The sequence below is a fragment of the Puccinia triticina genome, chromosome 8A, assembly GCF_026914185.1.
Source record: "Puccinia triticina chromosome 8A, complete sequence".
In the NCBI taxonomy this organism is placed as follows: Eukaryota; Fungi; Basidiomycota; class Pucciniomycetes; order Pucciniales; family Pucciniaceae; genus Puccinia; species Puccinia triticina.
The window spans coordinates 5286458-5426390 of record NC_070565.1 but is presented as its reverse complement, the minus strand read 5'-3'; the positions used below and the strand labels follow the sequence as shown (position 1 = coordinate 5426390).

Sequence of the window (139933 nt, the reverse complement as noted above, 5' to 3'; positions counted from 1 at the left end):
GGAAGAAACCTGGCGGGAGGGACTCGGTGCGTTGAGATTGCTTCATCGGTTTATTCTCGGCTGCGGTCTTTGGATCAGCGGTCTTGGTATTGTCCGGGTGGTTATTGGCTGGTTTAGCAGCTGGCACGGGAGCAGACACTAAACTCGCGGTGGAAGAGATATAAAACGTAAAAAATATGTTTTTTTACTGTTTAGTTTATGTATTTTTACATGTATTTTATTTTTTTATCTCTATTGCGCAATTTAAGTCAGAAACAAGGAAAAAACTCGTACTTGTTTAATGGATTTGATGGTTTTTTATGTAAAAACTGAAATACTGACGGCAAAAATATGGGGATAATTGCTAAAAAATAAGGAAAAACTCAGCAAAAAGTCAGTTTTATCCTTGACAGGTACTCTGGGTAAAAAACACAATCCCACTTTCTTAAATCCACAAAATCCTAGACCTCTGGATCTAAGTTTTGGGGTGTTTTATTTACAAAACCACACAAAAAGAATAGTGCACACAAGTTGAAAATCCCCAAAGACCCAAAGGCCCTATGGATAACCCTCCAGCTGTGCCGCAGCAACGAGCAAAAGTGGGCCGGTTGTTAGAGTAGTCCAGGAAGGCCCTAATCAAGTGATTAGTGGGCTCCCAGGGAGGGGGTAGGACAAAACCGGAACCCCTGGGAGGACAATGGACACCAACCCACCCCTCCTTAAATATTCAAGCTGCACCCCTTCGCCTGTGAGACTCTGACTTGGTAGCTGCCTCGGCGCCGCGCACACCTTATCCTTGCCAACGCCTCGCCCAGCGCCACACCACTTGTACCCTTGCCAGCGCATCACCCACTACCCTTGCGAACGCCACACCAACGCTCACGCCCGCCGCGGCAAACACAGATGTCTCCGACAACCGGCTGTTCAAGTGGATCCAACCCTACGGGTAGCAGAGCATTAGTAGTCTGGAAATGGCGTGAAGTGACGCGGATCGTCCAGCTTGGTGAGTCTCTCTCCCCCCCTTCTTTTATTTGTCTTCTGTAGTGTATTGTGTAGGTCAACAGACAAACCCGTCTGCGGCCATCTCGCTCTTTGGCGAGACGTTTAGTAGTTTCCAGGTGAACGGCGTCATCCGCTGCTTCAGCATTGTCAAGCGGAGGCTTGTCTCGCAGCACACGGTGCAGACAAGCTACAAGCGGGGCCTGGACAAGCCTTCCCCGGGCGGCGAGGTTTTCCAGTTACGCTACCCTCCCCCTTTCACCTTGTTTCCTTCTGGCTGAAGAAGCTGGTTTTTTGTCTAGATGGTTTGTGGCCGAAGCCCAGCGGGTGATCATCAAGACAAAAACAAAAATCTTCCCGCTGGAGTACAACCTAAATTTGACGGGGTGCGGGGCTGATGGGCTGTTGAATGTGGACTTGGCCCCGCCCCACGGCTCATCTTTCGCACGCCCATCACCCACGAGCTTAACTCTGGCACCCTCGACGTGCTCAAGCGCATGTTTGCGGCCGCACTGAGGTCCGCCACCCGGCTCGGGGACGACATGCGGATCTGTTTGTCCCCACTTTCTTTCGCATATCTATGACTCACTGATCTTTTCTTTGCAAACAGTCATTGGCCATCTGCCCAAACATCCTATCGACCAACAAGAGGACAATGTAGACGACCAGGAGACGGATGCCAATGGATTGTAGCCAATGGGCGGGAAATGGCTTGACGCCAACGCCATGGTCGGGTATCTTTGCGTGTGTGTAGACCACAATGATTGCGTCGTCCCGCTCCTCAGCTCCAAGTACGTCCAGCTTGGTCTTAAAATCAATCAGTCATTCAACCATCCCCGCGTCTTGTTTTGCCTCATCCTTGCCCCCGCTGGCTTTTTCATCCAGCTTTACCCCCGTCAGCTTGATCCACTGCGGAAACTTGTCCGGAGATGTTGCAATGGTCGCTCGCCAAGTCTGGTCAGCAGCTTGTAGAACCACCCAGCAAAGCAGCCGCGGCCTCATCGGGGAAGCTTTCCAGGAGCCTGACAGGCCCATGGGTGACTAAGCTGTCGAGATGAACAAGGATAAAGTTTGACTCGACCAGCTGAAGGTTCCCTTGAGGAGTTGGCCTTTCAGGGTTCGGTCGGGAGCAGACGCTGTTTAATAGCTCAACCTTTGACTCAAGTCGGTTCTTGATGTTTTTCAAGTATCCCATTGGTCCGCCAACGCTCAAGACGTTTGACTCGACGTCATGGGCGCTTGCCTTCCTGACTATAGAAGGACTCCTTTGTTTGTTCCAGAGACGAGCCAATCAGACTGGAAAATCCCGTAGCCCCGAAGGCCGTGAATGCCAGCTGAGTCAACGCCTAAAGAAGCACAAGCGGTATTGTCTGGCCTGATTGTTCAAGGGTGATCTGCACACAAATGACAACTGATAGCAAAAGGAAAATTGTATTTCATGGTCGTCCAATCATGGTCTTCCAGAAAAAATCCAAACCAAGTTCCCTATTAAAAAAATCAAAACAGCAAAACAAATAGAATTATAGTAAACACTTGAGTCAAAATCACAAGATCAGTTTTTTTTGTAAGTTGAAAAGAATACAAGGTTAATTATTATTTTTTTGTGCATGGAAACTGACCAAATGGGGAGGATGTCTTGAGATCAAGCAAGAATTAAGCAATTGAGATGAACAAGCATACTTTGGATGAGACATCATTGGTTGTACCAATATTCAGCCACACGGTATGAGCTTTTTAAAACCAAGAGTGACAACGGGGTTGATTGAAGAGTGCAATAGATGGCATGATATTGACAGAGTTGGAGGAGAGCAAGGAGTCAAAGACCGGGTTAGTGGGCTAATTTGTTATTTTGCTACTTTCTAAAAACTAAATACCATGTGAAGAGTGTTTTGATGTGACTCCTATTATGTGAGATGATCAAGATTAAGAAGGCTTGAATAGCAAGGGAGGTCAAACATGCCAAATTTGAGAAGTGAAGTGTTTTCTTTTTTCCTCTATTGCTTTAGGGCCAAGTTTGAAAATATCTAGAACCATGATTTACATGATTGCATTAAAGTCTCCTGGATTGTGACACACCCAGTCCCTGCTTGCCCTGCTGCAGGAAGACTTGCTGTTGAGATTTTTCTGGGGCAGGCAAGTGGGGGGGGAGGAATATCAGTGAGTGGTGACCCATCTATTGGAATGCTGATGAGGTGGCTTGGGTAGCTGTTTGGTAGAACAGGAGAATGGATCCGTACCCTGCAGCGGCGGAGCCGCCTTGGCCTCTAGTGAGGCCCCCAAATGACAGCTCTGTTTATGAAGCTTAGGGCAAAAAACCCGTCAAAATAAGGGTTTTGGGCCCTAGCACTATAACTGTGCTGATGTAAACACTAGTAATGTAAATTACTAAACTTGTTACGTGGTAATTTGGCCACTACAAGGGTTTTAAACACTCTTTAAAAAGAGGAAGATTTATTATGTAATTAATAATATATAATTATTAACGGACTTACTTCGCGCACTGCGAAAAACACTTCGCGCACTGCACAGTGCGCGGATTCCCAAACACTTCGCGCACTGCGGGTAAACTACGCAAATTTTTGGAGATTTTTCTTGAAAAATCAATAGACAGGCTTCTCATTGGACTCTCTGAATTTTTTGGAAGTTTTTCAAAGCATTCTTCTATGTTTAAAAGAATCATTAAAAACCAGAAGAAATGTAGGATTTGGGCGCCTAAAAAACAAGGTTCCCATAGACCAAAAATTCTGAATCATTTTTTGAGTAATGTAACATGTAAGAACAGCTACTTCAAAAAATTTCAGCCACTGTGTGCAAGCATACAGGTCTGAAAAATAAGAAACTTGACCACTTATTAGCACATTGCATCCAAATTATCCTCATTTTTCAGACCTGTATGCTTGCACGAAGTGGCTGAAAAGCTTTGAAGTAGCTGCTCTTACATGTTTCATTACTCAAAAAATTATTTGAATTTTTTGGGCTATGGGAACCTTGTTTCTTAGGCGCCCAAATCCTACATTTCTTCTGGTTTTTAATGATTTTTTTAAACATAGAAGAGTGCTTTGAAAAACTTCCAAAAAATTCAGAGAGGCCCATTAGAAGCCTTTCTATTGATTTTTCAAGAAAAACCTCCAAAAAGTTGCGTAGTTTACCCGCAGTGCGCGAAGTGTTTGGGAATCCGCGCACTGTGCAGTGTGCGAAGTGTTTTTCGCAGTGCGCAAAGTAAGTCCGATTATTAATTACAGGGAATAAATTTGGCGTAGAAAAGTAGGTGGTAAGCGCTTAAACTGATTGGCTGCTTGTCAGAGGCGGAGGTCTTACAGCAACTACTTTTAAGGATAAATCTTGTAAATATGCTAATAAGGGATTTTTGATAGTTTAAAGGTTTAATCCAGTGGATTTTACGTGCTGGGGATGGTTTAAAAGGGAAAAGAGGCTACAATAGTAGCAGGGGAGAATATTCACGGCAAACTTACAGTTTATGGGCGGTGAATGGTCTGGGGGATCTTTTCCTGAGGGCCAAATAGGCCTCTATTTATAGAGGGGACTTCAGTGGGCGTAAACACTGAGTCCTTTTCTCCCTATGGGAGTATCCAGGGCTGTAGCCGTGAAAAGGGCTTGGCTGTGGGTATTTTAATTGTACTAGAGGCTAAAGCGGCTGCGCCGCTGCGGGCTCAGTGCCTCACCCTTTCCACAGATCAAGTAAATATTTCCTATGCCATTTTTCATCACATTGTTGAACTATAATTAGGACCAATCAACAGTGGGTCAGCTACGCTACCATAGCTGTTAGCGTAGCGTAGCGCAGCGCAAATGCGCTATTTTTTAGCGTAGTGTTAGCGCAATCGCGCGCATCTGCGCTAACGCTACGCGCACAGGGTGCAAAGCTATTTTAGCTTTTAGCGTAGCGTTCGCGCAGGTTCGCGCAATGGCGCTAACGCTAAGCACGCAGGGCGCAAAAGAGCGTTTGCTACGCTGCGCTACAGCGCTTTTTGAGGCAAAAAAGGCCTTTTTTCCGCTAAAAGCGCCTTAGCGCAACGTAGCGCAGCGTAGCGGGTGTAGTGTAGCGCTAACACTAAACAAAAGTTGGCGTGCTGTTAGCGCCGCTGAAAATTAGCGCAGCGTAGCGGCGCTAACAGCGCGCTAACGCTATTCAAAAAAGGCCAGCGCTTTTTGCCGCTACGCTAAACGTTAGGGCTAAAATAGCGTAGTTTAGCGTAGCGGCCCACTGTTGGACCAATGCACCTCTTTGAAAAGCACTATTGATAAAACTTACAACAAAAGAATGAACTCTTTGATTAGGTGACATATTCAAAGGGGCAATTTAGATCATGATGATCTGCATGCAGACAACAGTGGGCCGCTACGCTAAACTACGCTATTTTAGCCCTAATGTTTAGCGTAGCGGCAAAAAGCGCCAACCTTTTTTGAATAGCGTTAGCGCGCTGTTAGCGCCGCTACGCTTCGCTAACTTTCAGCGGCGCTAACAGCATACCAATTTTTGTTTAGCGTTAGCGCTGCGCTACAGCCGCTACGCTACGCTACGTTGCGCTAAGGCACTTTTAGCGGAAAAAAGGCACTTTTTTGCCGCGAAAAACGCTTTAGCGCAGCATAGCGCGCGCTCTTTTGCGCCTTGCGTGCTTAGCGTTAGCGCAATTGCGCGCATCTGCGCTAACGCTACGCTAAAAGCTAAAATAGCTTTGCATCCTTTGCGCGTAGCGTTAGCGCAGATGCGCGCAATTGCGCTAACGCTACGCTAAAAAATAGCGCATTTGCGCTGCGCTACGCTACGCTAACAGCTATGTTAGCGTAGCTGACCCACTGTTGATGCAGATTACATATTTTTGGTGAGAAAAAAGATCAAATCAATGAACCAGCTGTGCATGACAAATTAAGTGCTAATTAAATCCTCAGAACTGATCTACATGGGGATAAAAGCAGCAATGTGGCCCATTATGGACCCTAACCGCAATTTGCCGGGAACTTATGAAATCAAGTGGACTCATAGCTCCCGTCAATCGGCCGCGTGCCCAGATACTTGTCCAGCTCAAAACAGCCCTGAATGATCTCCAAAACCATCTGGCGCGTCGTCAAGTCACCTGGCTTCTCCAAATACCGCAGCCACATCAGTTGGATGAACAGGTCCGGCAGCCGCAAGGCTAGCGCCTTCTCAGATTCCAGCTTCTCTTTCTCTTGCTCTTTTCAGCTGTGTGTGTGGGCATTACTCACCTCTGTTAGTAATGGGGGTGACAAGCATCGGAGAAACTTGTGCAAGACTTGGACAATGTATTGCTCCTCTCTACAAAAAAAATAAAGGAATAAGCAATCAGTAAGGGTATTCTCAGAGGGAAGAAAAAGGGACGACCTCGACTCACTCTTGAGGAGCTCCTTTGGCCGCTTGAGAAGGGCATTATAGCTGCAAAAGCCAAAGAGCCCGCGGGACCATTTGGGAGGTTTGGTGCACAGGGAAATACGGAGCTTGCCGAGGTCCGCAGCCTGGAGCCTGCGTAAGTTCTGCAATTAATTGAGGTAGACGGCCCACCAGGCCAAGCCCTTCTGCTTGGAAAAGGCCTCCTCCAACGCGACCATTGGCCCAGTTGTTGTTGTTGTTTTCGTCGGATTTTATTCAAGAAAGATATGATTTACTGGGTAACCTCACATTCAATTGGGGTGGATAGAGGGGGACTGCGGCCGCCGGGCTTGGTGGCCGCTCGTTTCTGCGGACTGGCGCTCGATGCTGAGCGGCTGAAGATGACTGCTTTCCGATTTGCATTCAGCTCCGACGAAGACTCCGTAGGCTTGTTGCCACCCACGCGAACACTTGTTTGCTGCAGCAAGTATCTTTCCAGCTTGCTGTGCGAGCCCGGCGATTGCAGTCAGGGATCATCTGCAAGTTCGCCGCCAGGACCCACTTTGGAAGCCAGCCCCGCTCGCCACTCAATTTGCGTAAAAAAGCGACCCAATGGAAGCGGATTTTGTGGTTGAACACCCGGATCTTCTCGCCCTGCACCACATTGGTGAGCTCCCCAGACCAGGTGATAGGCTGCGATTGGAACGCAAGAAGCAAGACTTTGACCGTCGTGAGATCCTCCAGATCAAGACATTCACTCGCTTCATCCAGCGGGCTCAAGATCAGGTTCTCCAGCAAGAATCCGTTGACGTTCACCGTGCGCATTGATTGTGTACTTTCCAGGATGCAGCTCTCAGATGCCCAGCCTACGTTTTCGCTGGATGAATCGTTGACAAAGCGGGTGAGAAGGCAAGGGAGTCATGCTTGTTCCCAAATGAGGTGAGCTGAGAACATTATTTTCCCGCTCTGAATAGTATTTGGCTGTTGACTGATGCCCAAGGCAATAAAAACTTATCAGTCATCACAGCTCAAAAAGGCTAATCAGAGGAAGATTAACTTACATGAGACCTGAGTTTAAAGGACTCAAGCTCAAGATGTTATTGTGGCTCTCTGCAAACAGTCTCAACGGGGAAGGGATCTCCTCGATCGAGAAAATCGCAAAGTCGACGTCCTCCCGGGATCGGAACAAGCTCTACTCAGCTTCAGCCACGCTTCCTCTGGAGATAGAGAAAAGGGCTTACATTGAGGTAACTTCAATGATGGTTGATCTGGATGTCCAAGAAGAGAGATTGTCAGCTAAGAGATAGACAGAAGAAGAGCAAGAGTGAGGGAGGGGACTGACCACCGTCGATGCAGCAGTCACACATCCAAAATGGGAAGATCTTGGGGGGCGGTAGGACTTGCAGGTAGTGCACAACTTGGACTGGATACAGCTGACTTCCTTGTCGGAGAGGAAGTCAAGTGGCACGGGCTGCTGGTTATAGATGTTGTGGGAGGCGTGGTTGGGGCGGGTGTTTTGAAGCTTGATCCAGCAGGGGAGGAGCTACCATTTGCCAACCTGGTTGTACTCGAGCGGCTTTGCATTATTTTCATGGGAGACAGGGGGAGGATGGGGATGGATGATGGGCTTGGCGGGGTCGATCGGCGCGGGTTTCCAGACCATCTCCGGGTTCAAATCCAGGCCGCGGGGCTGGATGCCGGGTCCAAGGAGACCGTCTTGTCCATGGAGCTGATGGCGAGAAGCCAGAGATAGGCAAAGGGGGCGACGAGGGCGGGTCCAAGGCCCGGGTAGTGGCAGAGGAGGGTGGGAACAATGGAGACCAGGAAGAAGATATGCAGGTCTAGCAGCAGGGCCAGCGAGGCAAGCGTCTGGAGCAGGGGGTAGAGCCGCCGGGCCCGCCGCTCTTCTCCTCCCTCCCGTGGCTCACCCCCTGCGCCGCTGTTCATCCGTCGCTTCGGGATTGGGTGGGCGGGACGCGAGATGACCAGTCTTCCCCTTGTGTGGAGGTGGGGGGCTGGGTGGGACTGGTTATTGGCTGGGAGCGCGGGCATGGGCCCAACGGCTGAAGGCTGTTGGCAAGGGGCCGTGTGTCACAAGGCAAGGGAGCTGCTTGGCTTGGGTGGGGAGGCTGGATCGTAAGTGAGGCGAGGCAAATCAAAGGGCCAGGGGGCAGGGTTCAAGGCTGGGCTGGAGGTATGCTGCGGGTCCCGTCGAGGCGTTCAATTTGCTGTATGAGACGGTTGCAAGGCATCAGGGAGATGTGAGTCTGCAGGCAACTGGTGGCACATCATGTATGGAGTGATGGGAGTTGATTTGTGGTGGGGGTGGTCTGAGCGCAGTGGTTGAGGCGGGCGGATATTGAGAGGCGTCACGAAGGGCCAGATCTAAGTTCCTTTGGGTTGCGCGGCATTTGTGGTTGAGAGGGACCTGGGTGGCGTGGTATGATGTATTGGTCGTTGTTGCCATGTTCGGGTGGGGGGAAGGCCATGGCAGGGCGGAGGCGTTGAGTCATGGAGGGTGCGGCTTGCAGGGCTGTGGTGGCTATAAAAGGCGGGTGTTTGTGGAGGGATGGATCCCCAGGCGACTCACGGCTGTAATTCCAGCCGGGGGGTTGCCTCACCCCCGTCCGCTGTTGCACTTGCGCAGTTTGGCGGGGGATATTCGTGGACCCCCCTGTGCTTGAGGGCTGGGGGTCTTCTTCCCAACACTTTTTGACCCTGCTAGACAGGGATGGGTGTTGGGCCACGGTGTGTCAGCTTGCTGCACTGGGTGGTAGGTTGCGGGCTCTTTTTTGTGAATGTTTTAGGCTTGTTCTTTGTGTTTTTCAATTGTTGTGTACTGAATCAGAGCCTGTATTCCCTTGTTTTAAAAAACGGGGAACCTTTGTTTTTTTTTTTTTTGTATTTTGCTCTTTTGTAGGGGAAACCCTTGAATTTTCTTTCTACAAATCTGAGGCTTTAATATACTTGGATTAAAATAGACTAATTTCCCTGACTCTGTCACATGACATGTTTATAACCAATTGTCATGTGAAAGAGCTTCAGTAGAAGTCTACATAATACTTTCACGGGGTATTTTTACACGAGTAATATTACTCATTATTGTACAACATTTTAATTTTATGTACTTTAATTGTTTTACTAAATTTTTGTATGTAATACTATTTTTGGGCGCTTTCTATGGCCAATTCTTATTTATACAATTAGTACATGAAGGAATAGGAATAAGGGGGTACTTTAAGTGGGTGACCCCCCTTAATTTATGATGAGGAATCTGATTCTGCAATAATAATTTAATAATTATTATTATTTACTGAGTTATTGCAGTCTTTTGGATACTTGATGTATCTCTAAGGCTGACAGTATCCCTCAGCACACGGTGCACCCTGCCGGTCCTTTCTACACTCCTCCGAACCACAAGTCAGCACTTCAAGCGCGGGAGAAAATAGAGGAATCTGTTATGAAGGAACTCAAGGCCAAACAAATCTTTGGGCCATTCAGCCGCGAAGAAGTGAACAAACATTTCTCATTTTTCCGCACCAACCCCCTCGGCGCCGTCATTAACGGCGACGGGTCCCTACGCCCTATTAACGATTTGTCATTCCCCCACGGGAAACAAGGGATACTGTCCGTGAATTCCTTCGTAAGCGCGGACAATTTCACCACAACCTGGGACAACTTCAACGCCGTGGCAAAGTTTATCAGAGAGCTAAAACATCCGGTCCTGTTGGCTATTTTCGACTGGGAGAAAGCCTACCGGCAAATCCCAACTGCGCCAAACCAGTGGCCATACCTGATGGTGAGGACGTTCAATGACAAAATCTTACTGGACACGCGCATAACCTTTGGAGGCGTGGCGGGATGCGGATCATTTGGTAGGCCGGCCGATGCGTGGAAACAGATCATGATGAAGGAATTTGACATCATCACCATCTTCCGCTGGGTCGATGACAACCTATTTGTCAAAGATGCCCGGTCAAGCGTTGAAATGAAAGATGTGGTGCTACGGTCCGACCAGCTAGGCGTGAAGACTAACAAGGAGAAATTCGCCCCGTTCCTGGCAGAGAAGAAATATCTAGGCTTCATATGGAACGGCGTCCTTAAGACCGTGCGTTTCCCGGAAACCAAACTTAAGAAACGGATCGGACAGATTGAGGTCTTCCTTGAGCTTGGTGCGCGTTTCAAATACGGAGAAGTCGAAGTCCTTGTTGGACAACTAAACCACATCTGTTACTTCCTGCCCCAGCTCCGCTGTTACCTATGCAGCCTCTACAGATGGCTGATGGAACGGGTCAATCGGAAGTCTATCCGCCCGGTCCCGCTAGATGTCAATGAGGACCTCCACAAATGTCTGTCAACCTTGCTCAGGTTTGAGTCAACTAGGTTGATTTCTAATCCAGACCCAACCAAAATTGGGTGGGTAGGCGACGCGTCCACCAGCTTTCACTACAAACATTTATTATTTTGCCCAAAAAAAAAATAAAAGTCAACATGAAAAAAATAAAAGCAAAATTTCACTCAGGGGAGCAAACTGAGCATGCTGAGCCAAAAAAATAAAATGTCACAAACTGAGCAAAAATCATTGGACAATGTTTTGGGATGGTTTTTTTCACGGGCCTGGAGCGGGCCTTGAGCGGGCCTTGAGCGGGCCTGTCCCAAAAGCACATTGGGTCAGTATTAAAGGAGTTTTGCCTTGCCCTGGGAGCTTCTGGGGCTTTTGATGGGCCCAAAATCTCAACATGGGCTTTTGGTGGTCTAGAAGTATCAACCCGGGCCACTGAATAGCCCATGGGCCTTTGAATTCCCAAAAATCCCACCATGATCCCCCACATAGCTATTGGGCTCTTGGTTGCCCATGAAGATCCCTATGGGCCAACAGATACTTCCATCATGGGATCGCATGGGCTTTTTGCCTCCTTTCTGGGCCACAAAAAGCCCATGGGGAGCGTTTTGGACCACCAAAAGCCCATGAGGATATTTGTTGGCCCATGGAGATCTTCATGGGCCACCAAAAGCCCATGAGGGTATCTGTTGGCCCATGAAGATCTTCATGGGCTACCAAGAGCCCATTAGCTATGTGGGGGCTCATGGTGGGCTTTCTGGGAATTCAAAGGCCCATGGGCTATTCAGTGGCCCAAGTTGATACTTCTAGACCACCAAAAGCCCATGTTGAGATTTTGGGCCCATCAAAAGCCCCAGAAGCTCCCAGGGCAAGGCAAAACTCCTTTAATACTGACCCAATGTGCTTTGGGGGTAGGCCCGTCTCAGGCCCGCTCAAGCCCGCTCCAGGCCCGCTCCAGGCCCGGCAGGCCCGTGAAAAAAACCCATCCCAAAACATTTTCCAATGATTTTTGCTCAGTTTGGGACATTTTATTTTTTTGGCTCAGCATGCTCAGTTTGTTCCCCTGAGTGAAATTCTGGTTTCATTTTTTTCATGTTGACTTTTGTTTCTTTTTTGGGCAAAATAATAAATGTTTGTAGTGTTTGGGATAGGAGTGCTGATAGGCCGCAAATGGGCCCAATTCCGCTTACGGTCAATTGAAAAACTCAAAGAAGGACTTCTAGAAAAGACGGAGAAAGAGAGGATGTCCCGCCTAGAAACTATTGCGGTACGGCTCGGCTTACTGATGCTAATCAAAATTGGGGCAAAGGGAAGCAAAACCTTCATCGTTTGGACGGATAACTCAACAACCGAATTGGTGATCCACAAGAGGAAATCGGGCAACAGATTTGTGAACGCTGAATGGAAATTAATACAGAAGATGTTGATTGAACACCAGATAAACCTTGTGGCCAAACGCATCACATCAGCGGAAAACAAAGCGGACTCACTGTCAAGAGGAATTTGAGACGGGCACAGGAGCTGAGACCAATTGGTGATCACGGTTCCACGAGATTTAGAGGAGTTGATAACCCAAGTAGAATCCTGATCTAGTGACGCAATGCAGGAATAGACCACGCTGAGGGATACTGTTAGGCGCAGAGCCAGGCTCAGGCTTCACCTGAGTTACGGGCGCGGGCTCCAGCTTTCGGGCCTTAACACTATCCAGGAGTGATGCTCTTGAAGGAGGGACAACCAAGCCCCTCCCACAAGTAGCTCCTACTCTCCTTCTGAGGGAAATCCTCAGGAATTCCAAACCCTGTTAAAGGGAGAGGGATAAGAAGAGAGATAGGGAACTAACTCCACTCAGCCCATACCGGGATGACTTGAGGGCTATGTGAAGCCCCTCGCCACCACACTGACTCAGAGTTCACGGAACAGTCCCGGATGCTTACTCAGCAACCACCACCGCGACCTTTTAAACTCGACGCCTCCGCACCTGCCTAGCTCAGTAGAGAAAAAGCTGATTCCTTCTACTGAGCTAGGTATGTCTCACACTTCCCCCTCTCAATCTTGTTCCTCTTCTTCCCTTCATTATTTATTGTACATAGAGAGAAAAAGCTGATTCCTTCTACTGAGCTAGATTGTGCAATTCATACTGCTGGGTTCTAGAAATTCTCTCCAAGACACAAGGTCTTGTCTAGTCCCAAAACCATCACTGGATCCTCGGGGATCATACTCCACTGAACTGTAGTGAAGGACCTAACAGAGGTCCTTACACTTTTTTTTTCTCGAACCCTTCCCGCTGCCTTCGACTCGCGCGATGGCAGAAACCTCCACTCAGGGCCGACCGGCCCGCATTATTCTTGAACTCCTATTGGGCGAACTTCCGGTCCGAGCAATGATAGACACCGGTTCCAAACTGGACCTCATCAAGGGCCAAACAGCACTGGCAGCCAACCTTGAGGAACAAAATCTGACAAGACCAATAGCGGTCCGAATGGCACTACGCGGCAACTCAGCGGATCGCGTAGTCATCCGACGATTTGTGAATGCCACCCTCTGCGACGCACACTCGGGCCTCTCCTTTGAAGAAGTCCCCTTGCGCGTAGGCCATATTGACGGCGACTATGACATGATCCTGGGGATGCCATTCCTCCATTGGTTTGACCTCGCAGTCCTCAGCCGGAAAAATGCCGTGGAATGCCTTCGTACGGGAATCCTTCTACACGACTTTTGGCTGGACAACTCAAACTCCATAGCCACATTGGCCCCGCATACGACATTATCGCCTGAGAAGAAGATCCTGGAAGAATTCGCAGACCTCTTCCCGGCTGACATCCCCGCAATCTCCGACGAAGCTGAGGAAGCCGGCCTATTTACCAATGGGACCTTTTCAAAGAAAATTCAGAACGCTAGCTCGCGGGTTCGACACCGCATAATTCTGACGGATCCAACAGCTGTTATCAACGAGCGCCAGTACCCATATCCGCATAAATATTTAACGGCGTGGCTAAGACTCATTGATCAGCACCTTGAAGCGGGCCGGATCAGAAGATCAAACAGCCAATATGCGTCGCCCAGTCTGATCATACCAAAAAAGGACCCAGACGCCCTGCCGCGCTGGGTGTGTGACTACCGCCAACTCAACAGCCTGACGGTGAAAGATAGGGCACCGTTGCCGAATGTGGACGAACTTATTCGGATCGTCGCGTCTGGAAAAATTTTCTTGATCATTGACCAGACCAATGCTTTTTTCCAGACGAGAATGAGAGAGGCCAACATTCCCCTGACAGCAGTTAAGACACCTTGGGGGCTTATGGAGCGGTGCGTGATGCCAATGGGGCTGACAAATGCTCCAGCCACTCATCAAGCCCGACTAGAAGAGGCTCTCGGCGACCTGATCAACAAAATTTGTGTGGTTTACCTGGACGACATAGTGGTCTACTCCCAGAACTCGGAGCAACACAAATCAGATGTACAAGCGGTCCTCAGTTGGATTAGAGCGGCCAACCTTTATTGTTCTCCAAAGAAAACTTTCCTCTTCCGTAATGAGGTGAAATTTCTTGGACACTACATCTCCCCCAACGGTATACAACCCGATGGCGAAAAGGTCGAGGCGGTACAAAGCTGGACCTCACCCAAACCACCAAAAGGGGTCAAAAAGTTTTTGGGCATGGTCCAATGGATGAAAAAGTTCATCTGGGGGCTCCAAAAGTACGTCGGGACACTCACCCCACTAACGAGCACAAAACTGAAGCCAAAAGACTTTCGGTGGGGCGAGAAAGAAGAACAAGCATTCGCCAACATCAAGAAACTGATGACCTCGCTACCATGCCTGAAGAATGTCGACTACGAGTCCGACGACCCCCTTTGGCTATTCACGGATGCGAGTGGATCGGGGCTAGGGGCAGCGCTTTTTCAAGGGGCCGACTGGAAAGAAGCCTCTCCCATAGCTTATGAGTCACATCTCATGACCGCCGCGGAGCAAAACTACCCTGTCCACAAACAAGAATTGCTCGCCGTGATACACGCCCTGCAAAAATGGAAGATGTTATTGTTGGGAATGAAGATAAATGTCATGACGGATCACCACTCATTGATCCATCTCCCAAAACAGCGTAATCTCAGTAAGCGGTGTGGAACTACTCTTGGGATGAATAGAGCTGGAGAGGGAATGGTGCTTTAATGGGCTGCCTCTCTGGGAACAAGAAAAAGATATAAGAGTATGGACTCTTAAGGAAAGGTGTGGCTATGGAGATTCTTGAGGTATGTCTTGAGGGTTACTTTTCTACTAATCTAATATTTTGTACACAGATAACAAGCTTGTCCAATCTGATTTATTGGCATAAGCAAGGCTAATGATAGGTGACCAGTGATCTGAATTACTTTGACAGGATCTGATGGGGAATAAATGAAGAGGAAAACAACCCAGTTTATATACACAAGAAAGAGGAGCCATGAGGAAACAAGGATAACCTGCAGGGAAGCATAGAACATTCTACTTCTATAGGATGAAACAGCCATGTGGTCAGAGTAGTGGTTCAAGGAGTCACATGATGGTGTAATAGTGGGTGGGGATGATGCCATCTTCTGGGGGCTATGGTGCAATCTTCCTAGTTGGAGGAGGGGATATGTGAGACATAAAAGGGGTAGAATATTCTATGATCTAAGATAGGAGGAGTTATGAGTTTCAGGAAGTGTTTCAGGAAGAAGTAATCTAAGGATCTAAGATAGGAGGAGTCAGGTGTTTCATGAAGTGTTTCAGGAAGTAATAATCTAGGTGGGGTTTGGGGCTATGTCTAGCATAATGTGTATCATGTTGGGTTTGGAGGGTGAAGGGTTTCAAGGTTGCTTATACATCTTTGAGCACATGGCTCTAAGGAAACACTAGAAGAAGGGGGTAACATGTGATCTGGGTAGATGTTTGAGACTAGGGAGAGGGTTTATCCAAGAGAGGGGGAGTGTGGGAAGAGGGAATACTATTATCCAGGGTATGACCATTGAGTGGGGATGTTGAGGACCTTGGGCTTTGCTGACAAGGGGGCCAGAGGTATGGGATTTAGCCTTGAGGTGTGACAGCCTTGTGATTGATGGTTGCTGGTTTTCTGGGTAGATCAGGATTGGCTTACCACAGCGGCAGGCGCGCTGGACAGAGTTGTTAGCAGACTTTGACCTACACTTCAATTACATCAAGGGTGAAGATAACACGGTAGCGGACGCACTTTCCTGGAAAGACACACCAGCCGATGACAAAGAAGTCACTCCCGCAGATGTCGCCTGTGTAGCATCACTCACCGAATTCTCAAGTGAACTGTCAGACAGCATCAAGGAAGCGGTTTTATTGGGTTACGAGAACGATGAATTCTGCAAATCTATGCAATCAGCGCTACCCTTACACAACAACTACGCAGAAATAGACGGATTTCTTTTCGTACGGGGGCGTCTGGTCATCCCTGCGGACAGAGCGCTTCGGCTTTCGCTCCTGAAGGAAGCACACCAGCGAATGGGCCACATGGGCCATCTGAAAACCTTGACGGAACTGCGCCGAGACTTTTTTTGGCCACGCATGACCTACGATGTACTAAAATTCGTCCAAGCATGCCCTACCTGCCAACACACCAAAGCCCAGACCACTGCTCCTGCCGGAAACATGGCGACCCCCAGCTTCCCACGAATGCCTCTTACAGATCTAGCCATCGACTTCGTTGGACCACTGAAATCTGCGACTCACTATGACATGATCCTTACGTGTACGTGTTGCCTATCGGGCTACACGCGGATCATACCGGTCCTGCAGAAAGACACAGCGGAGAAAACAGCATCAAGATTGTTCACTGGTTGGATGGCTACATTTGGAGCACCCAAATCTATCATCAGCAACAGGGACAAAGCCTGGAAATCCCAATTCTGGAAAGCACTCATGTCGCGACTCAACGTCGGGTTCCACATGACAACCTCGTTCCACCCACAAGCGGTGTAAGACTCAAAAGTGGTTGTGAAACCCTTTTGCTGAATGGAGAAGGGGATGATGGAGGTGCAAACTCTGCCCTTCTATACTATCAGATAACAAGACCCACCAAGCTAAGCTTGGCAAGTCTTAATCAAGTGATAGGTCTGGTCTAGTTCCAGGTGAAGTTGTTCGATGACAGGTATGTGAGAGTTGAGAGGATTTATGATGATGGAAAGGGTGAAAGTTGACTTGATGTTTCCGGTGGGGGTTGAACACAGGTCCTTGAGAGGGTGATATAAGAAGTTGAGAAGAGTGTCTGGACTGAGAAGGGTATATGTCTTAGTCGGGAGTTGAACCAGGAACCGGGTAACTCGTGACAGGTGCGTGATATGCAACCAGTGATATGAGAGTATGAGAATATGAGAGTGAGCTCAGTGGTTATTGCAGATAAGAGGGATGATATGGTATGTTATAAAAGTGTAAGGGTGATGATAATGGCTAATGGGTGATATCTGTATAACTGGTGGGTACTGAACTGAGGGAAAAACAACTGGGGGGAGAGAGCTCCTTATATAGACAAATGTGAGGGATTTTAGCTACAAGGGGGACCCTGGATGAGGGATTTTAGCTGGTGGTTTGTGTACAAGTGGTGTCAGAAGATACTAAATACAGGCAAAAAGTGGGGTGAGAAATGAAAGATGATGTCATACTAATGCAAGGAGTGCATAAACAAAGCGGGGACATGTCAAATACAGAGGTACTTCATGCAAGGGGTGCATGAGTGGTGTCAGATTAATGCAAGGAGTGCAGAAATGGGGCCAGAAGACTGCATGCAGCTGCAAGGGGTGCATAAATGAGGCGGGGACATGTCAAATACAGAAGAAATGGGGTTGGTCCCCTGCATATGCAGTGGAGATAAGAGGGATAGAAAAGAGTATGTGTTTGGCTGGGGCTGAGTATGTGTATACCTGGGAAAGTTGACTTGAGGGTTGTGACAGGTTGATGACTGGGGCTGGCCGTGTCCATGAGGGTCCAAGAGGGTGTAACTTCCAATCCAGTGGGGTTCCAGTGACACTTCCAGTGGTGACTAGGGGTAAAATTTGCCGTAGAATCCATTTATGAGGTCTATTTGGTGGTATCTTGAGGCCTAGGGTGAGTAAATATATGTATGAGAAAAAACTTTTGATTTTTCACTTTTCCGTCTACCACAGCGGACGGGCGCAGCGAAAGAACCAACAAAACCGTGGGCCAAATACTGCGTTTGTTCACGGCGAAAAAACAATCAAAGTGGCTGGATGCCCTTCCCTCCGTAGAACTGGCAATCAACTCAGCTGTTAATGTGTCAACCGGGTATAGCCCATTCGAGCTACTGTTTGGCAGACCTCCAGGCCTCTTCCCATCAACTGAAGGCACAACTGATTCCCCAGCCGCATTGTCTACTTGGTTAAAACTGCGAGAGGGCGCTTGGGCCGATGCCAGAGATGCCTTGTGGTCCAGTCGGGTGAAACAGGCCCGACAACACAACAAACATCGAAGTAAGCAACCACTATTACTCCCGGACGATTGGGCGCTACTCAACTCCGCCGACTGGAGAGGTAAACATCAAAGCGGCACGGATAAATTGAAGGAACGGTTTGAAGGCCCATACCGGGTCAAGAAGGTATTCAATCACGGCCTCAACGCGGAGCTCGAACTGCCGGACTCAGACAAACGGCACCCGGTATTTCATATATCCAAACTCAAACGATACATCTTCCCGGACAACAAAGATCCACCTGAACCTCGCCCTCCCGACGAATCGACTCCTCCTCTTTTATAGGGGGGGAGACTGTGAAGCCCCTCGCCACCACACTGACTCGGAGTTCACGGAACAGTCCCGGACGCTTACTCAGCAACCACCACCGCGACCTTTTAAACTCAACGCCTCCGCACCTGCCTAGCTCAGTAGAGAAAAAGCTGATTCCTTCTACTGAGCTAGGTATGTCTCACACTTCCCCCTCTCAATCTTGTTCCTCTTCTTCCCTTCATTATTTATTGTACATAGAGAGAAAAAGCTGATTCCTTCTACTGAGCTAGATTGTGCAATTCATACTGCTGGGTTTTAGAAATTCTCTCCAAGACACAAGGTCTTGTCTAGTCCCAAAACCATCACTGGATCCTCGGGGATCATACTCCACTGAACTGTAGTGAAGGACCTAACAGAGGTCCTTACAGGCTACAGGAGTAGCACCTGGGTCAGCCCGAGTGGGAAATAATCCCATGGAAGGAAAGGAGCCTGATGGCTACCCAGGCGACACGCAACTGCCTGCGGCACAAGGAAATGCCCAGCACAGCAGAATGGACAAGCCATATAAACAAACTGTTCTGGCCATCCCTGCATTGTATCACACTCCAGCTGGACAACTTGGATGATTGTCCAAGTGTACATGATGAGCGTCTTCCAAAAATATGCAGGCCTTTCGCCCCCTAAATGGGCAGGTTTCATTTGGGAGGCACCGAACAATCAAAGGGGATTTTACGTCAATGGCAAACTAGCTTCCCCAAAACACCTTTTCAGGCCATTGCCGTCCATGGTCACCCAACCAAAACAAATCAAGTCTTTCAACTCATCCTTCCCCGCTCATTTTAGTGTCTCATGATCACTCCAACGTTTCCTACCTACCAAGATGAAAACCAACCCTCCCAGGCTCCAGAATGGCTTGATGCCTACGACCACCACAACCTTCATTCACAACTCTGCGCAAGTGGCATTCCATCCGGCAATTCCGCATTTGCACGGTCTATCCACGACTTCACTAGGATCAACAGTGCAAGAGCTACACTACAAAAAGCGCCTGCGTAGCAAAAGCATAGCGGTTTTAGCCTCGCTTTGCTAAGCATTTTGTAGCGGACTTGGCGCTTCGCTATTTGCTACATTTTTTAAGGGGATTAAAGAAAATAGCGCGCTTTTTTTAGCGCAGAGTAGCGGCAATTCGCTACGCTTCTCGCTATAGTAGCGGAAAAAACGCTACTGTAGCAATTTTGCTGCGCTACCATAGCACCATTCAAACATCAATACTGCACATCATAAAATGATGGAGGATTGATGTTTGTTTACTATTTCTGGCATTTTTCACCAAAAGGCAGAGATGCCCGCTACTCTTTTGACACAAAAGCAACCCGGTTCGCTACGCTTTTGGCGCTCAAAAGCGCTATTAGCGCCAAAAAGCGCCAAAAAGCGTCAATTTGTCCGCTGCGCTATACTGTAGCGAAGCGGCAAAAAAAAGCGCTTTGCTACGCGCAGGCCAAAACTGCAGTAGCGGTTCTGGCGCTTTGCTACCGGTCAAAGTAGCGATTTTCCGCTAGTGCTAACGCTATTCTGGATCCAGAGTAGCGTGTTTCCGCTTCGCTACGCAAAAGCGCCGCTTTTTGTAGCGAAGCGTAACTCTTGCAGTGTTGCTAGGATCGTGCTCGGGATCGAAGCTGCCAAGAGTGACCTTCCTCCTGCGCCCCCCCAATCACAAGTTTACGCTTTCAAGCCTCCCTCGAAGGATGCATCTGCTGCAAGTCTTATCCTTGCCCGCTTCCGCACATACCTTTCAGAACACAATCTTTCCGACCTCAAAGTGGGAGGGAGAATCCAATGTATCCCGGTAATATGTTGCCAATTTTTTGTTGAAGATATGGCCCACTTCAATGTCCATCATATTAGCTTTGCATGGGATGACTCCCCAGACTTGCCTTATAACGCGTGGTTTGCCAGTATGCTATGGAAGCATTGGACTTTTGCAAAAAACAACTGCCTCTTGCACAAATATGCCATCTCACCGACCGACAATACCGCTGCCAACGGTCACAAGGTTATCTTCCGTTGGATTCACGGGTGCCAGGATGAAATTTGACAATCAGCTCATAACCTCTACTGGCGTCAACTCAAGTCCGCCCGTGAAAAACAAAGCAAAAGGAGGAAGCAGGTCCGTCTCCAAGCTAGCTTGCTCACAAAACACGCAATCTCTCTTACTCCTGCTCTTCCCCTTCCCTTGATGCACGCATATCTGCAGATAAGTGATCATCGTGTCAACACTTGTGTGGCCTTGTCTCTCCCAGCAAGTTTAACGCGGATCTTCATGGATCCGGCTTACACCTCTGACACGGAAGAAGACGACGAAGGCAACCTCTATCGGATGCACTTGCCGCGGCGCTCTCAAGAATTAACTCAATTCGCTCACAAACTGGATGTTGCCACTGTGGAACGTTTGCGCAAGGGAAAAGGAACTCAATATGTGAACAGGGTTAAATTACTTGAACTGCGTCAACGTGATCCTATCAACACATCCTCCGTTGTGCCAGTCCCCATCGGTCTTCCTTGCAACTGCTACGCTCCTACCTTCCTCCAATCCAGAGGCCACGTCGCACAGCAAGTCTTGAACGCTCAGGAGGAACCGTGTGAATTTCCGGCTATCTGATCTTCTTCCTGCCGTTATGGAGCTCCGTCCGGTGCTAGGCCGGCGGCAGCGCTGGGAGGGGAAAAAAGTGCCTGGTGGCTGCCCTCTCGGATGGTCCAGAAAGAAGCCGTAGGGATTTGAGTTCATAGCGTTTTGGGGAAGTGGTTTTGATTTGTTTCGCCGGGGTTTGGATCCTTGGCGGCGGTTTGTTTTGATGGGAGATGATTCTGGATGGGTGATTGGACTCTGGGATTTGGACTCTTGGGACTTGGAAAAAGATTCTTGAAATTTGATAACCCCCTGACTTGGATCAGAACAGGATGCTATGGCCTCCTATCCTCCAAGTTTGCCTGGAACTTGGATTCCTGGAGGCCTGTCACAGACATGTCATCATCTCCTTGCGCGCCCTGCGCGCGCACCCACCACAGACAACAGAAAGATAGGAGAAGAAACAACACAAAGAAAGGAAACAAAAAAATAACGGACCTACTTCGCGCAGCAGCAAAAACCTCTTCGCGCACAGAATTGACCGTCCCCCGACGTTGATCCCGCTGTGCGCGCAAGCGGAGAAATACTTCGCCCACAGCGACTTCCCCCAAAAGAAGGAGGGGATTTTTCCCAAATTCTTTTTGATGGATCAAAAGAGGGGGTCTTAACTGCCCTCTCCAAAAAATATTGGATTTTTTGGAGGCGTCCTTGTCATGTAAAAAAAATCATAATATTAATCCAAAAAAAGGAACCCGCTACCCCAATAGCCCACCCCGGGGACTTTTCACCGCTAAGACTTCAGCGGTCGGGTACCCAGCCCCTCGAAAAGAAAGTTCGAGGGGCAGCAGCTCCGGGCCCGGCTATTGCCCAGCCGCCGTGCCGATGGCCGGCACAGGCCATCAAGCGAAGTTACACACTCCCCCAATGACCGGCCAGCACCTGTGTGCATGTGGCACAAATTGTCGGTCATTGAGGGGGTGTTCACTCGGACCCGGTCTTTGAGGGAAGTATGTACTCCTCTCGATGACCGGCACGGACCCGGTCATCGACAGGAGTGAACACCCCCTCGATGACCACTAGAACGGACCCGGTCATCAAGAGGAGTACATACTTCCCTTGGTGACCGGGTCCGTTCCGGTTCACCTCGATTACCGGGTCCGTTCCGGTTCACCTCAATCGAGAGGAGTGAACACCCCCTCAATGACCGGGCCCGTTCCGGTCATTGAGGGGAGTGTTCACTCCTCTCGACAACCGGAGCAACCAGGTCACCAAGAGGAGTATGTACTCCTCCAAGAATGCCTGGGACGTTCCGGTTATTGAGAGGAGTACACACTTCCCTCGATGACTGGGTCCGCTCCGGTCGTTGAGAGGAGTGAACATTCCCCTCAATGACCGGTGTGGTAGATGGAAAAGTGGAAAAATAAAAAGTTTTTTCTATGCCACATAATTACTCATACTAGGCTTCAAGATACCATCAAATGGACCTCAGAAATGGATTCTACGGCCAATTTCACCCCTAGTCACCACTGGAAGCACCCCTGGACCCCCTCTAGCGTGAAAGTTACACCTCATGGACACATATCACATGGCCAGCCCCAGTAACCCAGCTGTCACCTGCCTCAACCCAAGTTTCACAGTAGTACACTTATACATATCACAGGATACAAACAAACATCTCCCTGTCAGGCTACACTCATTACATATTAACTACATACACTCCTTTATATACATAGGATGACATCATTTACACTGTTTCTGCAGCCTCAGAGTTGTGTATACACTAATTCCCCCTGTATGACAGCTCATGCAGTCTACTGTCACCTCATGCATGCGTTAGAATGTTCTGTTGTATATTCTGACACCATTCATGCGCCCCTGAGGGGTTATGACATCATTTGTATCTACTCCCACCAGCTAAAATCCCTCACCCTGTTGTCTAGATTAGCTGAAACCCTAACCCACAAGCCCCTTTGGGGCTCCACTTTTGTCTATAAAAGGAGCTCTCTCCACCCCCAGTGGCCTGCTCCCCAGTTCCTCACCCAGAACTCACAAGTCACCCAACACTCATCCACACTCAAATCCTAAACTGACTGGCCAATAATTCAGATTGCTGCAACCATTTGTTCCATGGTTTCGTCTGCTAGGAACCGCCGACACAATGGACTTCAGCTTTTTAATAGCATACGATTTGTTTCAGCTGGCTTGACTGAGCGGATGAATGAATATCTCCACCTAATTGGTCTTACATCCTGTCGACAAACCGCAATCAGTGCTCTCACGGTTTTATCTTCTTGTGCGGCATCTGAACTGAAGACGGCAATGAAGCTCAATGAAAGCTTTCCATTGGGCCCAAGTTTGTGCATCGATAATGTCAACATGGAGCAACGTGTGCATACACATTCAATTGGCCATCGATCAATGATGTTTCATGGCACCTGGGGCTATATCCATCATCCACCGCCATCCCTTTTAGCCTCTGTCGATCACACCAAATTTACATTAGACTCGTATTACACAGCCCTCAGCCATCTTCCTGATTTCGAAATTCAACCATCTCTGTTCCTGCCAACGTATGAAGAGAACATACATTTTGAGGAAGTTCTTAAAAGCCAAATTGCACAAGTCATGTATCATTACATAGCACAACCATTAGATCCAAAATTGGCAATCTCAAGGAAGCCTCCTCCGATTGATCCGATAGACTGCTCGCCACCAAAAATTCAGATGCTGAAGCTCATGAAAGCTTCTGATAATTCCGCGGAAGGCTTTGGACAAGTTATCGAAATGATCATCAATCAAATCGGCCTAAAGCCAGAGGAGTTTTGCTCGCGAGTTCAGCTCATTGATGGAGACCTCGGGACATCTCAGAACTTCAACTCACTTCGGACGCTGCGCACCCCAAGCAATTTTCCTGATCACCGACTTCACAATATCTCTTTTCAGCTGGGGGCTTCACACACCCTGTGGAACATTGCACAGAGTATCTTGACAGCACACTTCGGAGACCAAGAGCGATCAAATGATCTTGGCGCCTGGCAGTACTTGCATGCACTGGGAATCCCTCCGGAGAAGGCTATCCCTAAAAAGGACTTCACGTCTATGATTAACAATATCGAAAAAGTCCATGAGGCAACCATTTTTTATTGTCTTCGGTACGGCTGTTGTGTTTTTCACTCTGAATGAATACTCTACTCTCGTGCTAATTTTTGTATGTTTTAGTTTAATGATGGGCACCGAAAATGAACCTATTCCCAATGTGCAACCAAAGATTGCTACCACTCAATGGAACGAAACCATAGAAGCGTGCTATACCAAATTCTTTTCACCCGAGGCTCGCCGAGCCACCTCTAGAGACAGCTCACCAAAGTTACATGCACTTCTCCTCCGTTTGCATGACTTTTCCACCGTTGTGGAGGCTAATCGTGCCATGAAGGCAGGAGATATTGGTCGAGTCATGAAAATGTGGAAAATCTGGTCAATCATGACTCAGGCGCTACCGGGACTCGTGAACTATCGATCTTACCTACCTCGCATGGTCCTTCTCCTCCAGAATATACTTCCCCCCGACGTTAGCAAGTATATTCTCCACACTCTTCTCATGTCACCAAGTGGCCGGCAAAACCATTTTGTTGCCAAGGATTACTATCTGGAGCTGCAGAATTACTCGCTGAAATTCCTTTATAATCAAACTGGCTTTGGCACCCGGGTCGAAAGGTTGCAGGAGATTTTTTCGTTAAACATGAACTTGGTGAGCCATGACCGCATTTAAAAAGACAAGATTTCACATCTGACTCTCTATCCAGCTCCGTTCAATGTTCCTCAGCCTTAGGATGGAAAGGGGTGGGCGATTGGTCTATCAATCTCACAAGAACGATATCACCACTCAATCACTTGAAATGTTTGTTCGCATGGCTCGTAATGAAGACATCACGGATAAAGACCACAAAGACACGAAGCAATCTGTTCCAGACTGCAAAGACCTCTTGTTAGAAGGACTTAAAGTTCTTCAGAATGATATAACTTCGGGAAAAATATCTCGACTAAAATTGCATTTCTTCTGGGATGCTCCTGCCGGAGAACTAAACCAAAGTATTGTCCAAGAAGATCCAACTGATCTTGAAGAAGAAGATCACGAAGAAAATGAACAAACAGTCACCCCCGAGACTTGTTTTGAAATGTAACCCGCACATTATCGACCTCTCGGTCGAGTTGCTTTGAGAGGCTGCAAGTGCCTTCATTCGCTTGTTTGCTCGGTAGCGAGCAGCCGATTCCCTTCTCTTTGCCTTCTTGGCCTCCTCCGCTTCCTCCTTCAGTCGCTCTTGATTCATGATATGTTGTTGATAGCTCACATCGCCTTTGAATCTAGTAATTAAATCCATCAAAAACTGGAGTTGTCCATCTATGGCCTCGCCACCGATCAGTTTTTTTAGATTGGACATATCTTGTAATTCATCGAGATTAGAAATGATTGCGTTGGCGTGCTCTTCGCGGAATACATCACGGCCAGCAAACCGAGATGATCTGCCCATCCGAGTGTCATAATACTCGTGGAAAGACGAGAGCAAGAGATCTTTGAATTTGTGGACAATGGCCTGATCTTCCTCACAACCCAGCGAGGTTTTTCCAGCATGACGAGTGTGCTTTCTCTTGTTAGGATTGATGTTAGTCGAATCTGAGAATTCTAGCTGATCGATCATCGCGTCGTCAAAGTTGTCTTGGGTTAATTCCTTGAGGTTTCGGACAAGTTTGTCTCCGGATTCAAAGTTGCAATTGCTGCAACTGCATGGTAGAAACTTCAGAGCTTTCTCGCGTTCAATCTCGGCGATGTAGTGCGGATCATCCTTGGAAAGAGGGATATAGCCGTGTTTGTTGTCTATCGCGAATACCACTCGAAGGCATAGAGGGGTAATAGCAAGTGCGTCCATACGATCATCATCCGACTGTTGATGAATATTCGTAAAATCATTCATTGTATTTTTTCCCCCCTTCCGATTTCCTTCGACGAAGAGGATTGCAAGACCATTCTTCCCATCTCTCCCACACCTGGAGCAGGAAATAACTCATGTAAGTAACCAAAAATCATTATTTCGACAGATAAGAGTGTATTCAGCTGTACCTTCCAATCATTTGAAGTATATTTGCAGGATCGGCCCTGCCCATGTGGATGACACACCTAACGCGCTTCCAATTTTGCCCGAGGCCAAGGGCCATTGTCGAGGATATTATGGGAAATTTCCCGTTCGAAAACCCTTCAACGACCAAATCTTTATCTTTATCGCCGGTACAAGCATGAAATCGCCTTGCCAAAGTATTATTTGGATCCAAACAATTTTGAGGGGTCCCCCGGGCCATGTCAAGCACTTTCAAAACTGTAAGCGTTCGAGCACGAGTTCCGCTGTAGATCAAAGTGGGTACAAGATCTTCATTCGAATTCTTCTCTTTCAAAGGGAAAACATTTAGTAGGTCCAAGTTTGATTGCAGCGAAGAATTCATTTTGATGCGGATGATACGAATTTCCGTCCGAGTCAATTCACCTCGCATGATGTCAACTAGATCCTGCGTCAATTTCAAGCTTTTCAAGATGGCATCCATCGCAACTGGTCGGCAAGTCGCTGAAAGAAGCAGTATAGGTGCGCTGTTTTGAAATTGTAAGTGCACCGCAATTTTACCGTAAGACGGTCGAAAGATTCTGATGTCTTCCAGTCGAATAAAGACCGCATTCACTCTCCTTCCATTACTCTCCACTAGTCCCCAAAGGTACACCATGTGAGCCTCGTCTACCACTACCAAGGCAAGTCGTTGCTGGAATTCTGTGCTGAAGTATACCGAATCCCAAAGCTTGTTGTTCAAAAATATCTCCGGGCTGAGATACACAAAATTATAATCGCCCTACTTGATTTCCTCCGCTACGTTTTTGTTGAAAGTAAGCTTTGTTAAATTGATGGCAGTGAATTTGCCTTTTTTCTCGGCCACTTGATTGTCCCCCAAGGCATCCAGGGGGTTCAGAACAAGAACAACAGGCTTTGCGTTTTGAGGCAAGAGCTTAAAGTAGATTTCGGATATTCTCGACTTTCCGAATCCAGTCCCAGCCAACAGAAACGTGTTCCGACCCCGCGCAAGATTTGCAACCGCATCGATTTGAAGGGGTTTGGCTTCTTCGCCGCCGTAGAACCTCTTCGCTTGGGATGCAATTGCCGCCTTTAAATCCGAGTCGTTGCTTTGAAGAAGCTTCTTGAGGATGGTCACGCCGGTATTGAGTTTCTTTGGAGTACTTCCAGTTGATTGTGGACTCGTCTTTTGTGCCGGTTTACTTTGCTTCGCCTTTACGGATGGAGTGCTTAGATGGCGATTTGCCGTCGGGATGCGTTTCGATTTTCTAGTCATCGTTGGCAGAGTTCAACTGTAAAGGTACATTGTGGACCCAATTTAAAATTTCCATCAAAATTGTATAACTGTATGTTTGTAAGTTGATACTTGAAAAAAACCGTGAGACTTTGTCTGATCCGAAGAAATTATAATCCGGAGGGTCAACAAACTTTAATTCACCAAACCTGCGAATGCCCTTGCAAAAAAGTCTGCTGAGCAGGCTATTTATGGCCAAATTTTACCAAATAAAAGCCAGCAGATTCCCAAGATGGGAAGCTATAACCATGCCAAGAGGCGTTTAAAAAGGATTTGTGGTTTAGTTGGAATTCTGTCTTGAGTTTATTTTTTATCATTTCCCTGCCAAAATTTGGCTGTCCTCAGGCCGCGGGTCTGACTTTACAAGTAAGCCTCTCCTTCGGAGAGCGTCCCTTCGGGACGCGGGGTCGGGCCCCCCCGACCCTCCGATCGAGAGGCTTAGTTAAGCTCGGACCCTCAGGCGCATGCATATGCATGACGCTCCTCTCAGGCAGTAGGATCAAGCTAACGCTAAATCCTCTGCTCCCCTGTAGCCACGTCAGCAACAGACGAAGCGCCCAAGCGACCCAAGCAAACCCAAACCTTCTCAAGGTGAGTAGGTAAGCTGGGATCGTCAAAGCTAGGACAGCAATGCTGACGAGAGTCCTCTCTATGATACAGCACGCCAGCTTCTGACGCCAACCCGGACCGTTCCGGTTCAAGCCTCAGCGACAGGATCACCAGCCCCTCAAGAGGAGGTAAGTCCTGCGCTGCAGTGCCAAGTCAGGATTGACAGAAGCTGACCGCCGTCACTTGGACATAGAAATCGGCAGCTCCTGCAATCTCACAGCTTGGATTGGCTAGTGTTGAGCGCAACGCCTACCGAGTCCCTGTAAGAGAAAAATCTCCTAAGCTTACTCTCAGGAAGCCCAGTCACTGACGACTCTCGCAGTGACCGATCCACCCTACAAACACATCTGTCTTCAGCCGCCTACGCGTGGTCCAAGCTGCTTTGCAGCCCTTTTCAATTCAACTTTCCTCAAATCTCATTACCAGAGTCGGCCTCCAATCCGCTCTTAGGTAATAGTTGTTTCCTTTTCTTCTCTAAGTCTCTGTGCCTGACAGATAGACCTCTTTCTCACAATGAAATTAAATCTCTTAGTTCTGTGAAAACTAACAACAACTTGTGGATCAGAGAGGATTTGCAGTCTGCCTTCCAAGTTCGCAGGCGACAAGATTGGATTCCGTAGAGAGGCCTCAGGGAAGCTTGGCTTGACAGGTGATCGATCTGAAGGCTCCGTTGAGGATATCGATTCCGACTGAGTGTGGCTTCAGGATGACTTAACTCTTCAGTTGATCGCTCGAAAGGCTCGGGATTGGCGGACGTATAAAGAAGATCGGAAAACTTGTAGCAGGCTGTCGGCGTAAAATCTTCAACAACACGCGGACCCGGAAGAGATTCAAAGGTCTCAGAATCTTCAGGAAATTCTCTGGCAGGATCAGCGTAACACAGCCCTTCATTCAATGGATCAAAAGGCTCCAACTCAACACCCGTACATCTCTCTTCTGGTTCAGCTCTAGCAAGAGGCTTGGATGCAACAACGGCGGGAGGATCAAATAGTTGGCGGCTTCTGCAACTCGCACTTGACGGTTGTGGGGGCTGGGAAAAGGCGCGACTTGGCTCTTCAGTTGACTCATCAGAAGAATCCGACTCTGTGTCCCAATCTCCTGTATCGAGTTCCAGAGATGTCTTGGGCAAGCTGTCCACAAACCGGGTTGAAGGTGGCTCCAAATGAGTAGTCCGATTTGTTATTGCCGGTCGATCGATCACCTCCGATGAACTAGATGAGTGGAGCAAAGAGAGCCAATAAGCCAAACAAAAAGCTTGATATTGGAGTTGTTGAATTTCTTCTTCATCAATATCTTCATCCCAAAGTAGATAACAGCAGATTGGTCCAAAAGATAGGCAAAAGTAAGGATAATCTTTGGCGGGAGAGATCCCTTCCTTCACCGACCAGTACTGCATCAAGTCTTCCAAATGCTGAAGGGTGAACTGAGCTGTCTCAACCAGTCCCCAGTAGGAGAGCATAGATGCCTTGAGCTTTCTCCAATCATGATCCTTGAAGCCATCCAGGGTCGCAACCACATCCATCAACTCTTTTGTGCGAAGGAAGAAACAAATCTGCTGAGCCATATCATATTCCAAGGCTCCATTGGCTCGGGCCGCCATCTGATAAGATTTGAGAAATTCCTCGACATTGGTACCGTCAAACGCGAGATCTTGATCTTGAGGTATGATTTCAACCATCTGAGCTGGAAAGATATGGTCCGCCTTGACCAAACTCGACCAAACAGGACCTAAAGAGGAGACCGCGGATCCGAGGGGCTCACAAGAGTGGCTAAAGTGATGCTTTGAAAACGTGTGTAGAGAACCCTGGAGGTGCACTATGGAGGGGACTTACTTGTAGCTCTCCTATGCCCCGCTGCTGAACACTCTAAAAAAGAAGGAAGGAGGATTGAGGACCGGAAACGTCTTGATCCTCAAACGGGGACGGGACCAAATCCTGAAACGAGATCAACGGCGATGAATGGATGGGATGTGCTCTGAGGCACCGTTGGCGCCTCAAAGGACTCCGCGCCTTGTGTCGCGAATGCTCAAGAATTGATTTGGAATCAAATCAAAGCGGGTTCAGCTAGGATTCTCAGAATTCAAGCGTATAGAAATCAGAAGACAAAGTAAAGTAAATTTGCAACCACCAAACGCCTCAAAACCACAGCCAAGACTGTAAATCTTGAGGTCGCTGGTTTGATCCCGGCTTGGGGGACCAAATATGGAGCTCTTTCCGGTGCTAGGCCAGCGGCAGCGCTGGGAGGGGAAAAAAGTGCCTGGTGGCTGCCCTCTTGGATGGTCCAGAAAGAAGTCGTAGGGATTCAAGTTGATAGCGTTTTGGGGAAGTGGTTTTGATTTGTTTCGCCGGGGTTTGGATCCTTGGCGGCGGCAACACTGGGTCGCTACGCTATTTCAGCGCTACGCGTTAGCGTAGCGGCAAAAAGCGCCCCTCTATTTTGCATAGCGTTAGCGCGCTGTTAGCGCCGCTACGCTGTGCTAATTTTCAGCGGCGCTAACAGCGCGCCAATTCTTTGTTAGCGTAAGCGCGCCGCTACAGTCTCTACGCTACGCTGCGCTGCGCTACAGCGCTTTTAGCGGAAAAAAGCCCTTTTTTCCCACTAAAGGCGCTGTAGCGCGCGCTCTTTTGCGCCCTGCATGTGTAGCGTTAGCGCAATTGCGCGCATCTACGCTAACGCTACGCTATCAGCTAAAATAGCTGCGTAGCGTTAGCGCATATGCGTGCAATTGCGCTAACGCTACGCTAAAAAATAGCGCATTTGCGCTGCGCTACGCTAAGCTAACCGCTATGGTTAGCGTAGCGACCCAGTGTTGGCGGCGGTTTGTTTTGATGGGGAATGATTCTGGATGGGTGATTGGACTCTGGGATTTGGACTCTTGGGACTTGGAAAAAGATTCTTGAAATTTGATAACCCCCTGACTTGGATCAGAACAGGATGCTATGGCCTCCTATCCTCCAAGTTTGCCTGGAACTTGGATTCCTGGAGGCCTGTCACAGACATGTCATCATCTCCTCGCGCACCCACCACAGACAACAGAAAGATAGGAGAAGAAACAACACAAAGAAAGGAAACAAAAAAATAAAACAAGAAGAGGAATCAAGGAAACAAAGAGACAATAAAATCTAAGAAATGAGGAAGAAGAAACCATAGGAGAAAGAAACGGAAAAAAATACAGAGGAAAGAAAGACACAATTCACAAATAAACCCACAGTACATTCTGTGTTAGGACCAAGAAAGAGAAAAAGTGGGAAAGGGGAGGGAAAGGGAAGTGAGAATGAGGAGAGTGGGGGAAAAGGGCCAAGGAGGATCTGAGAGAATCTTGGGATTTGAATCTTGAGCCTTGAGGATCTTGAGGCTTGAGTCTTGATCTTGAGGGTGGTTCCTTGAAGTTGATGATCTTGATCATGACTTGTTGATTTGGACAGTCTTGAGGCCCTGAACCAGTTTGACCACCACACCGTTGTCAATGAATTTATTCCATCATTATCTTTACGACCTGCTTTGTGATGTCACTGTTTTGATTTAACACTAAACTGTGTATTCACTCAAATCAGCTTGGTATCTTCCTGGACGTACATTGAAATTTCTTACTGTGCTAGCTCCTTTTTCCTTTTTTGGATCTATGTATGAAGTTTGACACATAGATATTCATCAGTTTATATATTTTAGACCTGAATTTGGAAGAGTCCTGTATATAGCGCACCTTGATTATATTTACTTCAATGCTCCCTTGTATGAAGTAACAAACTATCTGAGTAGTGCAGGTTTGGCCTAGCCAATAGGCACAATCCGTTGCCTGACTTTCTAGGCTCGGATTCCAACATGGGTCCTGGAGTGCGTCTTTATAAGTGCCCAAATGCCCTGCATTCACACTCACTGTACTCACCATCAAGTAGACTTTCTGTGTACATGTCAGGTCAATCCCCACCCCACCTGCCCCAATCGTTGCCAGAAGGACTCAAACATTAGGATCATGCCTAATTGTGGCTAAGCTATGTTCCCTCTGCTGTAATGAGCGGCTGCCATCTAGTTGTTCAAAGGCAATCCCTTCTGCAACCAGTGCGACACTCACACTGGAAACAATCTTCAGCAACTTGTTTATATATTTCACGTAAAAATTTCACACCAATTGAACCACTCACATCTCCAGGAAAGATGTCCACTGAGAGAAAATGGCCGCCTTTGGAACTTTGCCACCTTGCTCCAAGTACAAGTGTCCCTTCAAATCTGTCATCAAATGTACGATTTTTGGACTATCACGCCAAGCTGTTTCCTTCTTTGGTAGGTCATATATTTTGCATCCATCAATCAAACCTGGGTGATCACAATACAGTCGCGGTATTGTTAATTCTTGAAAAAATTCCGAAGAATCCCAGCTACCACTGCCTTGGTTGACTCCAAACCTGTCGGAAAAATTGTGATATCGGTTGCGGTAGTCTTCCTGCCAAGGTTCCGGCAGCAATAGGCCTACATATTCCTCGACTTTAGGTGGGAGCTGGAGCACATCGGTTTTCAGTCTCCTCAACGACACATTTGCCAGCAGTTGTTGAAGCAATTCAATGGCCTTTGCTGATTTACATTGTATATTTAGTTTGATGAATGGCTGCCATACTTCTTCCCTTGACCACGGGTCCACTCCTAAAAATTGTAGTAAGGTGTACAGGTCACTCAAGTGATTCTGCAGAGGCGTTCCCGTCAAGCATAGTTTTTGTTGCTTCCTCAAAGCCAGAATGGCCCTGCTTCGCTTTGTTGCTGGGTCACGGATCACACTAGTCAAAAAAACTCTAATCAGCGGTTTGTTCTACAAAATCCCAAAGAGCACAATTAACTCACTGGGACTCTTCTAATATGGTGTGAAACCAGGTTGCTGCAAACAACGCATCACACCTGGACTCATAATAATTTACTACAGTGTCATAAGTTACTAGAACAATATCATTGGCCCCAAGAGTTAGTGCCGTCCACTTTTTTTGCTCTTCTCCATGATAAACCACATATTTAGTGTGACTCAGGTCAAGGTTCTTTTTGATCTCCGCCTCCCAATTTGCCAAGGTCAATAATGGGCATATCATTAAGGTTGCCCTTGCGTTTTCCTCTTTCGTATTAGCAAAGGATTCAGCCGCATTCTTCAAAGTTAGAATCAGCGCTAGCAAAGTTAAATTCTTTCCAAGCCCCATATTGTCAGCCAGAATTGATCCTTGATTGTTATGATTAATCTGCTCCTGGGTTCTCCCCGTATTCACTTTGCGGTAAAACGCTTGCTTCAGCCACTCGCAGGTCAAAGAATTCCAAAATTCAGACAGTATTGTTGATTCCGGGTATTCTAACTTCGTAATGAATTCCACGGCTTGTTGCAGGTGCGTCAAGAGGGGTGTTTTGCAGCCATGGACCAATTTTGTTGGTGCCAACTGTCGCCCAACCTTGGCATGCAAAGAATGGGGAATGCCCAAGCATTTTTCTGGACGGTAGCCTTCAACAACTTCAAGTTTCAGATTACTTTCTTCAAACATCCCGAGTACCTCGGCAGCATGTTCAGAAGGTGAGAAAGGTATTACGATTACGGTGAGCGTTGGTGTTGGTGTGGGGGACGCGAAAACGGAGGCATCCACAATGACCGTTGGGTGTGATGTTGCGGAGTTTTGACCAGTTAGAAAGGTATTCAGCTCCGTTGAGAATGTGCCAATAGGGCCTACGAGCAACTTCCTCAAAACTTGGGATAGGGGTTCGCTGCCATGACCAATCTCTGCCCCTGGCCAGGTAAAAACTTTGATGGCTTCTGGTCCTTTTTGAAGGAGCGCTTGTGTTTGGCTTGGGTATTTGATTGACCCTCGAAGGCAATCAACCATGATGCAATTGCTGGATATTGTTCCTAGGCATTTGAAGTTTTGCACGTTTTTGGTTTGGGTATCTTGCTGCTCTGGGGTCATTTTGTTTTAGAAGAAAATGGACAGTTAGTATTTACCAAAAATAGTGGATAGATAGATGACAGAAGATGAGCAAAACAGAGTGGATATCTAGTTGCGTCTGCTGTGTGGCAAGTCAGGTCAAGCTTTTGGATTGGCTGTGTGGCACCAAGCTTTCCAATCGGCTGCTTGCAAACGTAAAAACCACCTTTGGTTGAGCAAAATCTTGTGGATTGGTGCCAAAACTTCATCTGATGATTGCGTTGTTTGGCTGAATCGTTATCAACCCATCTGTGTGTGCCGCCTCCGTAAGCATGGGTCAGCGACCTGTACCCCCAAAGCAAAAAGCAAAGTATTTGAGTTCATGAACACAAAAGTGTACACACAATACATACACATGGCTAGTTTGGTTGAAAACAACTCTCAAATACTTGATGTGATATAGAACAATCACCCAATCTGGGAGCTCATTGCAGTTCTCCCTTAACTTTGACATCCGGGTTAACTTGTACATTTTGGGTAAAACGTTTATAGGAGAGTTTTGAATGTGTTTACAACTGAATGTTTTTTCAACATCATCTGTGAAGATAGAATTACCCGGTTTCTTGAGCACAGATCAAATCATCCCTCAGATCTGCAATCCTGACAAGCATCTCATCTCAATCAAAGTACAATAGTCATTCTAGGCATCCTGCCTCAATATGTCTGGTTGGATTATAACAGTTTTTTGTGTTTTGGTCTTGAGATCAATACAAATTGAAAAAGAAAAAAAAAAAAAAAAGGTGACATCCAGGCCTCAGGACATGCCTGCTTTGCCTACAAAATTTCTACCAGTTTTCAGAGTAAGGGCAGAAAAGAAAAATACTTGTATCACAATAAATTTGCTGAAAGCTGCTCTTGAGTACTCAAAAAAAGCTCAGGAATTCCAAGAATGTGTTTGTGAATTGTAAAATTGAGCTAAACTGGACATCACATCAGAATTAAAAGGTAGTGATATTATTTCAACCCAAAGCTATCATACAAGTGATTCTTACCTAACACCAATGTTTTAATCATGGCAATGTGCACCCATTGCCTTGCTTTTGGTGGTGGTGCTTGTTGACAAAATAAAGCTTCTTTCTATATCCGCGAGCTGCAGCAGTCTGTTTGTTCTCGCCTGAAAAAAACAATCAAGGCGAGCGCCCCAAAAATATGCCGGCAAAGTGATGCAAGCAGGCCTGGCCGTCCCTCCTCCCAAGAGAGTGGCAGGATGGGGGACGGACAAACAGACATAAATAGGCCAAGCCTCCCCGGCGAAAGAACACACTTCCCATCCTATTCCTCAGTATCCCCCCATAACCACCTAACCACGCGAGAACTCCAGTCTTCTCCAAGCCAACCTGCAAGCTCCACATAAACATATGTTTAACTTGAACCCCGTGTGCCAACATGATGAGCCCAATGATCTGCAGCCTCTCCTTTTTCCTCCTTGTCTCCGTTGCCAGCACCCTGGCCACACCCATCTCCACCCGCAAATCCCACCTCGCGCGCCGGTTCAGCGGCAAGGCTACTCACTTCGCGCCTGCAACAACACAAATTTGCAGAGCGACTTCATCATGGCTATGAATCAAGCACAGGTCTGCTGCCGCTTTGCTTTCCCTTGCGCCCCTGGCTTGTCAAGAATACTGACCTTTTCTCTCTCTTTCTCGGAATAGTGCAAGGGCGGCTTGCCGTGTCACAAGACGGTCTCCATCAAGAACGATGCCACCGGGAAAACTGTGAAAGCACAGGTGACCGACAAAGTGCGTGCCTAACAGCCATTCTCATGATGATGCTCCCAAAAACCCAAGTGACTGCAAGTCCATCTTTCCGCTACCCAGTGTCCTGGCGGTGCCTTCAGCTCTCTCGATCTTTTGCCTTCAGCCTACCAGGCCATTGGCAACATGGACCAGGGCGTCTTACCGGTAAGAATTTTCTCTCGCGCTCTCTCTGGCGAGCTTGCCCACAGGCTCTCGGTGCTGACCAGCAACACACACTTTTGAACTTCATCCCTCTGCTATATAAACGACGTAGATCTCATGGCAGTTCGAGTAAATCAAGATTCCGCTCATTTAACCATTATCCTTTCTTATCCATGCAATTTTTGCGTACCATAGAGGGCTGCAACTGGCTTGTAAACCACATCCACAAAATATACATAGAATCCTTCCCCAAGGCTGCGTCTCTCCAAAACTCCGGCCGGTTTTCTCTAAGCCTTTTACTGCTTGTGCTATTCAAAGACAACCCCATGTATCCATACAAGTTGTGTTGTATGAGGCCGGCTCTAATCATCATATTTCTTGGTTGTTTGCATTTTTTGATGGTTTTGGCGTGAGTGAATGATTTGGGAATATGTAAGGCGAGAGCATGTGGTGGGAAGCGCAACTTTGCTGCAGTGCCACGGTAGCGCGGCCATAGAGGGAACCTTTTTTTTGTCAACAAGGTCTGCGTCCGGTGGACTGGGTGCTGTTGTAGTGAGCACGGTCTTATATGTATGTATTTATTTTTATGGGACCGGCGGCCAATCCGAGGTCTGGTCCGACTCAGTTCGGAGTGTGCGCGGTCCTGATCAGCGGGCCTGGCCCGGAGCTCATGGGCTTGTTCTGGCGGAAGGGTTGGGGGCATGCCCTATGAACCCAAGAGGGTTGTGGACGTAGTGCAGACTGCAGTATCTATGTACCGCGGCCTGTACTTGGCGTATGTATCTGACACGGGTGTCAGAATTCATTTTTTGTTTTTGTTTTGGGTGGCACAACCAATGTCGGCCCAGGTCCACCGTAGGGCTACCTTAGCGCGCGGTGCGGATGGTCTGAGCGTACGCACGAAACGTGTATGAATGAGGTCAAAAAATGTATGAATTTTGGCCAAATTCTGGATTTTAGGTTACGGTCATTTATGGGGGGTTTCCTGGGTCCTCCTTTGTCTTGCCCAGGAGAATCTGAATCACCCAAGATATACACTGCATGAAGTAACTTGTCGGACAAGCAAGTCCGATGAGTGATCGGACCGACTTGGTCCGACGAGTCCAGCAACCCGGCGGTGCTAAACTGCAGAACTCGACTCCGGGTAATTCCAGTCCGAGCACTTGTCGGTCTGGCGTGTCCGACGAATTAATTTACGCAGTGATCATATTGTGTTTTCCGAATAGCTTGGAACGAGATGGTTTTTTATTTTTTATTTTATGCATTTATTCCAAGTGGCCAGATTAACTTCTGGCTGAAGTATCCCACCACCCTCATATCCCTTACAGCTTGTGTAACGGGTCCGGTTCTTGGTGGGCCCCTCCGTTGGGGCGGAGGGCAGTGTCCGCTCGCATTGGTACTGGGCGGGCTAGGTCAACAATGAGCTCCGGTTCAGAATCTGAACTCGGTTTTTACTGAACCCTGCTTCAAGATCATCTTCCAGAGGATGATGGCTTTGAGTTCTGGGCTGCGTCTGACACCTGTCAACTCAAAACTTGGACTGGATATGAAAAATATGCAATCTTCATGGATCCACCAAAAAAAAAAAAAAAGAAAGGTTCCAAGCTTTACCGAAAAGACAATACTTCTGAAACTTTGCCCGCATGTTTCGCTCGAACTTATGCTCCGACTCCTCGCGCTTTGAGCGGTGCATTAGCATATGTCATTAATCTCGGCGACTCGGTTTTGCTGCGATCGAAAGCTTGGCACCCTGTCAGGACCAGGACCCGCTCAAGGAATGTTCAAGCCGTGAATCCATTGATGGTTCCACCTCCGCTCACTTCGAACCTCTAGTCTGGAATCTCGGCGACTCGGTTTTGCTGCGATCGAAAGCTTGGCACCCTGTCAGGACCAGGACCCGCTCAAGGAATGTTCAAGCCGTGAATCCATTGATGGTTCCACCTCCGCTCACTTCGAAGTCAAACTTGACAATCTGCGAAACTGCACAGGCTTTGACCTCGCCTCATCCGATCGCGTCTCATGAACCACATACCGCTCGACCACTGACTCGCATTGCCTCGACCAGCCGAAGACATTCAAAAATCGATGTCAAAGAAACTTGTAGCTTAACGAAACCCAGTTTTTGCGGGGATGTTTCACATAGAGTTTTATCAGCAGCATGAATCGCTTGGTGAAAAGCCTATCAAGCAGATAATGAAGAAGGCAGGCCAAACCCGGAGTCGAGACATGACGAAGACAGGCCTATATTTAAGGCGACCTCATTTGAGATTTGAGGGGTTGCCACACCCTCTCTCTTTCCTTACTAAGTTACACTTCACGTGGCCATAAATATTTCAGTCGAATACATTTTTGCTTCGAAAAAATCCCACCTTTCCTAACTCCGATCCCAACATGAAAGTTTTTAGTCTAAATGTGACCATCAGCCTTGTAGTAGGCATGGTTTTTGCGAGTCAAAATTCCCAAAACTCTGTTTCCAAGCTCGTCCGCCGAAGCAACGACAAAGACCACCCTCCCTTCACCAACACTTACATCATGAATGATAAGCCAGACTACTCACAAGGTGTCTTGACAATCCATTATCCCAATGGTGCTCTTGCATATCAGTTCCAAAAGACTTATCAAGATGTTCGCAGAGGAACTTCCACTACGCAGGTGAGAGACTCAAGCTTGCAACCGGTGTTATTCCTCAACTCCGTAAGTATCCACCACTATTTTTGGGATTTTAAAATTTATAATAAAAACTGAATCCATTTTATAACTTTCAGCAAGACGATACATGCTTTAAAAAGTCACACTTTATCGAGCCAAATGTTACCGGAGCCCATAATAGAGTTTTTAAGATTGATCCCAGAGGCCTGAGGTCTGATGAGTGGACCTTCAGCTTTATTGCCTCCTGGGGGGAAGAGATCTCGTATCGCTACAGGAGAAACTATTTTAACAAAGGAGGTAAGTCTAGTAGAAAAAACTTGTGGCCTTGATCAACCCTATATTTTTGAAATCTTACCAATTATTTTATTTTTAGGCAAGCTTTTCGAGACTAGGAAAGGCGGAAAGGAAGTTCAAATGTGCTTATTAGAAAGTAAGTCTGTTCTCCGCGCATGCTTATAGAAATAGAAATAGGAGAGCTCAACATCTCGGAATTTCACAACTGAACTAGATCAAACTCGTTGGGAATCTTGGCTGAACCCTGGACGGAAGGGAGCAGCTGCTTTTACCCTCTCTTGTGCTGCAACTGCCGCTCAGGTACGTATCCATGATTGAATAAAAATAGAAGTCAGATCCTGGGGAATTTATCTGATTGCTTCTGAACTTCATTACCATATTTTGTCTAAAAGGTCGAAGCGGTTACTTTAATGGCCATGGTTTTGGCCAGAGCAGATGTCTGTGGAATTTGAAATCAGACCTTTCTGATGAAGTGTTTCCGAGTATGCCCCAACTGAATACTGCATCAGAGCCGGGCAAAAATTGGCAACTTTGGTTACTTCATGTCCAAATTTTATGAAATCAGATCAAAAATAGATCTTGGCCCTGGTGTTTGGACTTTTTCTCTCTCAGTGCACAAATGATCATCTGATGGAGTTGTTTGTGACTTCTTGCTAGAATCCATTCATTTTTTCATTTACTGAGCCATTCTATTATCGAAAAGAACCATGTTGTTTGCTCAAATAAATTGAAGCATGAGGAAAAAGATAGATGAGTGTAAAAGCTTCCCTAGATCAAGACAGCCCTGGCAGTACCGCCAACAGTGATAGTGGCGAGGTCGGGTTGGGTCAGCCCGTGGGTAGACCTGATGTAGAGATAAAGGGTTATGTGCCATAAAAAGCAACCGCTCTGCTCTTCTTCAAAACTGATTACCGGGCTGAATCTAACTTGAATAAGTACCTCCCGCCTCACCGCTGTGGTCGTGTAATCTGGCATGGGCGTTCTGATATGTCAGGGGTCACGGGCGCGCATTACTGGATGACTTTCCGTTGAGATCTGCGGGTCTCCCAGAAGTGATCTAGAGCCCAAAAAGCTAGATTTCCCTGCGGAAATCTGGACTTTTTGGGTCCAAACCAACATCTGCGGGGGTCCCAAATTGCACGGAAATTCCTCCACTAACTGAGCACGAGGACTTGCGTATGTCTGTAATTGCTCGGGGAATTGCGGATCGGGAAGCGGGGAGGAGCTGTACAAGTTACAAGTTACAACTGATGGTGGCAATGCTGCGTCGCCCGGAGCTCAAAGTGGAGCTTATAGACTTGAAGCAGGCAGGCCAATCAAACAGCCGTTTTTTTTAAAGCCAATGTCACCGACTCTTCGATCCGTCTGTTGGACTCCTGATATTTCCTTGCCTGCCTTCTGATTTACGCCTCTGGCCGCTCGGGCCCGTTGCACCTGATTATTTCGGACCTGGTCCCAACCCTGACCTTCCTCTCCTTCAATCCCCGCGTCACCTGCCCCCCATCGTGACTTGCCATGGACAAACGGCCGTCTTGACCAGCCTTGCAATCGACAAGCTGCCCAAGACAGCCAACCACCAAGTCCTTTCTTCCTTGGCGGGGTCAATGGGATCCCACCAAGGAGGAAAGAGCCTCTCTCAACACTTAATCACTCTTGCACTATGAACGGACAACGGCCCCCTTTTTTTTGTTGATCGGCCGCCGGGACGTTCCTTTCCTTCTTCGACCAGGGTTGATCAGACAACTGACGTCCAACGGCCGCATTACCCGAACTTAACTAAGTCCCTCACTTGCCTGAGGCTATGCCGGAGGTACTGAAATTCGCCGACCCTTGTTTCCTTGAAACGTGAGAGTCTCCCCTGTTTTGTGGTATTCTAGAGTGCAATCATAATCAAATAGAAAAGGTCGTCCTAAAATGCAATCTTGAGCTTTTGGTGATATGTTGTGCGAATACAAACACATCATCAGCTACTTGAAAAAACGACGTGTGCCGTCTGAACCCAAATTTCATAGTATGATTGATAAGATGATCGAGAAGACAAAAACTTACCTTGCTGAGGCGCTTGGTGAACGATTTGAGGCCCTTTCTAAACCTCTGTTTGATGAAGTCAAAGAACATTTTCAGCCATTGAATGCTATCACATTTTGCTGAACACATGCAATACAGCAGCGACAACTTCGATCTGTAGTTCATCACCCGGGACCATTTCGGCGCGGCTGACCCTGGTGATTTTGAGCAAGTTAGCATTGGTGACGTCGGAGGCACCGGAGCCAACGGCGACGTGAGAATGTGTATTACCACATCAAAGGGATATGTACACATGATGAAAACCCAAGACCCAATGGGTTCTGGGTCAGGTTTGAGCAGCCCTCAGACCTCTCTTTAAAAAACCAACCCAACCCATTGAGACCCAATTAGATAATTGGGTCGGGTTCAGGCAGGGTTTTTCCCACTCACTAAACATTAGTTAGTCATTGCTATCTAAAGTCCTCCAGAGTGTGTTGCAATGAGCTTTGCGCAACTGAGGGGGCAAGAGAAAGAGTTGTTCCCTTGAACATTGGAAGGACATATCAGGGGTTGATACAGTATTAATATCTGTTTTAATGACGGAAAGAAGGGATTCTTGTGATTCTGGTTTGCTTGCCTGAGTTTCCAAGCCGTGGGTTTCAAATTTGGCTTTGAACTAAGTCCCTCACTTGCCTGAGGCTATGCCGGAGGGACTTATGACTAATCAGGGATTCTTGCATGAGAGATATTTTAGATTTGGTGGTGTTTTCCTTTGAACCACCAAATCTCAACCCTGACCATCCCCAACCTTCTAAGCACTGCCAGCATAATTGGCTGGGCTGAGTTTATCCTATTTAAACTGTGATGCACTCAACCAATTTAAACTTGGTTGATCTCAACTGATGCAATTTAAATCCAAGGGACCCCCCTTAGTTTTATATTTCATTGGTTGAGATTAACCCATTTTAAATTGGTTGAGTCCATCCCAGTTAAACTGGGATGACTTCAACCTAGCCAAATATGCTGGCAGTGAAGTTTTTGGTGGATGGTACTGTGAGCCGCGCCTCCCGCGTACTCACAGGAACAATCATCAGCCTGTCACAGACGCCGGACCGGGCGCTCTCTTAATCCCAGTTCCCCCGCCCCCTCCTAACTCAGTAGGGAAGTACTAAGACTTCCCCTGAGTTAGGTGAGCAAGATCCCTTTTCCATTCCTTCCTTCCTTTTTCTCTCTCCCCTTTTGTAGTTAGTAGGGAAGTACTAAGACTTCCCCTGAGTTAGACCCTTTGCAAAGCAGATACAGAGGTTCTAGAACTCCCCCTCGTGCCCCTCGCCCTTGTCCTTGCCTTGTCAGTGAGCGCTTACACTTTTTTTTTCTAGACCTTCTTGCCTCGCACCCCCATGCCATCAAACACCGGCCCCTCGCCTCAAATTCTACTCTCAATCGCTTGCACCCCACATTGCCCATGTCCACCAGGAGGACCACATCATCCAACAATCTTCTCCCCATCACCAACCCCGAAGCCTTACTACGAGCGGCCAACAGAGCAAAACAAGCCGCAGCAGCTGCGGAGAAGCAGAAACAGGACGCCCCCCACAATAGCAGCCGCCCTCTAACCACGGCATCCTCACAACCCTTACTAGCCGCCCAGCCTATCCCCATCACCGCCCCGCTGGAGGTACATTTGTGTCCCCCATCGCTGTCAGAATCTCTAATCCTTCCACAAGCGGTGGGATTGCCCAGTAGTCCGGCGACCTCTCTCTTCTCGGCCAATAACAACATACCACCTGTTGTCACAGCGTGGTCGCCTGTTGATCCCGGGTCCATCAAAGCTCCTCCGCCACCAACGGGAACTTTTAACCCTTCCTTATCCACGCCCCCAGCACTACCAGCACCAGCCAAACTTCCACCTCTCGCAACAACCACCCAGACACCAGCGTCAAGTAACCCCCCCGCCCGGCCACACCAATGAACAGCCAACCAAACAAGGGGAAGGCATCCAACTCAGATGCAAAAGAGACAACCCCGATCCCAACAACAACCCCCGAGCCGCAAGGTACAGGCGCTGGACCAGATGGAGCGGCAATACTCCACCAAATGTATCAAATGACGATGCAAATGCACCAAGCCAGCCTGGACGCTCAGAGAGCTGCCAATTCGAGAGCTCTAGCTTCTCAGCAAGTGGCAGAAGACCGGGCCCTGGCGGATGCAGAGCAGTTTGCAAGACTCAAAGAGGCATTGATCCGAGCGTCAGCAAAGAAAGACAAACTGGGGGGGGAGGGCCAACAAGCCAAGATGACCACATCGACCTCTGTCGGTTCCGCACAGCGGACGGCCCCGTGTACACTGGTCCCTATCAAGAGACGGAGCCGTTTCTAAACTGGATATACGGACTTGATATCTTCTTTGATACAAAGAAGGTAGTGTCCAATGATGACAAAGTAAGGATTGTGGGGACCCTAATCAAGGAAACAAACCTCTTATCCTTCTATTCCAACAAAGCCAAGAGCTACCTGACCAAACCGTGGAAGGATTTCAAAGAAGCCCTCTTTGAAGTCGCCCTCCCGATCCGCTGGCAACAGGGACTCAAAACAAAAATCTGCAACCTCAAGATGGAAAAGGGAGAAATGTTCTCCCAATTTGAGTCGCGACCCCAAACCCTGCAGAGGATGATTAATTACAAATCAGACCCCCTGATTATCTCGGACATCAGCCTAGCCAAATGGATGACCCTTGGCCTCCCGGACGACCTCCAAGCGGATGTGCAAAAATTCAAACTGTTGGAGGTAGAACCCTTCAAATACAACAAATTTGCAAAGCGGGTCTGCACCTTCTACAAAGCCCTACCGCAACAAGTAACCACCAACCGCGCGAGATCTCAAGCAAACACTCAAACAACAATGGGTAGTTACGTTACGCTACGTTACTGGGGCAAATTTGGTAGCGTAACGATATTCGTTACTACAGCAACCCGTCACGGTAATTAGTAACGGCAAAATATTAGGGCTGTAGATAACGTAACTTTGCTTTTATCAGCCATCTGAAATCTTAAGATAACGCAACGCCTGGTAACAAGCCATAACGCGTGGTAACGCATGATAACGCATGATAATGTTTTTGACCACGGCCAAAACACCTTTGGAGTGGTGCAGTCCCATATTCAACTGGGCACTTGCAGTGCCTAAGCAGACTGGTTGGACAGGCAAGATTTTTCATCCTGGTCTACAAACAGCCAAGGCAACAGCATTCCAGCCTCAACAATTTTCAAGTCCAACATGAATCCGCCAAGCCAACCAGCCAAACCGCTCTCTGGCATCCGTGACGAAAATGCGGCAAGCAAAGGTAACACCTCTGATCAGTCCATTTTTCAACCACGCCAATCAACACAAGCCTTGTCAGTCCTTGGAGCATCAAATACTGCGTCAAAAAGAGCAGGCGCCCCCTCATCTGATTCAGCTTAGTCCACTGCGGTGTCCAAAAATCCGAAGCGCAAACAGAAGAAATCACGCGGACAGTCCTCGCCTCAGCCTGCCACAGAGAAATTGACTCAAAAGCGTGTGAAGTCTAAGGCAAGTGTGGCCATTACACAAGCACAGGTGGGTAAATAAGTTGCATACACACTTATAAGTTTAATCCAACTGATCACTCTATTTTTTGGGGGTCAGGGATCTCCAGGCAGGTGTGGATGGGTACAATTACGACCAGGATTCCGATGGGTCAATCAAAATCCAGCCAAGAGAAAACAAGAAGCCCAAAGAGACTGTGTACAACAAGGTCGTTGATTATTTTCACAATCCAGCGTGGAAGCAGGGGGACCCGCCAAATACAAACTTAAATTACAAATGCAAGTGGTGTGGCCAGAACACTCGGGGCCATATATCATCACTTGGAAATCTGAAGAGCCACCGAGATGGATCTGCTCAATCGGAAAAGAAGAGTCGTGGTTGCCCCAAACGAGACGAAGCAAAGAAGTTGGGGGCAAAACTACCCCCCACAGTTGGCAAGCGCAATCTTCAACAAGCCCAGGGTGGTGGCGACTCAAAGCAAGCCACCATCAACGGATTTCTTGAAGTTAAGATGGTTTTTTCCAACCGTGTACTCAATCAACTCATTATGTTGTGGCAGATTCGACAGGCGCTGGTGTGGTCCCGCATTGAAGACAGCATTCTTTGAGCAGCTTTTCAATATTCAAATCCCAAGGCTTGTCTCTACGGTCGAAGGTGGGCAGCTGATGAATCTAAAAAACTGTACTTGATGCTGAAGACCAATGTTTTTGATGAGTTGAAGGTTTGTTTACGCATTCCTATTTAACTTTTTTTGTAAATCCTTTTGAATACTGACTTGTGTCTGACTTATTCCACATCTCTACCCTATAAGAATCTTGACACTTAATTCACACTTATCCATGATGTATGGACCACAAAAGGGAACCGCTTTGCTTTCATCGGTGCCGCCGTGGCTTATATTGATTCAAACTGGGAATACACTGTACGCCACCTGACCTTGAAGATGATCCCCTGGAAACATCTTGGTCATCTCTTAGCATGCCCCATCGCTACCCTCCTCAATAAACAAAACCTTTATTCCAAAATGCTTGCACAAACTACCGACTCTGGATCAAACAATAACACAATGGCAAGGGAAATGTATGCATTACTCAAGGATGATTACACTCCAGATTCTTGGAATCCAGCTACTATGCACGTCAAGTGCTTCTGTCACAAGCTTGCGTTGATTGTCAACGCAGGCCTGGCATCTTTGTCTCTCAAGACATTGCCACCGGGCAAAGCTAAGGAGTCTGTACTTGGTTTCTTTCCAGTCCTTGGTAAGCTAGTCAAGGAAGAAGAGGAAAATTGTGCCAAAACACCTGTCACACAACTGATATCCGAGAATCCAAAGGCCTTCACGCATACCTGTGACGACAATGAGGGATCTGAAAGTGATTACGGTAACGCAGACGATGAGCTGTCAGATGATGATTTATCCCCTGGGAGAAAGAATGTTGAACAGAATATCAAGAATCAACCTACTTCATCGCATACAAAGACTACCCGGCTTCAAAGTCTCACCCAGAAACTTGATGTTGTGATTAAACAAATAACTCAATTGGCAGCGCAGCGGGCCAGCTTCAATCGCGTGGCAAAGACTTTAAACCTCAAAGTTTCCCCGCTGATCGCCGGATATGGAATCCACTGGAATATTAAATACCAAAGCCACCGGAAAGCCATCAAGGCTAGAGAAGTCATTGACTTCCTATTAAAGGAAGATCAACAACATAACGAAAGCCGAGTGTTTGACAATGTTTGGTTTGCTCCGAAAGACTGGAAAGAGATTGATAACTTGAATAGAGAGCTTGAAGTGGGTTGTTGTTTCTTACTTGGTCTGTAACTGTATGTAGCTAACCCCATATCAAAAATCTCAAACAGGTGTTTGTTGATCTCACTGCACAAATGGAAGGCAACCAGGCGACCGGTACCCATGTTCTTCCGAAGTATCTAGAGCTCAAAGAATATATCACCGGAAAGTTGTAGCTCTTGCAAGAGACAGACTCCTTGTATCCAATGTACCATGCCATGCTCAAGAGTGTCGAAAAATATCTAGACAAAGCAATGCAATGTGAGACCCTCGACATTCTTGCAACAATCATGCACCCATGCTACCGGATGGAAATCTTCAAGCTGGGATTTGGAGAAACCAGCAACAAAGTCAGCAAGTGCCTGGATTTGCTCAACCGAAAATTCCTAGACTACAAGGCAGAATCAAACATCTGCCACACATCAGAAATCACGGTCATTGATAAGCCATCAAATGATATGCCTATGTTGCTCATGGCCCGCCTTGCATCTAGGACAATCCAGCAGCAAACTGCGCATGAAAACAAGGTCAATGTTTTCTTGAAGGTGGACCTTTCCTTCAAGGATGGGGATATTGATCACAAATCATCCCCCCTTGAAGTGGTGGAAAAACAACTCAAAAACGTATCCAATTCTTTCTCGGATGGCTCGTTCATATCTTGGATGTTTGGGAAGCTCATTTGCAGTGGAGAGATTATTCTCCGCTGCTTCCAATGTGTGTAGCAGTAACTGGGGTAGATTGCTCCCTTCCACCTTGTCTTGCAGCATCAGCAGCCTCATGTGGCTACGCGAAGCGGTGCCTCTTACAGGTGAATTCGAGGTGACGGGAAAAAATTTGGCAGCATTGGTTCCCTCAGCACAAAAAAAATAGTTCTTTAATTTTCTCGTTACAAGTAGCCAGTAACGGCTGGTATCAGTAGTAACGTAACAATTGAAAACCAGCTATTTCTGTTTCTTAAATAACGTAACAATGATATTTCCATGTGATCCAAAAGAAAATGAGAACGTACCAAGCCACCGTTACCAGTAACGGTAACGGTAACGGTGAAAATTCGTTACGTTTTTGTTACGGTACCCGTTACCAGTACCGTAACCACCCATTGTTGGTTTGAGCCACGGTCTAGACGGAGATTTAGCTGAGAGTTTGAGTAGGACTGCAGCGTTTTGAGTGCAAGGACAGACTGGTAGCAACGCAGAGTGCAAGGACAGACTGGTAGCAACGCAGAGTTAGGTGAGCTGGGGCAGCGGAAGCGGACGTCATCAGCGGATGACATTGGGGTGGAAGCTCTGGGTAGAGACTTTCTCCAGAGGCTAGTTGCGGGGTGCGGGAGAACAGGTGTTGGAGATGTGCTAGGCTGGGAGGCAATGCAGGCAGAGTTTGTTAGTGCGGGAAAGGAGGATGCGGGCAACATTGGGTGGGAATGGAGGAAGGCAGGGCGGAGATGGAACTGGAGGGGACGGCTTTTCTCTCACTATTCTAGCATTCTACTTACTACTCTTACAGTACCAACATTGTAGTAGCTGTTTTCTTTTGTGTCACTTTACGGATTACAAGCGTTCGGAGAGTTTTTACCTACCCTAAAATCATACCTTTGCGGAGTTCTTGTGTGCGGAAGCGGAAGTACAGTTGAACCCTTTGTAGACTAGGAGAATCTTATCAGACTCACAGAGGAGTGCTGAAGGGATTTGTACGTTGGGGAGTTTCAGTGCCAACTACCAAACAAGCCCGGAACTATTCTAGAAGGAAGGTGGACACTCAACTTTACCTATATGTCCCGCTTTCTATTGAACACCATCCCAGAAATGTAAACAATATCAAAAATGGTGCAGAGGCTCTTGAGGGAGATTGATTCTAAAAAAAGTCCCCACCAGAAGTCATAATTCTCTCAGGCCACGGGGTCCACATACACCACGGGGCGCATTCCTGGAAATGTGCTGCATCCCGCGGACGTTTCTGCCTGAGAAATGTCCAGAGGATGTCCGTGGAGCATCCAGCAGACGCAAGGGGCAATGAGCATCACTCAGACGCTTCCGGAAGCGTCCGAGTCTTTGTCCTTCAAACCATTGGGCGGACATCAAAAATTGCCGCCGTCCATTGGATACTCTCAAATTGAGAGTGTCCAATGGACATCTCGACAGTCCAAACACACTCAATCAGGTCATCTCTTGATGACCGGTCTGTGCCGGTCATCGAGGGAATCAGGTCTCGCCGGTCATTCAGAGGACTCAGGTCTCCTCTCGATGACCGGTCTGTGCTGGTCATTGAGGGGACTCAGGTCTCCTCTCGATGACCGGTCTGTGCCGGTCATCGAGGGGACTCAGGTCTCCTCTTGATGACCGGTCTGTGCCGGTCATCAAGGGGAATCAGGTCTCCTCTTGATGACCGGTCTGTGCCGGTCATCGAGGGGAATCAGGTCTCCTCTTGATGACCGGTCTCTACCGGTCATTGAGAGGGTCTCGCCGGTCATCAAGTGATGGACATGAGACAAAGCTGTCGACTGTCTCCGTTGAGAGTGTCTGGTGGACACCAAAACTTCCATCGGACACTCTGGCTATAGTGTCCGATGGATGTTTGGAAACGAGTCTCCAGTGTTCTTTGGTGGTTGTGTGGGCCCCTTTAGCATAGTTGGCATGTCGTAGCTGCTGGTAGCAACTGCCTTGTCACTTCCACACCCCTACCCACTCCTGCAATCGATTCCGGGTCTGCTCCCCCACGACCTTTCTCTCTGATTGTTTGCCGCACCCGACCCTCGGGCCACCCGCAGTCAACCACCCGCGATACAGTCAGGTCAGCCCAGGCTGGCCTAATATTTTGACCAAAAGGGCATGGTGGCTGACATCCCGCTGATGTTTGCTCACCATCCAGCGGATGCATGCAAGAGAAACGTCCGCCATCGCGCAATGCAAGTGGCATCCAGCGGACGTTTCCTGCCGCGCCAGAGCTGGACATCTGCGGACATGTCCCAATTCATGTCCGATCAACGTCCGCGACGGCCCGTGCTGTAGCGTGTAAGTCCCTCCTTCAGAGGTTGCTTCGCTCCCCCAAGGAAGAGGGAATTAGCTAAGTTAGAAGGATTGTATTCTTTGGATTGAGAGGCTGGAACGGGTGTCAAAATTTTTGCATTTATCAAGGCTAAAAGACTGTCTATTCAGTTTTCTGTTGTTATTTTTATTACACTTTATAGCGCTGTTTTTGTATTTTTTTCACTGAATATCACTTCTGCTCCCGCCAAACTTGAGGGATAGCAAGTAAGCCTCTCCTACGGAGAGCGCTCCGCGCAGGACCTCCGTTCGAGTGGCTTTGTCAAGCTAGGCAGTATGCAGATCCAACATGTGCGCTTTGCGGTCCGCAGTGTGTAGAGTGACTGGGGACGTGTGCTCGATGCAGAAACTTCAAATCCAAAAACAAGATCAGAAGATTTTCAAACACCTTGTAATCCAACCAGATGAAATGGTTTGGGACAAGCCTGGACTAGCAGTAAGAGAAAGAGATGTACATGATCAATTATGAAGCTATAACCCGATAGCCTAACAGTACAACTGCCGTGTATAGCTCAAAGATTCGGGGCCGAGAAGTAGAAATATGTACACTTAATGAAGGATCTGCGATTTGCGTTCTCATACGCTTTACGCAAGACTACGAAGGACTGTATATACACTCTTACATGTCCCAAGCTGTCCCAATTTTGGAGGGATAGAAATTTTCTGAAATTTTTGCTGGGCGTGACCGGGTGCAGCAGGATGCAGGCATACAAACTTTCTCAAATTGAGGGGCACTATGGTAGATGGCGTGCCAATCGGCCGCTGGAAGAAATACAACGCAGGTAGGCGGAGAGCTCCTCTCTAGATTTTGACAAGTTTTTTGGTGCATACATGAGAGTAACTCGATAAGGGATAAAGGTCATCTGCCGTGAAAATCGAGGAAGATAGTTATTGAGAAAGGTTTGTGTGCACCTTTTGAGCCAGACATTCGCCGGTTCTTTCGAGCCGTGGCCAATCATTCTGCACTAAGTTTGCACCGCCCTGGATTATAAGTCAGCCAACACTTCAACCTATAGGAGTTTGTTTTCTGGGGCATTTTTCAATGAAACCCATTCCGAAAATTCGGTTGCGTGATTTTTTGTTTCTATCCGTCTAAACATAAATCTGAAGTTCTCATTGTCTAGAAACTCGTGCCATGGTTTTAGGTTGGTACATCGGCCATCCATCAGACGTTTGTTAGCTCGTTGCGAAGAAGACAAAATGTAGCATCGATGAAGGAAGACAAGCAATCGTGATCCTCGCCCAATCTCGTGCAAACTAGTAGGAACAAGAAGGGGGAAAAAACTCTAATTTAACTAAGTCCCACCCTCCTACAGGTGGAGTGGTAAAACACTGGTTGCATTGCGCCGACCGGAGGGAGGGGAGGGTCCCGGCGGGACAGTGTCCCCCCTCAAATAGAGGGACTTTGTTAAGTTAGGAAAAAACTCTACTTTTTTCTTGACTTGTGTTTCAGGCGAAGTCTTTCTGTGCTAAGGTGACGAGTGAGGGGTATTCTGGGCTGTCTCCTCGTTCTTGTTTGTCGTCCTACCTCCTCTTTCAAAGGCTTTTGTCCTGACTCTTGAAAGCAGCTACAGAGGAGTTCGAGGAGGCCGAGCAAGGCCGGTCAGGGAAATTTGAAAAACACAAATCAGAGAATGATTGCGCTTCTTACATAGTGCGTTGACCCTAACTGAAGATGGTTTTTCCCTCCGCCATCCCCTTTTCGCCAGTGGTCCTCATGATCTAAATGGATACACAGATACACATTATGCGTGCACCTGTTTATCTATCTGTTCGTTTGCACGGCTCCGGGGACATTATTGAAGAAAAAAAGTGGGGAGGGAGACATGTATTTACGTAATTCTGGATTGCATAGCTGCGGACTCGAGTTTTGTTTCTGGTCCTGGTACAGCTTTTCCCTGCTTTTCCTCTCCCTGAAGTTTGTTTGATGATTCTTCTTACCGGCAAGCTTTCCGATCAACAACGCTAGCCGTAGCACATGATTGGGAGAGTGACCCTTGAAGATAAATAAAAGATGCCGACATCATATTTATGCATGTGCGTGGAACTTGGCAGATATTTGTGTGTGCATATATTTATGCGAATAAATAAACTTTTGCTTTTCTCGTTGGTTTTATTTTTGGCTTTTTGTCCGGCCTGTGAGCTTTACCAAGTCTGATACTCAAGCTTAATTTCTTGACCACACCGAAATGTGAATCATGGAGCACTCTTAACCCATGAATCCAGGAGCTTCGGCCTGCTTCGTCGGAGCACTCAATCGACAAGTCCATAAAGCTAATTATCGGTACAAGACATCGGGTTGGCTCGATGACTTGGCTAAGTGCCACCGCATCAGGCGATGATCGCCGCCTGTATTTTTGACTTTTGACAGCTGGATGCTTGAGGCCCCGAGTGGGTTCGGTTATCAAACTCAGCGCAGATCGAATATTTCAATGGACCTTCCAAGTTCCAATTCAGTAGGCTCTCCTAACTTCCATCCTCTTACAAATTATAATTCAAATTTCATTCTCTCTCTCTCCTCTTCTCCCCGGTTTCTGTCCCTGTCCCTCTATCTCCCTCCTGTCGCCGCCAATTTCTCTTATTCAATTAACTCGAAAAAAATAAACTAGGAAGAAAAACTAAACAAGAGTCTTCCATCACAGATTCCTAAACTTACTTTTCGAAATATATCCCACACACAAACACACTCACAAAGTTGGTTGAAGCGTTGCTAACAACGGGTTAGTGTACACCCAGTGGAAAGGAGGACAGGATTGGACATTGGGATTTATCGGAAAGAGTAGGTGAAATCAAATCTTTTCCAAGCTTCCTTGTTTCAGTCTTGTAAAGAGCCACGATTTTTAAACTGTAAGGTTTCTCCTGCCTTTTAATTATGAAAGCTTGTCGCTTCCACATTTCAATTACTCTTTCCCATCTCCTACCCCTCTATCGTATTTCGCTCCTGGCTCCCGTTTCCCATCTCCTCTTCCCCCTTGGCGACCCCTCTCTATCTGCTCGCTGAGCTTCCATCGCCACCTCCTGTGGCCGATTCATCACCGACTCAATTGAATTGAGATTGGAGTATACAGATCAATAGATCTCAATCGGGGCACTCTTCAATCGCACCTTTTTGCCCTTGTATGCGGTTAACGTTCCTCTCTTCCTTGGATGGAATTGAGGCACCTCACAAACCACTTGGTGATTAGGTGGACTTGCCCTCCGGCGGGTATCTCGTGGCTGCCCGGATTGTGCAGTCGAAACTTAAAGTGACTTTCGTAACTTCGTGAATATAACCATTACTCTGGCGATCTTCAAGCATAGCAGTAAAATTATTCACCAGTTCAATCGTACTGCAGTATACAGCATGTCCATATCCTACACTAATTCATATTTCAATTGACAATTGAATGGACTCAATGCAATCGTTTTGTTTATCAGGGCTGTCTGATCACTAATTCAAGCGAGGCATTGTATTGGGTTCAATTCAATCCACCCGCTTCATGCATGTATCAGCGGGGCTTCCCAGACCACCGGCTACCTGCCTTTATCCTATCACTCGCGGACCACGGTCACGGACTGGAAGCTTTCATTCTCAACACTGTGGAAGTATCCTGTCTAGGTTGAATGATATCAGTCAACCCCGGAGGCTTTTCGCTCTAGCTTTCAGGCCTGCATACATCTTCTCAGCTAAAGCATCTGATGCTCTCCCGCGCGCGGTCCAGAGGAAGCGTATGCTTGTCTATACATATACGCTACTGCACGATTTTTGTGGGGCCTTGCTGGCCCGAAAAAAGCCGGCTTGCTTTCAAGCGGATGGATCACATCAAGCTTTTCCAAGCGTCTTATCGTGCTCGATCTCGATGGTTTTGGGTTATTCTTGTCAGATTCTGCTCTGGATGAACCAGTAAACGTGGTTCCCCCAGCCTTCTCATGTGGGAGTCCGTTACGATCGGCAACCTCTGCCTTCAACTACATATCGTACAAAACCATCAGGGTTGGAGATGCCGGATCGGATCCCAATCCATGTGTGGATGGAGGACCGCTGGATATGATCGAGCATGTCTTGATTGGGTTCGGAATTGATATGCTCCCGAGTCCCCACCTTGAATCTCTGCGCCACATCCGAACCACCGTTTGCCGTTTGGTTTTCTGCAACAGTCTGCAACTGTTCAACCGTCTGGGGGCGGTGTCTTTTGTCAGGCTGAGCTATGGGTTACGTAAATCACAGTCGAATCTTTAACTAACAGTGCATACAGATAACCTCCACTCTAGTGTTGCTAAGGTCAAAAGGCAACGGGGCATAAGGTTCAAATCTCTGTTCATAGCTTGACACTCAATCAATCTCCCATCCCGTTCTCAGTATTATCATTCTTTTTACCTTATAAAGTTACTCATACCAGATTCCAGCTAGATCAATCCAATCTCATCAGCGTCCATTAGCTCGATCTTTACTATTATTCTCTCATCCTCTTTCCTTTCGCCCTTTTCTGCTTCCGTATGGATGTTTTAGTCTCTGTTTCTGTCTATTGCTCTGGATTTTTTTCATTATTATCCTAGTCAGCGCCCAAGGAGAACGGTGCAGATAATGACAAACCATCTGATCAAGCTGGCTTTTTCCCAACTGGATCTGACCCCTGAATTGTGGTTGGCTCTGAAGATCAGACTTTTTTTCTTGACTTTTTCATCTTCTTTTTTTCTTGTTGCTATTTTGAGATATCCAACCAACGAGCCTTTTCCGCTCCCCAACACGACGGAGGTGTTGGTTGGTGGATGGTTTTCTGAGAAGGTAGCTCCATTAGATCGAGTCTCTTTCTGCTGGTTGGCAGCGCTTTTGCTGGCAGTGGTCGCTCTTCTAAACATTTATAAAACTAACTCAATTCATTCCTACATCCGTTCATCGTTGCGTCCTTTCTTCTCAGTTTCCAAGAGTTAATAATCCTGCTGGCCATTGACCAAACTCATCCGTAATTTGTTCTGACGCCCGCTTTCTCCCTTTACATAGAATTCCACAAGCGTTCAGTCCAGCTAGCCTCTCGTTGAGGTTCTTGGCATCACTTGTCACCCGGTCTTACTGGCAATCTCCACCTCAAGTCCGCATATCCCATTGAATCACTATCACCGCTACCACCACCTCCGTAATACCTCCAACGAGTCTTCCGTCCGGAGTAACTCAACACATACCCCTTTTTCGGCCTCTTCCGATACAAATCAAGATGGAATTCTATTCTTCTGATGTTTTGAATGGTCAGTTGATCACCGCGCCATATTAATCACCCATCTTCTCCTCATGATCCACTGCGCCCCCTTTTCCCCTCCCCACCCCATCTCCTTTCTTGTCTTCTTCTCCTCTGTCACTGTTTGTTACGATATATTGTATATATATTAGTAGGACAAATCATAATCAGCTGTCCCGAATCATCCGGCGAGTGCAATAAGCTGAATGGCCTCCAATCCTCTTAACAGTGTCCTCGACAGGGATCAACCAAAACTCCACCATCGGCTGTCCCTCGCCGCCATCACCGTCGATCCACCTCACAGGGGGCAATTACCACCATCCCACAACATGCCAAATCTTCGGCGAAACTGACCCCCTCGCCCGAGAGAGTGATACCAGCGCAATCGCCGCGGGGGTTTTCCAGACTTCACATTCCTTCCAAAACAATCGACCGCGCTCATCCGACAGTGTGCTCACTAGTTCGACTTCCGGACAAATTTTGAGAGCTGATCAGCAGTGTAATAACATCATCAACCCTACTACTCAATGTCTCGTCGGCAATCCCCACCCATACCAAATAACATCGACTGATCAACATGCTCAGATTTCACACCTTCCTTGTGAAGATGTCACCGAGCCATCCTCCATCCTTCACTCCGAGCTAGACTTCCAATTTGAGGAAATCCAGGCTTGCCCCGTGACATCCGACTCGATTGCTCGTCCACCACGGTTGAGTTTGAACTTGGGCGGCCATGACATCTCAAATTCTCTGCTGGATGCCAACCAACATTCCGCCTCCAGCGCGGCAGCGACAACTGTCACATGTAAGCCGGTTTCACGTATTCGCGAGTCTTGCGCGTCCGTTTCCTATCCAAGGTCTCTCCTGTTGTTCCTAGTGATACTTGAATGTCTTTAAACCGAGTTTTCAATCGGGTTGAAGCTCACCACTTCCAAAGGCAGTTTGGTTGAGTCTATTGTTGCACTGGAAGACATTGCACACTACAATAGTCTTGTTTGGGGGATTCATTTCCGCTTGTTTCCTTGGCTTCTCTACACAATTGTCTTCACGATCAATTGAATCTGGTTAAGCAGTCACTAACATCCTCCTCGATGCCTCTCCCTCTCCCGTTGTTCTTCCTTGCCTCTGCCGCCGCGGCTCCTCATCCTGTTTAGCCCATGGAAACATGATCGGACTGGGCTCTTGCTACGTCGATTGTAATGACTTGGGTGGCCTTCCGTTCCAGTCATCGGTAGTCGACCATGCATTGATGGGATTCGAGCCTACCTTCAATTTCCAAGAGCATCATCATTCGGACCATGAGGTGGATGAAGAGCGATCGAATTGCAGTCCCACCGCGCTTTCCCCCTTCAGTCCTCATCAGCAACACGCCGGCCAGGACAATCAGATCCAATTTCACAACCAACAGCAGGCCGGTTGGCAGAGCTTCCGGAGCAACTCCTCGGCCCTCGAGGATGATCAAAACCAGCAGCCCCTCAGTCCGACGGAAATGGCGGCTCTGAGATCCTCATCACCATGCCTTGCGCATTCCACCAACAATCTTTATTTCGGCTCGTCTCCACTCTGTCAGTATACTGATTCGGGATCAATACCCCCACTGGCCATGGAGCTCTCTCAGTCGCCTACAATGCTCCGGACCGGCTCGACGGCTTCAGAATTCTCGACCGGCTCATCTGTTAATTCGACTGGCGTCAACCCGATTCACGTCAACCCGCTCAGTCAGCCGGTTACCCCGCAAGACGACATTTTTGCTCCACTGAACGATCCCTTTCACCAGCATTGGTGGGCGAGCCACAACGAGAGCCAGAGCGTTGAATCACTTGTTTCTAGTCTTAGGGCATCAATCGGCCAGCCTCTCCAGAATTCTGCCGACCATGAAGCTGGTGCCAGGATGCCGTCAATCTTCGCACAGCCCCTCAAGGTGACCACGAGCTCGCCGGGGGAGCAAACCAGCTCGGGAACATCTTCATCACCATACAGCAGCATATCTCAGCCAAACAAGCCTCCTCACTCGCCATCTTACCACCTGGGTGCGAAAACTCGTCGTAGCTCCCATCGATCAAGTCTTTCGAATCATAATCGGACTACATCTTCCAAAATTTCATCACGGCCATTCCTCATTGAACCTGATTACAGTCGCCTGCCTACAAAACGATCCAGGGGAAGGAGACCACCCATATCTCCGGATCTAGGCTTACCTATACCTGATGGACATCTTTCGATCGGTTTGCAATCGGTTCCAGGCGGACAAGCGTTCGATCCGAACCTCAATCCGCACGCGGAAACCGTCAAATACTGTGAATTGACAAAAACTGGGAAACCCAAGAAGATTTTCATCTGCCAGGTCAAAGGGTGTGGAAAATGTTTCAAGTAAGCTTCTTTTTTTGTTTTTTTTTTCTCTCTCTCTCGTGATTCTCCAAAAGCATCGGGTTAAAAAGTTGTCCTTCTTTAGGCGAAGCGAGCATCTCAAGCGTCATGTTCGCAGCATCCACACAAACGATAAACGTAAGTACACCGACACGCTGATTTATATCGCCTACTGATCCGTATCGTCGAGCTGACAAGCTATTTTCTCTCTCTCTCTCTGTTATGAACTACCAATCTAGCCTACAACTGCCCCTGGATGGCGTGCATGAAATCGTTCAGCAGACATGACAATCTCAACCAACATTTAAGAGTACACAGGGTAGAAGAAGGAGGCGAAGTTCTGAATGGTCTGCATATCGGAAGCGATGGCGTGTTAAGATCCGATCTCGATGAATCACCCGTTGATCCGGTTGTCCGAGGGTTAAGGGACGTCGAGGTGCTCGATCGATTCATGGTCGATGAATAGATCAACGCTCGATTTTCATCGACGGCTCTGGGGAGAGAAGCCCATCTTAGATCAATCACACAAAAAGTAAAAAAATTGTATTCAATCCCGAATAAAAAATATAAAAGGAGCGAGAACCTTTTCTTCAACTTGTTCAATTATTTCTGGGTTTCTCGAGAAACTCGATAAAAGACGCTCTGGACTTTTTTGATTCTTGAACTTTATCTTCTTCTTCACTATAGATCATCCTTTCCTCGTCTTCCTTCCTTTAGATACATAAACCTCTGGATGGCTGATATGGGTACGTAATCGGAAGAAAAACAAAGTCGCATATACCTTCATGTACCGGTACACACAAAAAAAAAGAAGAATATTGATTAATAATTCCATATTTTCTATTCTTGTTTTCTTCTTCTTGCTGATACATATTCATTTGTGTGGACGAGAAGGTGGAACTAATTGGTAGCTGTACTTCTCATCTTGTTTGATTCCTTGTTTTACTATGATATCAACAATAATTGGTGTATATATGGGCGCTTCCATCCTCTTTGATTGTTTGTAAAAAAAAGCTCAATATAAATCGCTATAATTATAGTTCTAATTATAAATTTATAAGGTATTGCAAAGGCGCGTCTGCTGAATGCCCAATAGGCTAGCATCAGTGACCGGTTGACCCCACCGTCCTAACAAGTCCATAGGCTGCTTTTGGTCGAGCAGTTCTGGGGCATGTTGTCTGAGGCTAGTTGGAGATCATTTGTCTGGTGACCAGTCACAGATCGGACACCTGATTTCTGGATGCTGGTACATACTTGCATGCAGCTCATGCATAGTGTCCCCTTGGAGAATCCTTGCGACCTGCCCAAACCATCATGCTGAAACTTTGGTATGCATGATGGACAAGCTATGTCTTTGCCTAAAAGATGTTAAAATTGATCGAGAACAACGAAGGTCGTCTCAAGGACTCTCATGATGGGAGCATGGAGTGATTTTTTTCTGGGATGAATGGGCAAAAGGAAGTCCACAATTGGATGAGAGAGAAAACCAGAAAACAGATGATGATGATGATAAGTGTTTTTTTGTTGTTGGTGTGGAACAAGGAGCGAAACAAGTTCTTTTTTTTTTCTTCTCCAGGGAGAGAGAGTGAGAGGAGAGCTGGAAGGCGGTAGTGATGATGACCGGCAGAAAAAATAACCAAATCGAAACAGTCGATCGATAACATCCAAAACAAAGAAAGAACAGAAAGCATAACTGGAACATCAAGACGTCGACCAGAGAAAACACAAAAACCGAAAGAAAGATAAAAAGTTCCTGATGGAGAGAGATGGATGAAAGCGGGCGAGAAAGAGGGAGAGAACATGAATTCCAGATGATAAGTGATAGAATAGGTAGATAGATAGATCCCATGCATAACGAAAGAAAGAGATAAGTAAAGACCATATATGGCTTTTGGGAAAAAAAGGGATAGAACGAAACCCAAACGGAGCCGACAGGATTGGGAGAGATGGGGGATAAGGGAGGGAGAAGGAGAGAAGAACGAATGGTTCGAAAGCAAAGAGACGGGGCGCGGATGCAGCTGGGTGGGAGGGGGACTACCCGGCGGTGCGGCTTTCCTCGAGGCCGGTGCGACTGCGGGGGCCGCCTGTGGAAGTATGGCTAGTAGAAGTCGCGCTCGAGTTCTGCTACACATGGGGGAGGGAGAGAGGGGGAGAGTGAGTAAGGAGTGGAGAGACGAAGGAGGGGAGAAAGAGTACGGACGGTGGAGAGGGGGATCTTGGGCGACTCGTTGGGGCCTGAGGGGTGGGCTTTATCGTCGGCGTGATCCGGGAGCTCGCCGGAGACGTCGTCATCGGTAGTAGGGATGGTCGAGATGGGGGTGGTAGCCGAGAGGCGGGCCTCGAGCTGGTCAATCCTGTTCTCGAGGATCTGGAGCTCGCGGGTGGACTGGGTCTGGACGGCGGCGAGCCGGTCGTCGAGGATCGCCTCGAACACGCCGGCCGACTGTTGGAGCGAGTTGAGCAGCTGGGCCGAGCGCCGGATCTGCTCCTCGAGGTTGTTCTGCAACACTTTCGAGTCCGAGAGCGAGTCGTAGAAGCTCTCGAACAGTTGCAGGAACATCTGCTTCGACGGGATCCCTCCTCCCCCCGACGACGACGACGAGGAGCCCATCCCCCCGCCGCCGCCGCCGCTGATCGAGCCCCGTAGACGCGCCGAGCCCGGCGGCGGGTCCTGGAAGGTCGCGGTCCGTGGCCCGTCTGTGCCGTGTGATCGATGTGAATGTTGTTGTTGTTGTTGGGCCTGGTAGTGGTGGTTGGGGGGGTAGGGGGAAGGGATCGGATGATTGGGTGGGCCGGGGACCAAGGGGATGGACTGGGTCTGGTGGCCTTGGGCCGGGTGAGCCGATTTCCCCAAGGGCCGGCCGCGACCGGGACAGGGCTGGGAGTGGGCGAGCGGGTTGTTGGAGCCGGAGAGGAGGTGGCTGAGGGTAGGGACCTGCATGAGGGCGCCGCCATGCATGGTCATCCTGCGCTCGATGCCCTGGCGGTAGGCTCCCTCGGGGCCGCCCAGGTTGGGATAGGCCGTGCTCGGGCCGGGGCCGATGGAGGCGTGGTTCAGCCGGGAGCTCTGGTTGAGGCTGGAAGCGTTGGTCGGGTTGAACTTGGCATGGCGAGGCTGCTGCTGCTGCTGCTGTTGTTGTTGCTGCTGCTGTTGTTGCTGCTGCTGCTGCGGATGGGCCTCGGAGGGATGGGCGCCGCTGCTCGGCCCCGCCCCGCCGGCCAAGTTGGTCCGGGCGATGAGCGGGGTGGTGACGACTTCCCCGTTGGGCGCGGTCGCCTGCAGGAATCCGCTCCTGATGGGCGCCGACTGGACCGAGGGCTGGAGGAGCAGCTGGGGGCGGAAGGCCTGCGGGGCCAGGGCCATGTTCTTCACCTTTTCGCGCACCACCTGGCCGCGGCGGTCGGCGACGGAAGAGCCGATGTGGGACGGCTCGGTGGGCGAGCTGCCGTCGACGGTCTCTGGACTCGGCATCGGGTCGGGATGCGGGTCGTGGTTGATCGGCGCAGGCTGGCCGGCTGGGGGGGGCTGGCGGAGGCGGTTGGAGGGGGGCTTGCGGGCAGCAGCTGTTGCTGCCTCGTCGATCGAGGGCAGGTTGACCACTGGGGGCGGGGCATCATAGGACGACTGCTGTGAAGAGTGGGCGGAGGCCGATGGGGTGGGGTTGGACAGGCTGGGATGGGAGAGCAGTTTCATGAGGCCGTTGTGGGCGGTGCTGCTACTGCCAGGCTTGCCCGGGCTGTTGGTGTTGTTGCTGCTGCAGTGGGCTGCTGATGCGGATGGGCTGGGCTTGGAGAAGGATGAGCGGGCGGGGGGCGGGTTGGTTCTGAGGGTGCGGGGCGAGCTGTTCTGGGCGGGGGGGTTGGGCGAGCGGGTATGGCTGTTGGTGAAGGAGAAGGAGTTGAGGCCGGCGAAGGAGTTCCGGCGGTGTTCGATGAGCCGCTTCTGCTCTTCGCGCAGCTTGATCGTGTTGGCGACCTGCTGGATGGCCGTCGGCTCCTGGGGCGGGGTGAAGCCGATGACGAGGGGGCTGATCGGGTCGGCGGCGGATGCTGCTCCGGAGCGGGTGTCCGGCGAGCCCGGGGCGAGGTGGTGCGGGAGGGGGGTTTTGAGGAGCGAGCGCTCGTCTGCGAGCGACATCCGCCGGCGCTTCACCGAGTTGCTCCTGCCGATCGGCGCCATGGCCGGCTCCGGGGCGGCAGCCGGCGGGTGGGGGTGGCGGTGGGGGTGGGGGTGATCGGGGGCGCCCTGCTGCTGGCGGGCGGGGGAGCGGTCGGCCTGCTGGTGCTGCTGGCTGGGGCTGGCCTGGCTGGAGGGTGTCGGCAGGGGCTGGGGCGGCAGATGAGGGGTGAGGTATTCGGGCTTGATGAACGGCCCGTCGGGCCCATCCTCCGGCCTGGCACACGGCAGCGATCGTCAGTCAGCCAGGGCTTAGTCAGTTGTGTGCATCATCTCTGGCGTGGCTTACGGTGACTGTCTGCGCGTCGGGAGCGGTGGGGGCGGCTGCTGCTGTGGCTGGTCGCTGTTGAGCTCGGCCCTGCTTGCGGTGCGCTTGAGGAGCTGCTGGGTCTGCCAGTTTGAGTCGGTGGTGGTCGTGGTGTTGTGGTGGTGGCTGTAGTGGTGGTGGTGGTGGTGGTGGTTGTTGTTTTGCTGTGAGGGCGAGCTGGGGTGGTGGGCGTGCGGTCTGAGGGGAGGTAGAGTGGGTCCTGCCTGGTGCTGGTGCTGGTGCTGATGCTGCTGATGCTGCTGTGTGGCCATGGTGGATGTATTACAGATGATTTATTTAAATATTTATTTAAATATTTAAATTTTTTTGCTAAGCTGGAGACGGACGGGGGGTGGGCCGGTTTAAATATTTGTTTTGGATGAGCTCAGGCTGAGTCAGATGCTGCTGCTGGGAAGATATCGACGGCTGTTTTGCTCGCTAGTGTGGGTCACTGTGACTGTACTGCACGCCTGGGAGCCATCCAGCCTGAGACCGAAGGTGTACAGCATGGGAACCACAAAGCCCTCGCCGACTCCCACCCGGAAATCACCCAGCCAGCCCCTTTCTTCACCTCAGCTCGAGCCTGGCAACCATCCCCCACCCGCGCACCCCACTCCCGTTGCCATCATCCACCACCGCCGGACTGCTGCATGGCGTTCAACCGTCGCCAAAGCCATCGTGCTTGTCCATCGCCAGCCCAACCATACATATGTATGTATCATGCCCGCCATCAATATGTATCCTACATTCCCTGTTCCTGAACCGCAAAGCAAAACCGAAACTTGTTGTAGCCATCCCAAACCCAGTACAAGATCCATCACTCCATCCATACAGCTTGCTTACATGCATCCTCCTTCCCAGATCTGGAAACTTCTTCCGCCATCGGTGGGCCCGCCCTCCGGCTCATGCACCAGCCGGTCTCTGCCGCTCGCCCGGGGGACACATAATATCCACATGGGCTGTCAGGACCCCGGAGATCAGAGACATCGGCGGAGAGACCGATCACAACGGGGCCATTCTTTCCCCATCCGATCCTCAAACCTCACCTGTGGCCACCCCTACACCCCATAGTATGCGGTAACCCAAAACCCATATTATGTCCCTGCATACCGCCTTTCTGGCAGGTAAAATAAAAACCCTGGGAAACCCAGAATACCTAAAAAACCTGCGATTCGGACTCCGCCAAATTCCCCCAAGTCCCACCTCTGAGACGCGCCAGTCATCACCGGTCACACTACAGGTGACATTACTGCTACATGACTGACCACTCGCTCACATCACATCACCCCGTCCGCATCACCCAATCCTACAGTTGGCTGGTGATGTTACTGCTACATCACTGACCACACCGGCTCACATCACATCCGCCCCTCTGCATCACACCGGCCTCACCCGGCCGATGACCGCTTGTCACACCAACAGTGATGTTACTGCGACCACCGGCTCACATTCATCACATCCCCCCGTCCGCACCACACCAGCATCACCCAATCCGGAGTGTTCAAGTCATCTCTTCGTTTTAAACATTGACTCCCGAACTTACGATCTCACATCAACCCAACTCTGACTTTAAAACTTTACCAGTTGGTCTCACCAACGACATTTTCTTAGCTTCCTTGATTGACTGATCCAACCCTCCCCCCTACTTCCGAACCACCAGAAGACTTTTTCATACCTGAAAAGATTATTTTTCATGTCAATTCTGAAGTCAACTATTTGCCGAGTCGCCTGTAGCTAGCAAGTATTTCTTGTGGATTTGAATCAAGGAGTTGAGTTGTGGCTCGTGGAGATTTTCATCATTTATCTCATTGAAAATTAGCCGGGGGAAACGATAGATTGAGACAATTAAGAAGCAATAGGAAATGAACCATTTCATTTTCAATACACGATCGAGCGATGCTCTTTTTCAGATTGAGCGATGCTCTTTTTCAGAATGTTGAGACTGAAATGGAATCGACAACAAGGGAACATAAGATAACATCATCGGCTGAGAGATTCAAAGCAAGATAAACTGGAAATGATCGGATGATCAACAAGAGGTGGAACAATAGTTGTTCGGGAAAAAAATAGGATCAGGGTGATAACTAAAGATGAGGAAATAAATTGTATGAATGAGATAGACCGGAGCATTCAACGAGAAACAAAATTATTGACCGCATATTTTCAAGCCGAGGAGTCAGAGACAGGAGTCACTGATCTTTCCTCGCGAAACGTTCCAGTGGAATTAACAAGAGCAAGCTGTTGCCTCGTGAGTATGCGGCGCTTAGGGGCGACTCCATCATCCAGTTCCGAGGATGATGTATCATCTTCTGAATAGAAGGATGAGTTATCGTCTTCTGAATCTGGGATACAGTTCTTGGGCTTGCGAGGGGGACATTTGAAGCGTACGGACTTAACCACCTTCAAGACAGCAGGACGTTTGGGGCCAACTCTCTTCACACCCTTTTTGGAGGGATGCTTACTAGTGATTCGGGTCCCGTTGAAGCAAACAGTGATACCTGGAGATTCGTCCGGGTCATCGGAGTCAGGCTCATGTCCAAGGGCCTGTATCTGATCTTCGGAGGCATCAGGGTTGGGAGGACCAACAAGTCGTACCCACCCGTTTGCAAAAGCTGTAAGAATACGGCGAGTTCAAGCGATCCGCATATCTGAAGGCCGGGCACAAAAGTCGGCCGGGACAACACGCTTGTTGTTTGGCAGGACCTGCAAAGTGACGTTCATCGCTTTCAACTTTTGAACGGTCTTATTACCCGGCCATCCACCGTTCCAGGCGCCATGAGTGGCCGTGACTGTTGTGGAAAAGAAATAAGCACTTGAATGCATTTTTCAGGATCAAAACCCGGAAAACTTACACAGCGCTTGCTTGAGCTTTGCGCGAACTTCCGCAGCATTCGCAACCTTACTACCTGTTAGAGGGAGAGATTGTTTTAAGCACGATGTTAAGGATATTCTCTGGAAAGAAAATAACATACCAAGGTCGTAAGGACAATCACCATCCTCAGGATCTTTGCCGGAGCGACGTTTGCGCTTCGTGCTTGGTCGAGGGTAGTCGCCCGAGATTTCTTTGACTGCTTGTTGGCCGTTGATGAAGTTGTAGAACAACTGGCAGGTATTAGCACCTTTCTCCAGAACGTCGAGGAATTCCTCAGCCAATATGCTCCCCCCGGTTATAAGTTCAGCGTTGTCAGGGTCGCGCGAAGCCAGCGCAAAGAAACCTTCAACCTGATGTGAAGTGCTCAGATTTTTGAGCTGAGAAAAAGAAAAACATAAGTTAGTTACATTCATCAGAAAGAGGGGAATGAGCGAGTAGTTTCACTTACGTCGCGCTTCATTTTGCGGACCCACATGTTGAGCTTGAATCGTTCTCGTTTTTTCCACTGTGTGACAGCAACTTTGGATTGCTCGGAGCCTGGCGCGACATTATCGGGTGGAGATATGGTGTCAAGGAACTCTTGATCCCGCCACTGATCTTTTGTCTCTTCATCCAACTGCTGCCACAGCTCTCCGCACTGCACCATTCGTTCGGAAATGGTCTGCGATTCTAGAATAGAAGGGAGGTCAGGAGGTGACCTTTATAACTTGGAAGCAGAAGAAAATTGTCAGGTTGTGGTTGTAAGAATTGAACAACTGAGAGTTTGATTTCTTAATTAGAACAATGGTTGTACAAGTTTATTTGATCAGGAACAGATGTTGCTTTGGCTCTTACCTGAGAGCAGGAGTGATGGCGCTATGAGAAGCGGAAACTCCCTGAGAGAGATAAGACAAGAACACACGAGATGTTTTAAGGTAAAGAGAAAAGAAGATAGAAAGTATTCGAGAATGGCAGGGCACGGTACGAGGTCGTTGTGCTTATGCTGATGAGGAAAGATGAAACAATTTTAATGACAATGAAGAAAATGTGAAAGAGATTGTTTTCTCAGCGTTTGCCCAAGTGGGAGGAGCTAAGGTGGTTGAGTCAAGAGTGTGATAAGTTCGAGTATTGTGGATCTGAGGACACGAAAATATATGAGAAGAGGAGCGACTGTGAGTTCACTGGAGCGGAGCACAGAGCTGCTTTTATACTCTCTGATGAGTGTCTTGTAGAGGAAACTCTTACGGTAAAAACTCTTGACTAGTCTGGTCAGAATCTCCTAAGCCACGCAAGGGTTCGTGGAGTCCATGTCAACATCCTGGTCCTGCCTAGGATGGTTACGATCACCTGTTCGGGCATTGTTGTCTAAGGACACGGTAACGAACTGGGTTTAGTCTTTGATTCCTTGCCATCTTCTGTCAGCCAGAAGGCTGATTCAGGTACAGCAAGAGTTTGGTTACTTACGAGTGGTTACCAGGGTCTCACCACAATGAGGCAAACTCTGACAGGCTGCCTTGCTTTCAGCAGCGATGCTGGAAGCAGGAGAGAGTGAGACGTTGCTAGTGAGGTTTGAGAGGGCGCGAAGGATCTTGCTGCGACCGACCGGCTTTGTGAGAAAGTCTGCAATGTTTTCTTGTGAAGCAACGTACTTGAGGCGAATGACGTCCGCCATGATCATTTCTCGGACGAAGTGGAGGCGAAGATCCATATGCTTCGTGCGGAAGCCATTTTGGCTGGTTTGACTGAGAGCGAGATCAATCGCTCCTCTGTTGTCGACCAGGATGGTGGTTGCTTCTTCGGCCTGAGCGGGAAGAACTTCATTCACAAGGTTCCTGAACCAGGCAATTTCCTTGCATGCGTCGGAAAGAGACTTGTACTCGGCTTCGGTTGATGAGAGAGAAACCGTGGGTTGTTTGCACGACTTCCATGAGATCAAGTGTTGATTTCGAGTGACCATGTATCCAGTGTGCGAGCGTCGAGTGTCTGGACAATTGGCCCAGTCTGCATCAATGGAAACGAGTAGGGCTGAAGGTTGATTTTTGAGGAACGACAGTCCAATGTGACGGGTACCTGACAGATAACGAAAGACCTGCATAGCTGATTTGTAATGGGACAAGCCGGGTGATTCGAGGTACTGGGAGAGCTTGCTGACAGCATAGGATATGTCAGGTCGCGTTAGGATGCTGAGGTAGTTGAGTGATCCTATGATTGCTCTGTAGTTGATACCAAGTGTTTTGAGTTTCTCGATGTCCGATTGGCTGGCCTTAACAAGATGAGTTTTTGGATCGAGGGGGCACAAAGATGGAGGCAAATCAGATGCATCAAACTCAATTAGCTTCCGTTCGACATATTGAGATTGATTGAGAACGATGCCGTTGGGAACTCGATCAAGCTTCATGCCGAGGAGAAAGGTGGCATCTCCTAGATACTTGATTTGGAACTCGTTGCTCATCTGCTTTCGGAAGATTTCTGGGTCTTTGCTGACGATGACAAGATCGTCAACATGCGCAAAAATCCATGTTGGGGGTTCAGTCAATTTCCAGAAGACACAGGGGTCGGCGACGGAGATCGAAAAGCCAATGCAAACGAGAAAAGCGCTGAGCCTGTTGTACCAGGCGAGGGAGGCTTGTTTAAGGCCGTAGATGGCTTTTCTCAGTTCGAGTACGATGTTTCGATTGGGCTTGTATCCAGGAGGTGGTAACATGTAGACTTGTTCCTTGAGATCACACGTTAGGAAGGCGGATTTGACGTCCAGCTGATGAATGAGGAGATCGTTGACTACCGCAAACGAAAGGAGCATTCGAAGGGACGAGGGCTTGCCGGTTGGCGCGTATTTGAGATCAAAATTGAGTCCATATGTCTGCCGAAAACCCTGAGCGCAGATCCTAGCCTTGTACTCAATGACTTGATTGTCTGCCCCAAGCTTCTTTCGGTAAGCCCATGTCGAAGGAATTGAATGCATACCAGGCTGCCTTGCCCTCTCGATCCAGACATTGTGAGATTTCATGTTCTCAACCTCTCTTGCTTCCGCGGCTATCCAAGAAGCACTATCAGCGCTGGTGATGGCTTGATGATGGTTTCGAGGTTCAATTTGTTCCGCGTTGAAGGCAGTCGGGACTCGTCGAGGAAAGTTTCGAATGTTGGCTGCATTGATGTCACTGTCAATTAATGTTGGGTGCCTGGGTCCTATGATTTTGATTCTTCTGAGCGAGGGCACGTCTTGCGGATCAGAGTCGGAATCTTGCCGGTCTTCTTGTTCCTCTTCGTCTAGGTCCATTGGCTGTTGCTCCTCAAGTTGGGACGCATGTTCATGAGTTACCGAATCTGGGCCGTCGTCAGCGTACGGAAGGATTTCATCATCCAAGATGGTGGGAAAAGGTGAGTTCGAAACAGAGTCATAGCTGGGATTAAGCGCCGTGAGTGAAGGAAAAACGGATTCATCAAAGAGCGCATGACGTGTCTCAATGATTTTCTTGTCGTCAAGTCAAATGAGTCTATAAGAGGAGTAGTCGTTGGAGTATCCGACTAGTATTCCCTCCCACGCAACTGGATCAAACTTGCCGCCTCGAAGATTCTTCGGCTTGACCATCCAAGCCTTGCATCCAAAGGGCCTAAAGAAGGAGAAGTTCGGTATCTTCTTGAACATTTGTTTGACTGGTGATATCTTGGTTTTACTGAGGGAAGCAAGGCAGTTGGTTGTCAGCATTGCCATCTTGACAGCCTCCCCCCACCATTCCTTCGCCAGGTTGGATTGAGCCATTGCACATCGGGTCATGTTGATGATTGTACGATTCGCCCTCTCCGCAACTCCGTTGTGTTGAGGAGTGTAGGGTGGTGCTATGTTATGTTGGATGCCGCATTCTTTGAGGTATGTAGAGAGCTGTCTGTTGCAGAATTCCCCGCCGCCGTCAGTGATTAATTTCTTAAGGGGGTGGCCGGTTTGTTTTTCAAAGAAAACCTGAAAGTCGATGATTGCCTCAGCTGCCTGTCGTTTCTCTTTGAGAAGAGTTACACTGATGAAGCCAGTGTGTTGGTCGACCAGAGTGAGAAAATACTTGGCTCCCGCATTTGTCGAGGGGGTAATCGGTCCAACCAGGTCGGCGTGGACAACTTCAAGTGGATTGTTGGTCTTGTCGAAGTGGCTTTTGAAGGGAAGTTTTGAGATCTTTCCTTTCATGCAGGTGTCGCATGTTACTGTGCTTTCTAGTTCGACGCCAGGGAGCGCATTTTTGATACGAGCAATGCTTGCGTGCCCAAGGCAATTGTGCCATGTTTCGAAAGGAGTCGTTTTTCCAGAATGGGAGCAAGTTGACAAGGTCGTGACGAGAGTTGAGACAGGACCAATCGGATGAATGAACTCGAGCACATCGTTAACACGTCTGCACATGAACAGTATCGAACCATCAATGGTGACTTCGTGGGCGGATCCAATTCGTTTGATTGATGCAGTGTCTTTTATGAGCTTCACCATGGAGATAAGGTTTCTTGACAATCCTGGAACAAAGAGCGAATCGGGTAGCAAGAGAATTTTTCCAGTCGCTTGATAAATGGTGGCCGTTCCTCGTCTGACCGCGGTTAACTCAGCGGTTCCTTTGCCGGTACTGATGGGGATTTGACACGTTTCGACGTCAGAGAGAAAGTCAAGGTTGTTGAACATGTGGTGTGATGCACCAGAGTCAAGTACTGGAAAAAGCTTCTGCGCGTTTGTTGATAGACTGAGAGTGGTGCAGTTGGCAAAGGCTGGCCTTTCATAGGTCGAGGTGGAAGGCTGAGCAGGCGTCGTGTTGTTCGCGGTAGCCTTGAGCTTTCGTATAGGCCTCTTCTCAGGGTGCAAAGCCCAACAGTTTTCTTCTGTGTGGTTGGCTTCAGGGTTATGAACTCCGTTCTTGCACCTGGGTGGTGGTCTGGATTGGCCATTGCTGGAAAGAGCCGTTGCCTGTCTTTCTGCATGATTAGGTTTGTGAGTAGCATCATCGTGGTTGGCTATGTCACGGAGAGTTTCAAGAAGAAGGTCTGAGTTTTCCATCAGTTCGACGTTTGAGATGAGCGGATCAGTGATTCCCTTTCTTCGTTCCGCAATTTTAGCTATGATGGTTCCGCAAATGGTTTTTTCCGGGAGGTCGAAGGCAATCACATCGAACTGGGCCAGGCAAGATTCAACCTGTTCTATGAAGATGGTCAGATCCCCTTTGTATCGAAGATAATTCCATCTGGCTATTGCTTGTTGGTTGTTGTGAGTAGTTCCTCGCCCAAACATTCGCTTTATCTTGGTCCAGAGCTCATAGCCGTTGGTGTTGGCAGTGCCTCTGACGATTCCATTGTAGATTCTGTCGCCCAGCTTGGTTCCAATGATGTAGGCTGATTCTCGGAGTTGTTCTCTGATGCGGACTGTGGGATCAGGACCGGGATCGTTTGCCAAGACAGTGTCAAGTTTCTTGTGCGCAAGGTAACCTTCCATCCGTTTGATCCAAAGGGGGTAGTTACTGGTTCCAAGGAGTATTGGAAGGTTGTTGAGCTCGTCCTTGGTGCTGGTAGACGCCATTTATTTGTTCCTGCTCTGTCAGTTGATAGTGAGAAGTTGATCCGTTTGAGCTGTGTCGAGACTGTAAATCTGTAAGAATTGAACAACTGAGAGTTTGATTTCTTAATTAGAACAATGGTTGTACAAGTTTATTTGATCAGGAACAGATGTTGCTTTGGCTCTTACCTGAGAGCAGGAGTGATGGCGCTATGAGAAGCGGAAACTCCCTGAGAGAGATAAGACAAGAACACACAAGATGTTTTGAGGTAAAGAGAAAAGAAGATAGAAAGTATTCGAGAATGGCAGGGCACGGTACGAGGTCGTTGTGCTTATGCTGATGAGGAAAGATGAAACAATTTTAATGACAATGAAGAAAATGTGAAAGAGATTGTTTTCTCAGCGTTTGCCCAAGTGGGAGGAGCTAAGGTGGTTGAGTCAAGAGTGTGATAAGTTCGAGTATTGTGGATCTGAGGACACGAAAATATATGAGAAGAGGAGCGACTGTGAGTTCACTGGAGCGGAGCACAGAGCTGCTTTTATACTCTCTGATGAGTGTCTTGTAGAGGAAACTCTTACGGTAAAAACTCTTGACTAGTCTGGTCAGAATCTCCTAAGCCACGCAAGGGTTCGTGGAGTCCATGTCAACATCCTGGTCCTGCCTAGGATGGTTACGATCACCTGTTCGGGCATCGTTGTCTAAGGACACGGTAACGAACTGGGTTTAGTCTTTGATTCCTTGCCATCTTCTGTCAGCCAGAAGGCTGATTCAGGTACAGCAAGAGTTTGGTTACTTACGAGTGGTTACCAGGGTCTCACCACAATGAGGCGAACTCTGACAGTGGTTCTGCTACTCTTAGCTTTACCATACCTGCTGGTGTCACTCATTCATGACCTGTCATTTACGGGTCTTCCCCTCAATTAGGGATTTTCATGTGACACCAGTGGATGTTCATTGACCCACCTGCAGCTATTCATATCCAAGTGTCCTTAGTACAGTGGTTAGTACACTTGACATGGATATAAGAGACATGGGTTCAACTCCCATAGGACACATAATATTTTATGGAGTTTCACAGGTTATGAGCCCAGCGCTACCGCTTGATACCTAGGATATTATGGAGTCTTGGTATGATAAACCCCTTTCATAGCACGGGGGGCTGTCAGGTTGTGGTTCTGCTACTCTTAGCTTTATCATACCTGCTGGTGTCACTCATTCATGACCTGTCATTTACGGGTCTTCCCCTCAATTAGGGATCTTCATGTGACACCAGTGGATGTTCATTGACCCACCTGCAGCTATTCATATCCAAGCGTCCTTAGTACAGTGGTTAGTTCACTTGACATGGATATAAGAGACATGGGTTCAACTCCCATAGGACACATAATATTTTATGGAGTTTCACAGGTTATGAGCCCAGCGCTACCGCGTGATACCTAGGATATTATGGAGTCTTGGTATGATAAACCCCTTTCATAGCACGGGGGGCTGTCAGGTTGTGGTTCTGCTACTCTTAGCTTTATCATACCTGCTGGTGTCACTCATTCATGACCTGTCATTTACGGGTCTTCCCCTCAATTAGGGATCTTCATGTGACACCAGTGGATGTTCATTGACCCACCTGCAGCTATTCATATCCAAGCGTCCTTAGTACAGTGGTTAGTACACTTGACATGGATATAAGAGACATGGGTTCAACTCCCATAGGACACATAATATTTTATGGAGTTTCACAAAAATCAACTTACTATCATGGTAAATTGGGCTAGCAACTTCGTCGTAAACACAGAAGTTGTTGAAATTGGTTGGTCCCCGGATACGGACTTTGTTTCCAAGGTACTGAAGAGCGGGCTGCGGGTGCAATCTCCTATCGATGACAATGAGGTGGACAGACCTCTGATACTGGCGATATGCCTCTTTGAGGGCGAGTTTGTCATCAGGAGTCAGGCGGACATACATAGCGTATCTGGTTGCGCGGTCTCGGAGTTGGTCAAGGGGTTCGGTTTGAATCTTCTCCATAACTTCGGGGGGGGGGGGGCACGTTGCCTTTTGGATGGTGGAGAGTCGTCAAATGAGTCTTCCACATTGGGGCCATTCGCAGAGCTGGCTTCCTGGGATTGAGGAGCATCGGACAACGGAATGCGCGTCTGGGTTTCTGCTGAACTAGCTTCGGCAGGAGCTGCTGGGGTTGGCGCAAGTGGGACCGCATCCTTGGCGAAAGAGCGAGAAGGCGCTTTGCGACGTGGCGCACGCTTTTTCGGAGGCGGTTTTGAGACAGGAGGGGCGGAGAACTGGAATGATGGATTCCTTCCAGGAAGTGGAGAGGAAAAAGTGTATTCGAAAGGAGAACCTTGCGGTGTGGACTGCAACAATTGAGTAGGGGGTGCAGCGCGCTCGAGAGGAGATTGCAGGAACAGAACTTGGGAATGGTGCCCCTGCGGGCCAATGTGGCCGGAGTAGTTTGATTGAGAGGCAGGAGAGTGTGAAAGCTGGACCGGAGTACCATGCGCTGCGACTGGGAAGCCAGATGAATTCTGCAAGGATTGGTAATCATGAGGGGAGGCGCCGATACCGCGCGAGCAAGTAGGGGCTTGAGCAGAATTTCCGAAGAGGTTTGGTCCGACGTAAGAGTTGGGGTGCCCTATGCCCGGAGAGAAACTTCCAAGGGGGTAAATCTCGGATCCAGATTTGTTGACACTGGGAGGTGCATGGTGGTGTTGGGCCACTGTTAATGTTGAGCAATACAAGTCAGGAGAATGTACGAGTACGAGTGATTTAGTTGTTTGGAAATTTCAGCTTACAGTAAAGAGGTATGCTGCCATAACCGGTTTGGTGGTTTCCGTGTGGTTGAGGCATGGAGTGCTGATATAACAAAGCATCACAAAGGCATCAGTTTCACCGATGCAAAGAGGCTAAAAAATCCAATCGATAGGCTTACTGAAAGCCGTGAGGTGAATAGAAAAATCCAGGATACCGGACAAGTGTTGACTTGACGTTGTCGGAATGGGAGGGAGAACTGGTTGGGGGCAATGTAAAGAGGAAAGCCGTTTGTCTTGCCGAGAAATGATTGGCTGCGGGTGGTGGTTGAGATCACTGGGAGTTTGAATATGTAGGGAGGGGGAGGAGAACCGGTTGGGTGAGGGAAGAGAACTGGTCGGGTGAGGGAAGAGAAACGGTTATGTGGGGTAAGATAACCGGTCGGGTGGGGGAAGATAACCGGTTGGGTGGGCACAAATCACACCCTACATAGATGGGAGGGACGTGGGCATGGATCGGTGAGGTGTGGCAGGGCGTGAACTGGCTGGGCTGTGGTTGAGAACGTGTGGTCCGCAGTTATCCGCAGTGACATGTGGATTTTTTTACGGACCATTTTGGCTGAATTGTGGTTATTGACCCTCCGAGAACATTCCATGAGATTCCATCCCTGGTTTGGTTCATGGAATAACAGCGGTGCGCAGCTTTCCATGACATTCCATCATGTTTGATTGGTAGGACAGCAGCAGGCAGCATTGAGGAAGTTTGATCAGTGTTCAATGAGATTCCTTTGTAGCAGGGGGCACCTGCGGAGAGTCTGAGAGAGCACGGCAGGTGCTGGCACCTGAGGACAGGTTCACAGCTGGATGTGCTGGTATCCGAGGTTTATGTCTGCAACTTCACCCATTTGGGTGTAACACAGTAAAGTTTTATTATGTTAAGTACTACTTTCACGCTTGTAAAAATTTGCTATCAGGTGAAGGCTTGCCAAAATTGGCTATGAAGATGGATTTCCTGGTGTAACTGAATATAGAAAAGCAGCTGAAGGTACCAGATACCAATGAATGCTTTCTCCTATATATCTGAAAAAATCAAAACTGAACAATAGCCTAAATAGGCCTGCAATCAAATATAAATTGCTAATTTAATAATTCAAACCAATTTTATTAGTTAAGCAATAATCATTCATAATTAATGTGACTTCTCAAAATGATATAGGCAGTTTCAATTTTAGGATGGTTCACAAACTCTGCAAACAATCAATAAACAGTGAAGTGGTTTAATTAAATAAAATTACGGACTTACTTTGCGCACTGCAAAAAGCTCTTCGCGCACTGTGCAGTGCGCGAAGTTTGCAAACACTTCGCGCACTGCACGTGAAGGGCGCAACTTTTTCAAATTATTTTTTGACCAATCAATAGAAAAGCTTATTATTGTCCTCTGTGAATTTATTTGGAGTTTTTTGAAGCTTCCTTGTATGCTTAAAAATCCCACCAATAAAAAAAACAAGTACAGCCATTTGGGGACCTGGAATTCATATTCCCACAGGCCAAAAAATCCAATTAATTTATTGAATCATATTAAACATGTATTTAAAAGTTTTAGAACTTTTTGGCCACTTTGTACAAGGACAAGGCTTTCAAAAACCAGTAACTGTTTCTCAAGATATGCCAAAATGCGCCAGTAAGTGGTGAACTTTCCTAATTTTTGAAAGCCTTATTCTTGCACAAAGTGGCCAAAAAATTCTAAAAAGTTTGAATTCATATGTATCATTATTCACTAAATTATATGGATTTTTTGACTGGTGGGAATATGAATTCCAGGTCCCCAAATGGCTGTACTTGTTTTTTTTATTGGTGGGATTTTTAAGCATACAAGGAAGCTTCAAAAAACTCCAAATAAATTCACAGAGGACAATAATAAGCTTTTCTATTGATTGGTCAAAAAATAATTTGAAAAAGTTGCGCCCTTCACGCGCAGTGCGCGAAGTGTTTGCAAACTTCGCGCACTGCACAGTGCGCAAAGAGCTTTTCGCAGTGCGCGAAGTAAGTCCGTAAAATTAATTATATAACCATGTGTGAAAATTGGATTACCTGATAAATTTAATTCATCTTATTTTACAATGTACATAAGGTGTGGATGAATGATTAAGTAACATGATTGACATTGACTAAAAAGTTATTCAGTATAATCAAGCTGGTGTTCCCAGCTCTTGAAATTGGTAGTCAAGAGAATAAGTGTGGCAGAATTAAAATTAATAAACTGGTCAGATTTTGGTGTGATACAATTGAAATTTAATAACTATTTATATCAACTGTACTCTTGGATTACACATTGAGTTAAATATGATTTTTTAACCTACAGATTCAAATAAGATATGGATCAATGATGAGTCATATCATGTGAGATACCCAATTCAAGGGTTGTTGGGCCAATATTTTTCTGAAATAATGGTAACAGTATCTTTGCTGGATGAACTGGATGAATATTGAATTTTATTCACTTGTTGTTGACAGCAAGGTTTTCATGAATTACCTTTTACATGCCCGAAAAGAAGTGGTACCTTTGAAGCTTACTGTGCCTGTTTGCATGCAAACAGACCTGGCAAAGGAGCGTGTTGCAAGCATTTATTTGCCATGTATTTGTGTGCCTGCGTAGATATTTCATTATTTTGTCATCTGTTTGTGCACAAATGGAAATGGCCAGCAGGATGTTTCAATATTTACCGTGTCCATATGCGCCCAAAAGGACAAGGTCAAAGAGTGCTGTGGCCGTTCGGCGAGGGCGCTAACACCTGAATTTTTTCAAATTCAGATTTGAAGACAAAGGTGTTTTTCAAGGCCAAAGAGTTTTTCAAAGTGAGAAATTCTCTGGCACCGGAATTGATGTTCAGCTCAACGGAAATATTTTGATTGAACAACTTGCAAGCAAAAAATGTATACAAGAGAACAACTGCAAATTAGAAATGAGCGCTGACGCTGAAATTCGCTACAAGACAAACAGCAAGCAATTTTTGATGGATCTACGACTCAGCATCTGATATTAGGTTGTCTTCAACATCTTCTCCATCATCAACATTTACATCTAGAACTGCATCCTCAAGGATTTCATCAATATCAGGCGCTGGAACGGTCTGGGATTCAAGTTGCTCAATTTGTTGAATCAAAGTGTGCCATTCGGAAATTGAGTGTTGGTTATTTATAGGTTGGCAGCGCGACCATAGCCAAACTAGATCGTCTGACCAATCGCAGATCAATTCCTCGTGTTCTTTGAGTCGGAGTTGTAGCTCGCTGCAGATCACCTTCATTTTGGCCTTGCGAGTTAAATCGCCTAGCATGATGTCGTCGATGTAATCAGTATCAAGATTTTGATTGTTTTGAAGCTGATCAACACCTGTTAAATCACGACCAATGTTTTTCAATCATCAAAAGTTTAACCTGGAGAAAGGCTGTGGCAGGAACTTACGAGTATTGATGTAATCGATTGTACTTTTAATCTTGGTATGGTGGGCAACCGCCCATCCCTTAGCTCGAGCCAATTCTTGTGCGATCAGTTCAAATTCTTCCCGTGTTCGTTGAAGGATTAGAACGCAGTTAATGCCTGTCCAAACATCCGGGTCTATAGACCAAGGCGCACTGGAATGGTAGTATAAACCATCATTCCAGAACCTGTGATCCATGGGCCATTTAGAGAACGCCTGGTACGTAAGGGGGTGATCTTCGGCATCGGATAATTGCTGATTGGGGTACTTAGCCTTGTATTTTGTGTAGAGTTGGTTAAACGCATCAATGACTTTCTTCACAGCTGGCTGTCGGGCCTTCATTGCCTTGATAATTTTTTCTTTTCCACGAGTTCCGATTCGAGATCCCATCGAGTTGATCAGTGGTTGTCGCTCAGAAGGAGCCTGAGTTTCTGCTCTTTGGGGTCTTTAGGTCACAGTATTCATTAATTCCGTTGTACAACCCAAGAACTGAACTATTTAGCTTACCGCCAGTCTCCACTGCGCTACTCCCAGCGATTTCTTCGCGTTCTATTCTCAGTGTTTCTGAACATTCGACAATCGAGTCCATGAGCTGACGGACATGATCTGGACTTTCGAGGAAGATTTCTGGGCTTTGAAGACGAGCCCTAAAGATATAAATTGCTTGTTAGAACTTTACATGAAGTGTGTAATAAACCAATAGGAAATCAGCTTTACCTCATAAGCTCCAAAGTTTCTTCTTGCTTGTACAACGATACCAGTTTTGCTCGGCGCGTTAGCTCTTCCTCATTATGGTCTCCTTGGAAGCTACGCTGGGCAGCCCACTGTTGCTTGAAGAATTGGACAGTGAACTTACGGCCCTCTGGGTCGTGGGGGTTCTGCTTACCAAGCACAAGGCTTAGATTTCTTCGAGTCTCTCGGCGGCGGCGAACGGCAAGAGCAAATTTTCTTCGCAGCCAAAAAGCTACATTATACACAGGTCAGATTCATACAGCGGAACATGATGGACAAAAACCTACTGAGTTTCTTTATGGCACGCTGGTTGTAATGTTTAAGACGATGGGAGATTGAGCTCAGACGATGGTTTCGAGTGGCATATCTCAAGGGGCTGACCAAAGGGGATAGATATGACCACATTCTCTCCATGCCCTCTCCATCGGAAAGTCCCCACCCTTTGTTAAAGCGTGGATGATATTCCAACTGGCAGAGCCAGTTGTGGACATATGCATGGAATACAGATGTACCAAAGCTGATTCGGTTGCTGTCTTCTGGGAGAAGACCCCTCTGATCAGCGAGGAAATGCAGTGACAATGGAGTAAGGTAAGTGTGCAGTCAATCTCGATAACAAAACGGTGTTGAAAGGACAAACCAGCCAAATATACTTATCCATACTACATCCAATATCATACAGTATCCCAACTTTCCGAGTTGGTTTGACCGCGGAGAGGACAGACTGAATCAGAGCCATTGGGTAGTGTCTCTGCTCACCCGACCTATAGATGTTAGCGAGATGAATTGCTCTGTCATGTTGACAACAGCAGCCCATGAGTCCAGTGTCGTCGCATCCCTTCCATGTTGATTCGTTTCGTTTATCGTCGGCGGCCTTGTGAGATTCTGCACATCAATCGGTCTATTTGGATAGGATGTTAGCTCGTGATGAAATTGAAACAGGTGAGAGTCATTATACCTGCTCGGCTGTCATCCCTTCAGACTCTTTGGCTCGGATGGAATTGGAAGCCTGGTCAACTTCACTTTGCGGAAGAAAGATTTGAGGTGTTTGAAGGACCTCATAGTTGCGGCTTGCGTTTGTTTGGTGACGGTGCTGAAAATTGCCATCGAGGCAGAAAATCAAACGATCTCGGGTAGCTTCCGAGTAATCTTCCGGGTTGGGAGGCCTTGGCCCAAAGCAGGCAGGACATGATGTACATGCTAGTGTTTGCGCTTTACTCAGCTTGAGAGATCGAATAACAGCTGCACCGGTACGCTCTTTGAGTAGACAAAATAGATCAACGGCCGCTGTAAAGGGCTTTTGCATTTCCCTAGCCTATAATCAATCACATAAATTAACTCACGAGACCATCAGCCACACTGAACAATATATGGATGACAATACTTTGAATGAAAATAATCTACATGTTTTGCGTTGCGAGCACACAGCCGTTGAGAGCGAGGTTCAAGCCAAGCTGTTAGAGCAAGTGTAAATGGGAGAGCTCCGATATGGCAATTGTTCCATAGGTGATTATGGAAAATGAGGAGGGGTACCGAGAACGCTGTTTGGGGTTTGACGGGTGATCCTGCAATGTAACCGTGCTGAAGAAGCCGGACGCCATCCAGGGTACATTCACAAAAGTCAATAACCGTCCTTTCCTGACCTGATTTCTTAATGATGAGTGCTTTGTAGGAATAGAAAAATCAAATGATGTGCTCACCACGTATGTCTACCAGATTGACTGATCGACTAGAAAGTTTTGAGCAGGTCGGAGAGCAGCTAGCAAAATTGTTATACAAGTTGGGGCCAGACCAGTTCTTTGTGATTACCTTCAGCTTCATATACTCGGCATGGAGCTGACCAAGTAGTATGTTCCAGTTGTATTCTTGTGCTTTCTGACGGTATTGTTCTTTGTAAGAAGCCATCGCCAAATCTATTTCATCCGGTTCGTCTTTGGAAAAATTGCCCCATTCAGATTTGTCTTCAGCTTGGTTCCAATTGGCTGATTCCTGCTGGGCATTGAATGGATAGTTGTCGTCTGTCCGATCCAAGATGTTTCCAATGTCAGGAGGCTGAGCTGCTTGTTCACGCTGGCGACCAACTTCAGCTTGTCGCTGTAACCGCGACAAGGTGGCTGCATTCCTGTCAGAGTAAACCTGCCTCCGGTGAGTCTGAGTGCGGTTCACATTTCGGATGCGCATTTGGGTGGACGGCATGACAGGAGAGACGAAGTGGTCGGCTGCTGGTGATGGAGAAAGTGGCGGTAGGTGAGCTGCTGTTGATGGGGAAAGGTACTTGTCTGAAGCGGAATGTACGTACCTGTGCACCCAGATGTTTTGAGCCCGGCGGGGATGGCGGTATTTTGCCTCGGCGGTGGTGATGTGGTTTGGGGGGTGATGTGATAAGGGCAGAGCCGGGGTGACATGACTCCAGATTGGGTGATGCCGGTGTGATGCGGACGGGGTGATGTGATGTGAGCGAGTGGTCAGTCATGTAGCAGTAATGTCACCTGTAGTGTGACCGGTGATGACTGGCGCGTCTCAGAGGTGGGACTTGGGGGAATTTGGCGGAGTCCGAATCGCAGGTTTTTTAGGTATTCTGGGTTTCCCAGGGTTTTTATTTTACCTGCCAGAAAGGCGGTATGCAGGGACATAATATGGGTTTTGGGTTACCGCATACTATGGGGTGTAGGGGTGGCCACAGGTGTCAAACCTCTCCACATTACACGCCTCTCTCTCACACAACTCCTCCAGACAAAGTTTCATCTGAGCGTGTTTGTCGAGCTGAATGACATGACGCTACGCGTAGTGAAAAAAGTATCTCATGATAACCACAGTCGCTCCCCGCGACACGCGCCAGCGCGACATAGCCCCCACGAGTATGCGATCACGTACGAGACATGATCGCCAACTACCACTGGAATGGGAGCGTCGTCCCGCAGGCACCCACTGGCCTTAGGTGTATTGGTTGCTTGATTTTGTGGTTAACATGAGCAGAAATAATACATCATGCACATTTGTTTGTTGTTCACTCGTGTCCTTCTTCAGAAAAAAAAAGAAAAGAAAAGGAAAAGGAAAGAAGAAAAGAGCCAAGGGAAGCGTAAATTATGAAACAACAACAAAAAAAAGCAAGTTTATCAACTCGTTGGGCGCGAAAGAAGCGGCAATCAAGTGCGAACATGAAATGATATGAAAGATGTGCATATAGAAGTTGGGAAGGGCCGTCCAGAAAAGCTACAAAAAAGAAAATCTAACAAGCAATGCGCGCAAAAGTATGTTGGCCAGGGAGATGAGATAAGGGTCGGTTTGATTAGGGGTGAAGCAAATGTGAGATTGACGTAGGTGCAAGTCTCTAGAGAAAGGTTCACTGAGAGACAGCAACGAGGGGTTGAGGGGCAGGGCCAAGAGAGATGTCAGGGAGGGTACAAGTAGAAGAGTCGGGCGGACAAGTGGAGGGCTCGGTGGGAGCGGAGGTGCCGACGGTGCTGGGAGCCATGCTGAAGCTGCCAGCGGTGGAAGTCGAGGAGACGGAGACGGGCGAGGAGGCCCGGTAGCCCATCGAAGGGACATCCAGCTCGCTCGAGCCCACCTTCTTGCCCAGCCTCTCCCACTCGGCCAACCGCGCCCGGCGACGATGGGTGCATTCCACACTCAACGCTGCCCAGTAACTCTCGATGTCCTGTACCAATCACACAGCGTTGCTCGTCATCAGTCTTTCTGGTGGCGCTTTCACCCCTGCAATATCCCTCCATGGAACAATGACTCACGAAATCGTAGCCATTCGTCCCTCCTGCTGGGCTGTCCAGCTGTTCTGCTGGCGCGAACTTCAGCGGATCGGCTTTGTCGACAACCGCCTTGGCAAACGTCACCGGATCGATCACCGGCTTAAGAAGCTACAAAGAAACCCGACACCGTCAGATAGTCCACCCCTTGTTTTTTTTTGTGGGCTTGATGTGGAGTTCATAGCGTACCTTGAGGACCCAGACAAACAAGGTGGGCATGTTGACGACTAGCGCTTGTCCTAAGCGTTCGCAGTAATGGGCTCCCAGTGTCTTGATAAGAGTGCAGGAAAGTTAGCAAGATTTTCATGGAGGACACCAGAACGGGGGCAGATGATGGATGCGAGTGCTTACTCTGACGAAATCCTTCTGCTGTTTAACCGAGGGAGATTCTTGGGGACCGGCGAGATCGATGACGAGCAGGATGCTGAGTACGAGTCAAGCAGCCATCATCAGTCAGTGGTAGTCGATAAACACAGGTGGATTCATCGGGCTTACGATTCGACTCCAGGCGGCATGAGATCGATTGCCCGGTCGATGAGCCAGAAGGCCAGTGGGAACCGGTGGCCCGAGGTGCCTGTGCTCTGGTGACGGGGACGCATGTGGACGATGGGTCGGCCGATGTTATCGAAGCCGAGGGTGAACATCTTCCCGCTTGATGCCTGCGATGAGAAGGTCAGAGAAATCGAACACATATCTCAGACATCTGTGTGGAGCAAAGGCTTTTTTACACAAAGACGCAGCCGACAAACCTCGGTTTTCAGCGTCGCGGCCTGCTCCTCGATCTCGATCCCGTCGCCGCCAAGGCTTCTGCGCCACACGATAGTCTCTTCGAGCCGGGCCTGGCACTTGGCCAGCTCCCATTTATCGGCCCGGAGACAGCGCAAGAGGGCCTCGCGGTTGAGCAGCGAGCACGCTTCCCAGGCCGTCAGCGGCCCGCCGTCCTGGAGCTTCTCCTTGCCCTTGCCATCCACCGTCTTCTCCCGCGGGCGGAAGCCGGGCGCACTAAAGTGGCCGATCAGCCGGTCTAGCATCTCCGTTTGCACCGCCGTCAGCGTCGCCGGCTTCGGGTCTTCTGGCTGCGTCCCCGGAGACGGCGTGGTCAGAAGCCTGCGTACGCACTCGACAGTCGTCACGTTGGGTGTCGCCATTCTTGCGTGTTTTTTACAGAAAGATCAGGGGAATGAAAAAACTGGGTGTGGTGTACTGCTTGGATTGATTCAAGGGACGAGGGGAAAAAAGGGTTACTGCGGCGGCTTCAAATTTGGTGAGTGTGCGGAGATTTCGGAGAATCCCAACCTCGTCGCGAGCCTGCCCGTGCGAAGGATTGAACGCGAGGATGATATGCTATTTGTTCACTTGAAAGCCGCGAAGAAAAACAGAAGAAGGTGGAATTGGACGAACTGCTGGAGGGGGTGAATCGACTGAGAGGGAGGACTTGGAGGGCAGATATGGATCAGGAGGGCGAGATAGGTTTATAAGTGAATGTTTGGAGTTACATAAAAAATCATGGGAACGCCTTGGCAGCTTGTTTTCTGCCGAAAGTCTTGATTGATTGGACTGGGGCAACTATTAGGACTAGATCAGCGCAGGCTGGTGCGTCATGACTTTCAACGACACTCATGCGGGATCACTAGGAGTGCTGGAGAATGCGAAGTTGAGGCCGGGGGGTTGCTTGGGCGGATGCGATGCGGTTGCGGTGCTGAAGCCTGCAACGTCGGATTCATCGGCGGTGTCGCTTCCGAAGAACTGTCTCTGACAGCCAACAACTTTGGATCGGTTGTCGCCCTCGCTTCTCAACTTTGGCTGAGCTTGGCTGGACGGATGATCCCGACTGGGACGTACGCCAGGTCGTCAAGTTAACTTCGAACTGTACCGCCCAGGCACCAGCGACGAGCAAAAAAGTCCAGGACGCCAGTGGCTTCCCGACTCGGCTCAAGATAATTCGGCAGCCGTCAAAGCTGGTACCACCGTGACCGTACCTCACTGAAGCCTCATCCGCGGCTGTTTGGTGAAAGGCTTCCACAGGAAAGCAGGGCAAGCAAGAGGGTCTTATCACCCCTTGCACACTGGTGTCATGAAAACAGACCACCTCAGGCTCGACTTCAGTGCTCTTCAGCGTCCGTTTCTCGAAGTCCTTCCTGTAGAATTTATGCACACAAGGTTTTCAAAACCCTGACATCGGATCCCATCCGGATGATCCCAACCAAACGAGCAGTGAGTGTCAAGCGTCATGGTATACATAGCATGACGAAATCCTTCTGGAACATGGTGAAATGGGGTAATCGACTAGGACCCATACATTTACGATGTTGAAGCTTCAATGAGCCTTCCGCACTGGCTCCAATCTATAGGACCGAAGCCGGAAGGACTCCAATTCCCACATGACGACCTTCGATCTGACCAACCAGCCGGAAGCCTCAGCGGGAACCAGTTGTTTCTTGTCTTGATTGTTGGGATGTTTCACCTCTTGAAAGACCCGGTTTCTGCCTGAACCAATAAGGCCCCGTTTGGACGCACCAAACTCAGCATCTGACCACCGAACAACAAATCTTCTTGCCTGATCAGGCCTGATCTCACTAGAAGTATTTATTCACCAGATGATTTTTCAGACTCTACTTGTTAGCCTGTTGTCCATCTCTATCACAGCCTCTTTTGACACTGCAAAGGTAACAGAAAATGCAGACGCTGAAATCTTGGGTCATGTTGATCAATCTAGTACTCCGTGTGGTGGGCAACTTTGATCTCTTCAGCACGGGTGACACTGTTTCATCAGAACCTTCCGCATACTGATTTCCCCCCTAAACCTATCATTTTGCCCTCAAAACTTGAACTACACCCGGCAAATCGGTTCCAGAGGGCATAGCATTGACAGAAGGGAGCCCGTTGGCAACCAGTTCCCAGGGCATCGATAAGGTCAGCCACAAGGGGGAACGCAGGACTTATTGGGAAAATCGGTTAAGTCGTGACCCAGGGAGACCGAGAGGTGATAATACAAGTTCGTTGAATTTCCGTTAACTGGTGATATCCTTGGTTATTATTCACGCAAGTCTAAGATTGAGTGCACTTCAATCCCTCCTTTCAGAAGCCGGGGCCATGAGGACAAAGATGGAACAAAAAGAAGGCGAGCTTGTACCCCATTCTCCCAGCTTCCTATTGCTTGCATTCCTGACTGACAACTTGCTCAAAACTCCTGTAGAAGAGCTGAATTTGCTTAACCAAGAATTTGAAGTGCTCGAGAATCTTCCTCATGATCCTAGGGCCAAGCGGAACATGGCAGATCATGTGTATTGTGATTTCATTCGGAAATACCCAGATTTCTTATCGATCTTTAAAAAATTGAAGCTCTGCAAGATATTGGGCGTCAATAACGAATTTTCGGAGATGGAACATTTGATAGAATTCCTTGCACAACAACGAAAACATTATCAACTTCTGAAAGATTTACCTGAACCTGCCTTCCCGATAATTGCAAAATACACAATGCAAAAACATGCCACTCTATTTTTGGTTGAAATCAAAAAACTACTGGGTGGTTACAAAAGTCGCGAGCATTTTTTGCAAAACTACCATGTTGACTATAAGTATTCCATCCCCTACCTGCTCAAAGCAATCAGCTTTTTGCTGAAGAACCAATATATTGATGGTGATGGTGTCAGAAGACTGTTTCAAAGGGATGAAGTACTTTGGATTACAAATGAACACATCATGGATCTGGTTCAAAACCAATTTCCAACTGGAAAAGATTTGCTGTTTTCTGGGATTGATGTTACTGAAAACCGGTTTTGGCCAGTTGGATATGATTATTTGGAGGGTGAGTTTTTTATAACTAAAAAGCTTTTCACATGTGAAGATTTAATTCTTGATTGCCAACTGAAATGCTCAATTTTTCCTTCTGGCTTGGATCAAAGAATTGAACAAACACTTCACAGACAGTGATAAAGATAAAATGAACTTGAAAGCATATAGTGAAAATTTGGATAGAAGTTATCAGAGGTAATGTGAGAATTATTACAAAACCAGAACAGATTCCAGCAGAAGTGGATTGTTTTCTCAATTTAAACACTCTGATCTAAACTTAAAATCAAGCAACACATTCATTGAACAACTCAAATCTACTGATTACTCAAAGCACTTGAAAAACTTGGATCAGAAGACCCTTTATCTTTTAAACAGCAAATCAGAAAATCACAATGAATTGGAAGGTGCTCTGAAGAATCTCTTGATTCTTCTTTCCAAAGTCTTTCAAGAAATGAAGCCATCCAAAAACTATATTCCAACCCGAGATCTGGCTTACAATATCTGTGAGATGTTTGATTTTATTGAAAGAAAAATTTCACCAGGAATTATCAAACATGTTTTAGCTGAACTTGATTCCATCAACTATTTTGAATACAAGTACAAGTCCTTTTTGTTTTATGAGAGAATCTTCAGAACCAAAATAGCCATAGAAAACATTACTGAAGAAGTATTCAACAATGTCATTGCTCAGGCATACATCAAGAAACCTACTTATGAGAATTTTAAATCCTTTAATCAAAGCTATCATGAAATAGTATCAGAGATGATCATGAATTACAAAGCATTTCAACAATTTCTTGAAATTAAACTCAATCAACACCAGAATTCAAATATATTCAAGAGAGAAGATATCAAAACTGAGATTTTAGATACCCAAACACAGGCAGCAATACTTCGTTGTGCTGCGGGACAATTTATGAAAGAACTTCAGGCCAGGATTCTTTGAAGAAGACTAGGGTAGAAATTCTTTACCATCATGGAATGGATAAATTCAATTCAGTTTATTGATCAAGATTCAAAGCATCTTTCATCTGTCAAAATAAAGTTTGAAGTTAATTCTCATTGACAATATTCATGCTTCTCAGCATGAAACACTGCCCAAATGCAGAAAGGGCCTGCTAAAGAGTGGTGGGTACCCACCAGGGGGTGCCACTGGCTATCTTGTGACCCAATCTCAAAGCTTCATATATAAATTATCCCAAATTTTCTCATTTTTTCATTTTTCATTTTTCATCTCACATTTATTTTGAATTTAGATTGGTTTAAATGGTGATTTGGATTCATAAAGAGCACAGAAACTTAGTTATGTGCCAGCTAGTCTTGACTCTTGCACATGTTGAGAAATGACTGGGAGAGCACAAGAAATTCCAAAACATCCTATAGGCTGTTATGGTTTAGTCTTAGGAGAGAAAGAGGAAGTCTGGGATTCAGGGGTTCAGGGGTTCAGGATCCTATATGGTAGATTGCAGGATGAGGAAGCAGTCTGGGATCTCCAGGCTCTTGAACCTTGAGAGTGCTGTCTGTGAAATGTATATGTAAGCTGCACCACAGCTCATAACTTCAGCACAAATCCAAAAGGTTCTGCATACCTGCATGGTTGAGAGGGTTTCCCCAAAAGGCAGATGTGATAGTATTAGCAAATCAAGCAGGGAAATTTCCACTAAAAAGTGAATTACTTCTAATTTTCAGATGAATATTAGAGGGGTTCACAATTAAAATTTGCAGAAATGTTTAACCTGTTAATGAGCTGCACTGATTGATGAGTAGCACCCCATCCTGGAAAACTTACCAAGCTTTTAGAATTTTGTTCATAAAGGACTCAATTAATTGAACTCCAAATTTTGGTAAAATTCAATTCTGAACCCCTGAGGTAAGTGAAAGAACTTAAGAAGCATAACATGAATTTGAATGTAACAAAGCCCTGAAGGTAAAAATGGCACATTTTTTAGATGAAGCATCTCTTCAAAATTTCCAATGAAGCTTGAAGTGTCTTTGCAGAGCAAGCTACAAAAAAAATCAAAACCTTTTAAATCATGAAGCAGCATCTTATTGATCACAATAAGAGCATTCACATTTGTTGGGTTACATTGTGAATTTCTAGCAATTTAACCCAACTGGAAATCACATTGGTTTGGGCTAGCCCTGGTTCAGCAAGCCTCAGGGTTGATTTCAGGCTCAAGTCTTCTAAATTTAGCTGGCCTTAGCCTGAAATCAAAGCTCTTGTGTGGCAATCAGAAAAACATCTTCATTTTTTTAAAAAGTTGTTGATAAACAGCTTAAGCATTCAAGTTTTGCAACTTCCTATTGGGAACCCCCTTATTTTATTTTTGTTCCACTGCTTCATTCTTATTCTGCAACAACCCAGAAAGCCCCCTTCTATATTTGAGCTCCATTAAACCTGTGCTTACTCCAACATCTTAATTGCCAGCCCTGACTCTGTTAAGAGGATACTCTTCTTGTTCAAGTTCCATCCTTTTGAGACTTTGTATTCCATTTGTACCTGCATTTCTCAACAAAGGCACAAGCTGTGTTTGTGATTGAGACCTTCAATTGAACTGAAATTGGTTAATGGACTTGATGCTGTTACAGTGACTCGCTCATTCCTCCCCGATCCTCCTCTCCTGGCTGTTGGCATTGCTCAGACTCGCCGTTGCTGGCCGTTGCTGGGAGCTGCGTTGCCGGGGTTGGGATGACTTGCTGTGAGGTCAAGGCCGCCGTTAAAACTGGTCATCTTGCGTGTTGAACAACGGCGAAGTATGTACTTAGGTCTCCAACTCCATACATCCTACAACCCTGGATCTATGTAACTCCAAACCCAAACCTTCTTTGCTGCTGACCACCACTCTCCCAGCTCCCTGTTGCTTTTGACCATCCAGGAAGATCCAGGAGTTCTTCCATCCCTTCCATCCGCTCAACACCTCCCGTCTTAATGGCCGCCAGCGCTTCATCATCCAAACCGCCAGTCATGGGTCCATCGGCAACCAGTCTAAAGACCCGACCAGCCAGCACAATCTCAGTTGAGTCATCACATTTGTTACGTTGTCTTCAATTATTTCCGCTCTCAGCTCAGACTTATCATCCTTCCTGAAAAATTGTGACTGATTATCCGTCTCGTAATGCACAGGAGCCATCTGCCGCGCAATCTCAAGACACCTTAACTCCCAATCAAGTAGAAATCTTGAAGGCATTTAGAGCTGAACTCGAAGGAGAAGGACATCTCAAGCCCACTGAGACTTTAGGGACAGATGACGAAACTCTCATGTTAGGTTATTCTGCTTTTTCGATCTTCGCATTGAAATGATTTGTATAACAATAGTAATGAAGATTTTAACTCATACTTCGTTTTGTTTTGTTTTGTCTCCAACTTACTGTCGATACATCAAATTGAATAGTCGGTTTCTGAGGGCAAGAAAATTCGACCTTCAAGCGTCAAAGCGTATGATCACACAATGCTTGCAATGGCGCCATCAGTTTGAAGGAATAGGTATCGACGGACTGTATGCAGAATTGGATCCTTTTGATTTTCCAGATCGAGATCAAGTTTTCAAGTATTGGCCAATCTATTTCCATGGGGTAATTCACTTTACCCTAGAATAATAATGCCTTATTGCCTACTTGAGCGCTGAATCTGACCACCACGACAAAAACCCAAAATCCTGCTTGATCTCCATATATAGATCGACAAACTTGGCCGACCGGTGAACATCCAAATGTTTGGCTCACTCGATTTAAATAAACTCTATTCAGTAATCGATAAACAATCGCATTTCAAAGTCTTGGTGGCCAACTGTGAAGCGTTAACTCGGGAGATCCTACCAGCTTGTAGTTACCGGAATCAAATGATCAAACTCAAAAACTCGTCTGAATCCGATCACCCTTCTCAAGCCAACTCAAACTCAACCTCATCATCATCTTCTCACTCCACTACTTCCACCACTAAAATCACAAATGCCTTTTGTATTGTCGACTTGAAAGGCTTCACTCTCACTCAGTTTTGGCAGGTGATTTACCTTCTTTATTGATCCACCGTCACAGAAACTCCATCTCATTGTTTTGTTTTCACCTTCTCAATTCCAGATTAAAAATATTGCTCGGATTTGTTTCAGCATTTCTCAAGATTACTATCCGGAAACGTAGGTGATCATCTCTTACCGCGAACAATGGAACAAAAGAACGCGTACTGATTTTGCTTTAATCAATGCATGATGCAGGATGGGATATCTAGCCATCATCAACGCGCCGAAGTCATTCGCGACAATCTTCAAAGCAGTTACACCATGGTTGTCCAAAGAAACGATTTCCAAGATCAATATTTTAGGCGAAGATTATCAATCGACCTTATTAGAACACATAGACGAGGAGAACCTTCCCAGTTTCTTAGGCGGAACATGCCAATGTAATAACCAATTTAGTTGCTCGCAAAACGACAAAAAATTTGATCGATCGCCTTGGTTGAAAGAGCGGAATTGGAAGAACCAGTCATGGAGAAAGTTTGACACCCCAAATGAAAACCAAGCCCAAACCTCAAGCCAAGCCACTCAAGCTCATCCTTCCGCTTCAGCCCCCAATTCCCATGATCTTCAAGACCATGACCTCGACACTTCTAGCAATCACCCCGAACAGCAGAATGAGGTTACTGATGGTGGTGACACTTCAGATGGAGCTTTAATCATCAACAACTCTCCAAAACTTGCAACGAAAAAATAAGCACATCTCTCTGTCAGCGAACCCCACCTCCTTTGCTTATTGACCCAACTGTTGTTATGAAGTTTCGTTTTTTTGGGTGAATGTATCTTTTTGCTGTCGTGTTTCTAAAACAAAAAACTCATTGTGAATATCACTTGCCTTCCACTCAGCATTTTTTTTTTCTCTTCTCTCACAACATTGATGGTTGGGCTATTTTGTTTTGGATACCCATTCTAGATGTTTGGTTCAGGTTGATTACTATACACATACTGATTCTGACTTGTGATCCTCGCATGCGCTTTTCATTCTGTCAATAGGATGAGCTTCTTAGGTACCTTGTTTTATCCACTTTTCTTTCCTTTCTCACCTGGGGGATGCAATCATAAATATACATTAGGAGCAAGCATCGTGAAATTATCAATTAGATTTTGACTGTATTTCAATCTATCATCATGATTTGCGGATTTTGATTTGCAACAGGGCCTTGGGCAGAGTGAGATTTATAGTCAAGCGAGTTATGAATTGAAGAGTTGAGTAAAGTAGCCCATCGTCGAACCTCTCGATCCATTTCGAGTTGAAGAACCAGACAAGCCTCAAGCCCGATTTCTAAAAGGGATTCGAATGTAAGGATATTGATCCGTGTATCTAATTGAAGAAGAGTGAGTTTCTGAGTCCGCGGTAGAACAGCAATCGTCAGGTTTGGTAGATCCGTCTGTTCACTGTTTGTTAGATCCAAGAGCGGGCAAGAGGGCGTCGAGAGTGCTCCAACGGATACTGAGAGCAAGTAATCGGTGATGGATACACCGGCACCAATGAGGGCTAAGGTAGTGACATTGATGGCTGCCTGAAGGAGAGCTGAAATGGAGACGAAACATGGAGGAAAGTCAGTGATATGCAGATTTTGATTGGAAACATGATTTCAAAATTAAGCCAACCTCCATCCTGTTGAAGAACTTGAATGTAGATATCGATTGTGCTTCTAGGGTAAAGGTTTAGCATGACGACAGGTTCAAAAGAGTTTTGAATAGCTTGAGCGAAATCGGCGAATTTCTTGTCGGATCTAGCGATTTTCTTGCGATCGATTGAACTGAAAGGGGTTGTTGAGATATGTACGGAGATCTGACCATTCTGGTCATTACTTTTATTATTAAGATTAGAGGATACTGAGTTTCCGGCTGGATTGCCGAGAGCGGTCGCGACGGTCCGGTTGGAGTCGACCGAATCTCTCGGGCCAGATACGAATCCTATCAGTTTCGTCAGGCCATGCTCGACCTTTGCCACCGAGTCGCATCCAACGGGTGGGTTGGGTAGAAGACTGAAATCGATCGACCGCAGCTCGTATGGCCTTCGGTTGTCCAATCGAAGACCACCTGAAGACAGCAACTCCACTCGCGACTGGGTCAAGGTAGTTATGGTATATTTTTTTAGTAGGGAGAAAAAGCTAATCAGTTTTTGATGCTCGCGAAAAGCGCATCTCCAAGCTGCCTGACTGACCATTATGGGCTGAAAGAACCGAGCGATGGTCAACTGAGAAAGCACTTTTTCCCGCTGCATGTATGCGCACTATAAACTCGAATTTGGCGGGCCGGGCCCTCAAGCCCGCTTAATTTGGCTGAGCGGGAGCCCAAAGAGCGCCGAACTCCCTGAAGGTAACCAAGTTATTGGCTTTTTTCCCCGTGGGAGCTTCAGGAAAATCATGGCTTTTGGCCAGCTTTTTGAATCAAATTGACCTTACACAGCGCACACTCCTTGTGAGTCAGCAAGCTGAAGTGCAGTGGATAGCTGAGCATCTCAGCTTCAATGTAGTGTCACTTTTGTGATATCTACACTTGAAGGAGAGTGTTGCCCTTGCTCAGCAGTCAAGGTGGCCGATGGAGGATGGAGTTCTGTATTTCAATTGAGTCCACATGGATCTTCTGGGAATTTACATACACACTTCTGGTCAAACACAAAAAAATCATCAACTAAGAACTTCAAAGGGGGATGGAAGGAGTTTGTGAAGGGGGAAAAATTGGTGATTGACACCAAAAGAAAGAGAAAAATCAGGCCTTTAATCTGGCACCACAGGTGATAGGAATACACAAGGAGAAGGCACCTGAAAGGGGAGCGGGAAAAAACTCCCACCCAAACACTGAGAGCTCTCAAGCCATATTTTTGGCTTTACCTGCAAGTCCCTCCTTCGGAGGTCGTGCTTCACGCGAGGGCGCTTTGCGCCAGCCCAGGCTATACCAGGGCCCTCCGAAGCGAGGGACTTGTGATAAGTCTGCTGAAGGCAGTCTCATGCCAAGCTTAACAGAGCCTCTCCAAGGAGGCGCAAAGTGTCTCCAAAGGAGAGGCTTACCTCTAATGTCACATCATTGGCCCTACAGACTCATGTTTTTTTTTGCAAAAAACAGTTTTTTTTTTGAAAATAATTTAAAAAGTGTAGTTTGTGGTTTAAAAAAAACTGAGTAGACAGACTTGTAGCCTGGGCCCTGCTATCTCAGCTTTCATCCCTTGTTTTTTTAGCTTACTTCCCCTCATAGTTAATAGCCCAATCCACATACTTTGGACTGGTTCTGAAGGGGTCTTCCAGGCATTTTTTGAGCTCAAAATTTTAAATTCCCTGAGCTTGCACAGGCTGGGAAATTGGTTGCAGAAATACAACATGTGACAATATTTACAGTAGAAGCTAGCACATGTGTACGATTATCCATACTTCAGGTACATAACTTTTCTGTGACATATTCTTGATATCCTGTGACCCCAGAATCCAATTGGGACCCATTTCCATCTCAGTTCTGCTGACTGGCCTCCTCCCCAACAATTGCATATGGTTTGTCATGGCACCCAAAAACAAGAAGTGCCACAGGTCTTCTGTTGTGACATATATGTAGTTCTTGACTGCAACAACTGTCACAGACATATTGTAGGTAGTACATATATGATTTCTCTACTATGTAATAGAAATCATCCATTCCTGCAAGCTACCAGCACAACATCTTCTCCATGCTTGGAATCCTCCCAACCCAGCTCTTCTGCAAAATCAGTCAATTCAGTTAAAAGGAAGAATTGGACTCCAGTTGATCTTGTAAAACATTCCAAGCAAGAACAGCAAGCCACTGAACATGATAGCACAACTTCTGCAAAAACTCAGGAGGTTTCAGATGATCAAGAGCTCAGTAAGTCTCTTTCAATTGCTAAACATGTAAAATGAACCACCAACTCTTACCACTTCCAGGAAAGGCAAATCAATTGCATCAAAATAGCCTCAGTACAGCATACTCACACTACAAACTGCCTTTCCTTTCTGACCAACCTGATAAACATGGGCGCAAGATGATAGTGTTCCCATGTAAGACGTGAGTATTTCTCTGACCAGGACTTTTTGGCACTTAAATTGACTTATCAGTTATTCTGTTTTATATTCCAGCTGCAACACCAAAATTCACCACCCTACTTACAACACTTCTCCAACCAATCTCTCAAAGCATGTTGCTAACTGCCTCAAGCAGCTGCAAGAAGTGAATGATACAACCAAACTGGCCGCGCTGGGCATATCTGGAACTGGTGATTGAGAGGTTTTCAGCTCATGAGAAAATGAGAAAGTAAGTAGGGGACAATCCAGAAGGGACTTGGATTGGACCAAGGAGGCTTGAGGTGGTTTGAGTGAAGAAAATCTCTGACTTGATAATTTATTTCAAATTGTAGGGGCAGAATATATGTAGTCACAACTAGAGAGCCCCATTGCAAGATCCAAAGGGGGCCTAGGAGACTAAAACAGACAAAACATCTCACATGAGATGGAAGGAAAAACAATACAAATATGCTAAAGTAAACTTACCATATGGAAGGAGACTTTGACACTTGTCAATGGAATGGAGGAGACATTACAATAAGTATTAGTAATGGAATTATAACATCAAATATTATTGATGGACTGGAGATACATCACACACTAGTGATGGAAAATGATGACATGGAAGGGTGAGGGGAGTTGAGCATCACTAATATATCAGTGATGGAAAAGAGAAAAGAGACTGTGAGCGGAGAAGAAGGCCAGAATTCTGACAGGGATATAGATCTGCAAGAGGTGAGCTCATCCTTTCCCTTCTTTTTCATCTTGATCAGTTCAGTAAGGACTGATATTTCTGATCTTACAGGCCCCCCCAGCTCTGTGCAATCTGGTGCACCAATAAAGCTCGCCCTTTCTCAGCTCTTGGCAAAGAGGCACATGAAAACATTTTGCATCCAGCAGTGATAAAAAATATGCTGAGACAAAAGGCAGTATCCCATGACATTGCTAGGCTATACAAATTGGTGCAGGAGTCTATCATTGAGTCACTCAAAGTTTGTCATTTTCTCGGGTTCATTATTAATACAAGTTTCTGTTTTTTTTTCTGTTGCTAGAATCATGAAGGCGCCATATACTTAGGCCTTGACGCCTGGCAGTTGCCAAATGGGTTTGATTATCTAGGAACAGTAATATACTTCTTGGTTTGGGATGGAACCAGCAATGTTTAATTGGAATCAATGCCTCCTGACTTTGTTATGTTAAAAGGAAGACATACCGGTGAGTATTTGGCCAACACCGTCCGTCAAATTGTTGAAAAATTTGGGTTGCAACACAAGGTAAGCTCCATAGAGTCACTCTTTTCATATTTTCTTTGAATCATTTCCTTTTCCTCTAACAGATTTGTGGAATTGTAACCAACAACACCACAAACAATCAAACAATGGTAAATGAGATCAAGAAATTCAAGTGGGCTCAGTTCAATGACAAGGTGCATTGGGTTTGATGCTTTGCACATATATTAAATTTGATTGTACAGGGGATTTTGTGACATTTTGGGAGCTACAAGAAGGAAAGATACTGAAGGCGGAGGATGCAACTATGACGACAACAAAGACTTGGATGACTTGGATCAAGATGACCTGGAACATCAGATTCTGCGCAATGTTAAATCAAATCTACACTACCAAAAAAAAAGCCCCTGTGAGGACATATGTATATACCCCACTGCTTTGTCTTTTCTCTATCCCAGTTACAGTCAAACCAACAAAACCGCCCACTGGTTTCATTCGACCATAGTTGGTGCAGGCCAAAATTATGTTTTTTGGACAAGACTATCACATATTGTTTAGTAGTACAACAATCGCCAATAGCACATGCTGGCATTTGCTTGCCTGAAGATCAGGAGGAGGTTAACAATACGCTTGATCAGGTTCTCTCGACGAGCTTGGTACATCGTCATCATCACTATCTGCCCAATCCAACACGCCAGGATTGGTATGCAGACCAAAGTCTTTGAGGAGAGGAGAAGGCATCACGTATGTTTTCATGCTTAGGGCCGCCCTACCCCCGGGAACACGAGCCAACAGCGTGGCTTCCGCGGGAATCGATTCAAAGGTAACCTAATAGTGTTCATACAAGTGATGGTCAGACCAGTCAGTAGCAGAACATGAATGAAGATTGATAAGCACAAACAGTTCGATTAAGTTGCTCATATGCTTTCAAAAATTTATCAATCTCTTCCAACTCCTGTTCTACTTTCTCTTTCTTACGAGCCCAGTCATTCTTCAGAGATCCGTTCCGCACCGCAAGGACTGAACCACTGCATACCGCCTTCATGGCCTTTCGTGCCAAGCCAAGCCAGCCAATTGCTTCCCCGTTTTGACTCGCCTGCTCTCCGGCTTCGAGCGCCAGCCACTTGTAACCACGCCCAAGAGCAACTTGACGACCTTCACTAACGTAGTTTCGCAAGGAACTCGAAATCTCGCCTGCGCCACTAGCCAATTTGAAAGCATCCTTCGCGGTGCTATAGAGTTGGTGTACATTCAATTCGAGCTTTGCCAGCAGAGCCGGGGAGGGATGTGATTTAGGAAGCCCTGCCCCAGGGTTGGCATGCCGATCCATCGCAGACCTTGACAGCAAACGCCGAATTGCAAGCCGCTCAGCATCCGCTAATGTCTGCCTAATGTCGTCAAAAGTTAGAAATCAAGGTCGTCAGGTACAGAAATATCGAAAGGCAAGAATATCTCAGGTTTGCTAACGAACTGTGCTAATCCACCAGTAGCTTCTCGGGATAGCTCTGGGGGGCGGGTTGAGCGCAAATGCGCAAGGCCATCCGGATGGTATTTTTCCCATTTGGGGATGATTTCTTTACTCAATAATTCGAATATTCCACTGGCACGGCATAGAGTGTCGGCTGCTGAGCTCAGCTTCCCGTCTCCCGCACGTCTCTCAGCGTCTGTACCGAGTTCGTAAGCGCCCATTGAATTAACCAGCGAGTTCGAGGTATTTGATAAAGCGAAGCCAAGGTTGAGGAGGACCGAAGCTAATTCATAATAACTTGTTAAGGACCCCAAAAAAATCGACGCATCAAGATAGATAATCTGTTTGAACTTAATCATATATTATTATAAAAATTAAAATTGATCAAACTCAACCATTGACTTACAAACACGGCAATAAGATCCTAGATGGTGAACGAACTCTGCGGGATGAGAGTGTTGATCTCCAGCCAAATGCTAAAAATTAGAAAGCCATGGTGAGGCACGTGATTATTAGCTTTAATGACAGAGTATACTAATCTTTTCAGATCTGGTGACATGCCTATTTCATTCGGCATGAGCAAGATGTCTTTTTCGACTGCATCCATGAGACCCAGAAGGTGAGGAAGATAGTCTTCAATTACCTGGTAACAACCAGGGTGGCAGATTTGGTCAAGACAAACCTCTAAGTGGTCTTGATAAACTAAGCTCATACCTTGATAGCCTTGAACCAATCCCGTTTTCCAGAGTTCTGCTTACATTCTTTCAAGGCTGTTCGCATGGCACTACGGGCGGCATTGGCTCCGGCTAGTTGACCGATCCGTTCGCCAGTTGGGTCAGTCAGCAGGGGCTCGAAATTAATCGTTGTTGGCGTCGATAGGTCGAACAGGAATGACATCGTTTCGAATACGAATCTGGATTTCGCCGCGTAGTTGATGCTATAAGTCCGGCACCCGGGGGTTCGGGCGGGGGTAAGCTTCGTTCCGAACCCCACATCGAAACCACCCGTGTGGTTTTTTTGTGAGACTTGTTCAAGACTGAAACCCAAAATTTCATCAGTTGGTCTGTCCTTGTTGCCATCCAGGTGGCTTCTAAATTAACTATGTCCCTCTATTGGAGGGGGGCGCTGACCCGCAGGCACCCTCCGAAGGATGTGCTAAGGGCCTGTACCATAGGGCATGAAAATTGAAATTTTCCAAATTTATTTGCCTCAAAATTTCTTGGGACACAAACTGAGCCTGGCCAAAATGTAGGCTGGAGCCCAAATGTGAAGAATTTCGACATTTGAACCCTCCACTAGTTTTCACTTTTTGTGTACAGGGCAAAAAAAGTTGAAATTTTTCAAAATTGAGGCCCATGGTACAGTCCCTAAGTCAACCCCGCGGCCTGAGAGAATCAGGAAAATATCATTTTTTAATCCTTTCTAGACACGCCATGTCTCACTGGGCAATGGAACAGTTGGGGAACAAAAAATTCACAAGATCATGAAATATATTTGTTGTACATATTATGGCTATTTTTCAAGGCCTTACTACAAGCGTATTGTACCAGAGGTTGCCAAACTCTCATCAAACCTACTTTCCAGTAAATTCTTTCAAGCAGTGAATTATGAATCCTTTCATGATCATCAAACTTGGTTGTATACCTTCATTGTTTTTTGGCCACAGACACCAGGGGAGATCTGTTCCCACTGTCCAGGAAGTGCCAGAGCTGAATTATATGAGTTTGGTCTGATATGAGTCAGATGTGTGTAGGGAAACAATCCATAAATGATTGTAAAGTAGATGGAGAAGTGATTCAAAATTCAGTCAGGATTGATTTGGGAGTCAACACAATTTTGGGCAGAATTATTTTGTTTTCCAAGTACAACTGTAGGAAAAAATATGATGAAACACCCAAGTCCAACTTACCAATTGCTTCTGATGAGCTGATGTTGAAGGATAGCTAAGCAAAATTGGAATTCTTGAATTCACTCCCTCTGATAAAATGGGTTTCTTGTAGGAATTCTCAAATTCAATTCCTCTGAAAAAATGGGTTTAATGAAAATTATTGGCCCTCATGTAAAACAGTAAGGTGAAAGTCAACTTGGTATTATTGGTTTTAGAATGTTGGAATGTGGAAATGTTGCAGTAAAAATAGTCAAACCCATTTCCTCTGAGATGCAGCAATTCATATGAATTCTGCTTAAAAATTGTCAAAAACTGTTTTAACAGGGTGAAAGTGTGAGTTAAGTCAAGGTTGGTATATTGTGGTGTCAATTGAGTTTGGAAAGATATCCTGGCCTATTCACAAAAAGCATCTGGAGAATTTTCTTTTGTTTTGCTTTTCAAATAAGGATCGCCAAGTGAACCCGGGTACCCGCGGCGGGTGCGGGTACCCCCTGCTTTTTTTGACCAAAACATACACCCGCACCCGCACCCGGCACCTGCGGCGGGTATCCGCGGGTGTTTTGGGCGGGTACCACGGGTACCTCACTGTGATTTTCCATCCAAAAACCTTTAAAGACGAGTATAGACTATTTTTACTTTCATCTTGACCTATCATGTGTTAGTCATATACTATATATAGAAACAGAAACATCATCAAATGGAAACATAACAAGATAAAAGATAAAAGAAGATCTAACACTGTGAACTCAAGTGTTACCATTTGCTGTTCACAGGATACTTTTTCTCTTTTTTTTCGCTCCTCCTTGAGACCCTCCTTCCATTTTTTAAGATCCCCTGTCTCAATCAGGTTATTCTTGGAATAAAACGCAACCGACATACCCCTAGTGATGGAAACTGAGTTGAGACGGTGTCAAGATTGGTTTACATAGTGGCGGCCAAAGGAGAATGCACGTTCCACATCAACAGACGTCGCTAGATAATATGAAAGTTGGATAAGAAATCTCAGCTGTCTGATGTAACATTAATGAATCATCGGAGGGAGAGGGAAAAATTACCTGGGCAGCTCAAGACGTCAAGAGCCATCTGCGAAAGCCCACCGTGTGTATTACCAGCGTTTTTTTGCTTGATCCACCAGTTGAGTGGACCAGTTGATTGATCCACCAGTTGAGTGGATCAATCGGAGAACCTTCATCTAAAATGAGACCGGACGCTAGCCACATGTCAATCGGATCAGTTGAACTGCCTCGGGCCGCCAGAGAAGCACCTAATTGTGCGATATTTCCAGTCCTTGGCTGCGTAGATAAAATTTTAGTAACTCTTGAAAAAGTTTGATGATGGGAGATTTTACCTTTGTTGCTTTGTGTGGGTCACTGGAGACTGGAACCTTCGGCAAAGGCTTGTAATGTGTATTGAACATATCTTGGGTGAGTCTCAGAGCCTTGTTGATCCAGTCCTCCTCCCATCCTGCGATCTTGAAGTATTCTATTTTGAATGATGGATGCAGTACTAGAGCAGCCCAAGAAAATAAATTACAGTGTTTTTTGTTCATCCATGGAAGAATTTGATTTAATTAGACACTCACCCATGGCGATTTGAAATAGAGGCAAACAGTTGGTCAGCGTATAGTACTTGTTGGTCAGCTTAAGGCCAACTCAACAAGCGTTTTGGAGTGCTGGCGGGTAATTGTTGTTGGATCCTTTGATTACATTTGAAAGCATTTTGGTAATCTCATTGATGAATACGATGACATGAGTCAACCGAGCCGATCCACGTGTCGATACTTGAAGCGTTTGATCATAGAAAACCTGGAGTATTTCTACCAGGTGGTTGGCTAGTTGGATGTCGACGGAATTGATGTGATATTTCCGATCCAACCCGTGCTTCTTGTCCTTCTGCCATATCAGACTGTCAGTAGAAAAAGATGTCAGTTTCACAAGAATGAAAAGCAAGAGCTATGGAAGCATAATTACATTGCCTTCTTGCATCTAACGATGCCAACCGACTGATCCAAGGTTGAGTTCCACCTTGTGCAAACGTCTTGAACGATGCTATGAGGACTTTCGCATCCCATGTCTTTGCAGAGCTCGGCGAACTGAATCTTTGAATTCGGAGATTTGCAAAGTTTGCGAGCAATTGCACGAAACTGAAAATAGGAGAGAAAAGTGAGAAAACAAATCATAAAGCAAACTTAGCTGCTTGAGGTAAAATAAAACCACCTTAGCCAGAGTTTCTCGGCAAATTTCAGTTGTGTAAATATCACTGTCTTCATCCTCGTCACTCAAATCGTTGAGGTCTTCAAGAGTGAGCTCTGGCTCCACATCTTCTAGAAAAGCTGCACCCGCTGTCTCAATTTCTTCTTCGTCAACCAAATGGGTTAGATCTTCCTTGTATCTAGGTTCATATTCATGAAGGGTTTAAACTTTAGTTGAAACAAAGGAGGAAAGCGGGAGAAAAAACTCACCTGCGGATCTGTTGTTCCGGATCATCTTCTTCACCCGATTCATCGGAAGAGTACAAAGAATCTACATCACCTTCATCTGCATTTTCTGCTGAACGTTTTTTTGCCGTGCCAAACAGTCGCAAGATTGACTGGACAATAAGGTTGAGGATGTGAGCATAGCACCAAATCCACTGTTGATCGCCTTTAAATCGCGCCCATTTGATTTTTTTCATTTCAGAAACCATCACCGAGTTGTTTGAGGCGTTGTCGGTGACAATTCCACAAATCTGGCAGGAATTAAAACAATTCAGCAAAAAAACTCGGGTTACATGTGAGAATGACTCACTTTATCTTGAATACCAAATTTTTCAACCACAGTGCGTACGGTATCGGCCAGATACTCGCCAGTATGACTCCGAGCCAGCTGGACAAAATCAAGAGGCATTGCCTCAAGATCAAATTTACCGCCGCTGAGCTTGACCATACAATAAAGAACCACCCCAAGGATATCAAATCCATTGGGTGATTGCCATGTGTCGGCCCCAATGTACATTGCGCCTTTATGTTTCTAGAGAGGGTTATGATGAAAGGAAATGGACAAAGCAAAGTCGTGTATGAGTAAATACACAATCCAAGATAGAAGGAAAGATTCAAAAGCTACTTACAGTTAATTCTTTCCGGTAACTGTGTTGAACAGCTGTGTAGAGCATATGGACAGAGCGCAATATAACTTTATCGGAAGGAATGTACTTGACAACTGTAGGATGGAGGATCGCCTTGAGGGACTTGTCTGCTAATGCCGAAAACGGCTGGGCGGCGTTGGCGCACCAGATTGCACAGAGTTGTTGTACCTGGTACAAAAGGAAAAGCTGATAAATCTGGGTTCAATGAAAAACTAGGAATCCAAGAAGGGGACTTACCTCTTGAGGATCAATATCACCAGTCCCAGTGACTCCAAAAGTGGCTAGATTGCGGCTCAATTCGCCCTCGCGCTGTTTGTTGAGACATGTGGATGTGTGCCTCAATAGATTGCTGCACGAAGAGTCGTTTGTCGGTCGATGTATTTTGGTTTCACATCTAAAAAGAAACAATTCAAAGGAACATTTGTAAAAATGCAAACCAGAAGCAAAAGCTAAGAGAAGAACTTACATCTTGCATGCGTAAGTGATCATCTAACGACCTCTTTTATCCAATTGATTGGAGATCTCGGGTTTGTGGTAGGTAGCATAGGCTTTACTGCCATTATTTTCAGTGTTCCTCTGCGCTCATTCTACATGAAAAGATTTGAGTAAATATGTCAGCAGGATCTTCAATGAAAAAGAAAAATGAGAAGGGACTTACTAAGTTCCTCCGGGTCAGTTAGTTCGCGATGTAAGACTCAAAAGTGGTTGTGAAACCCTTTTGCTGAATGGAGAAGGGGATGATGGAGGTGCAAACTCTGCCCTTCTATACTATCAGATAACAAGACCCACCAAGCTAAGCTTGGCAAGTTTTAATCAAGTGATAGGTCTGGTCTAGTTCCAGATGAAGTTGTTCAATGACAGGTATGTGAGATTTGAGAGTGAGTTCAGTAGTTATTTGCAAATATAAGGGTTGTAGTGATGGGTGAAGGTGATGGTAAGTGTGAAGGCTGGTATGTAAATAACTGGGGAATACTGAGCTCAGGGAAAAACAACTGGGGGGGAGAGAGCTCCTTATATAGACAAATGTGAGGGATTTTAGCTACAAGGGGGACCCTGGATGAGGGATTTCAGCTGGTGGGCTGCGTACAAGTGGTGTCAGAAGATACTAAATACAGGCAGAAAGTGGGGTGAGAAATGAAAGATGATGTCATACTGACGCAAGGACCACATAAACAAAGCGGGGAAATGTCAAATACAGAGGTACTTCATGCAAGGGGTGCATGAGTGGTGTCAGACTAATGCAAGGAGTGCAGAAATGGGGTCAGAAGACTGCATGCAGCTGCAAGGGGTGCATAAATGAGGCGGGGACATGTCAAATACAAAAGAAATGGGGTTGGTCCCCTGCATATGCAGTGGAGATAAGAGGGATAGAAAAGAGTATGTGTTTGGCTGGGGCTGAGTATGCGTATACCTGGAAAGGTTACTTGAGGGGTGTGACAGGTTAATGACTGAGGCTGGCCGTGTCCATGAAGGTCCAAGAGGGTGTAACTTCCAATCCTGCGGGGTTCCAGTGACGCTTCCAGTGGTTACTGGGGGTAAAATTGGCTGTGGAATCCATTTATGAGGTCTATTTGGTGGTATCTTGAGGCCTAGGTTGAGTAAATATATGTATGAGAAAAAACGTTTGATTTTTCACTTTTCCATCTACCACAGCAAGGGCCAGTTGTATTAGGCTGGCTTGTGGTAGGGGTTTCTGACTGGGTGAGGCCGGCATCGTCATCAATCACAATGGTGGTTTCTGGATCATCTGAGACAGGTTCCCGGGTGTTTGACTCGGAGTTTGTTCTGGACAAGGTGATGGATGGGGGTGATTTTTGCCAAGGACGCTTTTGAGTTTGAGGCGTTGGAGCCATTCCAGGAGGTGGTGGGGGGAGTACTGGTTAGGTGTTCAAGATCATGTATCTATCCGATTGGAAAGGATATGGGTACGCCACAGGCTCTGGATATCAATGCTGCGGCATGTTTATCACCAAGGTGGCGGGTGTTGCCAACAGGTACCCGGCTACCTGTCACTTTTTTCACCCAATTCCTACACCCGCACCCGCACCCGCACCCGGCACCCGCGGAGGGTATCCGTGGCCATTTTCGGATACCCGCCCACGGGTGCCAGGTACCGCCAAACGGGTATCACTTGGCGATCCTTATTTTCAAAATTCACATGTGCACATGCAAGTGAACGCTTTTGCGCTTTGCCAATTGTCACCCTGATGTATGTGCATGCATTGAAGTGAAAATATCACAGGATGGGCCTTTCACAGCCACATGAAAAGTAAAAACTTTGTGTTAATACAGAAATTTGTGAGTACATCAGAGGGACAATATAACAGGCTGGACCTTTCACATCTCCATGAAAAGGACACACTGGTCATGGAGCAAAGAAAGGCCTATATTCTGTATGAGTTCCAGATGAGTTCTGGATGAATTCTAGATGAGTTCTGGATGAATTCATGATGATTTCTGGATGATTTAATGGGGAGAGCTATGGTTTATTTCAAGATGATTTCCAACTGAGTTCCAGCTAACTTTTAGTCTTGTTCATATGTATCCAATATTTCTTCACCAAAGGCCTCTAACACCTTCATAGAAGTAATAACACATATGGCACTCTCTGGAGAGTGGGAACAGATCTCCCCTGGTGATAGATGACAACACCATTTCAAGAAGAGAAGAAGACCAAAACTTAATTGAATTCTTAAGGTGTCAAATAACAGCTAGAGAGACTCAAATAGTCATGATAGATGAAATCAAGTGGATAAAATAGATAAGAAGAAATCAGATCAGCTGATAATGAATATTTGTACTTAGAACATTATACAAAGCAAGAAATAAGAATTAGGAGGAAAATATTACCAAGAAAATGACTGTCAATCAGCCAAAGAAGGGATCACAAGAGTAGAAGTTTGAAACAAAATTAAACTGCAAACAAAACACCCATATAACCTCATTGTTCTATCAATAGATGCAAAAATGGGGAAAAACTGCCACAAGTGTTGTTTTCCAATTCCCATGAAACTGGAATTTTAGTATTGGAAGCTGGTGTTCTTTCATAAGGAGGATGTGAATCTTGTTAGTATTTGGTGTATGATGAGAAATTGTATTGTAAAATCAGCATGGAGCTGACTGGTGAGTTAATGAATACAACCCAATCTAAATGCACAATGATTGTGTTCAATAACTCAGTTCATTGCAGTCATGCTTATGTAAAATCAACATGAGACTGAATGTTAGCTAAGGCCCCATTTGGAGCCAATATAATTGTGCGGTATACTCTGGAATTTTGTGACATCTGATCAAGTTTTGGCGCACCTGATCAGATGTCACATAGGATGTCAGGCAAAAAAACTCATATATCACCCAGATTATATTGGCTCTAAATGGGGCCTAAGATTGTAAGAATTCATACAAAATGTAATCCAAAGCAAAGATAACCCTCTTTTGATGACAGATTGGAATGGCAGGCTCTGTTGCACAATGAATCATGCAACTCATGAGTCTTAGAATGCCACAGGTTTGGGAGACAACATTTACATAATCTGGTAAAGAAAAGACAGTCTTGGTTTAAGGATTTTCTGCCGCAGCAAGTAACACAGGCAGCTGGGAACAGATCAGAAGAAAAAAAAAGAAACAAAGGGTAAATTTGGCAGTCAAATTAAACATAATTCCTAATATAATTCCTACCTCGAAGGAAAGTCTTGATAAATCAACAAAGCAAATTTCTTGCCAAAATAGAGCCCCATACAGCAACAAAAAAGAAAGGCAGGGAAAAGACAATGTTCCCAAAAATATTTGAATGATGAGGCAAGGATTTAGGAGGTACAAGCTGCTAAGCTGACAAGTTTCCATTCGGTCACTCTTAATGAAATGATGTTTGAGCTCAATTGTGATTGTAGAACAATAAATATTATTTGCGCGCACCATCGACTCGAAGGAAACCGAATAGAGAGTGTCAAATGGCCGCGTAAGCTACGAGCAGTTCAAGATGGATGATCTGGAGAGGAAGGTTAAATTCAATCAAGTACTACTAGGTGCCGTTTTGCGCTTGCTGTTTTGGCAGATGTCGAGGGGCTACTTGTTGAATCGGAGGCGGTCTTTGCTGTTTTAGACGTGTCAGTGGGAGCGGCGGAGGTGGTACTGTTTGCTCCGAAGGTTGGGACGTGATCAGCACCATTTGCCCATTTCACTGTGAGCAATCAAATATAAAAAAACCAAGTTAGTTTTCCTCGCTTTGGTTGTAGTACTCAACACTGTGTAATGAGCGAGTGGGCTTACATGACGCAGGGGCTGTAACAGGTTCTGATTTTTTGGTGATAATTTTGGCGATAAGGGCGCCAATGATCACTAAAGCAAAAACTGCGATAATCCACGTAATGGTTTTAAACTTTGAGCCGGCTTGAGATTGCTTTTGGAGCCAATTACTGTGAAAAGCAATGCTAGGTTAGGGCCGCACGATTGACACCCAGGAGGATAAAAGCCACAATCTCACCTAGATCCTTGTTGCTTGGCTCGGTCTAGATCTTTCCATTGCGTGTCGGGACGGTAGAAATCTTGTCTGGTTGAAGGTTTCTCTGATTCACCGTGAATCAATCCACCCGATGAATGAGACTCATAGCTATGCGAGGTGGGTGAGGTGGGTTCGAGGAACGCTGCCTTAGGAGGAGGCAGCTTGGGATCAAACGGAGAAACAAAGGGATCTTCTGCGGGGTAAGTTGGAGGGCCTCGAGGACCCGGATGCGATGAGGGAGACAGCCGATCCATCGGGGGAAGAGGACGCTCGGAAGGGGCAATGTTGGGCCGCTGAGGTGCTGGTTGGCGATGGGCAGGAGCCAGAGAGGACATAAAGTTTTGAGCGGGTGCCCCATCACGACCATAAGCCCCTGCGTTATATTCGGGAGAGCGGCCGGAGTATTGATGTGTCGAATTCATGTTTTCGGGAAGATTGGAATAAAAAAGGTATCGATAGACGTCACAAGTGCTGAAAATCCTGTTGCAATGTTCGGTTGGAGGTGATTAAAGATTGGCGATTTCTGGTCCTAGAGGACGACCACAAATGCACACCTGAGGTCAGTCAGTCAATGATGAGCCCAAGTGAGTAGTAAAGAAGAACCTACAAAAGTAGCGAGCGTGGTATTGTGGTTAAATGAAAAGTGGTAGTTACGGGACGTGTGTTGTTGGGGAGTTTTTTTCAGGCTGGCAAGCCTTCTGACCAGAAAAGAATGACTGGGAAGGGAAGGGGAGTTGAGTGGAGTGGGCGTGAAAAGTGAGGCGCAGAGTTAATAGGAAACCCTGTTCAAATTATGTGCAACTGAAGGGGGAGAAATGGCTGGAAGAGCGGAAGTATGTATATGTCATACCGATACAGCCAGGTTGAGAATGGCCCTGTGTCCAATGGGTCCAAGCGCAGTCCCAATGAGCCAGCTGGAGGAGACTCCCTTCCCTCGTTGATTGTGATCAAGCGTCAATCCTGAGTTCTATGTACTGGAAAATGCAACTTCGCAAGCACCTGCCAAAGGTGTATGTACAAAGCTACAATTCGGATAATTCGAATGCTGACATGGTACATAAAACGTGTGTCAGAGTGTTCAAGGGATGGTATGGGATGTCTGCTGGGAGGTGACAACTTAAGGTTTCTGATCTTGTTTCCAGGGGAAGGAATGCGATGCACCTGCAGGATGCACCATCCAATTTTCGAAAACTCAAGTTAAGCCGCCTCGGCGGGGATTCGTCTCAGCCAGCTCCATGGTGCAATGCTTGTACAAAGTTACAAGCCCAGCCTGTCTCTGCCCGGATAGAAACGGCATCGAGGTAGCTAGGTAGCCGCAACCATGTCAGGGATAAGCCAGATGCATGTAAGTACACACATACCATGTCCAGAAACAGACCGGATTTTTGAGAACCAGCTAGTGAGTCTGAAGTGGGATTCATATTCACAACCTGAGCGCCACCCAGTTGACATGATGCTCTGAGCGCATGTAAGCCTCCCCAAGTCGAAACGGGCTAAATGAAGTAGCTGTTTGCTCAAGAACAAAGATGAGCATGTCGAAGCGTCGAGGGGTCTGATGTATCTCACTTAAATTGGCACTGCCGATCTGATCTCCAGCAGGCGAGATGCGGTGCACCTTTTGGCGAACTTGGGTAGTCCCTTTCTTCCAAGTTAGCGGGTGGTGGCGAAGCCTTTGACTTTGATTTGCAGTGGCTTTGGCGGGAGGGACTTGTGTTAAGTTCGCGATTACTGCCTGTTGGCCAGGAACCAGTACATGACGGCAGGCAGCGGCGGGCGCAATTTGCGAGCTCGCATCGGATCCGAAGCCTCTGAGTTTAACTTTCAGTGAGAATCCCCATTCCGAAGGGGCAGCTCCGCCGAACTTAGCCAAATAAGTACCGCGATCAGCTAAAATAAGCTCGCAGCTCCTGCCCAGGTTCTCTGCTTCGTAAAGGATAGCATCACCGTCGGCGAACCCTCCTGGCACCGGAGACCACAGCACAATGACCGACAAGGCAGATTGACGAGCGCCAGGCCCCCAGATTGACGGCTCCGGTGCTTGAATCTGACAGCAGACGTGTCCTCAAGACATCTGAGAGGAACCCCACCTGTGGACCGCCCAAGCCTACCCAAGCTTTAGCTGCAAGGTGGTTGCAACACTGAGATAGCAACGGATTTATGCTCACTTCGAAAGACAGAAATTTCAAGTAAACACATCTCTTATGCGCATTAGTCATGATGGGGATTGTTGCGTGAACTGTTAGTAGAGTCCAAAGTTAGGAATGAGATAAACCGCAGAGTTGACAGTCAAAAAGTAGTACAAATCTGTAAAATGAAGAAATCAAGACTGAAACTCGAGGACTCAGTCAAAAATTTCGTCATTCAAGTTCCTCCTTTGGGCGAGTCCTCCCAACCAAGGGGCACTAAATTAACTAAGTTCCTCTCTTTGATTTGATGGAGGACACTGCCTCGCAGGTTCCCGTTGGCGCAATGTGATCAGAGTTGTACCACTCCGCGGCAGCAGGGAGGACTTAGTTAAGTTAGCAAGGGGCATGGCCTGAGTTATATTAATGTGTTCTCCTCGATTGGGGCGCTAAATGTGTCTACGCGCTGCACTTCGGACGTCAAAGTGCACCCGTCGTGTTGATGATCAATCACCTCTCCCAGCAGCTTATGAGGTTAGACAAAAAGCAGTTTTCTGGTGAGAGTTGTTGTATGCACAAACAGGTCAATGCGATGATTTGAGCCATCGGCATCCACATCCGAAAAGCTTCAAAGTTCGATTGCAACCACATATTTCATGATGGGAGTGCCATTCGATTAGGGTTGTAGAACAACGCCATACTAGATGAGCCAAACACATTTTACGGCTTAGCGATGTGCGTGATAAACTGGGTTGACTTGCCTAACAAACGTGGCACGGGATGGAAAGGAAGAGCAAGACTCGACGACACACTGCACATAAAAATAGCTGTTCCCTAACCTAATTGTGATTGTGAATATCAATGCTGGGCGAGGAAGGCGATGAAGGCAATCGGTAGGAGGCCACCTCGCCGTTCTCGGGCATCCAGTCCGCTGAATTCCGGAGGGCGCTAAAGTCCAGTGCATACTATCTGTGAAGGGGAGATGAATCGATTGCCCTCCAGAAGAAGATCGAACTTCAAACCCTTGGCTGCAAGAAATATTTATCCACCTTCTCCGGCATTAGCTGTGGCCTCAGTCAGGGACGACACAGGCTTGATTGTGTTGGTGGACTGCCACCGACCAGCCAGCAGAACAGCACCGCTATTTTCAAGGTTGGCTCTAGCCCATCGACGAAACCTGTTCTCTTTTTCCGGTCAGACAGAGCCGGACGGGGAACTTTTCCTGGAAGCTGAAGGCTCCCAAAGCAACACATCCCAAACTGAAAGGCATGGAGGACCAAGAATAGCTAGACTCAGACTGGATGGTTCAGCCGATCCATCGTCTTGGTTTGCTTGATAGCCCTTCTCATCGGCCGAGGCAGAGCCCGGCTGTCTGGCCTGGCACATCGCGCTTCCCAAGTTTCTTTTGGGCGAATTCAGTCATCACGTTCTCTCTTGCCATCGTTCCCTGCCGATCGCGATCAGCAGCCTGCTGCTGGGCATTCGGCTGGGCCGGAGCCTGACTCGAGCCGCTGCTGATGGGCTGGCCATCCCTCCCCCTGGCCGAGCTCTTAAACCCACCAGCGAACAGGCCGCCGTGGCGTTCTCGGAAGACCCCCCAACGAACCACACTCCACGTCTATAACCGCCCGCAGAAAACCAAGAGCCGCTGCTTATCAGGCGACCCCTACTGACGCATCTCGTGATCCAGCATTCAATAGAAAATAGTTGTTGATTAACTGAGAGCCAAACCCCTCGGAAATCAGAACCACCCTCCGCGCCCATTGGCCCAAGTCTTCAGGTCCTACCAGCATAAACCTAGTTGAACGTGCTCCTTTCTCTCCGTCTCCTTATCAGTGACATCCCACCCAACAAAAACAAAACACGCATTGATCAAAAAGCAAGGCAGGGCTAACATCGCTTCAAGAGGCAAACTTGCCTTCCCACATCCTTCCCCACATTAAATAAGAAATATAATTAAAAAGCTAAACACATTAACATGTCTGCTAGCGAGATAACAACCAAGAAACCGCTCAAGTCGATTCTGATTCGCCATTCCTCACCAAATTCTTTGAAGCTTTACGTGACCCAGTCCATCAGCCCGGTCCAGATTGACGGGCGCAAGACAAGGAAGCCGAAGAGCTCGCTCATCTCGACCTTCAACCCGATCTTCCACTTCTTCTCTCCGCCGCACAAGTCAGCTATTCCTAGCGTGCCCAAGGAAGAGCCACAGCCAATCTCTGTGGCCAGGGCACTGGCTATAATCATCATCTGTGTGACTGCTTTCGTCGTTAGCGTTAGTCGAATTGGCTATCTAAATTTCCCTTCAAATTTTGAGTGATTGGGATTATTATAGATTGAAATCCAGCTAGATAACTAACCTCACCCACGATCTTGTTTAATCCTTGTATCAGAATGCTACCTCATTGTCATTGAACCTCTTGATCCCGAGCATCCAGCGAGAACTAGGTAACGTATCGACTGGCTCATGACTATCTGGGTGCCGAGAAAGGACAGCTCAGAAGAATCTTCTTGTTTTTCCTCTGGAATGAATAGATATTGAAGCGAGTGATTTGCAATGGATCTCGAGTGGATTCCCGCTTGGCTTCGGTAGCTGTTTGCTGTTGTTCGGGAGGCTAGCTGATGTGGTCAGTCCCTTATGATTACTATCCTTTGAAAAATTCCTTCTGCGTCTTCTTCCTCCTTCGGGCATTTCAACTCCCAAATCGAACAACCATCGTCTTCCCCTCCAGGAGTCCAATTCACCGGGCTTCTCATCGCACTTTGCTCTATCAGTTGGTGACCAAACCGAGATACAACGTTGAAGATATTTTGCCTTTTCTTCACGATGAATGCGCAATCTCAAATAGTACGGTCACAAACGCTTCATTCAACTGGGTACGAGTTTTTACGCCTTGGCTTCTCTCGGCTGTGCGCTTTCGCGTACCCATGTCCAGCTCTCAGTCCTACGAGTATTCCAAGGACTTGGGGCTGCAGCCACTGCACCCTCGCTCATCGGCGTCCTGGGAAACCACCTCGAGCCCGAATCCACCCTCAAGCGTGTCGGCTTTGCCTGTCTTAGCGCCGGTGCGCCATTGGGAGGCACCTTCGGCCTACTCGTCGGCGGGTTCATCACCCAAGGGACTGGTCCTGGTTGGAGATCCGTAAGCTCCTTACTTGCAAAAAAATCTCAGTCTAGACGATGAACAGAGCAGAAAAATTAGATAACAGGCTAACCATGTCCGGTTTTGGGGCTCTATCGTGGAAATCGCATCTAGTTCTTCTATCTCTGCGCTGCCTCGGCGATAGGTGTATGTGTATCCGCCACTCTGATCATCCCAAAGGACAAGCAGAGGGTAAATAAAGAAGGAAGTATCGATTGGTTAGGAGGAATCCTGATCATCACGGGCCTGAGCTTACTCACCTTCGCGCTTGGAATCAGCTCTCGGGAAGGGTGGACCAGAGTAGTCGTGCTGCTGCCGTTCATCTGCGCAGTGATAATCCTAGCAAGCTTCGTTTTCTGGCAGAAGGTCCTCGAAGACCGCATGACTGAGTCCCTCAAAGCTGGCGATGGTTGGAACAAGCCTACCGAACCTATCTTGAAACTCGACTTGTTCAGACGAGATCATCACCAGTTCTCCATCGTACTCTCGGTCGTTTGCTTGCTTTGGTTCGGCTTCGTAATCCAAAACTTCTTCTTCCATCAATAGTTACGTTCCTTTTCTTTGGCTTTGTATCGGGACATTTTGGCTTTTTGTCCAAACCTTCGCAACCTGGAAACTGACTTGCTGCTCCATCAAACATCTCGTTCTGGTTATGAAAACAGCCTCCAAGATTTTTTGGGATTAGACTTAACGCAATCCGTAATCCGATTTATTCCAATGTAATTAGCCCCCGAGATCACCTTGACCAAGTTCTTGAATGGACAGCAAATTCTCAGAAGGGGATAATTTGCTGACAAATCTCGTTATGTTGGACATTCACATAGGCTTGTGCTGGGACTGTTGTTAAACATCGCCTTCGGCTTCTTGTCCCACATCATCCCGGCCCAGCTCTTGATGGTCTTGGGCTGTATCGGCACTGCCACAAGCTGTTTGCTGTCGGCGCTGATGGACACCTCGGCCAGTTATTGGACCTACAACTTTGCCTCGGTTGCTCTATCTGTTGTCGGACCTGACTTTGTAGTCAGTCAATCTCGAATCCTCCTATCTGCCTCAAGCTTATTTACCCGTCAACCTGATTACGGATTGTTGATCAATGTCTTTTTCTTTCGTCTCAACTGCCAATTCCAGTTTGCCACAGGGACAATGTACGGCAGTCAGATCTCGAGCCAATCGGAACAAGCCGTCACGGGTGGAGTCTTCCACACTTTTGCACGTGAGCATCCCATTTCCTCTGATTCTCTTCACCTGATGGGTTCATTTGGTCCGGAGCCAGGAGGATGCTAAAATTTCCTTTATCTCTTGATAACTTCTTTTGATTCGTTTCCGAAAAAAAAAAACAGAAATGGGAAATGCCATTGGATTGAGTCTAGCCACTTTGCTACAAGTACGTCCCATCTGTTTCTTTTATCTAGTATCATCCACTTACTGGTCATTTGGAATTTATCTTTTCAAAAGGTTCAAGTCACAAGATCCAGAGCGCGAGAAGAAGGGATGATTGTCAGAGATGATCTGGTGAGTACTTCCTCATGGTATCCTCAAATTCTTGTGAGAGCATGAAATTGATATTTGTATCCTTCATTGTCATCCGATAGACCGTGGCAAGTCCTGGAGCTTTTTTGGAAGGTTTAAGGGCAGGCTTCTGGCTCTGTTTTGGCGCTTTATGTTTGGGTGTGTTCCGATGCTTCCGGGCGATTCTCCTTCGGAATTTCAGGGCTAGGGAAAGAAAATCTGACCTCTCTTGATTTTGAATGAACCTGAACTAAAAACCAAACAAAAAAACTTCATACGACAGCAACTTTGCTTTCCCTCGTTTTTCTGCGCAAGTTGAAGCTACTTGGAAAGAAAAAGACGGTCGACTCATCGAGCTCATCGATCGAAGAAAAGGGCGAACAAAAAATCGAAAGACGAGGCAGTGAAACTAGTACCATCGAGTCTCCGTGATTTCCCTGAGGCCCAGATAAATCATCACATCTACCTATAGCATATGTTTAGTCATTGCATGTACAATCAAAAAAGACAGTTAACATTTTTCGTGTTCATATAAATAGTCAATTAACTCATAATCTGTGAAAAAATAAGAAAATCCAGTCGAATGTCTTGTTATTTAGCGAAATATCGGTGGACACTTGTTACATTGCGCAATCACCAGGAGGAAACTGTTGCAGGAAAGGGAGACTGAGACAGCAGATCGTGAGAATGTATGGAGGCGCTAGACCGACAAAAACAGCAAATTTTTTTGTTGTGAAATGCCGGTGAATCCACGACCATGGCTCTGAGCCGACATTGGAGGACTTACCGTCGCAATCTGGGAGCAATCTGAGAGCCTCCCAGAGTCTCAAAGCCTAAATTTCCCTGCAAAATTTGGCTCAGATCTGGGTCTGGAAGGGGTTCCCAGATTGATGGGAAGCCCTCCATTCCTAGCCAAACATGGTTCCTGAGCCAACATTCCTAGACAAAAATGGCTCTGAACCAGAAGTTCTGTTCAGTCATGTTTCATGTTTTGTCTTATAGCCATCTTTCCTTGCTTCCGCTTCCAGCATCCGGCAAACAAGTGGGATCAGTATTGGTCAGTATTGTATGTAGGGGTGGGTTAATTTTACAAGGTGCAAGGCCTTGCAAAATAACCCCTTGTAAAATTACACATAAGGGTAGCAAAGTGTAATTTTACAAGGGTTTGGGTTTATTTTCCTCCTTGTGACAAAACACTATGTAAAAAAGTCCTTGTAATATGATACCTCTCCGCAGCAGCAAGCAAATTTGCACCACCTTGTTTACAAGGTGGCACGAGTCACTATGCAAAACTGTAAATACACTATCCCATATTCAATTTTACAATGGATCACATGCTTAACCATGTAAATGCATATATGCACAATGCAAATATGCATGAGCAAGCACCACATTCATAGATTTACAATGTGGGACCCACAAGGAGGAAACATAAGCACGGATTCTCACACCAGTCAATCTGCCATCTTCTCCGAGACCCATCATTTTGCAAGCTATGGGAGATTCAGAAGACACAGGCTCCTCGGATAATGAGGACAACAACAACCATTCCAGCACACCCACGGAATTCGCGAAATGGCAATTCCCTGATAATTTTTCTTCTGTTGAGACATACATAGACCATGATTGCATTCTTGATTCGCAAGGCTATCCAATATACCCCAACCGCCAAACAACATTTTTGAAGACACCTGATATGAATATCACAAACTTTGGGACGGTTGGCTATACCAGAACATCCGGTACCAAACGATGTACCAATGAACGTTGGAAAGTTCTTCGGTTCTACTGCCTTGGTGCTATGGTCTGTGACCAAGATGAATGTAAATGGGCTGGATCACCTCTTACTGCCCCTGGAGCTATTAGGAAGTATCTTCAATCGTAAGTCTCTCCAAATTGCTGCTCAAGCCTAAGGGTTGTTCTGCCATCTGAAGCACTCTTTATTTCACAGGAATCCGAAGTGCCCTGGATCGGCCGGCCGATGCCCCGGCAAAGTGAAATGGTTGGAATGTCCAAAGGGACCCTCCGGGACCGCATGTTGAGTAGACAAACACGTTGAGACTGGTTGGGCAGTAATTCTTCACCGTGGATTCCAAAATCATCCGTGGCCAGAAGCCAAGAAACCCGATAAGCTTTCAAAGGATAAGCTCAAAACAACGATCAAGAATAACCCAACGGTCGGTGCTTTGAAGCTCAAAGTATGTGCAATTTATCTTTTGCAACTTGTCTTCAATTCCATCAAATTCATACCGTTTTTACTCCCAGATTGGTGACGCACAGGCTCTTGACCGTACAGAATCTAGTGTCACCACCATTCATCCAAGCCTGGTGAATGCCGATTGACTGCGTTATCTCCAAAGAAACATCTTGCGCGAACTTAACATTGCCCCAGATAAGCTGGGTGGAGGCGTTGGGGACAAGGTATTCCTTGATCTGTTTCAGTTGGGCCGGTGGGTGTTTCTTCTTGGTTTAATGCTTCAATTTCATTTATATCATCTATTGGGGCTAATGGTTGTATTAAATTTGAAATTCTAGGCGAGGTCTGGCAATTGTTGCATGTTCGTATCTTGAAGACAACGAATACTTCTCATTCCAGTCAAAATGGATGGCGAGCCAAATCCTTGCCCGAGATGAGTGCAATGAAGTCTATCAAGGGGGTCTGATATCAGATGTCACGTACCGGTTCTTTGAGAATGGATACTTGCTCACAACCTTGATGTTCTGCGTGGAGCTTGGACAATGGATACCAGTACTTCTATCGTGGATTCAAGGACTTTTGACAAACTTCTACCACAACCACTTCTTGGTTTTACTGCAACAGATAGTCAAGGGGCTGGATACCCCCCGCGATCGAGCCATACTGGCTCGCCAGGTAGTCGATTTTTCAAAGGCCCAGCGAGATGGGTTTGTATCCGCCTATATGGAAGCGTTTGGATCGACTGATGAGCAGAATACTGTCCTGGCTTTGAAAGGATGCCGTCAGCACTTCAGAGCTCAGGTTACTTGTGTGCGCAGGAACCGGTCGATTATCTCATCCGATCAAGAGGTGAGTCTCTTGCCCATGATGCTCGTGATGGAAGTACTGGTCTCTGAAGCATGCTGATTTTATTTTAATATAGTCCGAGTTTCAACGAAGATGTCTTGAACTAACTGAAGAAGCGAAGGATGACGGACCAACTCATGATGAACAGATGGATCAGCTACGGCGATTGTTTCCGAAAGCTAGACGGTGGTTAGATTGGTGGGCCATGTCGGACATCAAGGCAATGCTTTTCCCATCTCGCCGCCCACTGGAGGAAGATTCGCCGGAGGACAACACTAAACCACTTCCAGAGACCACAAACGCCATTGAAAGTATGCATCGATTGTACTACTCAATCAGGTCAGTGATTGCTGTGTAATTTTCTGTGTCTGTGCCCAGTATCCTCACCGAATGCTCTTTGCTTCAAATGTTCAGTGAGGGTAAAAAGTGCATCCTTCTTGGGATGATCGAGCTCCACTCCTTCATGTCTTACTTAGAAGATGATTACAAGGCGGTTATGCGAGGCGTTCCGGTCAAGTATGGGTCTCAGACGAAAATGCAGGCGGACGTATCCCAATCAATGGGCTGGGTCAAGCCTAGGAAGCGGAAGTTTGAGAATGATGGTCGACCACCGGATACAACTGATACGCTCCTGGGTGACAAGAAGACCAAAAATACCGGCGGACGACCAAAGAAGTCACCTAATGTATATCGCGACGAGTACACCACCTATCAATCATACAGTGCCTCTCAAGTTGATCACCTCAAGAACCGATGTTGGTTAGCGGCGGCATTGGAGTCACTCTTTGCTCTGTACTCACCGCTATGGCTCCGCAATTGCAAAGGTAAAGGCCAAAGCCTCTTTGAAAATCTCGTCAGGCACTTCAATGCTTGGGCGACTCACAATCTAACGGAAAAAGGACGGCTCCGGTCAACTCTTACGAACGGTCAGACCAAACTATTCATGGTTGCAAACAAGAGACTCGGGGCCAATTTTGTGCCGGGCGAATATGCCTCGTGCGACTACTTCTTGGAGATTGCGTTGGACCCCCAAAGGAACTCGGCGAAGGCTTTGAAGGGCTTGTTTGAACTCCAAGAAGATCGAACGTTCAACTGCGAGCTCAATGACCGCAACACAATTGATCCACAAGTCAGAAATCAGAGTCAAAGCATATCAGTGATCAACATCCGCAAGCCCATGTTTATGACCAACAACATACCTGATTATGACATCGAGAAACTCATGAATCTTTGGACTACAACAGGACTCGCCGGCAAGTCGGGCTTGACCTGTAAATGCCCAATACTTGGACCGAATTCAACCAAGACCCAGCCAAAACCCAAAAAACTCCGGAAGAATAAGAAGTCAAAGAAGCGCATAGCCAATGAATCCGATGAAGATGAACCATCGATTGCCAGAGTATATGAATCTAATGAGCTCCACCACATAATGGATGAAACTTCGCGGCTGGTGTTCAAGAACGGAGAAGCCCCTCTGCACCTGTATTTTTTTGTTGATGTTACAACTTTGCCTGATGGTCGCGAGAAGCAGGAGTTTCTTGCATTGACTAATTGGCCTTTCAAGCTCAATTTGCATGGGGCCAGCTACACTTTGTTCTCGCGTGGGTTTTACGGCAGAAAGCACTACTGGTGCAAGGTTCTCAGGACTGGGCGAGCAGGAACCACCGGGATTTGGCTTCACAATGACATGCAGAACAACGGAATTGCTCGGCTGGTCAACCCAGATGCAGCTAGCATAAGTGGTAAAGCTCCGATGACCAGTTGGCTGATGTATTCAAGGACTTGGACGCCGATCGAGGAAGAATTTGTCACCAAAAGCATCAGCAATATCACTCGAGACCATCCCAATGCCAGAGGAAGGCTACCTTTCCTTGGTTATCAGAAGCTGTTCAACGTTGGTACTGGAACCGACGGCACTACTAAAAGCGGCGGTATCCAGCTTGGTACTCTTCCTGAAATGAACGAAGTAGCTGACCTGAGCGGCGGGCATTCACCAGGGGGAAAAGTGTGGCACTCTCTGGAGAGTGCCAGGCCGTAATTCTGTCAGTCAAATGGTCTGATGTGAGTTAGATGTGAGTCGCAACTCTTTGTTCAATTTTTTTCCCAACAGATGTGTAACTGTAGGTGAAGTGGTTGCGGGATGATCTGTAACTCAATTCCAACACATGGAAATATCTTAGTTGAAGTTTTCTGTTTGGTTCATATCAAACAAAATCCAGGATGTGAGCTTCAATTCACAACATGTTTTGCCAAGAATGTAACTATCCTGATGCTCAAAGATATCCTTGACCAAGTGAGAAGGAAGATTTTTCAGGGCTGATTTTTTTCAATCAAAACCCACATAAAATCACATAATGAAAAATAGCTGTAAATTATAGCAACCACAAAGACTCAGCTAACTGGTAGATTAATCCTTGTGGGATATTTCTGCCATGCCTGTTCCCTTCATCAATTGGAAGGAAAGTTATGTAAAATTAAATTTCTCTTTTTTGAGTATCACACAGTGTCAAAGCTGGGAAAACCTCTGTAACCTGTCTTCCCTCCCTGTAATATGAAATGTGAACAATCAAAGAGGCCTTTTCACCAACCATGTTTACCAAGTGATGGTCCACTTATGCAGGCTAAAGTTTGCCATGCGGTCAGCTGTTCATTTGGGTCCATGCACCTTTTGTATGTGAATACACATTGCACAATTTTCCTTCACTTGACCTCCATCTGCCTGATAAAATGCAGCAGCTAGAGGTTAAAATTATTAAGCTTCAAGAGGGAAGGGGGCAGATTGGTGGATATCAATAGATGCATCAATATTTTGATGATCCTGGAACCAGCAGGAGAAAGATTTCAATAGCTGGTCTGAACTCTGAGGTGAAAAGTCAACTCTGAAATGTCCACACACATCTCAGCATGCAGGGTCATACCGTTTGTCTTGTAGATTGATCATCTTCACACCTTTTGCCTGACTGTTTTGGGTGATTTTTTCCTCCAGGTAACATACCTTCATCACACCTACCATTATGTCCGTGGCCATTGTGCAACAAAATGGGGTTGATTGCTCTTATCACATGGTAATTATTAGCACCAGGTGTAAGATAAGAATGATGCTCTTTTGACCTGCTGTATCCAGAACAATCAAAATCATCATCATTTTGTAGTGGCAAAAATGGTGTTCATATGTGTTGCAAATCACCAAAAAAGCTTGTGTTCCAGGAGTTTCAATCTGGGCACAAGTGAACTACGGTGGCAGTGGGGCAACAGGGATCAGCTCTGTATCCCCGGGTGTCCCCGGGGAGCGTGTTTTTTTTTGTTGCTACATATGTCCACCGTCATGTTCGGCCAAACATCAGGGTGGACATTGGCGAGTTGCTTGTTTACACGGGCTTGATGACCTTTGTTTGCTGGTCATTGAGCTGGGAAAGCCCCAACTCAATGAACAGTACACTAAATACTGTTCATTCAGCTTGGCTTTTCCGAGGTTGGTGGACAGTACAGACTGCTCACCAAGCTCAGACAGGCCCAGAACAATGACCAATAGGTGCTGGTCATCGGACCAGGGCTTCTTCGACTGGATGGCCAACACAAACTGGTCATCGAGTTCAGAGAGGCCGCGCTTGACAGGCATCATGCCCTGGTCATCAATCTGCAGCCTCTCCGAGCTCAAATCCGATGACCAGTAGATACTGGTCATCCAGCGAGAAGCCCTGGCCCAATGACCAGCAAATGCTGGTCATCTAGTCAGCCTTTCCAAGCGCGGTAGGCAGCCTACACTGGCCACTCAGCTTGGAAAAGTGCAGCAGGATGGACAGTACATACTGTCCATCAAGCTGGGACTTTCCCCGCGCTGAGTACAGTACATACATTCCTTAAAGCTGGGAGAGGCCCGGCTCAATGACCAACATGCAGTACTGGTCACTGCTCTGGGATTTTCCCAGCCTAGTGAACTGTGATCAAGTGGAGGGTGTCTCCACTCAATGGCCAGTAGAACCAGTCACCGAGTAAGGAACCCCCCCCACTCAACAGCCAGTATACACACCAGTCCTTGAGTGGAGAATCCCTCCACTCAATGACATTAAAAACCAGTCATTGAGTGGAGGATGTCTCCACTTGGTGGCTGGTAATTTAGATATGGTCATTGAGTGGACACAACCTCCAATCAATGGTTGTCCAACAGTCATCAAGTGGAGGGAATCTCCACTCAATGACTTTACAACCCATTCATTGAGTGGAGGGGGTCTCAAATTGATTCATGAAACACACCACTAAGTGTAGAATACCAGGGTGTACCAGGCATCAAGTGGGGGTACCCTCACCTCAATTACCAACATGTTCACCATGGAGTGGATCAAAGATCAGCATGAGTTGAACATAAGGTCAACATATTTGAAGCCTAAATCCCACATGCTCACACATTTGACATCAGACAGTCTTCCCAAAGGAACATACGGTCTGGCACTCTCCAGGGAGTGCCACACTTTCCCCCCTGGTGATTCAAGTAGCAACCAACAAGGAAATTCAAGCAAGGATGAAAGCCAAAGCAAGGATGAAAGCAGCAGCAATAAAGATGATTCAGAGTCGGACGAGTCACGCGCCAACCATTCAAGCTGCACAAGCTCGGCTTCGTCGCAGGATGAGCGTGCTCGGTCCGACATGTCTTCCAAGCTTCCATCACCTCTTCCATCATTCAGGCCCGATTCCCCTGTCAAGATAACGGACACTCTTCACAATCTGCCTCCCAAAAAGCCCTCTCAGAGTAAAATCTGCCCAACAAATGATCGGCCACCCAATTCAAACCCAACCAAAGTTGAAACAGTCAAAATTGTTTCAAAAGATAGCGAACCCCCTCGGAAGAAGTTTTGTCCAACAAAAGTAGTCAAACCAACATCGGCGAAGCCCCAACCTCTCATAGGAAGCCAACTGAAGAACAGAGCAAGCCTATCGCAGCAACCTCCTGCCCGTCTCAAAGAAAGCTCTCCGCAGGCACCATCAACACTCGATAGCAATGGGTCATCAACATCAAAGCCCCGACCTGGTGTCATGAAGCTTACTTTGAAGCTCAGACCCGCTCCCGATCAACCAGAGCCCTCTCCGGATCAACCCAAGGTACCGACGGTACCAGCAGCTCCCGAAGTCTTGCCGAAGAAGAGGGGCCGCCCGAAGAAGTCAGCAACAGCCCCAGCGAATGCAAGTCGCTCAGTGATCCCAACCAGTCAGACTAGTACTAGACGTAGCAGTCAAACAATTACCAAGAGTTTGGTATAGTTTTTTTTCTTTTTTTTTCTTTCCTTCCTTGACTTTACTTGTGCTGCGATTTGATTTTACACAGCTCCTTTTAATTTTTTCTTGCTTTGAATATTAACCTACAAAAGAGATAACACAAATGTTCAAAAAAATAATAAAAGATTTAGGCCCCGTTTGGCTGCCGCGTTATACGGCATAAATGGGCCCCCCGTTATAAATTGCGAGTCCCCTAATTTTCATCGGAAATTTTATTTATTACACCTCCCCTATTTATAACAATCAGCTGAATCAGCTGTTTGGTGCGGCACATCATAAACTAGTGGACCCTCCAACACAACTATTGATACATACCAATAACAACCAGTATCATCACCAAAATGGACATTGAATCAACTGAAAACAATCAGATGGCCCGACTTCGACAGCAAGAGCCGATGAAACGAAAGCGTCGGTTCCTTCTCTTCCTTGTTTCCATCATCGGTGTGGTAGACGGAAAAGTGAAAAATCAAAAGTTTTTTCGCATACATATATTTACTCACAATACGCCTCAAGATACCATCAAACAGACCTCAGAAATGGATTCTACGGCCAATTTTACCCCTAGTCACCACTGAAAGCATCACCTGAACCCCGCTGGATTGGAACCTACACTTCTTTGGACACTGGACACCCATCACACGTTCAACATACCCAGTCACCAGCCTGTCACCAGCCTCAATTCAAGGATCACAGCATTATGCTTATACAAATCACAGGATACAAACATACATCTCCCCATCAGACTGCAGTCATTACATATTATCAAGTACTCTTCTATTTCCATATTATGATGTCATCACACACTGACTCTGCAGCCTCAGACTTCATTTATGCACCCCCTGCATCCACCTGTCAACTCATGCAGTCTACTGTCACTTTACGCAGCCTTCATGTGGCCCTACTGCATTCTTATGACATCATTTATGTACCCCTGACACATTATGACATCATTTGTATCTACTCCCACCAGCTAAAATCCCTCACACTGTTGTCTAGATTAGTCAAAACCCTAACCCACAAGCCCTCTGGGGCTCCACTTTTGTCTATATAAGGAGCTCCCTCCTCCCCAGTTGTCAGCTCCTCAGTTCATTACTCACCAATCACAGTCACCCCAACATTTACAGTTCAGCCTTATATATATACTTAAACAACCTACATAACAACCCTTACATTAACAATAACAACAATTTATTCAGTGTCATCAACAAGCTCATCTTGAACCAACCAACCCTATCACTTCATTAAAACTTGCCAAGCTTACCTTGGTGGGTCTTGTTATCTGATAGTATAGAAGGGCAGAGTTTGCACCTCCATCATCCCCTTCTCCATTCAGCAAAAGGTTCTCAGGAACACTTTTGAGTCTTACATCGGTCTCCGTCAATGGTCAAGATTGCACCACAGGGAGCCGTACAACGATGCCATATTTGGCGGAGCCGCATACATCAAACACATCCTTGGTGGGAATGCCCGACGGGCTCAAGCCATGCTCTGGTTGTCTATTGATACCTTCAAAGGTTGCTCAGTTGAGCTGGATTCAATTGACTGTGAGCCTGTTTCCAGAATGCTCAGCATGGACGAACAACTCGGCATATTCCTGTACATTGTTGGGCAGAATGCGACCAACCGTCAAGCACAGGATCGGTTTCAGCATAGTGGAGAAACGATATTGCGGGTGTTTCATCATATCATTTGACTCCTCCTTCAGCTTAAATCAAAGTATATTGTCACCCCTGATCCGAAATTCATGCACGAAGTCATCTTGGACAACCCAAAGTTTTCACCATTCTTTGATGGGTGTATCGGCGCACTAGACGGCTGCCACATTCCCGCCTGCGTACCCGAACATCTAGCGGGCCCATATCGAAACCGGAAGGGTTGTCTAGCTCAGAATGTCCTTGGCGTGGTCGACTTCGACATGAAATTCACCTATCTGATGGTCGGTTGGGAGGGATCGGCTCATGACTCAAAAGTCCTCGGAAGTGCTTTGGCCGAGGACTTTAAGATCCCCTTGCGTTCTTTCTATCTCGCCGATGCAGGGTACTCTCTTTCAAGGGGGACACTAGTTCCATACCGCGGGGTGCGATATCATTTGCGCGAGAATGCTCAAGCAGGGATGAGGTGAGTATAACCCTGCGTGTAAGGAGATGGACAAGTCATGACTAACATGCTTGTAATTCATTTGTTTTCAGACCTGAAACAAAGGAAGAACTTTATAACCTTTGACATTCGATGATGCGAAATGTTGTCGAGCGGACATTTGGGACCTGGAAGAAACGCTTCCCTATACTTGTTCATCCTTTGGAGTACAGTCTCAAGACTCAGAGGGACCTTGTAATTGCGTTAGCGGTAATACACAACATCATCATCAATGATCGAGGGTATGGCGTAGAATTTAGACTGGATGCAAATGAGCGCGCACCAACTGGTGAGGACGACCCTCCACCAGACAAAGACGATGAGGAAGAGGTTCCACTAAGTCGGGCTCGCGAACGAGCAGCAAACAATTCCTGGAGAGATCGGATTGCTCAGGACATGTGGAATCAATACTGTAGTTACTTAGCATCTCGCACATAGAATATTGTAGTTACTTCTTTTCAAACAAATAATACAAGGGTTTGATCAGAGTACATGGGTCTTATGTGAGGGTCTGTTGAGTATCCGAGGTTCTGATTGAGAGTACACAAGGCCCGGCGAGATTGACTTTGATGAGGAGCAAGATTTTGATTGATTGAGTTCACAAGCGAGTGGAGATCGATTGACTTGTCGAGCGAGTGGAGATCAATCGACTTGTCGAGCGAGTGGAGATTGATCAAATACGAGCGAGTGGAATTACATGTTGTCACGTTCGCGTCGTTTCTGGATCTGAGCATGCAACCAGGCTGAACAGCGGTGGCTGTCTCGGATAGCTAAGAAGGTGATAGCCTTGGCCTCGTTCTCCAAAACACTGTAGCCGGCAACTAGATCATCCATTTCAAGACCAGCAGCAAATTTGTCTTTGAACTTTGTGATGGCCCTGTGGGTTGGAGTATCCTCAGGTCTGTTGTTATCTTGAGCAAGAAAAGCCTCAACTACGGATTGAATTGATGATTCGAAGGCATCACCAGAGGTCCTGCGGTGCGAGCGATGGGGACGCACACCACGCTGCTGAGTGCCCGTTCGAGGTAGAGTCCCATTCGCTGCGTCGGGATTGTCCTCGTGAACGTCGGCGTTAGTGCCCCGACGCAACCTTCCTGTTGCGGCATTCCCACTAAAAATAACACATAGCTCGTGATATTCTGGGAAAGGTGTGTTTTTGAAACGCTTAGCCAATGGATGGGACTATGTATTCTTAATCAGCCAACAAACAAAACAATGGATGATCAAAAAATCCAAATGACTTACTACCAAGAAGGCATTCCAGACATCCTTGGATGCAGTGACCATACACTGTTCTTCATTCCACCCAAAACCACTCGCCTCTTTACATGCAAGAAAGGCATCATACCATTTCTTGAATGTCTTTCCAAAAGAAATCAGTCAGCCCCAAAGAAAAGAGTCAGTACGGGTACAACAATGAATAGAAGGTGAATGATCAGTAGTACATACTTGGTTCAACTTAGATTTAACCTTTTGACCAGTAAAATCATACTCAGGGAACTCCTTTCCGAGCTCAGCAGCTGCCCATTGGTGGGTTTCGGTCTTGAAACCATTATCACAACGTTTACCCTCCTTGACGGCTTTCACATACAAGTCGAGAGCACTCTTTTCCATTGCTGGGGACCAAACGAGGTTCTTTCTTTGAGTCTGTGTTTGTGATTTGTCACCTTCAGGTTGATTAGGTGGGAGCTTTTCGATCTGGCGAGCTTCTCGAGGTGGTGGGCTCTTCTCAGCACGCGGGGAGTCTGAACGATCAGGAGGCGGTGGGCTCTTCTCAGCACGTGGGGAGTCCGAACGATCAGGAGGTGGTGGGCTCTTCTCAGCACGCGGGGAGTCCGAACGATCAGGAGGCGGTGGGCTCTTCTCAGCACGCGGGGAGTCCAAACAATCAGGAGGCGGTGGGCTCGAATTCTCACAACGTCGCGGTGGACTCGGACTCCATGAATAGTGGATGGTGCTTTGAGTCTTGTGTGGAGTGGCTGGTGATATTTGGGAGCTTGGTTGTCTTCCTGGTGTCCCAGATGCTTGACAACAAGAATGTTTTGGGTGCAATCGACTAGGAGTAGCAGAAGGTTGTTGGGAATTCTTTCCTTTTCCTCTTCGCCAAGCCATGGCGAAAGTTGTTGATGTGATTGAAGCTGAGCGTTGACCGTAAGCTGAGCGGTGACCGTGAGGCAAGGCGGATATACAATTTTGATCGTGATATATCTCAAGTTATAAGCCGGAGCTTATGACGACCCTGCCAAACACATATTTGGGATACCGTTATAACCCCCTGGGGTCGCGCGTCATAAATTTGTCCATTTATGACGTATAACGTGGCAGCCAAACGGGGCCTTAATATAGCGCAAAAAAAAAAAAACACCTTGTAAATAGACTGAAGTACCTTGTAATAAAGTATACTAGAGGCCAAGGCGGCTTCGCCGCTGCAGATACCTGGTCCCATTTTTCCAACTTCCTTGATCCCTCCTTCAAAATGTCACAATCAACCTTTCAGCATCACACCTCACTTATGTTCATTCTAATTCCCAAAGTACTGGTGGCAATATGCTTTCTGTCCTGTTGGCCAAGTTGTAGATCCAACCCAAATGATGTGTCTACCACTTTAAAATTGGCACAATTTATCTACAAAGCATTATTTTGACAAAAACATTCTGCAGATCTTCACATGTGGTGAAGTCCACATCAGGCAAGTAAACTTGGGTGTAGTCAAGTTTGATGATGAATGTAGCCCAGAATAGTAGATATATCCCATATTTATGGTGTTCAAAGTTGGTTTGCATAATTTTATGCATGCATAAATCATAAAATCATAAAATCTTTTTTTGCAGGGGATATGACTGTCTGATTATGTAATACAAAATTTCCTCACCAAAATATTTTTATGATTTTATGATTTATGCATGCATAAAATCATGCAAACCAACTTTGAACACCATATTTTTTGACATATTATCTCCCAGATTTTTACAAGACCATGCACCAGAAACTTTGTTTGTATTCCACCCCTGAAAAAAAATTCATCAACAGGGTAAATTAGACTGCAAATTTGATTTTTTTTCTGCAGTTTGTTTTTGTATTGGAAAAAATATACATCTAGGTTAATTTGTGTGGAAGAGTGTACAATGCATAATTTTAGATAGAATTAGCGAGTGACAGCGGATGCTTTCCAGCCTGCTCTCAGTTGCGCGACCGCAGCCACGAGGCCCCAGATTCCGGTGATCAGTTCGGAGCCATACAGACCTTTTGGCATGGACCTAGGTTAATAACGTAAAAGAAGATGAGCTGTAGAAAGTGAATTTGCACATGTGAGGGGAGGGGACGCACCAGTGGAGGGTGAGGGGCGTGTAAGCAAGGTTGACGATTAAGCCATTGATGAGAGCGGCCCTGCGGCCCTCCATCTCCTGGGGAGAAGCGGCGACGGCCGGACTGGGCTTGCGAGGGGTGTCGAAATCGGTGCCAGCCTGGAGGGCCTGAAGTCGGCGCCGCTCGGGCTCCAGCAGCTTGAGTTCCTCCCTAAGGTGGAAGAAGTGCAGGAGCGTGTAGGCCGCCCAGGCCCGACAGGAGTACAATGCCGCCTTGTTGATCAGTCGGGGCGAGAGCGGCAGGACACCCTTGGAGGCCAGGAAGTATAGATGTTCATCCTGGGCAAAACAATTTTTTTCATCCCGATCGGTCTCTTGTCAGTTTTATGTCCATCCATCAATTCTCTACCAACTAAGACACTTCTGTACGCAACTGGGTAGTATATTAGCATCGAGATCACTTGTAGTCGCTCGATTTGCACTGGCTTCGAGCCTGATGGTGGTAAAGCATTTAGCGAGCGGAGCCACTGGACGATTGAGATCAAATCCCACAGTCAATAACTAATCTTGCCCAAGGACCACGAATTTCACGAAATCATACCACCAAAATCCCACAAGTCAGCTTTGAATATGCCAAACGTGATCCGAAAAAGTAAGAAGCTCAACGTTGTTCGTGCGTCGGATAAGAGTTTACTCAGGGCAGCCAGGCGGAGCACAAGGGCCTTGTTGGACGAGCCGCTGTTCGAGCGAGTGGCGAGTGTTCGGAGGATGATAGCCAAATACTGGACGAGCATGAACGACTTATCGGCCTCGGAGGTAGTCGAGAGCAGCCGGACCAGATGGTCCATCGTAGCTTGGAGGTTCTGCGTAAACAATAAGTGTGGGTATGCACCTCATACAAGCTCCCCAAACCACGACAGAGATATATACATGTGCGCGCACTTTGATGATTGGCTCGCCCATCGAGCTGGCACTCAGTAGCAGCCGGGGCCGGGGCACATCCCCAAGATCAGCTCCGAGGGGTAAGAAGAGCAGCCTGAGGAAAGAAACAGTAGGTTTTTTTTAATTAGTTTCAACATGCCAGAAGAGCGGAGCGCGTTGGGTTGTTGGGTCATTGAGGCTGTGTCTCAGGATTTAGCCTTACTGGGTTGGTTTTGGCTGGACATCCTCAGGGCTTTGCCTCGGTAAAGTATGTAGGTGTTGGGTTGAACGACCACCCTGGCATGAAGTGAAGCTGGTGGTGTTGTCGCCTTGGCGGTGTTGGTAGCATCAGAGGAGCGAAATGATGAGTTTGGCGCAACCAGGTGCAACCAGCCCAATGGAGTACATAATCAAGACTGGGCTGGGTCAGGAGCCACCGGGGCGGTGACGGTAACATAGAGCAAGGTGTGGCGTGGGCGTGGTTGGGCAATTGGGGCGGTATCGTGAGAGAAGTGTGGCGTGGCGGTGGTGTGAGGTGGCGGGTGGTGAGTAAGGTCAAGTGAGTATATAAGGAGTAGGTGATGGATGGATTGATCCGCAGGGGATTCGGTTTTGTCCGCCCCCTCCCTGGGAGGCCCCTAACTGCTTGGTTAGGCCCTCCCTGGCTAGCTTACCAACCGGCCCTCTTTTGCTCGTTGCTCTGGCACAGCTGGAGGGTCATCCATAGGGCCTTCGGGCCTTTGGGGATATTCAACGTGCCAAGTGAGATAAAGGGGCATTTTTTGCCCCATTTTGTGAGAAAAAAAACACCCCAAAACTTAGATCTACAGGTCTAGAATTCTGTGGATTTAAGAAAGTGGGATATGGCCACTGAGATGCAGTTTTCCAAGTGACATTTGCAATGACTTTTGGCTCCGGGAGACATGCCTTGTAAATTTCAACATTCATACTGGTCATACTGAATTTGACAAGGTATTTCATTTACAATGTTGGACCTTGTAAGTTCTAGCCTTGTGAAACTCCACATCTGAGGGCTGTCGTGTTTTTTTGAAAGGCATGATTTGAAAGGGGTTCTTCACAAGGACAAGAATTTGGGAACCAGCTTGTAAAATTACACTTTGCTACCCTTATGTGTAAATTTACAAGGGGTTTGGTTACAAGGCCTTGTACCTTGTAAAACACACCTTGTAAAATTCAATACCCCCATTGTATGTATATAATGCATGTATGGAGGCTCTGGAGTGCCAATCTGGACATAATTCCTGAAACTATGGTGAATTCATCTCAATATTGTGAGGATCAGGCTACTACCCAATTCACTATATATGGGCTATGAAGTTAAATCCAAGAGGATAACTCGCCGGTTGCTTGGATAGTAACAAGATTTAAGTTCTATGCAATGTGCAATAGAAGCTTAATAGGATAACTCAATTATGTAATAAAGTTATGTTGATAGTTGATAATGGATCTTGATTTCTGAGGAAATGATAGATAAAGAAATATTCCGATGAAGAAGAGAGGAAAGAGGGAACAAAGTTCTTCAGAGAGAGAGAGTAACACAAAGACAGGAATCGCGAAACACTCTGATGACGTCAAGAATTAATTTAAGGATACATCATCAATCATGCACAATCGAAATCAATCAAGGATAATAAAGAGATACTTCCGCCGATCATCCTGTTAGTCAGACTAAGGATAAAACCATAATCAGGTAAGCATCTAATAATTAAACCCATAATCTTCAAAGTGTTTGTTACAAAATAAGCCTTGCCTACTACTCTCAAGAATTGTTACCTTTATTCTTCTTGTTAGTCTTCTTTTTTTTCAACTCCAACAATCGCCAGAAATCTTCTAAGAATTTGTTAGCCGACACTGGGATATGATTTTGAGAAACCCATGTGTCCTCCCCTGGCATAGAATTATGCCACACAATTAAATAATCAAATTTACCTTTGGAAGCGCTCCTGACATCCAGAACCAACTTGATGCGCGCCCAGTCAACAATTTGATCATTGGTATGATACCTCTCTTTAATACCTAAGTTTGATAACCAACCTTCAACAGAAGTGGGGGAAACATATTGTGTTAGCAGTGATACATTAAACACAGGGTGGAGTTTTGGATAATTGGAAGCTAGATCCAATTCTACCGCGTTAGGGCCTATCATTTTCACTACCTTAAACGGACCAATATATCTGTAATCCAGTTTAGAATTAATTCTTCAGGACTGAATAAATTTTCTTAGCAACAAAACCATCTCTCCCTGTAAGTATACCGGCGCATCTCTCTTACCCTTATTGTAATATTCTGCCTGCTTTATCTGCGCTTGTTGCAAGCACTCAATCGCAGTCTCCTGTGTTATTTGCAAATACACCAAAAAAATTTCTAATCCTTCCCGGCCGGTATTCTCAGTCATAATGTTAAAACGGGGATGAAAACTGTAAGAAAAGAAGAAAGGATAAATTTTTAAACTCGCCAAATCAGTATTATTTATTGAGAACTCTGCCATGTCTAAAAACTTGTCCCAGTTATCTTGATAATAAGAACACAAATGACAAATATAATCTTCAACAACCAGGTTCATCCGCTCCGTCTGTCCATCTGTCTGCGGGTGATAAGCGGTGGAAAGCGCCAATCTAATGCTGAGAGTTTTCATCAATTCCTTCCAAAATTTGCTAGCAAAGGTACTACCTCTATCAGACACAATTTTATCAGGAAGATCACCATGCAAAAGGAAAATATACTTTTTAAATAAGCCCGCCAGAATGGCCAAAGACAAGGCTTCCTTACATGGAATAAAGTGGGTCAATTTAATGAGCAAGTCCACCACCACCAATATTGAATCAAAACCACCGGACAAAGGAAGCTTAACAATCATGTCCATCCCTATCACACTCCAAGGCTTCGGATTCGCCACTGTAGAAACCAATTTACCATCCGGTGCTCTACACCTCGCCTTAACTCGCTGGCATGAGTCACAACTCGTAACATATTTGATAACTGCCGATCGTACCCCCGGCCAAGAAAAGTTCCTTGTCAGAGTGGATAAAGTCCTTGCAATGCCAGGGTGTCCCACCGCCGGCGAGTCATGATACATGGCCAAAATCCTAGTCTGCAAAGAATGGGGAACAAAAACCCTGTTATTATGGGGGATATTGAATTTTACAAGGTACAAGGCCCTGTAAAAAATTTCTTTGTAAAAGTACACGTTAAGGGAGGGTATGTGTAATTTTACAATGTGTTGGCTAGATTCCAAACTTGTAATGTAAAAGCAACCTTGTAAAATTATACCTGAAGTCTTCCATGTGGAATTTTACTTGATGTTTTTTTACAAATTGCCACCTTGTAAAAAAAGTACCTTGCAAAATTGCATATTTGCAGCAAAAACCTGAATTTTACAAAGCAAATGTTGAGGAAGCAGTACACCATGCAAAACATACCTTGTAAAAATCAATAACAATGCCAACCAGGTTTGAAATTACAAGGTGTTGTGTAAATTTTACAAGGTGTTTTTGGTACGCTGCACAAAATCTACCTTGTAAAAATCAATAAAAGTGGTTACCAAGCTCAAATTTAAAAGTTGCTGTGTGAAATTTACAAGCCAGTTTTGACTTGTTTTTTTTTTGGAAAACCCACTACTACCAACTGCACTTGGAAATTATGAACTTCGGCTGGAATTATGAAGTTTCTGGGAGTCATGAATCACCATATAACCCTTGGTCAAAGTTTTTGCCAGTGGATTGAATTCTCTTATTGCTACTGCACCTTCAATAATTTCAGCAGGAGTGCATATTGGACAATGTGCAGTTGGGGGAAGTCAATTTTCCAAATGAAAAAGGAGTATAAACACCCTGTAAGATTTCCACAACACCTTGTAAATTTGAACCTGGGAGTCATTTTTATTGATTTTTACAACATATATTTTGCATGGTGTACTGCTTCCTCAAAATTTGCTTTGTAAAATTCAGGTTTTTGCTGCAAATATGCAATTTTGCAAGGTATTTTTTTTACAAGGTGGCAATTTGTGAAAAAAACACCAAGTAAAATTCCACATGGAAGACTTCAGGTATAATTTTACAGGGTTGCTTTTACATTACAAGGTGGGAATCTAGCCAACACATTGTAAAATTACACATACCCCCCCTTGAAGTTTACTTTTACAAAGAAATTTTTTACAGGGCCTTGTACCTTGTAAAAAACACTTTGTAAAATTCACCCACCCCGTTATTATGCCAATAGATACCGTCAGTTAACGTAATGACCCTGTTAGCCAATTCTCTAGGAGTATAAAACCACTCAAAGTAAGACAAGCTCGACGTAGGCCGCTGGAAAAATAGGTCACGAGACGTGAGTGGCGACCCTGCCGTCCCATTACTCATAGCATCACACCAAACCATGCGCTTAGTAATCAAACTTGTGTCGCCCGTTACAATCCTCCCTTCGCAGAAGTCGTCCCGGCGGCTCGGGCCGTCCGCAGGATTTCTGCAACCATGAATGTGATATATAAGCAGATTAAAGTCATCCAAAAACAGAGCCCACAAAGCCTGCTTTGGAGATAAATACTTAGCAGTCTTAAAATACAAAAGGTTAGAATGATCCAAATACATTGTGACCGGATTTTCAGTGCCCATCAACCAAGCAAGCCCACTGTTAGAATTCTGCCCCATGCCCAGAAGAGGGGTTATTTCTGTTGTTGTTCTTTTCCTTTCCAGAGTGTTCCATAGCCAACTAGGCCCCCTCTCTAGGCCCCTTGCCACAGTGTATTTCTTCTGTTCCCTCATGAAATACACACTCACTCAGTTCCGGGCCCATATCAGACAGACCTGCTCCTTTGGAGACTTCTGATCTTTTGTTCTGAGTCCCTGAGCATCTTGTGCTCTTGACTTCTTCAGCCCTTGTCTTCTCTCATCCTCGATCTTCAGTCACTTTTCTTTCACCCACCACTCCTGGCAGGCCGACACAATTTCCAGTAGCTCCAAGTTGAAGATCTTCCAAGAACGCTCCCTGTCCAACAACTTCCGCAAAAAGTAGCTCACCGGGAGAAAATGAGACAAAACTAGAGGTGAAATTTCAGCATGAGACAAGGAAAGAAAGAACAAGAGAAAAGAGATATGATGAAATGTACCTAGAGGATCGGATAGAGCACAAGGACAACAAGGATTAAGAAAGAAACAGACAGAAACAAAAACAACGGGAAACAGAGACTGATGAAAGAAGATGTCAGCGGAGAGAAAAATACTGGGAAGAAAAGAGAACAGGACAAAGGAAGGAAAAAGAAGATGGGGGTAGTCACCACTACTCTTGATTCCTGAGACAAGTGATCCCGCAACAACGACTACAGTGATGCTGGTGATTGTTTTACTGTCCGTCATTGAGTGTGTTTGGAGTTGGTGGTTCCAAGCGGGATGAGGAACACAGGGAGGTGCGCCCAGGGGCAACATTTGTTCAGAGTCTGACTGCGTGGGTGCGGAGCACAGGAGCACTGGACTGCGAGGAAGAACACAGACCATAGAGCACAGGTGTTCTGCTGGGATTCTGACACACCCCCATGCTCAAAGCCGCTTAGGTGATGAGCACAGAAGCTGAAAAGCCAACAAAGCCCATCAGATTGAAGTTTTCCCTACCACCTTGGTCAGAAAGTCGGCCAGCATTTGATTTGAGGCCACGTATTGAAGGACAATTGATTCTAGCTTGATTTCCCTTCTGATGAAGTGATGACATAGAGACATATGTTTGGTCTTGTAGTTGGAGTGATTCAAGAAGTCATTGGCCAGCGCTATGGCCCCCTGATTGTCTTCAAAAATTTTTGTTGGACCTGGAATCTTGATGTTGAAAATCTTCTTAAGAAGTGTCTTGATCCACATGATTTCTTTTGTGATGTCGCCAATTGATTTGTATTCTGCTTCCGTCGACGAGAGAGAAAGTGTGGGTTGTTTCTTTGATTTGTATTCTGCTTCCGTCGACGAGAGAGAAAGTGTGGGTTGTTTCTTTGATTTGTATTCTGCTTCCGTCGACGAGAGAGAAAGTGTGGGTTGTTTCTTTGATTTCCACGAGATTACATTGCCGTTGAGCAGAATCAGGTTCCCTGACACTGAGCGGCGGGACTCAGGACAAGACACCCAATCGGCATCCGCATATCCGACTAGATCATCCAACGCAGTTGCTGGCTTTAAAAGTCGCAGTACCACGTCCCTGGTTCCTTTTAGATAAAAAAAGACTTGAGCCCCGTTGTTCCAGTGACTGGTCCCTGGATTGTTGAGGAATTGAGAGAGAGAGCTAACAGCAAACGTGATGTCTGGCCGGGTTGTAACACTGATGCCAAGCCGTAATTTTATATTGAAGTAGGTCTGATGTGAGTTCAATGTTAACTTTAACTCTTTGTTCACTTTATTCCCAACTCAGGTTTAACATTATTTCAAGTTGTTTTGGTATAATATTTTACTCAATTCCAACACATGAATACCCTCTGCTGACGTTTTGTGTTGGGTTTGTCATGATCAGATTTGTGGAATTGAGCTTCAATGCACACAATTTTTGCCAATAATTTACCTATCCTTATGCTCAAATATATACTTAGCCAAGTGACAGGGAATATTTTGCATTGCAGATTTTCTTCATTCAAAACAAACATAACATCAAATTATAAAAAGTTCTTGTAAAATATAGCAACTTCAGAGGATCAGCCAGCTTCCGGATGAATACTTTGAGAATATTTATGTCATGCCAATTCCCATATTAAATTTGGCAGAAATTGGTTCAAAATCAATTTGTATTCTTCAAGTATCAAACAGTGTCAAAGAACCCGGGCTTATTTAACCCGAAAACTTAGCAAACAAATGTGAATGCTCTGACTGTTTTACCTTGGAACTTTAACCTTTCAGTTGCAGGTAGCTTCTCAGTCGTCATTACCACACATTGGTTGGGTGAGAACATGCCGCTGGTTTTGATGATGTGAAAAATTCTGAGTCAAATACAGATGAGATTTGAGAATCCACTTGATTAAACCTTCTGAAGCTCCCCTATTTTGGGCAAAAATTTAATTTGAAACCAGAGGCTCTGGAGTCTGAGCGACCAGGTGGCTATGAAATTTGACAACTATTGCAATTGTTGAATATCAGTAGAGCTCTATAACAGCCGGTATCAGATTTCTGAGATGAAACATTTTCTCAGAAGTCAATACCGGAAATCAATGAAGATCAGTGTCTAGAGTTGCAGGGAGACTTTGCATACCTCTACTATGATTATAAATGAAGGAAATTGATGAATGTTGAGTTGTCAAGAAGCCGGTTGGTCATGTGGAATGAATAAAGGTATCAGGAAGGAAGCTTGATATTTTGAGGTATATACAAGATCAGGACCTGCAAGCCCCCTCCTTTGGGGTCTCACAAAGATGTCACATAGATCACTAGATTAGATAATCTGCCTGATACTTAGTCTACACTCCCTTCCACGTTCTAGCTGGTAGAGATCTTGCCCTTCACATCTCTCCTGGCTAGGTAAGCTTTCTCCTTTTCCTTCTTCTCTCTCCCTTCTCTTCTGATTCCCTGAGTCGTATATACTGAGAGATCTTGCCCTTCACATCTCTCCCGGCTAGCCCTCACTTGATTCCCCGGTAATACAGACCCGTGATCTAGAATCTGCCTCTCGAGGCTCTTGCGTTCCCCTTCATGCCCCTCTCGACAATCAGCAAAGGACTCCCAACTGGAGTCCTTACAATTTTTTTTTCTAGATCCACAAACCCCCTCTCTCCCCGCAATTGATCGCGGTTGAAACAAATCAAGCTTGACTTGTCTGCGCCAAAAATCAGGCCAACACCCTCTTTCCACTCAAGTTATCTGCGCTGTCAAACGGGCCAATCTTGGAATCAAAAAATCTGAATCATCTGGACATTGCATTTGTTGAGTTAGTCATCTAGGTTTCCTTCTCTCTGTTTTTCCGCTTCCGCTATCATCTGCTTTACACATGTCACAGCCTGTATATCTCATGTCACAAGCCATCTTGTATACCTGAGGCAGCAGGCGTGGAAGGACTCTTTCCTCATCCTTCCACACCTCTCTCTCACTCGCCTGGCATTGTGCCCTGTTGCAAGGGACAAGGGACAAAAACCAAAGTTCACTGCTGACAGGCAAGTGACACTTTGGGAGTGAGAAAATGTTGTTCTGATTCACTAAGGATCAAACTCCAGGCGCCAATCTAGTGTAGACTAAATACAAGATTGGCCGTGTTTGGTTGAAGCATACAATGTAATGAATATAAGCATATATGTATCTCAACATGCCCGTTGTCCTCAGACCCTGTCTTTCTCATCAGCATTCTTAAGACCCTGCAATCATAGGTCCAACTACCAGTAATCAGGTCCATACTGGATCATCTTTTATCTCTTGATGTCGCTGGCTGCAGGAGCACCAGGATATTGAACACTGAATCAATCTAGATTTTCTTTTTTTCCAACTCGTTGTGCCGTCAAGTGGATGACCCCAACTCCAACTAGATTGAGTCAAAACCAAACAAGCTGGATGTTTTTGTCCATTCTTTCCTCAACTCTCTGCATTGCCAGACAGGCCGACATTGAACCCAAATCGATCTGCCTTTGTGGAACGGCCGTACTGACATACTACCCCAACCTTTCTCCTTTGTGTACCCCAACTGGGACAATTGGTGATCACCTGGCCGCCTCTGTTTTCTCTCTTGCTCTAATAGGACCTGCCAACGGACGACCGCCTTCTCCCTCTTGCATGGCTCCGACAAATGTAGACAAACAAACGGGCGAACGGTTGACGCCGGCCTCCAATTTTATTGCCCTATGCAGACTGGATCAATTGTTTGATCACATTTACCACCTGCCTCACTTCCTGGACAATCATCTCAACGGGCTCTCGTCCCATCCCTCATTCTACAGAACTTGGGCCTCCTCCCCAGGCAATCAGGAAACCCTCAATGCACGCTGCAATTCTTGGACTGCTTCAGACATCGCCATTGTTGCTCTCACCTTACTTGGACTGGACCAACCAACCAATTGCCCCCCCCTCCTATTTTCTTTCATGGCTCAACAGGACAGAGCGCCGGGATCTGGACGATGGTCCCTGTTCCTTTCCCATCTCTATGAGACTCTCTTTGACCAATCAATGACAAATGATCGTCCTGGTGGTTTCTACATCTCCCTACGGGCACCCTCGCCTTTCAAGCAGTTTGATCGCCCCCCAGGGCCGCCAGTTGGCAACAAAGACGCAGCCAGACAGGTTCAACTGCACTGGCTGGTTGATAGACGCCGCCAAGCCTCTCGATCCACTCACAGCACTGACTCCCATCTTCTGTCACTGCCCATCTCAAGACCCCACCCTCTGACCGCTTGAAGCAAAAAAATGACCTCAACGACACCCTACAGGCCCTGGGACGCCCCCCTGCAACTTGAGCCCCCTCTCCTTCCGGGCCCTTCGATCAACCCAAAAAGCCTCCAGACGGGCCCCAAGCTGTCACCCAACGCGCCAGAGCGCCCTTCATGACCTCAAGACCTGATCTCTTCTTGACCTGCGGAACCCTTCCCTCCCTCCTAATCTTGTGCAACTCCTATTTTTTTCCTCTTTCTTCTGGATTGTGGACGGACACTACATGACTTTCCTGACCAACAAGACCCCCGCCCCCTGAAAAACATTTTCCTCCTCTCGACATCTTTCTGGTGAAGTTACCTCTTGACTACCGCCACCTGCCAACATGCAACAAAAAAAATCTGTTGAGCTAGTCGTCTATGGTGATTTCTCTTTGTTCTCTTTTTCTGTTTATGTATGCTTTACACATGTCACAGCTTGGTTTCCTCATGTCACAAGTTCCTTTGTATACCTGAGGCAGCGGGCGTGGAAGGACTTTCTCCTCATCCTTCCACACATCTTCGACACTCGCCCGGCATCGTGCTCGCTGCTCTCAGGTACTGTCATTTGTTTCTTTCTTTGTTTCTCTTTCTCATTTGTCTGTTTCTTTCTCCTTTCTCCCATGTGCAATGATTCTCATCCTTCCACACATCTTCGACACTCGCCCGGCATCGTGCTCGCTGCTCTCAGCTTCTGTCTTGCTTATCAGGTTATGAGCGCCAGCTAGCCTACAGCTACCAACAGCATCACTAGGCACGTTAAAAATTGGTGTATCGAGTGTTTCTCTCCAGTGGACTACATAAGGATCAATCTTTCACTCCTCCTCAATCTCGATGTTGAACGACAACAAGGAGGACCCATCTTCTCACGCCAACGTCAACCTCGCCTCTCAGGCGTCAGTTTCCAATCCAAAAATCTCTACAGCTCGGCTTCCAATTCTTAAAGCCCCAGGTTTGGATTCGAACTATCTTAACTGGCGGAAAGTTGTTCTTCGGGTACTCAAAACGGCTAAAGTCAATCATGTCTTGACCACGGTGGCCGCCCATCTCCGACCAGCCAACTGGGACGAAGACAACAACCTCGTATGCGCTGTTCTGGTTCAGATCGTCGATGAGGCTAACTTGCGACATCTCGCAGATGAGGACAATGCAGCGAAGATTTGGGACGATCTGTCTCGAGCCCATCAAGACTCTTCGACTGGGGGTCGAGTATACTGGATTCGCAAGCTTCTAAATGCCAAGATGGAAGGGAACGATATAAACTTGCACATTGAATCCCTGGCTATATTCCATGAGCGATTGAACTCACTCGTCACTTCCCAGAAGCCCCTCACTCCGGATGACGTCCATAATGCTGCTCTACTCGGCTCGATTCCTCCCGACTGGATCCACTGTGTCTCGGCACTGATGAACCAGGAAGGGGTTAAGACTGAGACGATCGTCTCTGCGTTGAAGAACAAAGCCATTCGACGCGAATCCCAAGGGGACGTCATCTCTGTGTCATCCACGAGAGCTTCCTCCAAACCAAACACTCCGTCCAACTCTTCAAAAGGGCCGCGAGGCGATACCTCTAAGAAGACTCGTCGATGCCCTCTGTGCAATACTGACTCCCACGACCTCAACGCCTGCAACAACACCCGCAAGCTCATCTCGGAGCATAAGGCGGCTCAAAAAGCCCGGTGGGAGGCGACTCAACAGGAGAAGCAGAACCTCACCGCCAAACCTGCTGCTCGCGCCGGAAGAACCTCCGCGGCCACTCTCGGTCAGTCCCCTCACCCATACGAAGAGGGGGAGGAGTCCGACTTCTCTGGTTCAGAACTTGAAGTGACAGCAGGCAACGCGGTCGCAGCCCTCTCTGCTAACTTTGATTCGCCGAGCTCCGGGGACGCGAATATCGACTCAGGGCGTTCTCTTTCCATGACCCCGGATGCCACTGCTCTCACCAGTCTCCGAAACGACCGCACACCCGTCCGTCATGCCAACTTCTCAGTCGTAGAGGCCACTCACCAAGGTCTTGCGAAGCTCCCTCTCACTGGCGACAAGTCAGTTAAAACACTAGTCGTTCCGGCTCTACATGAGCCTCTCCTATCGGTAGCAGCGTTATGCGACAAAGGCCTAACCGTTGTCTTCACGAAGTCTTCATGCGACTTCTTCACCACCTCAACCACCAAGATCAACGGAGAGCTTTCCGGGAGGGGCTACAGGCGTGGAAACCTCTACTACCTGCCCTCGGCACCTGTGAGCTCTAACTTTTCCACTCATCTGATCCCTATGCCCTCTGAGAACTCCCTCATGGTGTATCACCTTCGTTTCTCCCATATTGGGTTGAAACCACTCAAGCTCCTGCTAAAACTACATCACATTACCCCGACAGTGATGAATGAAATCAATGTCCAACGATGTCCTACGTGTGTCCAATCAAAAATGCCAAGGAAATCGTTCAAGTCTTGGTCATCCCACCGGTCAACGTCTCCGGGTCAACTGATACACTCAGATGTGGGCTCTTATGAGGTCCTTTCGAGGGAGGGATATAAATACTTCATTACTTTTGTAGACGACTGCTCTAAGTTTCTTACTGTCTATCCAATGAAATCTAAAAGCGACTCCTTCGCGTGTTTCAAGGTCTTTCGTGCGTTCTTTGAAAAGAGTGGCAATTATAAAATACTCGCCCTGAGGACGGACAACGGTGGCGAGTATATATCCAATGAGTTCTTGTCATACCTCTCTCAAGCCGGTATCCATCACAAACCAGGTCCTCCTCACTCCCCTGAACTTAACGGTGTAGCTGAGCGGACAAACAGGACGATAAGCAACTTAGTAAGATCGTCTCTCCTAAGCGCTCGTTTGCCTAAGTCTTTTTGGGCGGACGCTCTCCGACGTGCTCTCTTTGCGTTCAATTCCTTCCCATGCTACACACCTCTGGGTTTCAAGCCACCGACGTCGATTCTCAATGTACCTCCGGTTGATCTCAAAAACTTGCACCCGTTCGGATGTTTGGTCTGGTACAAAGTCCCAGAAGCAAACCGTAAGAAGTTGGATAAAAAGGGGCGGGCGGCTGTTCTACTCTCGTATCTCTTGGACGGGAATGGATACCGAGTTTGGGACCTGGAGTCTAGGTCCCTCGTAAAGTCTTGGGACACAATCTTCGATGACTTCTCATTCCTGTACGGCGCAAAACTCACATCCTCACCAGTCCAAGTCCCCGTAGAAATTGAATGGCCACATACCTCTCCGTCAACACCCGCACCACCCCAGCCAGAAAACCCGCCATTGCCTGCCCCGACAGGTCCATCAACCCCTGCCTCAATTCAACTTGAAAACTCCCCTTCCAGTCATCATCCGATCAAGGATAACCCCAACCGTGGAACAACGGAGCCCCCTTCTACTCTTAACAGGCCGTCTACTCCGGACCTGCCACTCCTCAACATCCCTCTGCAACCACGATTTGATCGAAGACTCACAGCGTCAATCCACGCTCCCGGGAATGCTCCGCGGGATCCGACACCAATCTGCTCAGATTCCGACTCAACCAGCAGCACTCCTGACTTATCAATAATTTCCCTTCCTCCCCTTTCCCCAACGCCCCCTCGCTCCCGCAAGTCCCCCACTCCGCCGCCGAATTCCCCCACTCCGCCGCCAAAATCCCCCACTCCGCCGCCGAAATCCCCCACTCCGCCACCTAGGTCTCCTACCCCCCCTACAAGACTTGCTACCCCGCCCGCCGCACCACCTTCACCAAAGCCTGCTACACCCCCTCGTTGTTGGTCAGGGAGAGAACGCAAGGCCCCCAACCGCTACGGCAACTGGGCCAAAAACGCATTGACTGACTCCAATGTCGACACCCCGAAGACTTGGCGACAACTGTTAAAGTCACCAAACAAGCATCGGTGGCTTAAGGCGGCGGAGGAAGAATTTGCCTCTCTTCTTGGGATGCAAACGTGGAAGCTTGTTCCTCGACCGGAGAAGAGGCGAATAATCAAATCAAAGTGGGTTTTTAAAGTTAAACGCCGCCCTGATCACACCATCCAAAAGCTCAAGGCCCGTCTGGTGGCCATGGGCTATTCTCAAATACAGGGCCTCGACTATGACGAAGTTTTCTCGCCAACCCTGAGGCTGGAAACACTTTGACTAATCTTCTTGTTACTGGCCACTCGAGGCTGGAAGGGCCGTCAGGTGGACTTTAAAACTGCCTTTCTCAATGGGCACCTCGACAAGCCGGTTTTCATGGAACAACCACCAGGTTTTGAGGATCCCCAGCACCCTGACTGGGTCTGCGAGGTCAACCGTTCCCTATACGGTTTAAAGCAGTCTCCTCGCCAGTGGAACATCGAACTCCACAAGGCTCTTCTCGACCTCGGCCTCACCAACTCGAAATACGACCCTACTTTGTACTTCAAGCTGAACTCAGGCAAACTCGTAGGGGCTCTAACAACCCATGTTGACGACCTAGCCATTGTTGGCAAATCGATTTTTGTCGATTCAGTCATCTCAGCGGTAGGCAAGCGGTTCAAGATTGGGGCTGATGAGGAGCTTAGTCACTTTCTTTCTCTGAAGATATCCCGAGACATCCCAAACAAACTCATCTATCTAAACCAAGCTCATTATATTGCTGAAGTCTGCAATAGATTCCTCGACGGCAAACATGTATCTGTCTCTACTCCCACGGATGTTAACTTCAAGAATCTCAAACATTGCTCCCCTTCCGACCCGCCCTC

The 139933-nt window shown here is 46.9% G+C and overlaps 24 protein-coding genes across 24 annotated transcripts; 14 read left to right on the top strand and 10 right to left on the bottom strand.

The window, feature by feature from the left end:
* Positions 1-882: 882 nt before the first annotated feature.
* Positions 883-1671, top strand: PtA15_8A581 (uncharacterized protein; the record flags this gene model as incomplete). Its single annotated transcript, XM_053172025.1, has 4 exons — positions 883-982; positions 1036-1208; positions 1443-1530; positions 1589-1671. 4 exons carry the CDS (start codon positions 883-885, stop codon positions 1669-1671), a joined length of 444 nt encoding a protein of 147 aa, XP_053023230.1.
* A 67-nt stretch (positions 1672-1738) lies between these two features.
* Positions 1739-2357, top strand: PtA15_8A580 (uncharacterized protein; the record flags this gene model as incomplete). Its single annotated transcript, XM_053172024.1, has 2 exons — positions 1739-2015; positions 2095-2357. 2 exons carry the CDS (start codon positions 1739-1741, stop codon positions 2355-2357), a joined length of 540 nt encoding a protein of 179 aa, XP_053023229.1.
* Positions 2358-5967: 3610 nt separating this feature from the next.
* On the bottom strand, positions 5968-7988 carry PtA15_8A579 (uncharacterized protein; the record flags this gene model as incomplete). Its single annotated transcript, XM_053172022.1, has 7 exons — positions 5968-6141; positions 6205-6274; positions 6347-6478; positions 6622-6828; positions 6888-7202; positions 7387-7496; positions 7884-7988. The coding sequence occupies 7 exons, from the start codon at positions 7986-7988 to the stop codon at positions 5968-5970; spliced, it is 1113 nt and encodes a 370-aa protein (XP_053023228.1).
* A 16835-nt stretch (positions 7989-24823) lies between these two features.
* On the top strand, positions 24824-25192 carry PtA15_8A578 (uncharacterized protein; the record flags this gene model as incomplete). The annotated part of the gene is made up of 1 exon (XM_053172021.1): positions 24824-25192. One exon carries the CDS (start codon positions 24824-24826, stop codon positions 25190-25192), a length of 369 nt encoding a protein of 122 aa, XP_053023227.1.
* Positions 25193-35520: 10328 nt separating this feature from the next.
* PtA15_8A577 (uncharacterized protein) lies at positions 35521-35998 on the top strand (the record flags this gene model as incomplete). The annotated part of the gene is made up of 4 exons (XM_053172020.1): positions 35521-35541; positions 35620-35706; positions 35785-35868; positions 35978-35998. 4 exons carry the CDS (start codon positions 35521-35523, stop codon positions 35996-35998), a joined length of 213 nt encoding a protein of 70 aa, XP_053023226.1.
* A 2258-nt stretch (positions 35999-38256) lies between these two features.
* On the top strand, positions 38257-39260 carry PtA15_8A576 (uncharacterized protein; the record flags this gene model as incomplete). Its single annotated transcript, XM_053172019.1, has 5 exons — positions 38257-38559; positions 38631-38811; positions 38888-38944; positions 39023-39108; positions 39201-39260. 5 exons carry the CDS (start codon positions 38257-38259, stop codon positions 39258-39260), a joined length of 687 nt encoding a protein of 228 aa, XP_053023225.1.
* A 4830-nt stretch (positions 39261-44090) lies between these two features.
* Positions 44091-44423, top strand: PtA15_8A575 (uncharacterized protein; the record flags this gene model as incomplete). Its single annotated transcript, XM_053172018.1, has 2 exons — positions 44091-44213; positions 44277-44423. 2 exons carry the CDS (start codon positions 44091-44093, stop codon positions 44421-44423), a joined length of 270 nt encoding a protein of 89 aa, XP_053023224.1.
* A 9980-nt stretch (positions 44424-54403) lies between these two features.
* On the top strand, positions 54404-57257 carry PtA15_8A574 (uncharacterized protein; the record flags this gene model as incomplete). The annotated part of the gene is made up of 5 exons (XM_053172017.1): positions 54404-54434; positions 54654-55229; positions 55579-56794; positions 56877-56929; positions 57031-57257. The coding sequence occupies 5 exons, from the start codon at positions 54404-54406 to the stop codon at positions 57255-57257; spliced, it is 2103 nt and encodes a 700-aa protein (XP_053023223.1).
* Positions 57258-58825: 1568 nt separating this feature from the next.
* Positions 58826-61547, bottom strand: PtA15_8A573 (uncharacterized protein; the record flags this gene model as incomplete). The annotated part of the gene is made up of 3 exons (XM_053172016.1): positions 58826-58912; positions 58992-61185; positions 61258-61547. The coding sequence occupies 3 exons, from the start codon at positions 61545-61547 to the stop codon at positions 58826-58828; spliced, it is 2571 nt and encodes an 856-aa protein (XP_053023222.1).
* Positions 61548-61782: 235 nt separating this feature from the next.
* On the top strand, positions 61783-62222 carry PtA15_8A572 (uncharacterized protein; the record flags this gene model as incomplete). Its single annotated transcript, XM_053172015.1, has 2 exons — positions 61783-61986; positions 62067-62222. The coding sequence occupies 2 exons, from the start codon at positions 61783-61785 to the stop codon at positions 62220-62222; spliced, it is 360 nt and encodes a 119-aa protein (XP_053023221.1).
* Positions 62223-63438: 1216 nt separating this feature from the next.
* Positions 63439-64793, bottom strand: PtA15_8A571 (uncharacterized protein; the record flags this gene model as incomplete). Its single annotated transcript, XM_053172014.1, has 6 exons — positions 63439-63675; positions 63738-63887; positions 63955-64064; positions 64128-64181; positions 64248-64524; positions 64596-64793. 6 exons carry the CDS (start codon positions 64791-64793, stop codon positions 63439-63441), a joined length of 1026 nt encoding a protein of 341 aa, XP_053023220.1.
* A 6795-nt stretch (positions 64794-71588) lies between these two features.
* On the bottom strand, positions 71589-72501 carry PtA15_8A570 (uncharacterized protein; the record flags this gene model as incomplete). Its single annotated transcript, XM_053172013.1, has 2 exons — positions 71589-72370; positions 72447-72501. 2 exons carry the CDS (start codon positions 72499-72501, stop codon positions 71589-71591), a joined length of 837 nt encoding a protein of 278 aa, XP_053023219.1.
* Positions 72502-75421: 2920 nt separating this feature from the next.
* PtA15_8A569 (uncharacterized protein) lies at positions 75422-78805 on the bottom strand (the record flags this gene model as incomplete). The annotated part of the gene is made up of 5 exons (XM_053172011.1): positions 75422-75792; positions 75865-76311; positions 76388-76527; positions 76598-76758; positions 78419-78805. The coding sequence occupies 5 exons, from the start codon at positions 78803-78805 to the stop codon at positions 75422-75424; spliced, it is 1506 nt and encodes a 501-aa protein (XP_053023218.1).
* A 1147-nt stretch (positions 78806-79952) lies between these two features.
* On the bottom strand, positions 79953-81518 carry PtA15_8A568 (uncharacterized protein; the record flags this gene model as incomplete). The annotated part of the gene is made up of 6 exons (XM_053172010.1): positions 79953-80267; positions 80356-80481; positions 80560-80640; positions 80722-80794; positions 80866-81029; positions 81120-81518. 6 exons carry the CDS (start codon positions 81516-81518, stop codon positions 79953-79955), a joined length of 1158 nt encoding a protein of 385 aa, XP_053023217.1.
* A 452-nt stretch (positions 81519-81970) lies between these two features.
* Positions 81971-82343, top strand: PtA15_8A567 (uncharacterized protein; the record flags this gene model as incomplete). The annotated part of the gene is made up of 2 exons (XM_053172009.1): positions 81971-82023; positions 82130-82343. 2 exons carry the CDS (start codon positions 81971-81973, stop codon positions 82341-82343), a joined length of 267 nt encoding a protein of 88 aa, XP_053023216.1.
* Positions 82344-83463: 1120 nt separating this feature from the next.
* On the top strand, positions 83464-84367 carry PtA15_8A566 (uncharacterized protein; the record flags this gene model as incomplete). Its single annotated transcript, XM_053172008.1, has 3 exons — positions 83464-83491; positions 83567-84181; positions 84279-84367. 3 exons carry the CDS (start codon positions 83464-83466, stop codon positions 84365-84367), a joined length of 732 nt encoding a protein of 243 aa, XP_053023215.1.
* A 2730-nt stretch (positions 84368-87097) lies between these two features.
* On the top strand, positions 87098-88875 carry PtA15_8A565 (uncharacterized protein; the record flags this gene model as incomplete). The annotated part of the gene is made up of 6 exons (XM_053172007.1): positions 87098-87184; positions 87293-87429; positions 87561-87741; positions 87846-88169; positions 88246-88301; positions 88380-88875. The coding sequence occupies 6 exons, from the start codon at positions 87098-87100 to the stop codon at positions 88873-88875; spliced, it is 1281 nt and encodes a 426-aa protein (XP_053023214.1).
* Positions 88876-89293: 418 nt separating this feature from the next.
* Positions 89294-90351, bottom strand: PtA15_8A564 (uncharacterized protein; the record flags this gene model as incomplete). The annotated part of the gene is made up of 3 exons (XM_053172006.1): positions 89294-89709; positions 89790-90249; positions 90349-90351. 3 exons carry the CDS (start codon positions 90349-90351, stop codon positions 89294-89296), a joined length of 879 nt encoding a protein of 292 aa, XP_053023213.1.
* Positions 90352-94038: 3687 nt separating this feature from the next.
* Positions 94039-95785, bottom strand: PtA15_8A563 (uncharacterized protein; the record flags this gene model as incomplete). The annotated part of the gene is made up of 6 exons (XM_053172005.1): positions 94039-94248; positions 94322-94808; positions 94892-95185; positions 95295-95364; positions 95450-95531; positions 95603-95785. The coding sequence occupies 6 exons, from the start codon at positions 95783-95785 to the stop codon at positions 94039-94041; spliced, it is 1326 nt and encodes a 441-aa protein (XP_053023212.1).
* An 8121-nt stretch (positions 95786-103906) lies between these two features.
* PtA15_8A562 (uncharacterized protein) lies at positions 103907-104822 on the bottom strand (the record flags this gene model as incomplete). Its single annotated transcript, XM_053172004.1, has 3 exons — positions 103907-104079; positions 104169-104314; positions 104383-104822. The coding sequence occupies 3 exons, from the start codon at positions 104820-104822 to the stop codon at positions 103907-103909; spliced, it is 759 nt and encodes a 252-aa protein (XP_053023211.1).
* Positions 104823-108501: 3679 nt separating this feature from the next.
* Positions 108502-111607, top strand: PtA15_8A561 (uncharacterized protein; the record flags this gene model as incomplete). Its single annotated transcript, XM_053172003.1, has 12 exons — positions 108502-108798; positions 108917-108971; positions 109059-109150; positions 109373-109666; positions 109781-110211; positions 110329-110385; positions 110491-110686; positions 110795-110879; positions 111007-111050; positions 111122-111178; positions 111259-111334; positions 111459-111607. 12 exons carry the CDS (start codon positions 108502-108504, stop codon positions 111605-111607), a joined length of 1833 nt encoding a protein of 610 aa, XP_053023210.1.
* A 7255-nt stretch (positions 111608-118862) lies between these two features.
* PtA15_8A560 (uncharacterized protein) lies at positions 118863-119474 on the top strand (the record flags this gene model as incomplete). Its single annotated transcript, XM_053172002.1, has 1 exon — positions 118863-119474. One exon carries the CDS (start codon positions 118863-118865, stop codon positions 119472-119474), a length of 612 nt encoding a protein of 203 aa, XP_053023209.1.
* Positions 119475-122560: 3086 nt separating this feature from the next.
* On the bottom strand, positions 122561-123242 carry PtA15_8A559 (uncharacterized protein; the record flags this gene model as incomplete). The annotated part of the gene is made up of 2 exons (XM_053172000.1): positions 122561-122767; positions 123078-123242. 2 exons carry the CDS (start codon positions 123240-123242, stop codon positions 122561-122563), a joined length of 372 nt encoding a protein of 123 aa, XP_053023208.1.
* A 9876-nt stretch (positions 123243-133118) lies between these two features.
* PtA15_8A558 (uncharacterized protein) lies at positions 133119-135266 on the top strand (the record flags this gene model as incomplete). The annotated part of the gene is made up of 3 exons (XM_053171999.1): positions 133119-133140; positions 134555-135111; positions 135186-135266. 3 exons carry the CDS (start codon positions 133119-133121, stop codon positions 135264-135266), a joined length of 660 nt encoding a protein of 219 aa, XP_053023207.1.
* Between the last annotated feature and the right edge of the window lie 4667 nt (positions 135267-139933).